This window comes from Antennarius striatus, chromosome 21 (genome assembly GCF_040054535.1).
Source record: "Antennarius striatus isolate MH-2024 chromosome 21, ASM4005453v1, whole genome shotgun sequence".
Classification (NCBI taxonomy): Eukaryota; Metazoa; Chordata; class Actinopteri; order Lophiiformes; family Antennariidae; genus Antennarius; species Antennarius striatus.
In genome coordinates, this window is record NC_090796.1 from 15,743,137 (window position 1) to 15,884,745 (window position 141,609).

The 141,609-nt window shown below is 45.6% G+C and overlaps 6 protein-coding genes and 1 long non-coding RNA gene across 13 annotated transcripts; 2 read left to right on the forward strand and 5 right to left on the reverse strand.

Annotated features, from left to right (window-relative positions):
* The first annotated feature begins 8,380 nt into the window (after positions 1 to 8,380).
* LOC137588253 (G-protein coupled receptor 26-like) lies at positions 8,381 to 11,853 on the forward strand. Its single transcript, XM_068305204.1, has 3 exons — positions 8,381 to 9,048; positions 9,631 to 9,744; positions 11,625 to 11,853. The coding sequence occupies exons 1-3, from the start codon at positions 8,381 to 8,383 to the stop codon at positions 11,851 to 11,853; spliced, it is 1,011 nt and encodes a 336-aa protein (XP_068161305.1).
* Positions 11,854 to 17,086: 5,233 nt separating this feature from the next.
* On the reverse strand, positions 17,087 to 36,148 carry cpxm2 (carboxypeptidase X (M14 family), member 2). 2 transcript variants are annotated; one of them, XM_068305202.1, is made up of 14 exons: positions 35,571 to 36,138; positions 33,993 to 34,094; positions 30,909 to 31,018; positions 28,396 to 28,535; positions 25,509 to 25,593; positions 25,022 to 25,172; positions 24,004 to 24,092; positions 22,070 to 22,193; positions 21,774 to 21,970; positions 21,279 to 21,458; positions 20,588 to 20,885; positions 20,149 to 20,288; positions 19,762 to 19,861; positions 17,087 to 18,649 (listed from the first exon to the last, which is right to left on the reverse strand). In XM_068305202.1, the coding sequence occupies exons 1-14, from the start codon at positions 35,794 to 35,796 to the stop codon at positions 18,390 to 18,392; spliced, it is 2,202 nt and encodes a 733-aa protein (XP_068161303.1). In that variant the 5' UTR covers positions 35,797 to 36,138; the 3' UTR covers positions 17,087 to 18,389. The 2 variants fall into 2 exon arrangements, with proteins under 2 accessions (XP_068161303.1, XP_068161304.1); XM_068305203.1 differs by lacking the exon at positions 17,087 to 18,649 and adding an exon at positions 18,656 to 19,522 and having other exon boundaries at positions 35,571 to 36,148.
* A 4,776-nt stretch (positions 36,149 to 40,924) lies between these two features.
* LOC137588221 (carbohydrate sulfotransferase 15-like) lies at positions 40,925 to 63,388 on the reverse strand. Of its 3 annotated transcripts, none has more exons than XM_068305163.1 (8): positions 63,217 to 63,388; positions 48,815 to 49,356; positions 47,415 to 47,754; positions 45,035 to 45,178; positions 43,234 to 43,390; positions 43,000 to 43,156; positions 41,793 to 41,940; positions 40,925 to 41,425 (listed from the first exon to the last, which is right to left on the reverse strand). In XM_068305163.1, exons 1-8 carry the CDS (start codon positions 63,221 to 63,223, stop codon positions 41,226 to 41,228), a joined length of 1,695 nt encoding a protein of 564 aa, XP_068161264.1. In that variant the 5' UTR covers positions 63,224 to 63,388; the 3' UTR covers positions 40,925 to 41,225. The 3 variants fall into 3 exon arrangements, with proteins under 3 accessions (XP_068161264.1, XP_068161265.1, XP_068161263.1); XM_068305164.1 differs by having other exon boundaries at positions 63,221 to 63,387; XM_068305162.1 differs by lacking the exon at positions 63,217 to 63,388 and adding an exon at positions 49,584 to 49,619 and having other exon boundaries at positions 48,815 to 49,360.
* Positions 54,577 to 57,745, reverse strand: LOC137588222 (uncharacterized). Its single transcript, XR_011034033.1, has 2 exons — positions 57,263 to 57,745; positions 54,577 to 55,990 (listed from the first exon to the last, which is right to left on the reverse strand). It is a non-coding gene; the product is annotated as an uncharacterized lncRNA (long non-coding RNA).
* Positions 63,389 to 92,885: 29,497 nt separating the features above from the next.
* Positions 92,886 to 96,743, reverse strand: oat (ornithine aminotransferase). Of its 2 annotated transcripts, none has more exons than XM_068305400.1 (10): positions 96,606 to 96,743; positions 95,506 to 95,734; positions 95,197 to 95,421; positions 95,021 to 95,116; positions 94,705 to 94,832; positions 94,394 to 94,516; positions 94,188 to 94,316; positions 93,974 to 94,087; positions 93,749 to 93,893; positions 92,886 to 93,659 (listed from the first exon to the last, which is right to left on the reverse strand). In XM_068305400.1, exons 2-10 carry the CDS (start codon positions 95,717 to 95,719, stop codon positions 93,499 to 93,501), a joined length of 1,335 nt encoding a protein of 444 aa, XP_068161501.1. In that variant the 5' UTR covers positions 95,720 to 95,734; positions 96,606 to 96,743; the 3' UTR covers positions 92,886 to 93,498. The 2 variants fall into 2 exon arrangements, with proteins under 2 accessions (XP_068161501.1, XP_068161502.1); XM_068305401.1 differs by having other exon boundaries at positions 96,545 to 96,660.
* Positions 96,744 to 99,782: 3,039 nt separating this feature from the next.
* Positions 99,783 to 138,787, forward strand: lhpp (phospholysine phosphohistidine inorganic pyrophosphate phosphatase). Of its 3 annotated transcripts, none has more exons than XM_068305405.1 (8): positions 99,783 to 99,927; positions 100,120 to 100,307; positions 100,836 to 100,989; positions 101,111 to 101,174; positions 101,270 to 101,362; positions 101,525 to 101,616; positions 122,494 to 122,614; positions 138,516 to 138,787. In XM_068305405.1, the coding sequence occupies exons 1-7, from the start codon at positions 99,797 to 99,799 to the stop codon at positions 122,585 to 122,587; spliced, it is 816 nt and encodes a 271-aa protein (XP_068161506.1). In that variant the 5' UTR covers positions 99,783 to 99,796; the 3' UTR covers positions 122,588 to 122,614; positions 138,516 to 138,787. The 3 variants fall into 3 exon arrangements, with proteins under 3 accessions (XP_068161506.1, XP_068161505.1, XP_068161504.1); XM_068305404.1 differs by lacking the exon at positions 138,516 to 138,787 and adding an exon at positions 134,195 to 134,345; XM_068305403.1 differs by lacking the exon at positions 138,516 to 138,787 and having other exon boundaries at positions 122,494 to 122,754.
* On the reverse strand, positions 129,388 to 141,255 carry fam53b (family with sequence similarity 53 member B). Its single transcript, XM_068305402.1, has 5 exons — positions 141,079 to 141,255; positions 135,439 to 135,658; positions 134,878 to 134,932; positions 133,022 to 133,779; positions 129,388 to 130,469 (listed from the first exon to the last, which is right to left on the reverse strand). The coding sequence occupies exons 2-5, from the start codon at positions 135,526 to 135,528 to the stop codon at positions 130,104 to 130,106; spliced, it is 1,269 nt and encodes a 422-aa protein (XP_068161503.1). The 5' UTR covers positions 135,529 to 135,658; positions 141,079 to 141,255; the 3' UTR covers positions 129,388 to 130,103.
* Between the last annotated feature and the right edge of the window lie 354 nt (positions 141,256 to 141,609).

Sequence of the window (141,609 nt, forward strand, 5' to 3'; positions counted from 1 at the left end):
GGGAAAAATGAAATTTTTTTTAATAGAATTGAATTATTATTATTATTATTATTAGTAGTAGTAGTAGTAGTAGTAGTAGTAGTAGTAGTAGTAGTATTAGTATTAGTATTAGTATTATTTTAAAGTGTCTTTTTTCAGTTTTTTTGCGTAAGAGAAAGAGCAGATTTGGTTTATTCAATAGTTGTCTGAAATATTCAATAGTTGGCTGAAATAAAATAATATTTTACATTTCATAGCACATGGTGGAACAATGATGGAATATATATTGGGTTTTTTATCCCCCTTGAACTTGAATTTGCCGGCACATCCAACAGGATTCTCACATCCTGCAGGAGCCCGTGGAGAGGATATTACAAAAGGGATGAAGAATATGTAATTCAGCAGTAAATACAGAGTGAATATCTCAATGTGGTGATAAACAATATCCGGATAGCACAAAAAACTATGAAAGAACTTAATATCAAGAACAGATAGCCAAATCAGGCGGTATGGGCTCAATGGAAGCCAATAAACAGAGGCACTCTGCCCCTCCTGACCTTCACTTCTGGTTGAGATCGGGGCGATAAAGCAGGCACAACCTCAATAAAACCCATGCAATGGAGCAAAATAAATAGATATTAAATTAAAGCAGAGGCAATACTGGCTGAACTGCTGCAGGAATTCGAGAACAAAAGCTTCTTTGTGGGGTTTAATATTTTCTCCAATCGTTATCTGGTGACACATTTCCAATCGTTTCCATCTCCTTGCCTTGACATATCAACGCATATAATCATCTTGTATTGGAACTTGCAAATGTGAGCAGCCATGTTTATATATTAAATGCATGTCTTGCTCCTAGTTTGGCCTTTCAAAAAATCCCATTCAACACATTCTCATCTCTCTTTATCTTGCACAAACTTTATCCTATATTTGCTGTTCTTTCAGGCCAGTTTGGTAGTGTCATTATAGAAGACAAATACGGAGCTCAGGTGGAAGAAACAAGAGCAATCTGGAAAACGATACCTAATCCTGAATAAGTGCAAAAACTAAAAGCCAGAGAGATGATCATCTTTCACACCAATATTTCCATTTTCAGTCTTTCAAATCAAAAACCTTATTTGCAGAAGTAATGGCGACATCGCCGACGCTCCGCTCGCAAATTCTTGCTCATTTCCTCTCAATTATTAATACAAGAGATTCTCCATTTGCTCCCTGAGCCACTGGTTTCGATTAGAATTAGCATTTTACAGCAGAGTATAAAGAGCTTAAATGCCCCAATCAGCCCAGGTGATTGAAAGCCTGTCCTGTCGGGGGGTTTAATGGAGCTGCAGCTGAACCAAACAGCCTGAAATGTTCCCAGGTTTCAATCATTTAATCAAACCAAAAACAGCAAAAAGAGGTTGCAAATTAAGAGAGAAACGCTTTTAGGTCTGTTGGATGCAAAAACAAAACAAAAAAGACAAATAATAACCCATCCATATAATCAACTAAGCTCAACCTCGAAAAGGAAAGTGTGGAAAGCAGTTTTGGGAGAGCCCTCTTGGTGACAGGCCTGCCTCCATAATTAGTTATGCCATATGAAGAGGTAATTTGTATGCTAAAGTTTAATTGTTCAATTATCACTGGACGTTAGAGGAGGTCTTCATGCCATTTCATCATGTTTGAAAATAGTGCCGAACCCCTCGTGACGTTTATTCTAATAGCTGGCAATTACAGGAAGAGCCCTCTAACTAATTTGATCGATGGAGGCCGGCCGCTCTGAGAGGCCTCCCCCCCCCCCCGCCTGGTGCAGTTGTTGGGGGATGAAGTGCTGGTCTGGTCAAGCTGCAGGGCTTCAGCAGCCGGGTGACTGTGGAGAAAGACCCGAGCTAGCTGCTAGCAGATGGCGTAAACACATAAGTACCGAAAGGACAACATGTTAAAACAACCTCATCACGGAGTAAACAACAGAGTATTTATCGCTCTTAGGAAGTCCATATGTTTTGTGACAGCTTGTCAATCCCTTCATGGAGGCTAGATACCGCTGGTGGTGGTGGTGGCAGATGAATCTGCTGAGACAAATGAGGTAGATATGCACACACAAAAAAAAAAGAAGGAGTCATATTTAAACTGACATCAGATGCAACATCTAACAAAGAAGATGAGCGATTGGACGGGTGTGGCCAGCTGATGCTAACAGCTGATGTCTACTGCTAATGCTAAAATTAAAGGTAAGGTAATTTCATGCTTTTTCCGGGGCCCAGATGTGAATCCAATTAAAAAAAAGGTCTCATGAAGCAGCTTCCCAGGATTCTCATTAGTGTTCATTGAACTAGATGTGTCTGATTTATTATTAGCGCCCTCTAACTAATGGAGACATGATGTTTTTTAGTAAAACGTCCCTCTGCCACCAACACAGGAAGCATTTTTAAACTGTAAAAACTGTACTTTTTATGTTTGACCGAACTTTTATTTCAGTAAAAACAAAGAATGATTCTCGTCAGCAGGTTTCTTTTAGATTCGGGTCTTTTCTGCTGAAACAGGAGCTTCTGGCGGTTTGAGTTCCATCACGTGACGAAACGCTGTGAACTCTGAACATGTGGCAGCGACACAAATCCTCTGACGAGTGATTTGTACAACCAGACGCAGAACAACGTCCTCAAGCCCTTCGTGTCCATCCGGCGTGGCGCTCACAAGCAAAAACAAGGCTGCAGTTGAGGTCGTCACCAAACAATGACATTTGTTCTCCTCTCCAAATTCCCCCATATCATCTCTACGCAGATGAGCAATTCGTCTGTCATGAGGTCGGGGGCATCGGTCCACTCAGGGCTCATTTCACTGACAACGCCGTCATTAGCCGTAAGCCGATCCGGGGGGCAAATGAATCTGCCTTCTGTTTAGGAGGCCGGGGCTCTTTTCACCGATTAATTTGATAAATATATTAATTATGAATCTGGATGACAGTACAATCAGATTGTCAGGCTTCCAGACTTGGCCTTTTGTGATTGGTCCAGCTTGGGTTGGGGGTCTCCTCTGGTTTCGGGAGCTGTCATCCCCGGGGGCTCAGCCTCTTATCAGCGACTGACCCATTCACTCAGTAATTTCCTGTGTGTTGTAATTAAATGGAGGCTTTCTGGTTGCAAGTGACTCTTTAAGATGTGAGCATTGGGTTTCAGGTGGGGGGTGGGGTTGTGTCTTACCTGCCCTCTGTAGGACTCAGGAGGCAGCATCCTGGTGGTGCAGCAGTGTCTGAGCCCTTTATTAACAAGATCTTATTATTAGTTTACACTGAAGATACCCCTGTGGCAGATAAAGATACCCCTGTGGCAGATTATCCTGATAAATCCCTGAGACGTTCAAGAAAATCCCAGGTGGCTGCTAATCCTGACATTTGCTACAGGTGATGCTGCTGCTAGCCCCGCCCCTTGATTTTGATTGGATATTATTACAAATAGGGGAATGTTCCTCCTAAGTGGGGTTATTATGGAAGGTAAAAATGCCCCTGAGGGGCTCAGAAATTTTTTTCCACCCTTGGTTGCTATTGGAAACAAAATCGGAGCGATGATAAATTCTCATCGGGTTACCGGTTTTTAATTTCTGGCTCAGAGTTAATGTGAAACTTTCCCTCGTGCTGAGATTCAAGTCAAAATTGCGATATTATTCCTGCTTTATCTCACCGCTATCAGAACCTTTATCCTCCTGAGTGGCGTCCAGTGGAAGCCTGAATTAGCTCCACGGCGCTGCCTCTGAAGGCACAGAAAGTTCCCCTTTCACTTCTCTCTGGTATCTCTCTGGCCTATAATTAAAATCATTTCCCTCTCCCCATTAATTCAGAGAGAGGCACCATTATGGAGGTCGTGGCTTCCAGGGTAGCGCCGGGGAGGAGGTGGGTCAGAGGCTTTTCAACATTAATGGCCCCACTGTGTGCCTGCTATTAATCTCAACAAGGGGTAAAGTGGCTTCATCCCAGCTGCAGGACGGGGCCTTCACGACGCGGCCGACTGAAAGGAGCTGGATCTGTGACAGTTAAACAGATTATTATCTTCATATTGTTCCTTTATTCAGAGACTTTATTGTATTTCATCATCATGAAAAGAAATGTTAATCTTTTTAAAAGGAGGCTTTGTAAATATTTAGACAAAAACGATTTTAAAAATCCAAAATGTCAAACTTGCTATTATTTTAATTACCAATGTGTGCAAATTTACAAAACTAGTGAGAGAAAACTGGAAGCGTTGACTGTAGTTGGCCACCAGAGGGAGCCACTGGTTCGAGGTGGCAGCTTTTTATAGTTCATCCCTTGTTTTTTTGTAATATTGCTGTCTGACACTAGATGGCAGGAGCGCATATTGCGTGTAGAAATAATTAAATTTATTAGCCACAATCCAAACAAACAGGAGAGTTACAGATTTTGTGAGACGTTTCTGATTAAAAATATTTTATATCTTGCAGGGAGGGTCTGGGTAAAGTTCCATCTGCAGAGCATTGATGAAACAGTGATGAAACGCCGCACCCCAGAGAGGAGGACGCCAGAGGTTAATTGCAGGAATAAAACTAAATTATGCTCTCATATTCATGTAATCAAGGTGATACGAAATGAGATTTCCAGATATCAAAATCACATTGTTCCTTTTCTTTCGCTCCAGCGACGTTAAGCTGGAGATAAAAGAGTAATTATGCATTGAGTTGTTTTTTTTGTGGTTTTTTTTCATTAGCTGATAAAATTTTCTTTGAATGTAATAAATAACAGTGAAATCAAATTAGGGGAGCAGATTAATCCTTGGCGCGCATCAGGTCAGTGGATGAGAAAATGGGATTTGGAGGTTTCCGTGTAAAACAGTCACACAGGAAGTTGTGATGATCGATGGCAGCCGCTTTTGTTGGGCTGCATTTACATGTTGAGCATCAAACAATCCACAACATCCGTTCTATTGTTGCTATTTTTATTTTTATTTTATCTCAGAGAAGACAGACAAAACACTCCTGGACAGTCCGTGCGCCGGGCAGCAATTCTGTTATCAGGATTTTCCAGGCATTCCCATGATGCACCTTGACAACCTGTTGGGGGTTTTTTTGCAGCGAGGCGCCAAAGATAAGCAGAAGAACCTGTCAGGTGAAGTTTCTCCACAAAAACCGGATTGAACTCGCTTGAAACCCGGATGTGTCGTCATGGTAGCATTTCGGTTGAATGTTGGCGTTTTCAAGAGGATAACCCCCCCCCCAGATTAGGCCCCCGAAACACCGTCGTCATGTCAACGCATATAAAAAGCGTTACGATGCACGGAAAACTTGCACAAATCAAAATAAAATGTTTATCTCGATGTTCAAGAATCCCCGTGTGAACCGTGCATTTGGGGCTTTGCCGCAAGAATCACCAATAAGCAGATCAATATATTGCAAATGGTTTTGGTAGCAGGGACCTGAAGGAGCTGCTGATAACGACGGCGTGAACTCATCTGTGAAATAAAGAGATGGGAGACAGATACGACTTCGATCGACCCCTTTGGAGGCCGAAGGCGCCATGGCGTCCGTCCCCGATTCCCGTCGGCGCGGAAGTCGGCGGTTCTTCCGTCAACATTAGCCCGAAAACGCAGCTCGCTTCTGCTCTCTCGCCTCTTGTGGTTCAACAGTTTTTTACATAATTAGACCGTAAATCTCCTCCAAAGCTGAACGGCAAATATTTGCAGAAAACTGACAGTTAATTACGGTTCAATATTTTATGGCGGGAATATTAACGGAGACGATAAAAACTATTTGTCAGCAACCTGCCGGCAAACAAGCAGCGGCGTGTCTGATTAAAATCCTTCTTGTTTGTACCTGAGACTGTTTCCCTCCTCCTCCTCAGAGGCCAAATCCTTCCTGCATCCTTAATGAAAACAGGCTTTTACTCCACAGTCCAGTACTTTCATTAACGTCCTGATAATAAAACACTGCCGTGACTTCCTCAACAAGGTACCTGGGGCCCCCCAGGTAGGTTTAGTGAGGGCTAGTGTGAAGGTGTTAGGGTGTTTATTTCCTCCCCTTCTGTGTCTATTTTGTTGTTGAACTGAGTTTTCTCTTAAATTTAGATTTTTAATGAGCTCTAATTCACATTTTCAGTGGAAAAACTTTACATTGAAGTCCAGAAGGAACTAAAGGGAAAGAAAATGTCAGACTTCAATGGAAAATAAATTAATTTTTCATCATTCCAAAGACATTTATTGGAGGTTTTTTTTTATAAGCTGTCACTGATCGGAGACGACCGGGCCAAGGGAAAGTGGAAATAGTGATGATCATTATTACGTGTCGACACCTTCCTTCTTCTTCTTCATCTTCTTCTTCTTCACCTATACAACTGGGATTTCTGACATTTCTCTGTGAAGCTTCTCATCTGGCTGAGCCTCCCCTCCCGTCTTCACCTCTGAAACTTTTATGAGGCGTGAGACTTTACATCCATAAAACCTTGGTTTTTATATTTAAAAAAAAAAAAAAAAAAAAGTGAGTCTGCAAAAAGTATTTACATCCAGGTTTAAAATTTACGCCGGACTGAGAATACGAAGGAAGTGAAGCGAGGGAATTGGAACTGGCAGCGGATTCAGATCCACACTGTCACAGCAAAAAAAAAAAGGAGGAGAGCTGGGGGGGGGGCGTCCTCTTCCTCACAGAAGTCGTCCACGTCTGACAGGAGGTATTATCCTCAAAAGAGTGTTGACGGCTCAGCAGCCAGACACTCATGAGATCAGAATTGATTGGAAAAGATTTTATTGGTCATTTATTTCATGGACGATATATTGACTTTTCTCTTTAAGTTGAAAACGTTAAAGATAAAAAAAAAAACCCAAACAAACACCAAAACCGTCCAACAGATGGGTGCTCTGAAGAATCTAACAAGAAAGATAAGACATGCACGGGAAATATTGGACATGATGGGATGAAAATAGGCAAGTTAAAAGATAAAACATTCCATATAAGGAGCAGAATCCCATCAGTCCAGCTGCTTTCCTCTCACCTGAGCGTCCCTCAGACGTCTCCTTCATCCGTGGAGCCGACATTTAATTATGAATGGAATAATTAAAGAGCTGCTCTTGAAGCCTGAGATCAACTGGTGTCTGGGTGCTGATAAGGCCTCTAAAGTGACAGGGGTGGGTGGTGGTGGTGGTGGTGGTGGTGGTGGTGGGGGACCAGTGATGCTGGAGGTGCATCCATCACACCCACAACCTCACTGATGGAGTCATGATGGAGCTGCAGTTCAGACTAATGACAGCGGGAGCTGGCAGGGAGGACCTTGATCACACCCACACCATCTTCCCACTGCTGCCCCCCCCCCCCACCTTATCACCCCAAGACTCCACAGATAGCGTGAAAACATTTTAATGGGCTTCACTTTCTCCCCCTCTTCAGCCACCAGGGACCAAATAAAAGGAACACTGTGGCCTCCAACTCCTCAGCTATTTTTGTGCAGAAGCAGTAACCCCACCCCCACCCCACCCCACTCACCCAAACCCACCCACTCACTCCCTCACCCCCCTCTTCCCATTTCAACCATCACCTCTCTGCGCTGGGGGGGGGAGAGATTCACGTGTAGCGACACATTTCTATGAGTCCCACGCATTCTCCACAGTGGAGTCCAGAGGGGGGTGGGGGGTGGGAGGGGGTGTCATCCGTCAGCTTCCAGGGGAACAGAAGATGCTGGTCCTCGTCGGTCCGATGAAGCAGAATTAATCTGTGAAGATATTTGAGAAAAGGATGGAGGGAGGAGGAAAGACATGATGCAAAAAACAAGAACAAAACGCAAGAACGCAGCATTTATTATCAGAATTCAGGTTTGGATCATCTGTAAACGAGGGGAATAACAGAGCTGCACATTGAATAATCAGAAAATTAATTAAACAACATGATTTCTTCTGTGTGTGATAAAAAAAATTGTTCCCCAAGTTAAAAAAAACACATTTACGCACGAAATTCGTGTCATTTATCGATCTGCTCCTCAGTGCGCAGTGTTGTTCTCCTGGACGGAATACCCTGCAAGTCTTATCAGCGTGGTTTCTCGGAGGACACAGGGATAGCCCACACACTGTGCAGCCTGTGCGGAGGGGTGATGCCTCGGGAGCGCATCACAGGACGACAAAAAGCCCACTGCAGGACGCAGCGCCAGAAGAGAGCCGCTCTGGCACCGGCGCTGCTTCGGCGCCGCAGCTTGAAGGATCATATTCTCCTCCAAACGCGCTTCTTATCATGCGGGAATCCTTGTGAGCATCTTTCACTGGCGGCTCACGCACGGAGGAGATGTAGTGGAGAGGAAGCGGGGGACCTCCGCCGGGTGGAGACGTCTTGGGGATGCTTTGGCACAGCGCGGGATGATGACATTGATGACATTTTGACGCAAAACAAACCTGGAAATGCGCACAAAAAGTGGGGATAAGTGAGTTTCGGGGCCCACAGGATGGACACTGCGGAGGTAATTCTCTCTGTGTTGGTGGTTGTGATTATTATAGTGTCGTTGCTGTCCAACATCCTGGTGCTGATCTGCTTCCTATACAACCCGGAGATCCGCAAGCAGGTCCCAGGTTTGTTCACCCTCAACCTCACCTTCTGCAACTTGTTGCTGACCGTCTCCAACATGCCTCTCACTCTGGTGGGGCTCGTCATCCAGGCGCAGCCGGGGGGAGACAGCTTCTGCCGGATAGCGGGCTTCTTGGAGACCTTCCTGTCCACCAACTCGATGCTGAGCATGGCAGCGCTGAGCATCGACAGGTGGATCGCGGTGGTGTTCCCCCTGAGGTACCACTCCAAAATGCGCCACAAGGACGCGGCTTTTGTGCTCGGGTACACGTGGGCGCACTCCATGTCCTTCTCCACGGTGGCCACCAGCCTCTCCTGGGTGGGCTACCACCGGCTTTACGCGTCCTGCACGCTGGCAAACGCCAGGGCGAGCAGCTGGACCCAGTTCGTCGTGTTCACCATCTTTTTCCACTCCTTCACCTTCCTCCTGACTTTTATAGTTCTGTGTGTCACATATCTGAAAGTGTTGAAGGTGGCGAGGTTTCACTGCAAGAGGATCGACGTTATCACAATGCAAACTTTGGTGCTGCTGGTGGATATACACCCCAGGTGAGCCCCTTTCTGTGTGTGTGTGTGTGTGTGATAATATTTAATGTGGATTCATCTCTAAAGCATAAAACAAACTATGAATATCAACCCTCTGATCAGATAAAAAGGAAAGAACTCCCCAGGAGCATCCAGTCGGTTCCATCCTCCTCGTTCACTTTGAGGTTACATACTGGAATAACTCCGTTCCCTATCCGAGCACAGCTAATGAAGCTCCTCCATTTTTGCATTTACATTTAAATCATGGCCTTGTTATTCAGAGGGGATGCGAAATCTATTTAAATGTCACCCACAGCAGTGGGTTCACTCCCACCCCTCCACTCTCTAAAAAGCAAAATGTGAGTGATTTATAGCTAACCTTGTTTAAAGTCTGATGAGATTAAAAAGATCCAACCTTCAACATGTCAGACGTCTACATGACATCTAGAACCGTCTCAGTGACCTCCAGCTAATGAAATATAACTTGAAGCTTTATGACATCATAGCCGTGATGTAAAAAGTCATGCATGAACGTAAAAAAAAAAAAAAAAAAGCAGATTCTGGATCGGGTTCCATCCTTCTAACCTCGACTTTTGTGTTCTCCAGCGTCCGCCAGCGCTGCCTGGAGGAGCAGAGGAGGCGACGCCAGAGAGCCACCAGGAAGATCAGCACCTTCATCGGCACCTTCATGCTCTGCTTCGCTCCTTACGTGATCACGAGGTGAGCCGCCGGACGACCCCAGGCGGCGGTGGTGGAGGGAGGAGAAGGAGGGCGAGGGATGCCAGCCTGGCACACTGCGGCATTCACAGCCTTCTTTGTTTTGCTGGCATCCCCCAAAACCTCCCTCCTCCCCCCTTCACTGCCTCCCCTCTCCACCAAGCCGGAGTTGGAAGATGAGATTGGCTGACCTTGTGATAAGTAATACGCCTCGGCTCTGTGGTTCCTGCTGCATGAGCACTTTTTCTCTTCAAGCAGAATGTAGCATCATTTGAAATATGTGCTATCAAAGAATCTGTTCTAAAAGCAACTAAATGTTGTTGTTTTTAAAAAAAAATAAAAAAAATCTTTCGTTGTTGGGCTGCAGGGCCACAAAAGTTAGAGAAGAAAAACACCAGAAATAACCCGTCTCTGTCTCGTCTTGGTGTTATGAAGTAAATGCAGTGTCATGTTCTCAGAATAATGACATCATCAGCATTTAGATTGCTTTCCTATGAAGCTCACTTTCCCCATTCAAATTCGTTTCAGCCACCCCCGGCGTGCAATCTGTGGAGGAAATAAAGGCGGGCTGGACGGAGGTCCGACCCGGTCCCCCTTTTCTATCTACTCTCAATAAATGAATCAGAAACAGGAAATAGTTTTGTCCTTCCACATAAAAAACAGTTTAATTGTCTCCTTAAGAGGAAATGGAAGTTTTCACCCTTGTTCACTTGTTTGTTTGTTCGTTTTGGGGTCATTTTGCGTAAAAGTCAAAGCCGCGGCCTGATGGCGGATTTAATCCCACCAGCGCTGTGGAGTATATAAAAGTGCTAGCGATGGCTACCTGCCCATGTAGGGCTAATGTTAATGGGCTGGTGGGGCTTGATGGTGGACGGCGTAATCACACAGAGTGCAAGTGGACAGGATCAGCGATTTTCTTCTCTCATGACAGTAAAAAAAATCTCAGCACTCGGAAAAAGTAAAGAGTAAAGCATCATTTTTCTGTTTTTACTGTCTGTCCCTTTGAGATTTCGTCCTTGGCATCAGTAAGTTTAAATCCACTTTAATACCAAAGCAAAGACAGTTTTCACCTTGGGAATTTGCATTTGGTTTTGAAAAATAAACATGCTGTCTCCTTGGGTGCTGCCCCCTTCTGGTGACCTCAGGTATTTTGCACCTTAATGCATCTAAAAACTGCAAAACTCCAAAACAACCTGGAAATACCTCGTTAAAAAATGCCACGAGTCAAACAAAACAGAGTCCTGGGGGGAAAAAAAAAAGTTTAGCAACTTATAATGATTCCGTTGTGAATGAAGCTGCTGCTGTTCATAACAACCACTGCAAATGGCTCCAGGCGGAAACCTCTTCCACCGCGGGGGGGGGGGTTCTCATCTGCTGTTCTGGTGGAGAAACGGGAGGCCAGATGCACATTCATATGAAACTGCATCTGAAGTGGGACGTGATTCCAAGATATGTGCACAAATATCTAAATATAAAATAAGCCTGACATGCAAACGCCGGGAGGTTTTTGCTCCAAATCAGGCCTCGTGGTAGAACTCCTGAGCTGGGGGTGTTGGTGGACTCTGCATTAGAGAACGTTCAAAGCTAATTGGCTTGTTTCCAGACTCTCGTTACTGTTAGACAGGTCTGCTTTATGCGACCGGTGGCTCTTCTTCTTCTTCTGGCAGGAAATGCAGCCGGCTGCAAATAAGAAAAGCGATGATAAATAGCCCCCAGCATGAAAGGTAGCAATAGTTGTTTTCACAGTTGCAGTATTTTATCTTATGGGCTCTTTTCTTACTTCATTACAGCCTCAAGAAGCATTTCTATTTATGCTTAATAAAAGCTTTAAAGCGTGCTATGTCTCCCTCTTTCACCACCCTTACCTTTATTCCCACCTGCAGGATCGTGGAGTTATTTCCAGCGGTGCCTATCAACCCCCACTGGGGAATCGTCTCCAAGTGCTTAACTTACAGCAAGGCGGCCTGCGACCCCTTCGTGTACTCCCTGCTCCGCCACCAGTACAAGAAGACGTGCGCTGACATCATCAACCGGTTGCTGAAGCGCAGCTCCCTCAACGCGTCCAGGCCCAGGCCCGAAAACCCAGGCAGCAGCATCCCGACGGCTGAGTGACGGCCGGCGGACCGCCAGGGGTCCCGAGGGCTGACCCCGAGAACTGCCAAGGAAGGCTGATTTATAGTCGACGAACACGAGGAGGAAAGTCAAATCTGGTCCCCGCGAGAAGAAATGTCCCGACAAAACAAGGACGAATCCCGACGCCGTTGGGTTAGGAGCGCCCGGAGCGGCGTTGAGAACTGAGGACGGACGCGTTCACACTGGTGTAGCTTCAGTCGGGTGTCTTTTAGCAGAAACTTGTGTGTTTTGATGTCGTTGGAGTATATATTTAAATCTTTACAAAGAGGTAGGGAATGACTGTATGCCTGTTTTAGTCTGTGCTCAGTCGGTTCTGTATGTAGCACTGAAAACTAGCTCAACCAAAACTGGATAGAACCCCCCCCTTTGTTGTGTTATAGCTGAAAACACTCAGCAGGCCAAGTTGGGCTCAATCGTGCTCCTAATTCAGCTAATCTTTGAGTATTTTTGTAATAGATTACCACGGTAGGAATGAAGGAAAACAGCACGACGGGGTGTGGTTTATATTCTTCAACACATTTCCATCGTTTGAAGGACGCTGGCTCAGTGTTTTATTGGGGAAAAACCAGCCTTCAAACCGACTGCCTTCGCTCTGATGACTGACAAGCGGCCCCCGGGTCGTCGAGGGAAGTGGAGCGTGATTGACTGGACCCGCCCGGCGACGCTCGCACGCCGGCGCGATGGACGAATGAGGCAAACGTAGGCCTATATGATGTCTTTATCTTCAAATGGCAATGAAGGGCAGAGATAAAAGCATATCTTGGAGGTGGGGGGGTGATATTTTTCGCTCAAATGGAACACATTAACAGCTTGTTTGAATTAGCCGTCATGTTAATACTGTTTATATCACCAGTCCAAACATCAGTCACTCCTTTTTATTGGTTCTATCGTCTTATCATTAATTTATGACGTCTAAAAATAGGGTATCGTTCTACGCTAAGCTAAGCAACCACATTTCCTCAGTTTGGAAGATATGATTGAACGTCGTCTCCCGATCTCAGTGGTTTTTCATGAAAACGGTGCGACACACGTGAAACCACGTTTAAAATCATCCCATAGTTTCATATCTTCTGGGTAGAGCATGTTTTAGTATTATATTGTAAAAATCAGAAGGCAATTCTGCGTCGGTTCTCAGTTCAAAAGGTTTCTCGTCCCACAAAGAGAAAGGAGCACTTGGTTTCACAAAGGCAGACTCAGGTTGTTCAGGGGCCGCCGGGGGGGGGCAAATAAATCCGAGAGGGCACCTGTCTGCGTTTCTAGTTTTCTTGCGTGACGTACGTCGGAGGCTCGCCCGTAAGGCGTCCCCTGAATCCTCCAGCTGTAGATTTGTTGGTTTTAAGTGTTCCTTAACGTCAGCGACACCTGATGCTGCCACTTCCACGTCTCCGGCACAAACAAACAGGCGTGACCACCCCCACCCCCCACCCCCACCAGATCCAGTAATATGAAATCACCTTTCACCGTATCTATGGAGGGGAAAACTGTTTTTTAAGCTTGCTGAGGATGAATTACACAGAATCCAAAATGGTTTGGGGGGCAGTTTGGATGAAATTTTCGCAACTCTGTGGTTAAAAAACAGGGAAAACCAGCTGCTAACCATTCACAGATTCATGCAGAGCAGTCGGTATGACAACACACGGCACGCTTATCATGTTTAATTTGCCATAGATACTTCCTGGAAGGCGTGTGTTTGCATGTGTTTTCTTTTATACACCAGAGTCGCTTTGAGTCCAATCGTGCAAACCGTTTATTTATATCCTGGCGCGGGTTTCCTACATAGGCAATGTGCAGTATCTTCAATTTTTGTGACATCAGTTTCTCAAAATGATTCTGCTGTTACGTTTTCTGAAGGCATTGGGCTTGGTATTCCTATTTTGATGGATATAAGTGTTCCTCTTTGACAGATACTGCACTTTGGCTTCGTGCGTCCAGGTGTTTCTGGTCTCCAGGTGTTTCCGGACCCGCCTCATGTTGTACGTCCACTTCTTTCTGTATCAGAAGACAGGCAGCTCTGTATCAGAGGGCTTTCCACTCGTTATGGAGTCCACTTACTGTAGATAGAGGCGTCCTTCAGAGATATATTACACTGAATAGCCCAGTCAGCCTAGTCACGAGTAGCTGCAGGTTAACCTCAGAACATAGCAGGTATATTTATGTAGGAATTAGTGAAAATTTGTTCTATTTTGTGGTAAAACAGAAGAGTAACGGTGTCTTGGGTGCACGTGTAGCTCGGTAACCGAAGCCTTAAATTCTCTAGTATATAACTGTTTTTCCTTGAATGTTGGCGTCTGAATATTTTGACCAGTAGATTCATTTATTGCCTTATTCTCTCCTGTCACCTGCCTCTCTAGAATCTGCTTTCCATGCTTCTTTCTTTCTTTCTTTCTTTCTGTTTTGCTGAATTTCTCGGCGAAAAAGCAAACAGGAAACCGTTCCATGTCGACAGATTTAGATAAACGACACGCGTGAAGAGCGTTCCTGTGTCTTTTTGATGTACATACATGTGATTGATGATGATGATGGCGCCGTGTTTGTGGGGATGTTCGGGAATGTGCTGCTTTCAAATGCAAATGTTGTCCCTTGTTGGGAGCTGACGATGAATTCGGTGTAACATACCTCATTTCCACTCGACTGAACCGTTTTGTCATGTGTATCTTCTAATTTACGACGCCGTCGGCTCCGTGCTGCTAAACATGGCGGAGGCCAGGGCGGCGGATATCAGCCGCTGCTTCTATCCGGTGGGAATATTTGGTCGTTGTGACGATTTTAATTACAGTATTTTCCACACTATAAGGCGCACCTTCAATGAATGGCATATCCCAAAACATTTTTTCATGTACAAGGCGCACTGGATTATAAAGCGCACTGGATTATAAAGCGCACTGGATTATAAGGCGCACACTGTCGGTTTTTGAGAGAATAAAAGGTAGATATAATTTATTTATCCCAAACTGGGAAATTTAAATTTAAAGGTGCGCCTTGAAGTGCAGAAAATACTGTAAAATGTTAATAGAAATGAGGTTGTCAGTTTCAGATTTTCACCATTGATCATTAAATTGTAGAATTTGCCAAAGTGGTTTTCTTGTGACAAAAATAAAAAAGAAATTGCTCAAATTCTCCAGGAGGTCAATTTGTTTTTGGACAAATTGGAGGTGAAGGAAGATCGGAACGAAAAATAGAACATCTCGACATGAGTGATATAACTTTAGTGATTGTTTTCACCTGCAATCAGCCCTGGAGGGAAGAGATTTCTCTGTTCGCACCGCAGCTCAGGTGGTAATGAAACAACCACGGCTGACCAAAACACCCCGGCTGTTCGTGACTCAGAGTCAGCGCAATGATTCACACCCCGGGAGCCGGTGATTGTCTTCCGGTGGGTGGCAATGACCGCAACGCTCGGCTTAATCACAGCTGGCCTCAACCCACCGGGTCGCCTCAGGGCCCCAGGCGTGAGATCAACCACAACGCGGAGCGACAAGAGAAAATCAAGACACGCTTGTTGTGTTCCTCTTCATAACTCCGAGACGTGCCACCAGGAACGAAACTAACGTACAGCTCCAAAACAGCCTGGATCCGGGGTCTTTCAAGTGATTTAACGCAGCAGGTAGAGGAGATTCGTTTTATGTGGTCAAAAAAATAAATAATAAAAAAAGCAACAGTAGAAAAACAAAGAAAAATTAAAAAAAATATGAAAAGGCCAGAGAGCAAAGAAGAAAGTTTCTCTGCTGCTAACCACAAAAATAATTCGTGCAAAAAAACAACAACAACTGGAATGAAGCCTGTGTACACACACACACACACACACACACACACACACACACACACACACACACACACACACACACACACACACACACACACACACATAGATATAACACGTGTGTGTACCTGTGGTTGCATCTGGAGGTTTCTCTACTGGATGCAGATTTTGATTCACACACTTCCTGTTTGCTCTCTTGTTTTATGTCTGATGAATCTTCAACCCATTCGGACCAGATCCTCATTTTCTCTGTGGCTGAATGTAATGTAGAACCTCCCGTCTAAGCAGCGCCATCACGTAACCTAACGCTCCTGTGTGGAGCAGCTGTGTGTAATTACTCCCCACCCCCCTCGGTGCAACTCCTCTGCGTGGAGGTGGTTTGTTCTTCACCTTCTGGAACATCTGTGCCGGGGCAGCTGCTGCCGAAAAGGATTTGCTCGCTGGGGAATCACCTCTTGACTTCCTGGCCTGGCAAACCCTCCAAATAACAACACTTGCTGCTATTTTTAGAGGCACACACGCTGTAAATGTCATTAATATCTCTACAGGATGATGAAACCTTCTTTCTAGGATAAAATCTGAATCATTGAAGCTTCGTTTTACGATTTTACATTTTTTTAAACATTTTTTACGTGTTTCTTTTACGTTTTTTACGTTTTACGTTTACGATTTTTTTTCTTTTTTACGAAGCTTCGTTTTACATTTTACCTGCAACACCTGTCATTCCATCCGTCCTCTGTGAGGCGGAGTCTCTCTTAATTAGCAGCATGCTAAAATGCTAAAAAAAAAATAAAAAAAAAGATCATCCTGGTGAAATTATTCACAGTTTAGTCAGACAAATATCAGTCTGGTGTGTCTGGAACCAGCGCCGTGCGTCAGCTTGTTCCTGTGATATCCAGGCCTGCACTTCAAATGGCTGGACCGACTTCTGAGGAAGCTCTGGCCTGTCAGCCGCTGGCAAGGTCAAGTGGTTCCTGCTCCATCCCACACATCTGCACCGTATCCCCGCCGCCGGCCTCCTGCAGCATCAGCATCACCAGCCTCGCCCACGTGAACTCGCACTCGTCTGCAAGCCGAACGGGACGAAGCGGACCTCAGTTTTTCCTACAGGTTCACGTCCGGAGCTCCAGGAGGAACAGCGACATTAAAAAACGATGATCAGCCTCCTCCTCCTCCTCTCCGGCGTTCCGAGATGATGGCAGGTGTGTGAGAGTCTGTTCAATAACTTCTGGAGGCGGGGGGGGGATAAGAGGTTGAGGTCTTCCTCTAATTGCATATTGGCCAGAGAGGAAGAAGGCTGGTGCTGTTGTCAAAGGAAGCCAGCGATCTGTAAAAGCCCCAGCAGAGCTGGGATAATTAGAGCCTTTCCTCCCCGGCACACCCAGGATACGATCCTGCAGGAATCTAATGAGGTGACGCTTAAAATGAACCGCAGTGATTACTACAAGCAAGTTGAGGGAATGAGACGGAGTTTATTTCCCATTAGGGGCGTTCAATCAAGCAGAAATCAGAGTTAACTTTGTTACGAAAGACACGGGTAACATTAATAAATGATTCGATCCATCAGTTTATATTTCGTCTGACTCAAACACATAAATTATCATTCATCTTGTGTCACTTTTCCTTTTAATTTGAGTATTTTTCCATTTTTTAAAATTAGTCTGGCCTCTAAATGTAATATTTTCCCATAAAAGCCGTGCTATTTCTTTATATCATTTCTAATGTAATTCTTTATTTACCATTTTTTAAATTTCACAATTATTTCATTTAAAGTTATTTCTGAATATATAAATGATAATAATTCCTTATTTTTATTTACTTTTAAAATATATATATATATAAAGAAATTATTTCATTAATTTCCTTTTTTTAAACAATGAATCCATCGCCAGTTTAAAAGACATTCGAGGTCAATCAAATTAATCCGCTGCAGTGAAAAGTGAACACAATGAATTCTGTTCGAGTTCATTCCAGGAAACTTGGATATTATGAGAAAATTATGGAACCACAAAGTCATCGGAAAATTACCTGCAGCCATAAAATAAAGCGTTTGACCTGTGTTAACCTTCACGAAAGACGCAATAGTGTGAAGTATAATGAAATAAAAACCTCAAAAAGAATCCACATGTGTCCATTTTAGGAATTAAACTATTTCACCCGTGCAAACGTAATCTTTATTTAATAACTTGCCAAAGCAAATAGTAAAAAAAAAAAAAAAAAAAAAAAAGTAAAAACAAAACAAAACAATGACACACAAAAGGTCACTGAGTCCACAAGTTGATTTAAAGAACTACAAATTGCTGGAGTGCAGGTAATAAAAGCTTTTGTAATGTTTGTGTTTACATAAGTTAATAAGTATTTACATGATGATGTCATGGGCTGTTCCTCACTAAAAGTTGATGCTAAATTCATTTCTCTTTTATTTAAAAAAAAAAAAAGTTTGCAGGATGGGTGTTTATACAGTAGGTGATGTCACAGGGACTAATGGCAGATTATAGACGGATATCTGACAGGATGAAACTCTGATCTGACGTCTGGAGATGAAATCCAAACTAAACAAGAACCCAATAAAGCATCCTGCTTAAATTAAACCACATCTTTCTTCAAACACTGACTCGGCTGACAGCATCCTGGAGGAATCTGACGGCGGATCCAAACCCAGGGCTTGGATCCCCCCACCCCCACCCCCACCCCCGGTCTGATCGGCGTGGATGTTTTGTTTTGAATTCTTTCCTCCCTCTTCCCGGTTGGCTCCTTATGTTCTCAGACGTCTGGCCTCTCTGGATCTGCGAGCTTGGAGCTGCCGGTGACTCAACCTGATGGGCTGCCGGTTGAATCTCTCCATTATCTCTTTGATTCGCGCCAGGTTGGTGCGTCCCAGGGTGAAGTCGCACCTGGTGGCGCCCATGTCGTAGCCCACCTCGCACTTCTTGCTGGTGAGGGTGTAGCCGGGGGCTCTGGCCGTCACTCTGTACTCCCCGGGGTTTAACAGACGCCAGTAATCACCATCAGCGCCTGCAAACACACACACACACACACACCAAAGAGCATCTGGATCTGACCTCCCAGTCGGCCCGAAACACCAAAGAACGCTGTGATGTTTTCATTTATGTTTGCACCAGATATGAGTTGCAGGCTAATCAAACAGTAGTGGTGAAAAAAAAAAAAAAACGACATGAAAACCAGATGAAAGAGCTTTTTCTGTTATCGCGGCTCTGCAAATCAGTTATTTCTGATAAAAAAGTCAGGATGCATCTGCTGCCTCGAGCTAAATGGAGGCTAATAATGAAGCTAATAAGCTAACAACACCTCATGCGAAATCATGCGATCATTGTCAGAAGTTAAAGACGGAGTTCTGGGTAATTTCAACTTTCCCTGATAGTTTGGTTTGAAGATTCTCTTGAATCTTATCCTTTCTGACAGGTGCAGCCTCATGCTTCATCCCCATTGGTTGAAATCAGCCTATAAGTCGCCTATAAATTATTCTAATCCTGATATTTGCAGCTGTTTGCAGACTTTGCAGACACAAAAAAGCAGAGCAGCACAAACAGCTTCATCCAGATTCTTCTTTGTTCCACTTTTTGAGAAGGGAGGCGCTCTATTTAGTGTTTTAAAAATAGCTCTGCTTTGTCATGTTAGCTTCTCCTGGCCTCTCTGAGTAATTTTTCTCCACACAAACACACTAAACACACACACCAGGATTGCTTCCTGAAATGCTTCATCGAGGAAATGCAAATGTGGGAATCGTTGCGCGGTCACTTCATCTTGAAGCAGCTGAAGTGGGAATTTCAAAATATAAATCCTGGAACCCCTTTGCACAACTGGGAAATTGGAAATTTGCATTCACGCTCTAAGTGCAAAAGCACTTTGGATTTTTGCAGAGATCACCTAAAAGGGGAAAAAGATCCAAAGTCAGATTCAGTGCAAACTGTGAATTGAGTCCAATCTGCTGCTGGAATTCAACAGCTGCTGCTTTTTGTACTCTTTATTCCAGTTTTAATGAACTTCCTGTAAAGTGACTCATCCGAACAGAAAGCTGAGACACAGAGACGTCACAAAAGGAACAATTCATCCACATGCTGGAATAAAAAACGCATCAACGGGTGAATATTCAGGTAATACCTTACCTGTGCTGATGTCATGGCCGATGCCCTCCACAGAGATGGTTGCATTAGCCATCCCGCGACCTTGAATGTCCTTCACCACACCTTTGATCCCACGATGCACCTGTGCAAGAAAAGCCTCTGCTTCATTTTCATACACCTTGTCCGGACACGCTCGGCACGTTTCAACACCGGATCAATTAAAAAAATCATTATATGCGATCGGTATCCTATCGATACAGCAAACAACCCGGTGAGAAGGATGTCACGAACAAGCTAACGGTCAAATATGGACAATCCTGTTCCCGAAAATAAGACAAAAGGTGTTTCCACGTGGCTCTGTTTTTTTGCGTGCGAACAGATTTTCTGGTGTTCCATGTGTGAGCTGCGGGGGCTGTTAGCCTCTTGTACCTGCTCCATGAAGACGAGAAGAGACTCGCGATTGTTCTCCCACTCCTCGGGCAGTTCGCTCTCATGAGGGAATTTGTCACAACCCACATACATCGACAACTCAAAGCAGTTGGTGTGCAAATAGCTGAAGTCGTTCATACCTGCCAAGAAAAGAGAAAGCGATCTGTGGTCCGGCGTTTTTGTTTTTTTTTCTCGAGCATTTGTTGGCCGGAGTTTGTTGCGATAATTAAGTCGGGGAGGGATCTGAGATGCTGCATCTTCTTGTTTGTGTGTGATGCCTCCAGCTTAAAGCTAAAGCTCCGGAAACGGCCAAACGGATTTGAGCTCACAGGGATAAACACAGCTACGGCTCAAAGGCTCGGAGGAAAGCTGCATAACACAACAATCGGATTGTGGGGGTGGGGGTGGGGAAACACCCCCGGTAGCCTCGGACACTAACTGCCAGCCGCCGTGTGCCAGGACGCTCCGTTGATGGTGCCGTCCTCCTTGGCGAAGTCCTCCGTGTGGCACACCCTCTGGCTGGCGTCCGTCATCAGGCGGTGGGTGGAGGCGTAGGAGAAGGCCAGCCAGCGGAAGACGTGGTCGTCCGGGGTGGGGGTCTGCTCCCTGGTCACCCCCTGGGAGCGGGTTTTATCGTAAGGGAAGGTCACCACCAGCTCGCCTCCCTGGAGGTTACCGCCCAGCACAAAGGGTATCTTCTCCATCCAGGCTATCAGAGCTCGTGTCTCCACGGCAACCTGAGTGGAGGACCGAGGAGAGGTGAGGATAATCGATGTCGAATAAGCTAATTCCAGCTAAGGAGGACACACTTTCGTCAAATTCAGCTAGCATCCAGCGGATTGTCTTAGCGGAACACGACTAAACCGGCCTTCTGGATGGGAACCCCGGCGATGCAGCTGCAGCGATTCTGGAGGGTCTGCGTGACTCACAATAATGTCAAAACACTCAGCTCATAGGAGTCACTCATACTCTACTCCATCTTTTCACCCACTTAAACCACCTATCAAATTACGTAACTCCACTTTTTGCATTACCAGACATCATACCCAGTTATTAGACAGTCTCTACGATGTCTAGATGTTGAGGTTTACATTAGAAACGAGTCTTAAACGCCATCCAGACGGACTCACCGAGGCGTTCTTGGCCTGGTACCAGTCTGGGATGGACACGTGATGGTTGAACATCTTACGAGGGATCCACTTCTTGGCCTCGGCTTCCCACAGGATGGAGTTGAGATCGGGGAAGTTGTGATGGATGTCGATCCCGTCGTTGCTCCATCGACCCAGAGACCAGCCGCTGAGCTCTGAACCCTGGGTTAAAAAAAACAACAGGAAACGGGAGTTAGGAAGGAAGTTATGGATGTTTAACATCAGTTCTACCAACATGGAGCAGGAATTATTTAAATTATCACGGTTTAATTTCTTAATATTGGCCTTAAATCAATCAATCCACACCCAACAACACGCGTTTCATCGGTTTCTTGCAGCAGCTCGCGCTCTCATATATCAAACACACCAGATCCACCAGATCTCTCAATTACTCTGCAACCTGTGTGCTTTCATCAGTGGTGGTGGTGGTGGTGGGGGGGTTGCAAGAGGTCACTGGGGGCCGTCTTGCAGACCTACCGCTTCAAAGGCTCTGTCGTACCCGTCGGGGTTGACAGATGGCAAGAGGTGGATTCTGGTCTCGTCCACCAGGTGACGTATCCGCTGGTTGCCAGACAGATACTCCAGGCACATGAACTGCATCAGCAGCAGGAGCAGCTCGCGGCCCAGCACCTCGTTGCCATGGGAACCGGCGGTGTAACGAAACTCCGGTTCACCTGGTCAACAGGTTGGCGTGAAGGGGAGAAGATGGGTAAATGTGGAGGTGGGAATATGAAGGGGAAAAAAACGACCATAAGAGGGAAGAACACACTCACCCACTTCATGCTCTCCCGGGTTGTCGGAGATCTCGATGGCGTACAGTTTGAGTCCGCTGTGGCTCTTTCCTATGTTGTAGATCCGGGTGATGTTGGGGCACATTTCATTCACCACCTTCATGAGCTATGGGAGGTAAACGATGAAGAATCAGCTGAAAAATAAACCTTAAATACCTGCAGGATTTATGCCTAAAGAAGTCAAATTTCAAGTTCGGTCTCATGGTGACCAAACGTCAAACTGTCACCAAATACGAAGATTTTCATTTCGTCTCGTGTTTTGTTTTTTTTTGTTTTTTATCAACAAAAATTAAAGAAAATATCTATTAAGGAAAAGAAAACTGAAACTTCCTCAACAGTAGAACAAATATAATCTGCTAGATGAACACGTCGCTAATGGCTTTTCGCGTTCGGCGTCGCCTGCATCACAAACAGTCTGATGCTTGAGTGCGTGTTTGCAGCTGGGTACAGACTCAAAATAGGACAAAAATAAGCTTCACTTTATTGGAAATTTGAAAACCAATATCAGCAGTGCTCCGTCAGAGAGCTCATTTAATAACGCTCCAGCCAGTCGATGGGTGGTGGGCGTTCAGGCGGGTGGGGAGGGGAGGGGGGTACTATGTAAAAGCCACTCAAGGTAATTATGAAGACAGGCTTGTAGGGAAGCTCATTAAAATAGCAACAATTATCATTCACCCATATGGGCTTGATTGGAGACACAAAGACGACGAGCAGCAGGAAGACGACTAACAAGCTGCTGGGTGAAGGGACCGACTGGTCATTAACCAGTTAGAGGTGATGGGGCTTTAATCACATCACGTCACAGCAGGAAGATCCTGAACAACCCAGGAGCCAATGATGTCATAAAGATAGATAGATTAGACTATAAAGCGCACTGGATTATAAAATGCATCTGAGAACTCATCTTCAATGAATGCTCTATTTTAAAACTTTTGTTCACACATAAGGCAAATTGTATTATTAGAAATTGAGAAAATCAAAGGCTTTTAGGTGCACCTTATAGTGCAGAAAATACTGTACAAGTTGAGGTTTTTAATTAGTTTAATAAAGCTACGAACTCCCTTGATAAATATGTTGGGACTGTATTTATAGAACCAGCAGATGCTTTTGTTTTGGAGGTGCTTTTCGTAGACTCTGGTTGCGATTTTGCAAAACTAAAATTTGTGACGGATCGATGACAAGCTAACGGATGGATTTAGCGCCTGAATCGATGCTTAAATTTAGCGGTAAAGGTGTGGAGGAACCTGCGCTGCCAGCAGGTATTTGGGTGTCTGGGATGGTCCTGGAACAATATAAGGGATATCTTTTTCACTTCCTTTCACGAGGAAGCTGTGTCTATTTCCAGGTATCTGGCACGACACTGTTTAAACCACCGCTGATGAAACACATTAGCAGGTACCTGCACGGAGAAAAGAAATGTCAAGCATGAAAAAGGCTTTAAAAATAGCGCTTTTCTTCCGCGGTGAAGGCCTATTCAGGTCGGAAACCCCTGCGTGACACAAAAGGCACGGAGAGGAAGAAAAGAAAATCTCCCCCATTCAATCCGTTTGAGGATGTCACACTTGGGAAAAAAAAAAAAAAAAAAACGGCTTCGAAATGAACCGTACGCTTGTTAATTATCCTCATTGTTGGTTATAACAGCAGTTCGGGACACCTGTGGTCGGTTCCTACGCTAACGACAATTACGGTTGGCCACAGAGTGAGCAGTGACAGATACAGCTGTCTGCCTCGGCGGTACAAACAGACTACTGTTCATGACAACTATATGAATAAGTAATGACACCACCCAGGAGACCGGCGGCGCATGTAGATGCGGGCCGGCCGGCGGCGTTCATCTTTGTTCTGGCTAAAGGACACGACTCGTTCCAAGACGTTTTATCGCCTCGTCGTGTCTTTTGTCGAGACCCCCGACTCACCTGCCTCATGTCTTTGTAGCTGTGGTGTCTGAAGTCCAGGTTGTCTGAAGTTATCACCTCGTTGCGTCTGTGGTAATAGTTGTTGGGGTCTGTTGGGATTGAAAACAGTTATTGATTTCCAAGAGATTAAAAGATGGTGGATTGGAAAGAATCAGTCGGTCAGTTTGGGGATTTGGTGAAAGGGGGGGTTTAGGGTTAGGGTATTTTCACCAAGGGCCACATCAGCAAAAGGCCAGATGTAACTAATAACTACTCCTTAATGTTAAATAACTCTGAATTTATTACTTATTCAAGTTACAAACATTACAGTTACACAGAAAAAAAAATATTTCTCTGTTATTAAAAAAAAAAATCCTTTTAATCTGTCAGGTTATTAAACCCACAGAACTCCATCAATCAAGGATCAAACTATCAATCAATAAAGACACAAGTTAGGACGTTAACTTCAAAATGGTTTTGACAAAGTTAAAATGGGATGAACTACTGCATTGTGGGAAATGTAGTTTTGGTCAAAGCAAACTTTTGACCTATTTAGTTTTTTTAGACATTCTGACCTTTTATGCGCTGACGGGCCACATAGAATGATGTGGAGGGCCACATTTGGCCCCCGGGGCCTTGAGTTTGACACATGTGCTCTAAAGGGGTCGTTTGGTCGTTTTTTTGCATCTCATCTGACCTGAAAACAGGAAGTAACTCAAAAATGATTCCATTATTGTTCTATAACACCCTTCTTTTAAAATCATGAACCTGTTTTATCGCAGTTGACGTGGCAACGCTGGTCTCCTTCAAGCCTCGTCTGAGTCTGAGAGCAACTGTTCGGAGTTTTTCTCAGGTCTGATTTGTGTCCAAACGGGCACCGTTTACTTCCTGGGTGAGGCGTTCTTATTATGAGATGGTCACTTGGCAGCGTCGGGGTCACACGCGCGTCAGACGTCTCAGGAAATTGCTTGTCAGGAACGCGTCGATTTATCACTCAGATTAATGTGGTGTGTCGGCATCATTCTTACAAACCCGTCACCTGGTAAAGGACATCCAAGGACCTCCGCCCGCATGCAGATGTTGCCTTTGTTAAACCAGGAGCGGGGGTTGATTCTGATGTACCGGGCGACCACCGGCGCTGGGAAGACGTTCCGGACCGGGATCTCCTTTTCCCTGTTGCCGCTGAAGATCTACTGAGGCAACAGGATGAGGAACAAACAAGCAGAATGTTTAAAATTAGATTGGATTTATTCACCGGTCGAGCATCTTTTTTAAAGGATTGATGTTGTTGTTGGAGCGCCAAACGGGACGTTCCATCTGTTGGAGGATCCGTGGGTATTTACCGCCGCTTCTCGGCTCATTAAACCAGGTAATAAGCAGAGATCTAAATCTTCCCCATGTAATTTGCTCTCGAGCAAGAATTCATTTTGCCATCAGGTTCAAAGTTAATCAAAGAGACACAAAACGCTTCTGCATGAATCCGGTTTTAATTACAACGCTGGTTGAACGTCGCCGTCGCTGCTCACCATCTCCTCCGAGCCGTTCTTCACCGTCATCCAGGTGTGGCTGTCGTTGCTCACCATCACCTTGTACGTGGTCACCCAGTCGCTCCTGTGGACGGATGAAGAAGAAGAAGAAGAAGAGGATGAGGAGGAGAGGAAAAGAAAAGAAACCAACATCCCCTTCATTGGAACCGACTTGATTTATATTAACGGATTCTAAATTCTAAGGGCAGAGAATAAACGGTGTGACACATCAGAGGAGGGACTTCCTGTCAAACATAAAGAAGAACAAAACCTTACGCTGAATTTAAAAGAAGAATTTCAGAGATGTTTCTTTCTGGAGGATCTGCTGTGAAACCGGCAGATAATAGAAAACAGAATGTGAAGACGAATAAATGTGGAGATCACCATGGAGATGATTGATTCCAAACTCCCGATGCGAACATCAACTATTATGATAATTAATATAATTATAATAATCATTTAAATTGCTCACAAACGCGTGTTTGTGGGAGACTTTGTAAAAGGAGGGGGGAAGGGATTCAGTCTGCTTCCTGTTTTATATTGAAAGTCTCGCTCTTCCTGTTTCTCATTTCCTGTCCTCGTCTCCTCCTGTTTGATTGATCTGATCGGTTTCGTCTGTGTCTTTTTTGCCTTTTCCACCCGGTTGTTAGTCGGTGTGTGTTCCTGTTAGTTCCAGTCTCTGCGTCTGTTTTTCATTTGCTTCTTTCTTTCACTGGTTTTCAGTTTGAATTTTGGGGAGTTTTTATTTATTTATTTATTTATTTATTTATTTATAGACTAATTTAACACTTTTTGGCTTCAGTTCTAGCAAATCATGCTGGTAAAACAAAGTTCTGCCAAAAAAAAATCCTCTCTGTGATATAATCATCAGCACACAAATCCAGCATCTGTTTCCGGATTGTCTCAAACATTAAACAACCATATGCTGAAAGGAATTTGAAGATCCGCCCCGAAAACAAACGAGCAAACATGTCCGATGACAATCAGCGTGGATTTAAAAATAAACACCAAGCTGTAGAAGCTGTAATTTACACAAGGACTTGAGCAGATGAAAATCAAAGATGGCCGTCAGAGGAAGATGAATGTCTCGGTGTCCCGGCGTGTCAGACAGAGCTCTAGTGTGAGCAGAATGTAGGTCAGCAGCGATTTCCATGCTGCCACATGAAGACATCAGCGCTGAGCCGGTCCGGTCGGCTCACAATTCCCAGTTCTGCTAATTAAAAGCTCTGTTTTAGACGGAAGGCCCCGATCCGCCTCTGCAGACAGCGACATACTCTTTGGAGTTAATTGCGGAGACACTCAGAGTCTCCTTTTGCCCCGACGTCGTTCCATCCCTAAAGGAAAATTACATTCAGAACCTGATGAGGATTTTCCTAACACACAACGCTTTTCATTCTAACCGCTCCAATTAAGAAATAGTTCTTATTTATGGGGCTAGAAATAAAATGTGACGCATGGAAATCTGGGGGGGAAAAAAAAAATCTGTCTGCTTTCATCAAAACCCATGCATTCATTAAGAAATAAATTAAATGTTTATTTTTTAATTAATGTTTTCACTTTTTTACACTTTTTTTTCAGCAAATTTAAAATCATGAATTATCTTAAATTATTTTATCTTATTTATTTAATTTTATTTGAATTTTTTTTTTTAAGTTTTCAACTTTATCCTTCATAAACCCATTTTTTTTCTTTGTAATTTTTAAATTTTAACAGTTAACAGACACAAATCATTTCTAACTACCTTACTCGCAATCGCACTATTTCTCACTAACATTTTAAATAAAAATGGATCATGTGGAGTTTTTAATGTTTTATTACATTTTTTTCCACCAATGCTTTGTGACAGCTTTGATCCGGTTGAGTTTAACGCTGCTTAAAAATATTCATATTTTAGTTTGAGGGGAAGTAAGACAGCTGCAAAAGTGGGCCAAAACATTTCTTCTGAGTAGCGTTAACCCGGTATGACATCAGTTATTTCTTATTTCCCACCTCTGTTTGCAGCAAACTCTTTCGCTGTGGTTTTACTTTTATAAAGCTGTGACCTTTTAAAGGAGATGAAAGAATGAAGCTTCTCTCCAATCAATCAGGCTCATAAATCCTTCATCCCAAAGTGACGGGATCAGGAAAGACTTGTGAAAAGGGCAAAAAGCGGTGAAGGTGAACCCTCATGTGGGCGAGATTGAAAAATGTTTTGTTTATACTTGGATGTAAAAATTTTCCAGTCGGGCTTACAGGAAAATCTGAGACTTTTGGAACAATTACAGCCGTCTGTCTACGTCCTGTTGGATTTACCGTTTTTATTAGGGTTGAATTTATCGCCGCTCAAAGACGTTAAATTTAATGAGTTTTGTGTATGAAATGCGAAAAGTTGGGGTTTTTTAAAAAAAACAACAACAAACAACCCTTTACAGTTTGATTTTTTTTTTTTTTAAGCAATTGGAAGCTGCAGACACATTCTTTTGAATCGCCGTTTGATTTGCTTCAGTTCAAACATGTGTTTGAACGCTTCCACTGAAGCTTTCTATCCATCACGTGTCTGCGGGAATCAACAGTCTGATCAACAGCAGATGAGATGGGCGTGAAACAAAAAGATCTTTAAATGAGGGAGACATTCATCATCCTCATCCTCACGTGTGTGTGTGTTGACTCCCAAGGCGAAGCGTCTCTAGAATCAGTGACTTTTCATTCACTAAACCCTAGTTGGTGCAGAAATGCATTACATTTACCCCACAGCTTGATTTACTGTCTCTTCTTCTACATTCTTTTATTCAATCTCTTCCCTTTGGGGTCTTCTTCTACGGATCATCGAGCCCACAGTTAGCTTCGGACGCTAACATCCTGGCTTCTGGGCTTCTTGTGAACAAACGTGTGCAGACTTCCTACTCACGACCAGAGGGAGCTCCTGCCTTGTGTGATGACCCCCGTGAACTTTGTCAGCCTCCTGGCGTCCACCTCCAACCACTGCAGGGGGTCGTCCCTCCCGGCGCACCAGCCCCCGCCGTAGAGGTCGTCTTCGTACAGACCGCCCTGGGGGGGGGGGGGGTCAGGAGCAGAGTTGTACTCCAGATGCACGACTAGTGTGCAGAGAAGCTGCAACCTCTGCCTGGCTTATTTTTGTTAGACATTAAATGAAGGTTGCTATTTTCAGTGCAGAGTCTGACGGAGTCTCTTTAGACTCCATCCTCAGACAATTTAAAAAATATGCTGTCCAGATAGGAGTCTGATAAGGAAGATAAATGTGTCCCCTAACATGATAAAGCCAGATAAGAGCTGCATTAATCAAAATAGACTGGATCACACTTTAAAGAGAGCGAACAAGGACAAAATGAGCCGAGTAAAGTCAAGATACGGGGGGGAACGAACGCGTAGCCGCATCTGTCAGACGGCGCTAAGCGTATCTCTTACTGATGTAACGCCGGGATGCGGTTTCTTGACACCTGCTTGGTTTCCATGCATTAAAACGTAAGCGTGAACCGGCTGACACGGTCGGCTGAGGGCAAAAACGCGGCGCGCTGACGGGGCCCCGTTGTTCATCTTCCTCATCCCCGGCGTAAACATTATGATGACATGCGGCTCTGGACATGCTGAGAGCAGAATATCGCAGCCTCTTTATCTTAGCTGTCAAGTGGAAAACCTATTTTCCACGGGTAACTGCTATTTTCGTGGAGATCCGAGACGCAGCTGCGTTTATTTATTAAAAGGTACAGCATGGAAGGAGTAAGATGCAAATGGAGGTGGAATCGTATCGCTTTAAATATTTTACTTTCGATCATGAAGAAGTTCATAAATTAGAATTAGCCCACTGGACGTGTTCTGGAGTCCTTGAGGGACGATTGGATTTCTGGAAGAATGCAGCTTAATTTGAATATGATTCTCCCCCCGGCGTCTCTGCGGGTCAATGTCGGGAAGGACGAAGACGAGGCGACGCAAATGTCTTCCAAATATTAACACGGCATGTGGCTTCGTTGCTCCGTTGACTGGAAACCATGACGACGACAGAGGCCGAGTCAGGATGTTTCTGCCATGTGAGCATCTAGAGCATAGAGAGCGATAACTGGTCACATGACGTGGATGTTTGCATTGTTATGTTTTAAATATCTCTGGAATTGAGAAAAAGTACCCTGATTGGTCGACACTCATCATGTGACTCCAAGGAAAACTTCCCCTAGAATCTTAACAATAAATTTGCCTCTTGACGGAATCAATTTCAGTCGGATCTCAGGTCAAGTTCTGTTTGTTTGGTTTTTAGGGTTAGAAGTTCCTACAGATTGAACTTAAGACGAGTTTTTTTTAAAGAATCTTCAACATGGAGGTAGGGTAGTATTCATCGTTTTTGCCTCTAACTTTAGAACTATGCACTCCTCCACAAACCCTTCCAGATGTTGTGGCCTTGGAGGCTGTTCCAGAGTCTTACTCGGTTCCAGGTCCAGACCCTGATATGTTCTGGATCCTATAGGGATGCCGTCCTGTAATATTTGACGGATCAGCATCTAAAAGTTCAGTCCTGGGCATGAAACATACTTTAACTTTACATCTACAGACCCAACTTTACTTCCAGGTGTCTCCCCAACACCTTTCTACTTAGCTACTTAGCGTTGGCTCGTCTATCTTGTAGGGGTTAAGCTTTAGGATGCGTGTCGTTCCTGTCTCTTCTGCGATTTCTCCGGCGCCTACAATGAAAGGAAAGTTGAACTCATGGCAGAAGCGTGGGCGTCTGGACTCTAAACAAACTTCTGCGGCTACGCGAGTGTAAATAAAGGAGGTTTTCTGGGCGCAGGCCTAATTCGAAAATGCAACATCTGCTTCTCCCCCCCAGATTCACGGATAATTGTTCTCCAGAACTGTCCTCGCCTGATCCCTGAGAGGAGCAAACACAACAACGGTCTTTAATTATTTTCCTGACACGTGACGCGACGTCGTCTTGATTGCATCTGAAGTACGTTTGGGCGTTCCGTGTCGATGCATTGGGCGTAACGCTGCCTGCAGAACGACGAGCCTCGTGCAGTCGAGGCTAGCAGGAAATTCCTCTCCTCCCAGACGCCAATCGTTTCTATTAGCTTTGGTGTCGTGCCTCTGTTTTAACGACGGGCGCTGTGAATTTCTCCGAGTTAGTGTTGAGGTACATGTGATGTGAGCCGAAGCAAAAGAATGTCTTCCACATTTCAAACGGAGCGAACGCCAGCAATCACAGCCGACATCTTTCCAAGCAGCTTAAACCTGACCCTGAAATCTCAGTTATATTTTTGTATCGGGCTCTTCGTGGAAAATATGACTCCATAAAATCGGAGCGCTTCCAAGGAGAGGTAAGATTGCCCGGGAATGGGAGAGGGGAAAGCGAGTTCCAACACTACTGGGATGGCGTGCCCGAGCCGTGGCAACGCTTCACATAGCCCGTCTCACCTGAATGTTGAGGCGACCTCTGTGCGCGCCGAGGCCGTAGCGTTTCATGGACGAAGCGTGGAGCTGGAAATCATCAATCTTCAGCGTCTCCAGTCCCATCGGAGGGCATTCTAGGTAACGAGAATGAAAAATTGGAAATGTTACGTGCCGTGCCGTCGCGGCACTCCCGGAGCAGCGCTTTCTGCATAATAGGCTATAGCTCCCGAGTTAGAGAACATGCATTTGTTAAATGTAGACCAGTAATGAGCAATTTAGACTCTGCAGAGTGAGCTCCGATGCGTGAGGCAAACAAGGCAGCGGCCGCACTCTGTTACCGAGAAGATCTAATAATAAGCGCTCTATACTAATGGAGTCGACACGGGGAGAATGGGTTCATTGTAATAATGAGTGTGCAGACATCAAACACCAACACCATCGGTGTTGGTGTGTGTGTGTTCGACCTCCCAGCCAAGAAAAAACGACCAGCGGAGCCCACGTCACACTCTGACATCCATCCGGGAAAAGAACGGGGAAAGAAGATGCTTAAAATCCAGGTATTGTGAGTTAAAACATAAATTTTCACTCGTTGTGTGACGCTTTAAGGTCTTGGTATTCCTTCAAGGTTGAACCCATAGCAACTGGACATCTTCTCGAGGCGAGAAGATGCTTCACATCTCGACATTGGTAGCTGACGCTGACTTTTGGTCTCCAGCGCCTCGGAAACAACCCTGATGACATCATGGCGACCTCATCGGGAGTCTTCTTCAGACGTGACTTGTTGTCCTGAGGCTGATTGGGACTCCACATGACTTGTGCACAGCTGAAGGGTATAGTGTTGTACTCTATATGATGTACTGCACGACCTTAATCCTGTGAGGATGTTGGCTTTTTGTAGGTTGAATCAAACGCCAGCTTCATTTCCACGACACATGAAGTTCCGTCCAGGCATCCTGAACTCTAAAACAATCATTTATACCATTAATTTATTCCCCTTAAATTCTTTTACACTCATATCGTCTTTAATGACTTCTCTTTGCAGGTATTCCCAACGCCCCGCCAAAAGGTCATTGACTAATCTACGATGCATGCCTCATATTTCATACCTTCCTTGGCAGCACTGATGATAGATATCAGCAGTCATCATTATAAATAATCATCTTGTAATCAAGTCTTAAGCATGCCGCTTGCCCATTAACTCCCACTGCTGCCATAGCGATGGATTACGAGGCATCCAGGCGTATTCAAAGCTCCCTAACTTTATTTCGGAGCAAGTCGGGAACGGGAACGTTATCCTTAAAGTCCTCATTTGCTGCCTTAGGGAGTCTGCAGTCGTTTGGATGCACATCTGTCTTTGAGGGTTTGTAGAAAACGGGGTGCATTGGGTAAAAACATGATCTTTGCGAGAGATCCTGAGTGGACGACTTTCCTTTTGGGCGGTTAGACTGTCTGCAGACTTCCCGGCATCTCACATTTTCACGAATTTACATTTGAATGTTCAAGACGGATCAGTCAGGAGCACAACCGGCATAAACCAGAAGCTTTGAATCTTGGACCTCCACAGAACGAGAAGCTGGACGTCGGCAGTAAAAACCTTTAATCCATAAAGGAAGCTGGCTTTGCACGGTGAAACCGTTCCAGCAGCCTGATGTGTTGGGAAGCTGAAGACCATCGATCAGGTGCACAAGGACTTTTAGACCGAATCCAAAACCCATAAATGCATGATAGAATTTATGATTGGCTCTGAAAGCAAACACAGCTTGAGACAAAAAGGAATTTCTGCTGTAAAACTTAAACATAAAATTTATTTAATGAGCCAGAGGCAAAAAAAAAATCTCCGTAGGACGATAAAACACATCTGCATCCGTCTCAGTGCCCTTATTTAAACCCTTTTGGTACCAGAATGGGGACTAGATGGGGGGCAATCCTGCTCTCAAAGTGGCCTAAACCATCAAGGTTAACGGGACGAACCCTGGAGAACCATCTGCCGTGTTGCACAGATTGAATCTTGACGACCATCTGCATGCAATTGTTCAATTGTTCTCAGGAGGACCCACACAGGAACATCTGGCTTCAACAATAATGTTTAATAAAAATGACAAAACAGACTTGTGTTGTTATCTAGGCTGCTTTCCATGTTCCTGTTGAGGCCCAAAACTAATTCTAGGGTCAAGCTGCTTCTGCGTGTTTTTGGAGGCGACCGGGTTCCAACAGTTGTGAGGTATCAACTGATTTCTCGTCACAACAATACAATATTTGGGTTCTAGACGGGATGGGTCTGGTGGTGAGGTAGGGCGTGTTTACTTCTTGGTGTCTTCTTGTAATAAAACCCTTTAAAGGTCTCTTCAAATTGCAGGAACCGCAAGGATACCGGAGCGCCCGTTGGACACACGTTGGTCACGGCGTCCAATGAGACTTCTTTTAATGTCCGGATAACCACATCTATACATAGAAGGTGGTCGATTTTGACATTGCTTCAGCAGCCAGTCAGCTGCTACCAGGAGACACGAGTTGGAAAACGTTTTGGCGTGGTGAAAGCGTAATTGCGGGATCCAGAGCCTTCCAGGTTTTTGACTATGTGGGCGTCATGGTGCCAGGTGCAGCAGATCCAAGTTCTCCGTTTCCAACATGCAAGACTATCCAAGTTTCTGCTTTCTAAATTAAAATCCCCAACCTTTCTGTTTGCCTTGATGGATTCTTTACATCATGAAGATGCGCAAATGAGTCCAGCAAAGGTCGGAGGTCGGTTGGGTTTCTGTCGTAGTCACGTTTCAGGCTTCTGGGCTTCACTTCAGCAACTCCGCTGCGATCCATGGAAACCAAACACGATGCTTCATCGGCGAAGAGGACGCCATCGCCTCTTGACTTCACTTCTGACAAGATCTTTTTATATTTGCAGGACTTTTCCTCTCAGGGAAAATTCAGGAAACCCATTTCCAAAATATTTATCATCTCCGAGAGAGTTTGTTTCTCTTCCCCACCCCCACCTCCAATCGTCCCGTGAAAGCGGAGAAATGATCCCTGCACACACATTTCTTTCTCTTTTTTTTTCTCAGGAGATCGTGAATTTCCCGTAACAATTGAAGGCGACGTTAAGTGTTGACTCACCCTCTTTCACGGCGTCATACTGTCCTTCTCCTTCTGATATGCTGTTCGCAGTCTTCAGGGCGATCTTCTTGTTCTTCTCTGCCTTTTTATTGTCTGTCTTCACTGAGGAAGGAAAGAACATTTTTATTTAAAATGAACTTCGACGGGTGGAATCAGCCTCAGAACTGCTGATTCATCAAACTGAAACAGAAACAATCATCATCTGGACGGATCCAGGAATGAGAGTCAATCTCTGGGCTTTCAATTACAGGATATCTCCGACTCGCCGTCAGACGATTCTGCTTTTTCAATTTGCACTTTCCTTTATTTATTATAGTGATCATCACATGTGAGATAACTCACAGTCATATAAAGAGGCTGGAGGGGTGCGGCAGATCCCATCGCAGAAACTTAAGATGGAAAAGAAGCTTTTTTATTTGACTGAGTGTCGGGTCTGGACGAAACCCGTGTGATAATAATCCTTCTCACATGTGAAAGTCTTTATCCTCGTCTCATTCCGGGGTCTAAATCCCCCATAATGCCCCGAGTTGCATGTGTAGCTCAGCTTCACAGACATTGGAGGAAACTTTTACACATTTAAAAATACAATTTTTGTTTGGAAATTTAGGAAAACATAAATTTTTTTGGTAGCTTTTGTGTATTCCTGCCAACAAGATGATATAAAGGCCTCTTAGTGGAGAAATATGTCATGTGTTGTTAAGTCTTGGCAGAGTCATCAGCCGCCGCCGCCACCATCATCCAAACTCCCTGCAGCTGTTCCTCTTCGGTCGCAATCTCCCTGAACCCAAATCCAATTACACATCTCTAATAAATGATGTACGACGGTCGGTTCTTCCTCCTCACCTGAGGAAGGTATCCCTGTTGAGGTTGCGTGCCTGAAAAATGAGGTCGCTGCTCAGACAGCTGCTTTAAATTATTGGCCACCGACCGAACAAAACCCTCACGGCTGTGTTGCCGTCCAGCAGGAACTCAACCTCACCTTCAAACCAGGAGGTTTGGAAGCGAACCGCTCCTGTATGTAATGACCTCACGACCTCTGCAATGCATTAAGAAAATAATCCAGAAGCCTGAAGGAAAACTGATTCTGATCTACCTCTGGTCGAGGAGGAGGAGGAGGACCACCTGTGGAGGTTATTGGTTTTTATCTTAATGTTCATCGTAGTGTGAATCCAGCTGCACCTTTTATCCAACCATCCCCTGTGTGATTGCGTGGCACATTAATGCAAACTTTTTGGAACATTTAACACAAAGTTCAGTCAAAGCTTCTGCAAAAACACTTCTTCCCTTCATTTTCTAAAATCTCCTCTATGGTATGTCTTTCCTTTTATGCTGTCAAGTTAATCAAAACCTGCACAGACTAACTTCGAATCATCAGCCGTAGACTGTCATCTAGTGGCAACACTGACCCAGATGTTTGCAGCAAAACTTTCTGCACAACTTTAACCCTCATGTGGCAACCACACAAGCTTCCATTGGCAGATTTTAAAACAGATTCTCCCTGAAAACGTGATTTTGCAAGAGTTTTCTCTACACTAGAGTTCTTAAAGTTGTTCCTGGAAGAGATAGAACAGCTTCTACCTGATTTTGCACCGGCTCTTTCTGTCTTGGCAGGGTTCTGGTGCTCAGGTATGGAGCCCAGAGGCTTCTCCAGCATCTGGACCTGGTTGTACTGTTCCCTGGTCAGCAGCTCCTGCATGTAGTAATCCTCATCCTCACTGGCAGAGCCGTGGCCGAGGTCCGCCAGCCCGGCGAGGAGCCCGAGCAGTGCCAGCGGGGTTAAGAGGCGGAGGTGCTGTCTTGTCATGACCCGGGAGTGGGGGGTGGGGTGGAGGTGGATTATCTCCAGCCGAGAGTCCCGACGCCGTCTCCAGAGGAGCCTGCTGCTGCTGCCGGGCTGCGTCCCATCAACTGCTCCCCGTATTCTCCCTTCCCACTCGAGCGTGGAGAGTTCATAAAGTTCTCAGAGCTCTCCAAGTGGCTGACGAAAGCAGCGGAGCCAGAGGGGCCATAGACGCCTCAGCCTGGGAGAAATAAAGGGAGGGAGGGTGGAAGGCAGGGAGTAGGAGGGAGAAAGAGGGAGGGAAGGGAAGGGAAGGGAGACGGACGCCACGGTGGTCTCCGATCGGACGCTGGCAGGTGATTCGGAGTCATTTTACAAATAGAGATCACAATCGCTTCACTCCCATCTCCTCCTCCCCTCTACATCTGAGGCAGGTCGGTCAGAACCAGCTAGTAAGCAGCTGGTAACAGACGTCAACTTGTGACGTCACATGCCTTCCTTTAACCTGGTTAAGTTAACTAACCCTGTCGCTTCTACTCGTTTTCTGAGGATGTTTCCCTCTTGGATTCTCCGTGGGCTTTTCAAACACGTTCCGACACATCTCACAAACGACTTCTGCGAGATTTTAAAGTGCAAAGAAGAAATATAAAGGTGTGTGATCCCTGCAAAGAAATTTCTAGCCTCCAGCTGAATTCATTTCATCCCAGAGAGGAGACATTCCCACATCTAATAAGTAAAGCTTTTGACATTTCATCAACCCGAGGCAAGACAAACTAAGGCAAATATATTAATCCCCTAACAAGCCCAGCGCTCCACCTGGACGCGCTCCAATTTAAATGTGCTGGTTCATTGCACACAACTGATGCAGGGAGACGTACAGAAACAACCCCAAAATAAAAAGGTTGCGTGGAATTTTTACACCTGAGACTGAGCGAGTTGAAGGAGGCGGCGGCGGCGACGGCCGACTAATCGAGCAAGAGCTGGATTTGAAGTGGGTGGACAGCTCCGGGCCGGAAGGCTCCACGCTCGACTGGCAAAGACTCTCTCCGAAGCGAGTCAGACATTCTTTGTTCACCCCCCCCCCTCCCTCCTCATTGAGACCAGACCCATCCTGATGTGTCTGGGAGTGGGCGGAGGGGGGGTGACGACGATGACGACGCACCAGGCAGCCAAGAGAGCTGTGGCGTTTTGCCTCAAAGGGCTAAAAGACTGCACACCTCCAAACAACCATCGTACCCGGATGCACCGGGTCAGGGTGTCGGTGTCAAACAGTTAAATATTCAGCCGGGTTTGGAACACAACATCATCCCACACCGACTCGACTCAAAGCAAACAACCAGGTCATCAACGGATCATGAGTTGCATAAAAATGTAGGGCACCTTCCTGATGCAGGAGAGAATCTGACTAGATCCCATAAATTCAACTTTTTTGGTGATCATCCATCACTTCAACTTGGAACTGGCTGGAGGCCGTTAATTCTAACGAGGTCTGATGACAAACAGGTAATGCCTTGTCTGTTTAATTAATTTCTCGGTCTGGGGTATTGTCGTTTGACTCGATGGCGTGATGTAGATTTGAATAACGTAGACACGGAACAGCACATTAAGGCCAGCTGCTCCGTTTAGAGGCTTGAAAGGCGAGTCGGTTCATGCTATGTCCGCTTTGATGCAGCGCGTCTGTTTGCGCGTCGTCTCGGTCGTATATGCTTCCATCCTGGCTCGCCGGTCCTGATCAGAGACGAGGATAAAAAACAAGGCGAGCGTTGGGTCTTTGCATTATTTCCCCTGTGTCCATGGTAACCGTGTGAAACATGGCAACGGTCAATATGTGAGACGAGTGAGCTTTGAGTCTGGAGGTCACGTCATCTCATTTTCTTGGTATCCGTCTCGGAACACAGTTTTTTTTTCCCCAAAACTGCTTTGCCAAAGGAGTGAAAGACGGGTTTGGGTTAAGGTCAGGATCAGGGTCCAGGTTTGGGTTAAGGTTAGGATCAGGGTCCAGGTTTGGGTTAAGGTTAGGATCAGGGTCCAGGTTTGGGCTAAGGTTAGGATCAGGGTCCAGGTTTGGGTTAAGGTTAGGATCAGGGTCCAGGTTTGGGTTAAAGTTAGGATCAGGGTTCAGGTTTGGGCTAAGGTTAAGATCAGGGTTCAGGTTTGAGTTAAAGTTAGGATCAGGGTTCAGGTTTGGCTTAAGGTTAGGATCAAGGTTAAGATTTGGGTTAAGGTTAAGATCAGGGTTCAGGTTTGGGTTTAGGTTAGGACCAGGATTCAGGTTTGGGTTTGGGTTAGGGCTCGGGTTGGGTTAGAGTCAGGGTTAGGGTCAGGGTTCAGGTCCTATCCCCTTTGGACTCGTGGATAAAGACCTCTACCACGCCGACTCCTCCAGCTGCTCTGCAGCAGCGTCGGTTTTACTACTCGGTGGCCCGGATCGCGATGCGCCGGAGCGCGGCCGCCCTCAGCTTCCTCCCTGAGTAACGCTCCCTTCCTGAACACCTGCGTTTCAGATTCTTTGAACACATTCACAGCAGCTGGGAGGGGATCCAGCTGGACGGTGCCGGACCGGGCCAGATGTTTGCATCCGGGGACAAGAGAATCTCCATGGAAGTCAAACCCGGGACTTTGATGACATAGTTTTGACAAAAATAAAAAGGTTGTCTATCTCTAAAACACAAAGGAATCCCATGATGCTCTTTGACTTAATGGTACAGCTGTGTCCACGCACATTTGGATTCCGCCAGGCATGGATGTCACCGTTTTCTGGTGGACGGTTTTAGCATCTTAGCTTAGCTTTGTGCGCCGTGTGAGGAAATAAGCAGGGCAATCACCAGAACGACTTTTAATTTCTACAATATGTGTCCACAGGAGATAAAATCACATAGCGCAGTATATCACAAACAGATGTTTCAGGCTGAGGCCTTAATATCCCACAAATGTTGGGGGAGAGGAGCGAACGGGACTTCGCTCTAATATTCTCAGCTTACGTTGGGTTTCGCTTCAAAGGAGGACAGTCGTTAAACGTCTCCTTTTCTGAGATAAATCTCACACAACGGGGATAATAGTTTTGTTTTGTTTTTTTTCCCCGCAAATGTCTGTTTCCTGCATTCCTGGCTGGCTCGTCGTTCGCGGGGCGTGACCGGGCCTCTTCAGCAACAAACTGGCAGGATATCAGAGTCGCCCAAGCGTGATCGACTGCAAATGTTTGCCGTACAAATTTCATCCAGATTCTTCTCCCTTGTTATCTGGAGAAACACCGCGTTAATTATCAACAACAGCGAGACGCTGGGTTGTAATTCAAAAGAGGGGTTTTAAAATAAACTGTAAGGATCCCTGAGACAAACGAGAAACGTCAGAAACGTCTTTTAGTTTCACACTGCTTTAAACCCACCAGGTGTGAGGATAGTTGGCGTAGCGCCACCTGTTGACCCTCCAGCCTCCTACCTTTATCAGGTGTTGTTGCTGTCAGCCAATCAGACAGCTCTCTTTTTGGCTTTGTTTGCGATTCCATGCTGATTTCAGATCATTAATGGGAACATTTTGTGTGTTTTAATCATGAATTCCCTGGAAGATGGATTTGAGGGTTTTATTAGTCCATTTATAAAACATTTCCTGCATGTATTTTTTTAAGCAGTCAGGCAAGTTTTCTCTACTTTAAGCAAATTAATGTGATAGAAAACTACGGATTTAGTAGAACGTGTGCTGCAGGATTTCACCAGTTCAGATGTTTAAATCTGGAAAAAGGTATAAAGATCCTCTTTCTGTATTCATTTGGTATCTTGGGACATTTTTTTTGAGTCTTTTTGTTTGTTTTTTGCTCTGCTCTGCTGCTCATGCTCTTTTGGAAACTCTTAACGTCCGCTGCTGCTCATACATGTACCTCCACACGGATCGGCTGTGTTGATCCTGGACTATCTTCGTGCCTAGATGTCAAACATCAGCTCTGTAATGTGGCTCCGAATCTGTTCCACATGAGTCGGCTGCCTGAAACGTTCTTTAACCAACATTCTGACAGAATAGTGTCACATCCAATTATAAGAACATGTCATTTTGGGCCGCGGAGGCCAAAATTCATTACAGGTGTGATGCAAAGGCATAAAAAAAAAAAAAAAATCAAGGTTGGGTGTTTGTCAGCGGCAGCAGTTGTCCACTTTCCTGTCAGTTACTGGTAATGCTTGTGAAATCCAAAAAAATAGAAGCAGAATGCCTGCAGCCAGCCAGACGTGGAGTCCAACTCCAAACTAAATGCAAATGATTTGCAGTCCCTCTTTATTTTTTCCAGCCTGGTTGTCTTGATTTCAAGCAAGTCAAACGGTGAAAGAGCTGCATTCCCTTCTGGACCAGAAGAACAGATTCTTGTGCTGGTCAATACATCTGAGATCACAGGTTTCCTGTTAATTAAGAAGAGCTTTTTTTGTTCAGAATCTGGGTCAGCCTGTCCTGCCGTGAAGATCGGCTCCGTCTCCTTGTTTACGCTGAGACATGGTTTGTGTTTTTCATCATCTGGATGTTGTTGATGCTGGAGGAACATTTTCCTGTTGTCATAACTCAGGAGGTGCTGACAGTCCAAATCACTCATGTGGTTGTTTGGCCACGTCTGCCCCCTGGTGGATGGAATGGGCATAGCACAAGGTTTACTGTAATGTGTGTGTGTGTGTGTGTGTGTGTGTGTGTGTGTGTGTGTGTGTGTGTGTGTGTATTTAAATATATTCAAATATATTCAAAAACTAAAATATATTCAAATATATTCAAAAACTACTGAATGGAATTAGCAAACTGGTTTGGTTCCAGATAGAGAAGTCCTTGACCTGCAGACACATGAAATTCACATTTCAATTCAAATGACCTTAAACTCCTTATAATTTAATATAAGTGGGGGTTTTTTCTCCTCATTTTTTAAGCCTATTTCCGCTGGTTGAAGGGTGTAATGTCAAGTGTCGTCCAGCCGAGGGCGCTGTTGTTCCACTACGGGTGAATTTTTGCACCTTGTTCATCATAAAGCAGGATGTGTTGATTTATGATCTAGGAGAAATCCAACACTTTTATCAGCTTGGACGTTTTCCAGCTGTGGCGGACAAAAAGAACAAAATTATTAGTTACCATCTTTCAGGTCTATCGCTAATTAATCAAAGTGGAATTAAAAAGAACAGGAACCCGCTTTAATATCTCAAGAGTTCACTATTTAATTCTGTACATTCAGTCACAAAAAAATAAAACATTCAAAACCTGTCACCATATGTTTGTCTCATGTATTCACACACATACACACATTTAATCACCACGCAGTCTTGTGCTGTTTTTCTATCTTTGATTCATCCCAGCTTTTATAACTTAAAAAAAATAATTTAAATCTTTAAAAAAAAAAAACATTGATATTCATGGGCACTTGAGAGAGATGAAACTTGCTGGCTGACACATCAGTGGTTTATTTTACTGAAGGAAAGAGGAAGGCGAGGTGTTCAGAGTTTGGAGCTCTTTTCCCAGAGGAAGGAGTCGTTCTGCAGCACTTTGGCCAGTTTCACGTTGAACGGCTTGTAGAAATCCCGCAGGATCTCTCTAGTGATGGACAGCATGGGTCCCAAGTTTTTGTCCGCCGGCCTCCTCGTGTTTGACGCCGGACTTTTAGTGATCTCTGCCTCCTTTTCTTTCGTCAGCGGCCCTGCAAGACGCACAAACGCACCTTTACCACCTTTTTCTGACACTAAACATACGGGGTCAGCGTTAACCAGCAAACAGATTTTTGTCTTCTTCAGGTTTTTTGTTTTTTTTTGGAGATCAATCTTTGGCTGTCAAAGTTTTGCAGATGGTGTGACATCCTGAGCGGATTGTTTTTTTTGGGGGGGGGTGATGCTGACGGCAGTATCTGGTTTACACAATTTAATGATGCAGCTTTCATTTCATTTGGAAAAAACAACAAAGGATGCTTTCAGATTCTGACTTTTAACGTTAGCCGCCTCAACCCTTTTGTCTTTAGCGACCTGTTTTTTATGGATCTGATCGGGTCGGATGTTGTGCCGTTTACTCACCCAGACTCAGGAAGTCAAAGACTTTGTGCATGGTGTATTTCCTGTTGGAGGCGTGGTCTTCCAGTCTCAGGACCAGAATCTGTTCCCTGCTGAAGACGGTCAGCCAGTCCAGTAAGTACACAATGTACAGGCCGACTTGCAATCTGACCTGAAGATACAAAAAAAAAAGGGGGAATAGATGTGAACGCTGGCCAAAAACATCCTCCTTAGGGGGAGGCAGAGGATGCATGGTTAAACTTTTTATGCTAATGATGGGAGGCAATTGCAAGTGTGAAGATATGTCGCTTTTTTTGTTCAATATCGCTATAAATTAAATAATTTTGGCTCTCAGACAAATCAAAAATTGAGTTCCGGGGAACCTATTTCACTGTTTTCTGACATTTGTGAGATTAAACCGTTAAACCCATTAAAAACCATCCGGAAGATAAATTAGCAGCTGATCTCTTGTGAGATTTGGAGCTCACCTAATTGTTGCTGGGATTGATTTTTTGATTCTCCGGTGACGGTTCATTAAGGAGCAGCGGCCGTAAACAAAACACCGTGTTACTGGGAAAGCAATTATCTTTGTGTCCTTTTTACCTCTTTAGCAAAAAAAAAAAAAAAAAACAACAACGAAAGGCCGTTGAGAATAAACGATGACAGTCGGAAATCAATTTGAAACGGCGACGAAAGGCTAAATCTTCTCCAGCTCGCCTGTTGTCGTCTTCCCCTCCCTCGACTCTCCCTAATCCGGGTTTTTAAACTTTTATCAGGACGCCACAGACATGAGCGACGGCAGTAAGGACGGTGGGTTCAGCTGAATACAATTCTGAGGAACATTAGCATTAGCTTTAGCATGGCCCCTGGGGGCCACAAAGCTAGTCAGCAGCAGCTGGACAGAAATACTTCTGAATAGAACGGTCAAAAGAGGACGGACCCACGTCCTTCTCCCCCCTTTGTAGGCCAATCTGCCCCAAGGCGTTGTAGGAAATGCTGGACCGGGGCCCAACATTGGGGCCCCGGCACAGGCTGACACTAAGACGTGTTTTGTGAGGAAGTTCACACCACTAGTAAACTCGATTCTCCGGCACAAAGACGCGCTAATGAAGCGTGGATTTCACTCCATCTGTCTTTTTCGCTCCTTTCTGCGTCATTCTTTTCTACCGTCTAAATCTGGTAATCTGCGAGGTTGATGCGCCTCAATCTGGGTGGAGGTGGGTTTCCTCACCGGCATGGCGTTGTTGACAGTGGTGTTGTACACGCAGGAGCGCATGGTGAACTCCGTAAGGCATCCCTCGAACAGCTGCAGAGACTCCGACACTTTATCGTGGAAGTCCTCTGCAGACTTATTGACGATCCCGAAGTAAAGGTAGTCGGAGTAGAGCCTGCAAGACGACACGCAGGGTTTGTGAACACATGGCGCTTTGCACCTGGGCGGCGAAACAGAGAAGACTCCTCCCACCTCTCCACCGGATCCCTGAGCATGACGATGAGGCGGGCGTCGGGCTGCAGGGCGTGGATCAGGTCCTGGATGAGGACGGGCGGCTCGCCCTCCGTGGTGTTGTTGAAGACGTACACCCAGGCGTTGTTGTCCCACATGGTGGAGGCGCTGGCTTCTCCTGCAGGGGGGGGGGCACAACACAACACAAAGGTTCACTCCGTTTCTCGCTCTTTGGTGTGCAAAGTTTAATTTACACAAGGCTTCCTCAATAATTTGACCCATGGATCAAAACTTTGATCTACTCTCCTTTGATCGTACAAACTGTACAATCGCCATAAAGTCTACTCCTAGTTGACACTAGTCTCTTTTTACGATACTAACTGGGCAGTAACTAACTAACTAATTAATGGAGGGACAAGCACAACTTCAAGATGCACGGCTTCACCTCATCGCGGATTTTTAGTAGGTAGTCATGTGACACCGTACGCGCATGCTATTGGCTGAGAGCATCCATCCACTTCCGTGTGTTAAAGAAACACGTAAAAGTGCTTTGAACAGTCTATAAGAGAGTGGGAAATGGTGGTCTAATATCAGTATGGGGGGGTTCATAAACGTTTAAATTACCGTAAATAATAAAATAAATAGTTTATTTCTATATCGTGGAATTTTGTTATTTGCGGGTGGTTCCTGGAACACATTACATCTCCGCTTACGACCGGCTGGTGGAACGGCTGCCATCGATGCCGCGATGGCGCCGACGCTCCGAACGAGTCAGAGGACGTCGTTCAAACGCTTGAGGAGCAGAAACTCCATCAAGCTGTGCTGAGAAAACGACGCTCAGGACTCATCAGGCCGTCTGCGCGTTTGCGATCTTATCTGCGAAGCGAAGCTGCGATGAACAAAACGCGGGTCTGATCCCCTCGCCTCTCGAGGTAGGGATGATAGCCGGGGGTCGCCGCTAATGCCGCTGAAGGCCTAAACAGATCGGCGCTGAAGTCTGGTCTATTTAAGGGTATCGCTGTCCGTTCAAAGGGCTCATTTTGCGTCGCGGGGGGAGGCGGTAATGGGGCAAACAACCCGGGGAGCCAGACTGGCGTGCCTCTGGTTTTGGCTTTGGGTTGAAGCGAATCAGAAACCCAAGATCCTGGCCACAGGCCCGCACCTCGCTGGGCTCTCCCAGGGCACGGGTGGAATACTGAGTGGGGCTTTGGCGCACTCGCCCACTCTTAGAAGGATTATTTATTTAGAGAAGGAAACAAAACAGGGCTGCATGCTAAGCCGCGCTCAATGCGGCGACTCAGTCCGGCGTGAAAAGACTATTGTTGAGAACTTAAATCAGTTTCTCTTTGCGGCGGAGCTGAGATTTGAAGGGGGAAAAAAAAAAAAGCAGACTGGATATGCATATAGGTGATGGATGGAGGTTGGTCGGCCGTCGCCGTCCCGCTTACGACGGAACAAACACGACTTTCTCAGGCCTTTTTCGGTGGCGAACCAGAAGGAAGTCCGCTTACATTTAGCTGCTGGAGACCCTTTTAAAAATCACTCGCCGGGGTAAGAACCCACCCCCACCCCACCCCGCGCCCCGTCCTCGCCGCCGCCGCGCCACCTTTGTAAGATTGCAGGTGAGATTAGAAGTCGCCCTGAGCCAAACGCCATCAGCTACAGCTTGATGAGGTCACGGGGTTCTGCCGACCCCCGTTTCTACTCCGATCAGAGCGCTGATGCACGACCGCTGCGCGTACCACGTGATTCCGATGGGGCAGGAGGGCGGGAATGACGCCGAACGGGACACGTTTGAGATCTACTATGGAGATGCTCTTACCTACAACAATATTGGGGTGGCTGGGGCCGCCGCTGCCATCCGGGGTGGGTTTGCCCTGGATCCGGTACGCAGCCTGATCGAACAGATCCAGGTAGTCCTCCACCGGGAAGCGGTTGTGAAAGCCGTCGCTCATGCGGACGACACCTGTTGGAGGAAGACAGGAAGTTGTGTTTCTGTTGATCTTTTTTTAAGCAGGATGACATAAAAACTACCAGATGGAAAGAATGAGTTCAACTTCGGGAGGCGAACGGCGCGGATGAAGTCCAGAACCAGACCAAACGTTAACCGGTTCTTTCCTGGACCATGTTTCATCTTTCCTGGAAGTTTCACAGGAAACCCATCAGGTTGTTTTGGCGTCATCTTCTTAACAAAGTTCACAAAAGGGTGACATATAATAAAATCCAACATCCACCATCCAGTCCCAACTCAGCAGGGAATACAGTCCCTGTTTGGTTTCCAGTTAAAGCTTTAAGGGCTCCACTAGCCGATGTCTTTTCCATCTGAGCTGCAGCTCTTAGAATTTACAGCCTGCTGCATTGATCGGGGTTCAGGGTTCTGGAGGATCTGTGCAGGATAATGAGGTTCCTTTAGTGACGGCTTGATGGCGTTTCTGTAAAACACCAGTCCTTGTTAGCAGGGAAAAAAAACATGATTATAAAAGTAAAATGTGCCTGCATCATTAATAACCCAGATCGGTTTCGCGTTTCCGGGGCGCGTTCCGACATGAATGGATGAAGCGTCACCGCGTCCGTATTCATCCGTTCCGTTTGTGCGTAAAGGCGGACGCGTCTGATTAAGATTCAAGCCGCACCTCTAGAGGAAGTTACGTGGCACCGATCGCATCAAATCACCCCCCCCCACCACCACCACCACCACCACATCAGATGAGTGGAGCCTTGAGGGGAATTAAATAAACAACAACATCACAAGATCGAGACGCAACAACGCGCGTAAAACACGAAAGCGCATATTTAAGATGTCCTGATTCTCCTTCCTGTAACGCTCAACGAAAGGGTTAAATTCCTCTAAAAATAGCAAAAAATATCTTCTGACTGATTTTTGACTCACACCCCGGAATCCATCATCGGAAACAGTCAGTAACCATGGCAACGGGGAGAGAAAAAGAACAGAAAAAGATGCCAGCACTTGATCGTCGTGTGTAGAAAGTTTAGTTGAGCTGCTTTTTCGGTTCTTTTTTCTTTTTTTTTTGAGTTTCATTAGGAAAAACAAAATCGCCACAAAAGCATAGGACTGCTTTAAAACAGGAGCGTTTTGGGGGGTTGTTTTTTTGTTTTTTTTTGCTTCACCTAAATATAGTGTCACTCCCAGATCTTGGCTTTTAATCCCATCTGTGCTCGTTTCTTTCAAACATCACAGAAGCGCGCAGTGGAGAGAGAAACGGCGCACGGCCAGATGTCTGCCGTGACGCATCTTCTGACGCACAGTTTGAGGCTTTATCTCTTTGTTGAGAAGGATGAAATATTAACACCTGTTTAAACTCCATGACAACGGATGCTGGGAGGCAGGACTGTGACAATAAAGTGAACTGAAACCAGCTTAGAGTTGCAAATATTACAAAAAGGAAAACACCAGACGGAAATAATTCCTGAGGGCCTCCCTCCTAAATATAAATATATATTTGTGATTGCTCAGGACGTTACATAAATGTGCAAACTGGGGAGAGCTGCAGAATAACGTCGCAGGAAGCGGGGAGCGTGATTGCGCACACGCACAGGAAACGTGCGCCCACACGACCGGGTCAGAAATACGCGTGGAGGAGGAGGAGCGCGTTCCTCTCGGGTTCCTTTTTACGTGGGCTCCTACCGCAGAGAGAAGTCTGTGTCACAGTTGTACATTCTTATGCAAACACAGAACGGGTCAGAGGCTGGGGGTGTGGAGGGTGGGGGGGGTGGGGGTGGCTGCACTGGTGGGAAAGAACAGAGAAGAGGAGGATGGAAACAAAGAGGCCTTTTGAACGCACGGTTTAAAGCTGTAAATCTGAGGCGAACGGTTTAGTTTGACCTGTTTTAGAAGTGCTGAAGAACTGAACTTTCCATCCACAGACTGCTGAATGAATGCACACCCTCCCCCCCCTGCCTCAAATTGTGTTTTAAATGCACAATGCTGCATTTTCTGAATGCATTTTGCATTTAAGCGACATATTCGCACCTCGGACTGCATCTTCGTGCAGCTCCGTCTCAAGTTTGTGTGAAGAGCAAAGGGGGAAAAAAAAAAAAAAAAAACTTTCATCAGCTTTTTACTGTGCATGTGAGGAGAAACATGCAGTCGTCATGGAGACGGCAGAGAGGAGGAAAAACAGCTGAGTAAGCAGGAAGAGAGCCCCCCCACCCCACCCCACACCTCGGGTTCCTGTACTCACCACACCTCTTGCGGGTCCACCAATGTGGCTCCTTGAAGATGGTGAACTTGACGTCGGGGTGCAGCCTCAGTCTGTCGTACAAATCCGTGGTGCCGCACTTGGGCTGGCCGATGATGTAGAAATAAGGAAGGCACCGCATGCGGTAGAGTTTCCCATCATGGCGTAACAAGTGTTCCCGAAAAACGTTCCTCAGCTGCTGGAACTCCAGACGGAAGCGTCCCGAGTAATGTCCATACAAGTTTGTCCTGTAAGGGTCGGAAGAGATGTTCCCGACGTGTTCCTGGTACCAGCAGGGGTTCTTGATGCCGGGCAGGAAGTGGCGTGGGATGACGGAAAATATCTGGAAAGATAATAGAAACACAGTGGAGTCAGAAGGTTGGCTTTGGGATCAAAATATTCTTTTAATTTATTTCTCTATGAGGTTTTTTTTTTTTTTGGTCAGTTTCACTTCCTCGTCTGGGTCCTGATGACACGTCGATGATGTCACTCCAGCTGACCTGTCGACCTCTGCGTCAGCAGAACGTCACCTTTCCTCTTTGCACGAATGAAGAACGAATGAACAGAACTTCAAGTGCGGAAATTAAAAATTAAAAAAAGGAAAGAAATGCACTAAATGTGGATCAGACCTTCTTTCTGGACTGGATGGGTTCGTTTGGTTCCATCGTCCAATCAGATTACACCACCAAGACTGAAAAACGGTCCATTTTGATGAAATCAGTCCTGTTCAGGTAGATTCTGTGATCGTTCTAAGATCGAATGTTCGCTGGTGACACCGTTTCCTCTTTGGCGGCGGCAGTAAAAACGTTTTTTAGCTCATCAGACGCAACAAAGGTCAAAGTCGCTCCGCCTGTAAGACACATCCGCCTTCAGGACAATTAATGTCGGATCCATCCGCAGACACGGTATTGATCATCCCGCGACCGCACTCTTCTATTCATTAGCTGGTTCAATAAGAAATTAGTTACGTTGCAAATCACCCTGGCACACGCTATTATCATTAGGATTACCAATTAATTGGACCGAGCTGTGAGGTGAGAGGAAAGGAAAGGGAATGGAAGGGACGGAAGACCGAGGGATGGTTTTCGAGCTTTAAATCCCTTCTGAAATGAACTTATAGAAACACGTGTAATCATCTGGCGTGACATGAGGTGTTAGTCGAGGTGTTTCCGAGGAGTTTTATCTGTTAATGAACGGAATTAGAAGCTGAAACCGGCTGGGAATTCCAATCGCCGCATTGAACCCTGCATAGACTGCAAGTAGGCAGGAATGCTGATTTCCTCCAGCTTTTAATTACACCTCAAGACGGTCTGTGATTGTCAATTAGAAAAGAGAGAGATCAATATCACAGCGTCGTGATTTAAAACAGAAATATCATTTAAAAAAAGACTTGCTTTACTCACATGGGGCTCAGCGTTGACGACCGCCTTGCGCTCCGGAACCTGTCGACTCCTAAACTCCACTTTGGACGTGATGGACTCCACCACCAGCTTGATTTGTCTGTAATCCTTAACTGCGGTGAGGTTAAAGGTCAAAGGTCCCGGGCTGACCAGGCTGCTGAAGTGGTAGGGCGAGGGCGTGAGGAGAAGCCCCTTCTTGTCTCCGGCGAGGATGTAGGAAGCCATGATGAAGAACGTGACGGTCAAGCCGAAGAGGAAGCTGTAGAGGCGGATCTTGCGGAAGCAGCCGCGGATCCTCCATCGATTGGGGGGCTCCCGCTTCACCTCCAGGACGGCGAACAGGTTGACCGGCTTGTCGTCCACCTGCAGCAGCAGCGGCTTCCTGTGGCAGTCGTCCAGCAGGGTGTACCTGTAGTCCATCTGCGTCATGGTGCCGCCGCTCAGGCGCAGGGCGGTGTTGGGGAGCAGGGGCGAGCCAGACAGGAGGTTCTGCGACGCGGGCGGGGGGCGACATCCATGATGAGTGGCGGAGACGCCCACGTCTTCTACCTTAATAAGAGGGGGGGGGGGAAACACACACAAACTGATTCATCTGGTGAAGCAACTTCCCAAAGCCGGCGGATATACTCGACGTCAGCCTTCGCGTCAGGCGTTTCTCGCCACATTTACTTCCTGTCAAAGCTGCTGACTTGCCATTTGCATCATCTGGGGCTGGAGTTGTCAACGAATCCCGTCAGCGATAGAAAATCTGTCCAATTTAGTTTGAGCGTACCTCAAGAGAACATCGTGCCATCCTTTAGTCTGTCCCGGTGACAAATAAAACTGCTTCAGATTAAATCTGCAGTTATGGCTGTACTGCCTGAGAGTAGAGGGACTGCTTCTTGCATAATGCATTCTATAGATGTCATTTCAAGAGTGTCACAATTTTCCCAAGAAATCAGATATGGTTTTTCATGTGACTGATGATTGAGTAACGCTCAGGGTTGTCGTAATTTAACTTCTCCTTTTGACTCAGACGCCACGTCCTCCCCCAATGCGTGTCGTACGCACAATATGGAGGGAGCGATAAGGAGGCGGGATGCATTCATCCCGGACTCTAAGGAGGCTGCACGTCTCCGAGAGAGGACATTAAATGAGATATGGTCCTGGAAGAGTGAATTAAATTATGGTATTCCGTGCTGTGGGGTCACAAAGGTCGCCGGTCTATAAGGTGGACGCAGTGCTTCGTTCCTGACGACCGCCGGTGGACGAAGTGTTTGTTGTTCTTTGTGAAAGGACGCCTGGAGAGCGCCTGCTTACCCGCCCGACCCATGTCATTTACCTGCAGCTGGGCCATCGGCGAGACCCTCCGGGAGGCAGGTGCAGAAATGAGAAGCCTCGCTTTGAAAAGACCAATTCATAACCCTGAATACATTTTCTAACTGCAGCCTTAAAGAGTCACGGCGAGGAGCTGAAACCTCAGCCAGATGTTAATGTCTTAGCTTTTCAACCACGTTTGTGTTCTTTCTTGTTATTTTATTTTCTGAAAGGATGAAAGCTTCAAAGGGAATAAAGGGAATTTCTTTGAGATGTGTAAATTACTGCAGGCTAGGTCAAGGTCAAATTTATCTCTACAGCACATTCGAAAAACAACCTGTGTTGACCGAAATGCTTTATAAACCAATAATACAGAAAATTTCTGGTCTTGGTTAAAAGCCTGCAAACGGCTTTCAGTCCCATCTTCATGCCACCGCGTTTTCGCAGGAGTAGCAGCAGATAGACGACGCTGGTATGTCGGAACGGACATACCGGCGTCTTACCTTCTGCCTTCTGACCCGGGAAGGTAAGAAAAGGACGTGTGGGTCGAGAGCGAGGGGTAAAAGACATCAGAGATGAACAGGAAGAGGAGAGAGAGGGCGATGTGTCGTCGCCAAGGGGCCGCCGGCTTCTAAATCAATCAGTCGCTAAGTGTAGGCTTGGCAGATCAAATCCATTAGAGAGGCAAACATGTCGCTCGTGTCCATCAAACATGATGAAGTAGCTCAACTCGGACAGGAACAGGTCTCCGAGGGGGGGAGGGGGGAGACAAGGAGGACAGGAGGTTACATCAGCGTCCTTTACAGCTGGGAGTCGAGGGGGTTGAGTTGTCCACACTGGAAGTCGATAGTTTGGCACCACTGAGAAGAGAGGAGTACAGGATTCTCCGCACTATAAGGCACACCTAAAAGCCTTTAAGTTTCTCAAAAAAAACTCAGTGTACCTTATAGTCCAGTGTACCTTAAAATCCAGTGTACCTTATAGTCCAGTGTACCTTATAGTCCAGTGCACCTTATAGTCCAGTGCACCTTATAGTCTGGTGCACCTTATAGTCTGGTGCACCTTATAGTGCGGACAATCCTGTAAATGGTCCTACGTTTGGTAGTAAACCAGGTAATAGTCAAAGAAACCAACCAACCAATGGACCGGACTGCTAGAACAACCCCAACATACCTGTACCTGACAGCTCGCTAACTTTTAAACCATCTGCAAATGTGAACGTCGACTTCCGAGGATGAAAAACGTTTTCAGGGTAGGAATCCTGTTTGGATTCCATAGGGCCGGTCTCTGGAAACAAACAAAACACTCCACAACGGTGACAATCGTTATACCTCGATGGAAACGCCGTCCGTGCGGCGGAGAGGACGCCGGCCTACTTTCTCGACCCTTTGTTATTTCAAACGGTGCAAATTAATTGCGTGGCCTGCTGATGGGCCCTGAAATGCCCTTTCTGTGCTGTTTTTGCGTCTCTCTTTCAAGCTAAACTGAACTTTGCTCCACGCAGAAAACTCTCATTGTTGTTTTCAAGATTAAAAGGGTTTATTTTTCTACTGGACGAAAGAGCAACACTGTTTACCCGCATAAAGTTTCCTGCTTGTTTTCCTTTGAAACTTGGGATATCTCAGAAGTCTCTATATTTGCGTCGGTGTATTTTACCATCCAGAAAGGAAAGGTTGACTTCCCCATCAGGGTGTCTTTTATTATCAGAGCTGCATACACAGCATGACAGCATAAACTCCTCTTATCTGCAGGAGCTACAGGCAGATTAGAGGCCCGTTGGAGACTGGGACGCCGTGTCAGATAAGCTCAAACAAACCCGATCCACCTTCGCGTGAAGGGCGGATAAAAAGTTGGACTCTTCCCAAATCCAGATCCAATTAATAACGGCGAGTTCCGTCGGACGCGTGGATGATGGTGGAGGATATGGAGATGTTACGGGGGAGAGGAAACACATTCATACTCCCTGGATTAACAGCATGCGTCAAAAAACACTCAAGACAGTCGGGAAAACAGTCGACAGTCGTCGTGTTGTTTGTCGATGAGTAGATTGAACAGGGTCTGTCGTACGGACCAAGGCACTCCATTTCAGAGTGGATTTATTTGTTTCCACTATTTAGATGAAACTTTTTTTTCCTGATTTACCTGTAAATACAGTATTTACAGGTAAATTGGTCAGGTTACCCCATCAAGTCAACAAATCTTGTGTTCTAGCAGGAATCAGATTAAGAGCTCACATTTCCCCTGTGCTAACATCTCTGCGTTGATTCCCTGTTAAAGCCCTTAATAGCCAGGTCCTGATATATCTTGAAAACAGTGGAACGGAACGTGTCCAGCGTTTAATAATATGCTGCTAGCTTATCTTTGTAAGCAGTGTTAGACCTAGAAGAACCAACTCGGCTTTCGAACTTTACCTTCTGGGAAACCGTCCCGCTGCCCTCTCTACCCTGACCTCTTCATATTTCCATGAGACAGGAAGTGGATTTTGGTCGAAATCCACCAAAAACACAGGAAGTGCTGTTGCTGCAAGAGCGTGACGGATGGAAGAACGGCGGACGTGTCAGATGGAGAAAATACTTTTCGGGTGTTCACCGTCTGGTCGGTTGTGGCTTCAGTAATGGTAATAGATAGCAACCTATCACCTCTAATACAACTGTATGTTCATTTAAATGTGGGATCTGATCGCATTATTAACAAATAATCCAGTCAACAGACACTTATTTTATTAATCTGGAACTAGATTTAATTCAAACTACAATAAATCTCCAAAACAATAAAAGAAGGAGAGAAAATGAGGAGTCTCATGCGTTTGCAGGCAAATATTGATATTAATACTATTATCTGAGTCATCAAATTAAAAGCTCATAATGATGATAATAAAATAGAACTGTATAGTAATTATTGAAATAAATCAAACCAATTGAAAATCATTATTCGTTGCCGTTAATGGAGCAAACCGACAAACTGCTGACGCGTGAAGTTACATCTACATAACACTACATCTGGAAATAGGATTGCATGCCTTGGACCGGCCGAATGTGCTGCTTCCTTTGGCGTCCTGTCCAGGTCAGGGGGGGGGGGTGGAGCCCCATCTAATCATGGTCATAACAACCATGAACTGCGGCTCAGAGTGGATTCACTCATCGGATCACCCCAGGGAGGCGTCAGCCATCACATTCCTCCAGATCACACACACTGTTGACCAGAGATCAGGATCTAATCTCCAGGAAGTGCCCCCCCCCCCCAGGAAACCAGAGGGCCTGACCGCCGACTGACCGAGGAACCGCCTGGAAAAATCATCAACAGAGCGCCACCATCGCCCGATGTGGAACGCGGCCTCTGCCCCCGGATTCATCGCCGCTCGGGCCGGGAGTCCGAGTTCAGCCGCGTCTCCCCGGCTAATCTTTTATTCAATATTTTAATTTCCCTGCCTTCCCACAGCCGGCGCCACCTCTGAGATGGGTTAAGATGGTGTAATTATAAACCTCACACACACACACACACACACACAAAAAACCCCCACAATGGCTGCCATTTAAATCAGTGATTGCGGCGACGGATGTGTTGTGAAGAGCGTGGGGGTGATCTGGTCTCCGCTGAACGCACACAATGAGGCTAATTCGAGACTGGAAATGCAAATTCGTGCAAAGGTGAAAGGTCGTCTGTCTTATATGCTGCTGGAGCCCACTTTGCATAATATCATGAATAAGTGGAGGTAATTTTATCTGAAGAGCCGCATAATTAACACCGCAAACAAAAAAAAAAAGGGTTTCCATCCCAGAAGCAGAGCTTCACCTGAATAACTTGTGATTTAACTTTAGCCCATTCACACCCCGGGTGAGTTGAAATAATTCCTCGGGTGTGTCCCCACGTCCTCCCGCCGGTGTCTTTTATGGAACGGCGATCCCCAGTCACTTTAATTCTCCGTCTTTTTCTGCATCGGCGCTCAAACGTCCCCCCCCCCGCCCCCCGTCTCAATTTCAGCTGATATTCTTCATGAAACATTAATCCGCCCGCGTCGACGACACCCTATTGTGATGTAGAAATAAAAGACTGGAAGACACACGCCGTTGAAGCCTCGTGACTGACGGCGGCGAGGCGAAGCGAAGGAGAAGTCAGGAGATGTCACTTTGATTCTCGGGACGCTCGACGCCGCGTGGGAGGACGAGATGCTTTTTCGGGGGATCGGTGGAACTCCTCGCTCCCTTGAGGTTCGTCGTTTATTTCCAGCGTGGGTGGCAGCCTTTAAGCGGTGGAACCCGACACCATTAGCGACTGTCGTCAGGGTAAACAACCTCAGTGAAACGTCGGCGTGGATCTTTAAAAGGGAGGAGACGAGTCCGTTTACCTCGGCTGACCTCGTCTTCCTCGGAGGCCTGCTCTTCCTCAGCTTTTACCGGAGCTGACAGCTCGGCTGTCCGAAGGTCCATCCACCCCCCCCTCCCTTTTTTTTTTTTTTTTTTCACAAGAAGCACACAAACAAGGAACGCAGTCAGTAATTAATCGGATTGGAATGTTTTTACTTGTTCCCAGGAATGCCACAGTTCGCTGGCGTTCCCGGATCAAAGTTGGGTTACAGAACTTTTAGAGGAAAAAAACCGTAACGCTTCCAGACGAATCGCTGCGGTTCAGACTTCCCAAACCCAATTTATATTTAAAACTACAGTCCTGAACAAAACCCACGCATGATGGTTTAAGTGCCCCGCTCCCACACAAAGTTTTTAGTGAAAGAAAAATCTGGGGGAGCTGCTATAAAAGCTGATAAGAGAAAGATATTAAAAGATAAATGAGTCATTTTCTTGGAAAATCTAAATGTTAAAACCCCGAACAATGACAGTCTTGAGTTATTCTTTTGAATTGTTTTTATTTTTATTCCAATAAATATGAATTTATTTAATATTGTACACCCCAGCTTTGGATATTTAAATTTTGTGAGGACGTGTAGAAATAAATCTGCATTTTTTAAAAAAATTTTTAAACTTATATCTTGACTTTAACTGTATCTGATGTGGGAATCATCATTTTCCGTCTCAAGGAAGCAATTATTTTAATCGGTGTCGCACATAGACGATTGATGATAATCAATAGACTGATTGAACAAAATGTAGAAACGAGGGCCTTAAAAACCAGACGTGGAGATATTTCACCGCTGACATCGTAATAAACGGCGGCGGCGCCGCCTCGAGGGTGTTCAATTAGCTCATAAGTTTGTGTAATTATTTTAAATCTGTCACACATGAGCCTGATGGCAGACGGCTTTGCTGGCACTATGATATAAAATTCCCCAATCACATGTCACAACAAGGCGCGACGCTTCAGGTTTACACAATGAGCGGCGCTTTCATTTGTCATGAAGAGGAGGGTTGGAACGCGTCAAGCCGCTCCTGATTCATTGTCCTCGACAAGACGCCTTTTAAAGCTCGGTGGCACCCGGCAGACGGATGATGATGATGATGCAGATGATGCTGATGCTGACGGTACCCTTAAATGGAGAAGAGATCAGAAGCGAAGGAAGCTCAAACTTCCATGTTTTTGTGAGGTTTCCAGGAGTAAGTTTGGCAACAACAACAACTAAAAAAAAAAAAAAAAAAAGAATTTCTCGCCGCTGATTCGAATCCATCTCACAAAAAGTCAGCCAAGTTTTTAAAGACGTTCCATCTGCGATGAGAAGCAGCAGCAGCAGCACCGGCTGTGATGTTTCCCAGGCAGCTTCCTGCTTTTGCTTTTTTTCATTCCCTGCTTTCTTTGGGGTTTTTTCCTCCTGGAGACGTCTGGTAATCCTGTGCAGCGGCATTTCACACCTAGTTGAGAGTCTGGGGTTCATCTTTAAGTGCGCTGAGCCTCCTGCCAGACCGGGGGATGTGCTGCACGGATTTGAGAGTTAGCCTAGCGCCGCCAAGAAAATGTGTGAATTAACAAAACTGCTGCTTTCACTGAGTCAGCTGGGTCGCTGCCTGTGAGAAACGTTTGCATTAAAGTTCTGAGAACAACAGATAAAGATTTAGATGCTAGAGATGTGAAAGCTGCAGGTTGCATGCGTTGCAGGTGGATGTGCAAAAAAAGGTCAGAGAATTGAGGAAAACACACTTATTAACACACAGATTGATGCAAACACACACATCATCACTATAATGACTCTAAGGACAGAAGACGTGGTGTTGTCAACAGTTCCTGATTGTTTCTGAGGACCTTAGAAACAGGACGCAGCCCATGCTAATGTTAATGAGATCAGAAGCCAATCAGGATGGTTTTTCTTCTCATTCAGTCACTCATGAATCAAGGTGTCATTATCGAAGGACCCAAATCAACACAGACCACCCCCCCATCTAGCCTGTTGAGAACCTATGAAACAATCAGTCGGGTATTTTAGCCGTATTGTGGTGAATAAGTTTTGCACGCTGCCATCCATGGATCCATGATTTTGCAGAGATCTTTCAACCCCCGACAAACGACATCACACATGGGGAAGACTTTTGGCCACGACTAGCTGTCCTCCCTGAGCCTGAAACAAAACAACCCAACAACATCCATCCAGGTGACCGAGGACCATCTAGGGTAACACTGGTGTCATTCCAGCTGGACAGGTCCATTGACAAAAATGACAGCTAGTCTGGAACAGATTGGGGTTAATCACAAACCTCAAACAAAAGCAACCAACCGATGGCAAGGAATTACAGATTACATGGGACTTGAGGGAACTCCAGAGACCTTAACGACTTTTGAAAATGTTGCCTCCCTTCCAAAGGGAGTATGAAAGGGCTAACTAGAGCAACACGTAAAGACGCTACAGACGGGAACGTTCTGGTCATGTTGTTCTGCTCATGGATGTACAGTTCCGGACACACCAAACTGCTTTATGCATTCGCGACAGCAACGACTCGGACGCAGTCTCCAGGCTTAAACGCAAAGAGACGCAGGTTAATTTTCCAAATTTAGGGTGACGATAAAGAGCTCTCCTTTTAATTAAGAGGATTAATTGTGTGGTATCTTCATTTTTAAGTGCTGCCAACATGTTCCACTTCTCCCTTTGTCTCTATCTCTCTCTCTCCCGGAAGGATCACTTGCGCCGCGATTCATTGGAGAGCCAGGTTTAGCATAAATCAGGCTAATTCATCGGTTCTTGCTGGGGATGCAGATGCAGTTTAATCACAACTGTACCTGCTTGGCCACATCCTGATGAACGAGGGTAGGAGGAAGAGGAGTGTGAAAATCTATCGCCCGGATCACCGGAGCCTGGCGCTGGCAGAAGATATGGAACTCAAGCTTCAAATGAACCTGGCAGGGATAATCCCATAAAATTATAGCTGCGGCGTTGAGAATAACAAATTCCTTCTAAGTCGCAGGTGCGTCTGACACCGCCGCTGCACATTTCGAGGTTTCCTGATAAATGGAGCCCGATGCCGACCTTTGAACTCCAACAGACGTGCAGGGAGGTGGCGAGTGCATGCGAGTTATTTGTTTACCAGTCTGGCGGGAGGCGGGATTATTCACCCTTGTGGTCAATTTAAAGTCACCGCTTCTCTTCTAGTAATGCTGTTTTTTGTTGACGGGAGGAAGAACCCAAAGGGAACCCCAGCGTGTAAGAACCTGAAGACCCCCCGGGTTGATTTTAACCAATGCACCAGCATTATTACAACAATCGTAATAATCCCGGCCCAAACCGCAGCATCAGCAATAATCCACAGAAGAAAAAAAAGGAAACGGAAATTGTAAAAAAAATAAAAATAAATAAAATCTTGGGGGACGTTTGGCGGTTGCTGGTTTTAAAGGGAGCAGCTGGAGGTGATTCTTCCGTGAACAATGCGCTCCTGTGCTGGACGTCCCTGCAGGTCCACCAGGGGCCCATTAGAGGGACGTCAGGAAGACGGATACCGTCCACACACACACACACAAACGCTAATACCGCCTCGCTTCGGCAAAGGCATCGCCTAGCAACACAAGAAAGCGGCCTAAACAGACTTTATGAGTCCGGTGTGTCAAAAACGGAATCTTAGTTTTTTTTCCACATCTTTAAACTTCAGCTGCATTCGCTTGTGATTCTCTCCTGGAGGCGTTGGTGATCAAATGAAACGTCTCTCTGGATTTAAACGCTTTAGGGGAAGATTTGGGATGCTGTAGAAACACAAACGTATCTTTAACTGTACTTCTTTTTAAAGCCTTTAACAAAAGAGATAAGACTTCCAGGAGTCAGATGCATACATAATATTATCCCAACCAGAAACAGTCCCATAAATCAAACTGCTCCCCACAAAAGGGGACTGTTCTCGCTGGCCGGACTCCAAATACACGGCACGACTGGGCACAGATGACGAGGGAAATAAAAGCCGGTTTGGTATCCCATGCATCATTAATATAAGCAATGACCCCTGACCCAAACATCCCCCCCCCAGAGAACCCACCTGACCACTGAGACCACATTCTGATAAGAGAGTATAGGTGAATGTTTCCACAAAAATAATTTTTAAAAAAGTCCAACAGCTGCAGCTTTTTTCTTTTTTTTAAAATTGTTCGTGTTCCAAACGTGTGAATTAAGATTAAACCGTAACGTACATACGTGACAAAGGATGTGATGTAATTGTTTTTAATGGAGTTGTAATTCTTTCCCATGACGAATTGGCGTTTTAAAATGATTTTGCACGCGTTCGGGGTCGACCAAATCTACCGGAGGACGATGAAACATGTTCACTACGTCCGACAACATCTGAGGAGAGGAAGCAAAAACTTCTACGTGAGACATTTACGAGATTAAACAGATTAATGCGCGTCAGAGCGTTCGCTTAATCACTGGAAACCCATCAGTCTCGGTGAAAAATAGTCCCGAGCGGCTGCTGCGTCTTCCTCTGCAGCCACATCCATCCCATCCAGCGACGTGCTCCTCTTCCTCCTCGGGAATACAGAACATAACTTCAACTGGACGTGTTCTGATTGGCTGCTGGACTTTTAAATAGATGCAACCAACGTCTGACAGTCAGTTTGCTTCTGTCTGCATCCTGATGAGGTCTACATGAGGAGACGCTCGTAACAATGAACCTCCATTATAGACCCGCAAAGAACTTTTATTTTTCATTAGTCTGTCAGATTTTTCACGATTTTTTTTTTTTTTTGGTCTATAGAAGTTTGAAAAGTTCACCACAATTTCCTGAAGATTGAAATGACTTCTTCAGATTGCCTTGAAAAAGAAGTATTAGCATATAAATCCAGTTTTGCAGCCGTAGCAGGAGTATTTCTGAGAGCATCAGAAATAAAAGGTGTATCCATCCGCCAACGCGTGGTAAAGAACGAGATCCGGTCTCGCCAATGTTGTATCCATCCACCAATACTTAACCATGTTGTAACCATGCCGTAATTTGGATTTTGCTCGTATCTCGAATAAAAATATAGACCGAGTGACGGCTCGTATCTCAAATAACTCGTATCTCGAGGTTCTACTGTACAACTGTTCTGCTTGTGGATTATTTGCTGCAGTTTTGGGCTGGTTTTATTCCCAGCTGTTGGTCTTCTGGGGGCTGTAACGTTCGTTCGTTTGCTGCTGACTTACCAGAGAAATGTGAAGAAGCTTCAGTCGTTACACCTAACTGCTGCCACCTTTTTATTATCGAGAAATATTTTGTTCTATTTTCCTTAATAACACTAAAACAGTTGCAGCTTTACACTGCATAAGTAAATGATTTCATTTTCATGCATTGAAACCAGCAAACCCCTACAATCTTTTTTTTATTATTTTTTTATTTGGTTGATAAATTGGTTTTAGAAAATGCATATTTGAATATTCATGGCAGCGCTAACCACACGCTAGCTCCTCCGCTGAAGGGGAACCCGTATTAGCATACCGATGCCCTCACGACAGGATGACTAAATGCCATCAAGAGAAATTTACATCCTACAACCGAAAATGTGGTGGGAAAGGCCGATCCTGATCCGTCATGTGTTCACGCTCCCTGCAGGGCGGAGGGACCACATGATGGGTCTGTGTGCGCCGGAGGGGGTGGGCCCAAGAGGAGACCTATCACTCCTCACTGAGGCCTGGGATAAAGCACCCCTCCAGGAGAGGTCAAATGCTTCATTTGAGAAAGACAGAGCGCTGCTTCAGGCCTTCACATTAAGACAAAAAGGTGTCGGAGTTATCAGAGCGCAGCCGGAATGTGAAAACGGAGGAAGGAGTAACCGGAGGACTGGTCAGGGGAACAGTCGGGGCACTAAAATAACCCCTCAGCACGTCAGACCACGCTGGTCGTTAATCATCGCCTCTGAATTTAGTTTAATTTGGTGAATCACGACCAAATCGTGGCTTCGACAAAATACGGAATACCCCAAAAATATGTGCATTCCTTTAGATTTATAGATGCAATAAAACGCAGCCGCTTCCTTCTTCTGAAGATGAAAAGGACAAATAAACAAGAGCAGCAGTGTGTGTTAACGCCGCCTCGCATTAAATGCAGGGTGGCAAAAACAACTGGCTTTGAAAGTATTCATTTGGACCCGATTGTCAGGGCTAATAAAAGCCGCTCCGCCGCACACCACTCATCCAAACCCTGCATGTTGTGCGTTTCAGCAGGAAGACGATCCTCTATAACAGGAAGGAAAACAGGAGGAACAGCTGAGAAGGAACTCTTGTTTCATCTCCTCACGGATGCTAATCCGGTCTGTGGTTCGACATTTTCTCAAAGATGAGGCTTTTATTTTATCTCCTAGGTGGATCATTTTAAGATTTTAATTGTCTTTTTGTCTAAATTGCAAAAAAAAAAAAAAAAAAAATGTTATTTACATGTAAACAAAGTCTGGCTGAAACACCCTAACATCTTGCTTTTTTTCATAATTGATGAGCAACAGCATGAATATTGTTCATGCTTCACGTCTCAACAGCCGCTCCACATGCAGATTAGCCGACGTGATTCATCGTTTATTTACCCTTAAGTTCCCTTAAATGAATACTTCATCAAGACGCTACAAAAAGCTGGAGTTAACGTAGCATCTAAATCAACAGCGATCAGCCAGAAATATTACAGCGCGGCTCATCCCGGACAGAGTCGTTCATCAAAGTGCTTCAGACACTCCACGGGAAAAAAAAAAAAAAGCTGCAGAGGGAAGAGATGAAATGAGTGGCTGCTAGAGGCCACGAGCGCTACACCCTGTTGTGGCATTTAAATCATTCTAATCATCCATCCCACTCGCTGCATAATAATATATTGCATGGAGGGGGGAAGAGAAGCCACACAACATTTGGTATGAATATGTCTTTCGCTTCCCACACACACACACACACACACACACACACACAGTGTGCACGTCTAGCCGTGGTGTGTAAACACGAGGCCTGTGCATCCCGAAAACACAGCCTGCGCTTTGAAATCGTAAGTGCTGCCAGTTAAAGATTATTTCCTTTCTTTCTTTCTTTTTTTTGTTTTTGTCTTCGCTAAAGTCAAAGATCTTCAGATTGTTGGTTTTTTATTTCCCACCTAATTGTCTAAATCTTCCAAAAATCAGAGGAAGCTGGTAGAAACATCACGTTTGTCTGCAAACGCACTTTCTAGGGTTGTGTGTGCGGATTGGCGGCTATCATTAGCTGTGATGAAGAGGGAACAGAGAGGGGATCCCTGGTATGGTATGGGGCGCCCCAAATCGGCTCCTTCCTGTTCAGATGAAGCAGGTGGTTGTGGGTAAAATCTCAATTCGGGGATCGTGATCCCGTTTCATCGAGACGAAGGCCGACGGAAAAAAAAAACATTTGTTAGTCAGAAAGTGAAGAAGATGAGAGGAAACCAGACCTCCGGTCATTCCTCCTCCACTGGTGACCTCTGGGTGACCCCTGGTCAGAACCGGCGTGACACCGGTTTTAATAATCAACCCAATATTGGAGAGTTCATCGCTATTGATCCTTATCTATGAAACTAAAGCCAATCACACAAACCAAACTCCACTAATCCCATAATTCACCTTTGAAGGAGAAGCTCTTGTCACATCTGTGACGTCATGAGGATGCACCTGATTGATCCACATGATTTTTTTTAAATCTTATTACGCGTTCAGAGGAGTGATTCTCTGAAATGATTCGCAATAGTTCTTATGGGGGGGGGGATAATTTGGTCTGAACAAATCTAATTGGACACATCTGTTGCCCCCCCCCCCCATGCGTGGATAAACAGTTAGGAACTTATTTTTGAACCATAACGATGTTGTTTCTAAAAATTCCGTTAACGGGAGCGCGAACTCGTGTGGTTTTAACTAACGAGGGGGGGGGGGAGATGGGAGGGGCATTTACCGACCCTTATCTGCCCCCACATGAAGTCTGGAGTTCAACGCCATGGTAGGAGCGCAGTGCAAACTGAGGGACGCTGCGTTGCGCTGCAGAGGTCGGTGCGTCAGGACTCCGTTCATTCTAACAAAGCCGTTGATTCCGTTCCGTTACGCGCGGCGACGGACGTGCCCCCCCCACCCCCCCACCCCCCACCCCCCTGGAATCTGCCTCGCAGCAGCCTGCGGTCCATCGGGTGTCACAGGTACCGGACAAAGAGGGGATGGGATCACCCCATCCCTCCGGAGGCTCCCCCTCCACCCCCGCTCCCATTGGTCAGCGGGGGGGGGGGGGGTCCTTTTGTTTCATCTCCTGAATGGAAACCAAACGTTCTCCGCGCAATAAGCGCGACAGTGTGGACAGTTTCAAGTCAAAGCGACCCCCCCCCCCACACACACACACACACACAATCTGTCTTCGGTAACGTAGATTCTTCTACCCCCCCACCCACCCCCCCATTTGGCTGTGAACTCCACCTCGTAAAACCGGAGAAGTCCCACTCGTGAAGTTGGATTAGAATGAACCATTCATTCTCCGCCGCGCTGAAAGGAGCCCGTTATATCGGGGATGTCCCCCCACCACCACCACCACCCCACCAGCCCCCCAGCCCCTTTTTTTTTTTTACACAGGACGCACACAGCAGAATCACACCACACCACAAACTTTTCCATTTCTGCACCCGCTGTGGAAAAACCGGGGGCACGAACTTCCACGTTGTGTGTGTGTGTGGGGGGGGGGGGGGGGTGAATGAACGCACTGACACAAACCTGCGCGCACGACGCGAAAACGCGTGGAGGAAATAACGCGGGGATGGAGACACCTACCATGAGTTTAGTTCTTTGGAGGCTCTTTTTTTTTTTCCTCTTCTTCTCACACCCTAATCCGGGTCCAAACGTTCCTCATCCCCGGGTCGTGTTTGTCCATTCCGGATTAGAGGATCCTGTAATCCACCGGTTTCATGTGAACAAGTTGTGGGTCTGTGCGCAGAGGCAGCTTCTCTGTGCCATATGAGCGCTGGGAGTCTCTCTCTCTCTCTCCCTCCTCTCTCTCTCTCCTCCCTCTCCTCCCTGTCATGGTGAAGTGCTGAGGGTGAGGGGTGAATGACAGAAAAAGGGGGGAGGGAATATCTCTGCAAACCAGAAAACCACCTTTGCTGGAATTAGAAATAAAAATACACTTTAATGGAACATTTCACCCAAAAAAATAAATCATATTTTCTAACTCATGCACTGATATTTTTAACAGATCATTTATTGACCTTTGCCCTTTCCGTCCATCATTGTATTGTAGAAATCCATTCTGGTAGTTTTTTGGAAAAAAAAATCTAGAAAGACTTAACCTCTCGATGTCAATGAAAGACGGTTTAAAATGCTGATTTGTGCGCCCCTTTATTCAGATCTGCCCCAAACTCAAAGGGCATCTTTGCTGACCCCTCCTCACCTTTCTGACAAATTCCCTTGGAAATCCAGCCTGTATTTTATTTTATTTTATTTTATTTGCGTAATCTTCCAAACCGTGCAGCCGACGATGGATCGACACACACTAGACAGACTGGAAAGGTTGCATTAAAGTAGATTTAAAGTATTTCCCAGTGTGTTAGCAGTGGATGCCATAAAGCTGCCGGCGTTCGGGGTTGGATTCCTGCCCGGGACCTTTGTTGCATTTCATATCCATCTCCCTTTAATTAAAAAACTATTACCCCACTAGACTATCCCATCGATGGAAACTCACTCTTTGCCCTGAATCTTTTTACAGACAGATCCTTTAGATGTGGTCACTGAGCAACCAGCATTAGAGATTAAACATACAGGCTAAATAAATCTCTTCATTTATCCATTATTCAGTCTCCGACCTTTTTTTTTTTTGTCGATTCGAGATAAAGCAAAAAAACAAACTCATAACAACGAAAAGGATGGTATAATTCCTGCCTCCGGCTTTAATTTTTTATTTCTCAGCACCACAGATATTCTATTCATGCTCAATGTTGTTCGATTGAGGCAGAATTCCCTGAACGAATAAAAAGCAAAAAGGAGAAACGATCCCTTTTCTAATTTCATGTGAACGCGTCGTTTGAGCTCACCGCCGACATCTGTGGCAAACGCATCACGGATGTGTGTGTGTGTGTGTGTGTGTGTGTGTGTGTGTGTGTGTGTGTGTGTGTGTGTGTGTGTGCCGCAACAATATCAATAGAAGGAAAAAAAAACACACCGTAAAGCTATTACAACCAAGTCTCCATTGGACCATCAGGGTGTTATTGTGGTTTTCTTTCATTGGAGGGGGAGGTGGGGGTTGAGGGGGTGTCGGTGGGGGAGGGCACGGAGACAGCTGCTGCTCACTGGCTGGTTGCTCAGACCATTAAGGCAAAGGGGGATTTATGGGAGGCCACATAATGTGTGTGTTTCATTTGCTTCCACCTCACTGTGGTGTTTGCAATAAAACCGCCAGAACTCAATATCAGGACGTTCAGACAACAACGAGGTGTTTGTGCCACACACACACACACACACACACACACACACACACACACACACACACACACACACACACACACACACACACACCTCAGACAGAAGGACTGGAATTAACTGGGAAAAGGAGGCTTGTAATTTCTCCACTGGAGAGGGCGTGTTCATCCGTCCGACGGTTCGTCGTGATGCGTTCGGATGAATCGGTCGACTCCGAAGAGATTTGGCGATTCCAGCGACGGCGCGCTCAGCTGGGAAATATAGACCCGTACATCACGTTCTCTCTCCACTATCGCCGAGTCGATCGCCGTCATCTTCATCGCCAGCTTTGTAATGGAGGCCGTTAAAGCCTGGTCTCAGCTGATGTTGTATCCATCCGCCGACGCGCGGTAAAGAACGAGATCCGGTCTGAGCTGATGTTGTATCCATCCGCCGACATGCGGTAAAGAACGAGATCCGGTCTCGCTGATGTTGTATCCATCCGCCGACACACGGTAAAGAACGAGATGCGGTCTCGCTGATGTTGTATCCATCCGCCGACACATGGTAAAGAACGAGATCCGGTGTCAGCTGATGTTGTATCCATCCGCCGACACGCAGTAAAGAACGAGATCCGGTCTGAGCTGATGTTGTATCCATCCGCCGACGCGCGGTAAAGAACGAGATCCGGTCTGAGCTGATGTTGTATCCATCCGCCGACGCGCAGTAAAGAATGAGATGCGGTCTCAGCTGATGTTTTATCCATCCGCCGACGCGCAGTAAAGAATGAGATGCGGTCTCAGCTGATGTTGTATCCATCCGCTGGCGCCTGGTAAAGAACGAGATGCTGTCTCGCTGATGTTGTAACTCCGGTCCGGAGGTACGAAGACATCCTAACATGAAAACCTGTGTAGGATTTTTTGCTGAAGTCGCCAAAAACAAATCAAACGCACCCTCTCCCTACAGATGGAGCGTTCCCTACATCTTCATTCTGAGACTTCCAGGATATAAAAAAATATATCCGCTTCTCCGAGATCCCCCAGTTGCCTCCGGGTTTACCCCAGTGAAGGGAACCACTGGGACCTGGGGTATTTTAGTCTGGCATCAAATTGCTCCTGCCCCCACACGGTGAAGCACCGCTCTGAGAAACAACACACCGGACTTCAAGGAGGAACTATTGAAGCTGCCACTTCCCCCTAGAAGCACCACGCGCTGCTGCCACTGCAATCAGCGCCGTCGCCTCACATTATTGGGAGTTGGAGAATCGAATTGGGGGGGGGGAGGGGGCGCCACATTTCCGCTGCCCTATTGGATTTTTAAGCCTCCATATTTGATCAAAGAACCAGAAAATTAATAGCAAGTTTGGGTCGTCCCTTCGGTGTCACGTAACCTTGAAATTGGACTTGTGTGAGTCACGGATGATTCTGGGAGGGTCAATAGCAGCATTGGTATTCATGAGAGGTAGGTCCGACCCAGAACCTGGTTTTTGTTAAGAGTTGATCGATATCTCGCCTGGATGGCGAGGAGGAAAACATCATTGGTGAAAGAGAAAGGAGACAACCCCACAACCTTCTCATTGATTATATTAGTCTAAAATCTGACCCAGAATGCACCTCGGAGGAAAGTTTTTGGGGTAAACAAACAAGTGCGATCCACCCTCCTCCGTCTCGTGTTGTTGGGGGCTATCACCAGGAAGTAAATAATGTCTGAGTGGGACGAGGCCTCCTACGGTTCTTGTGTAAAGGAAGAGTTTTATTAACAGCTCGTCGCGGTCGACCGTTTTGCCTATTCATAATGGAAGGAAGTTTAAAACGCTGTAAAGCTCCCAGCATGGGAAGGAGGAGGGTAGGGGGGGTGGGGGGGGGGTGGGTAAATGAGATGAGAAGTAATGGCTTCTGCACGTGCCTGCTATAGGGAGACGGGGACGGAAAAGACGTCTGATCGACTCGTATTGGGATGTTGTAAAAGGAAGAGCTGACCTCATGCTGCATGATTCAGTGTTTCCGCTGAGAAAAGAAAGAAAACAACAAAAAAAAACGGTGCGTTTCCAATCCGATCCGGTCGTGACGAGAAGATCAAATGTCTTTATTTTGTCTGACGTACAAATGAGTTTGTTGCTAAGTCTGCTTTCAACTCCCAGGAGCTCAGACAGCTGCTGCCATGCGGTTCTTTCCAGCCTGAGTATTACTCATCCCTCTTATTCGGTGTGTGTGTGTGTGTGCACGTGTGTGTGTGTGTGTGTGCATGTGTGTGTGTGTGTGTGTGTGTGCATGTGTGTGTGTGTGTGCATGTGTGTGTGTGTGTGTGTGTGTGTGCATGTGTGTGTCAAGGCTGAACAGTGATTACAGCCCGACCCCGGTGATATTTGCGCGGGCCGTTCGGCACCGATATGAGAGCTGACCAAGAGAACCGGCTTAAAAAATTGACTTTATTCATCTTTGACTGATAAATATTTAATAAAGGGCTGCTGCAAGAAAGATTTGATCTGGCTAAAAGTCAGCGGAGAAAACAGGACGATCAGTAAAGTAAGTCCCAGAGATGATTTGGGGGGGTTTTCTTCCTGTTTGTTCATTTGGAGGTGAATCTCTGTGGGGCTCCACGTCTGTTGGCTGCAGCTGAAACATGACTTATGTGGTTCTGTTATGACCCCCCCTCCCCCTCCCCATCTCCGCCACCCCCCCCCCCCAACCCCAGCTTTGGTTTCCCGACATGTGACACCCGTGGGTCCGGATGCATTGTGGTTTTAAAGCGGGCGGGGGGGGGGTTGCCGTGTGGATGACGCGTCATGAGATAGCGATGCAGAACTGATGGGCAGCTTTACTCGTGGGGGGTGTGTGGGTGTGGGGGGGGGGGGTTATTGGCTGAGTCAGACCACAGTTGGACTCCATCATGCACATGACACCTCCGCCCCCCCATCCGTCCACCCCCCTGCTGACTGATCCTAAATGAACTCATGACTTTTTTAGGAGTCTGCTTCGATACGGCGGCTCGACATCATTTGGATAAATTATGCAGCATCTCCTGCGTCCAGATGAGGGGGGTTCAATTCACCTCCCCATCGGAGGTGGGGGGGGTCCACTAAATCCAGATGACTAAATCTGATGCCGGTCTTAATGCAGATTGAAAGGAAAGACATTATTGCGTGTGCTAATCTGCTCTAATCTCTGACCTCTGTGACCCCGAACAGCTCTGTTGACCTATGGAGGGGGGTGGGGGTTGGGGGGGGGGGTGTTCTTGTCACAGATGATTGCAGATGAATGTAAAACTATAATATTTCCTTACGGGCCCTGGGCTGAATAAACAAGCGGCGTCACGCGTCGACTGAACGCAGCTCACAGCGTCGCTGGAGGAGACGAGTTTTTTTTTTCTACGAACGCATCTTTGATTTATGGGCGCCTTTGATTTATGGGCGCCTGCTGACGGTCGCAGCTCCTTCAACGATGAATTTATTTTGCGTGAGAACAGGTGTCGTCTCCGGAGACGGCCAGATGAGCTGAGTGCCCCGCCCCTCCACTGCTGGAAAGGATGCCATACATCACAGGGGTCACCGCCCATTTTTCCTCCACAGCACACACACTTCAGAAACACACACACACACACCCCCCTGAGGGCATAGAACACAAGGAATGATGCATGGATGCGAGATGAGAACATGCAGCCGCAAGTGTTAGACGGAAATGAGCGTTTTTATCCATTTTTAAGGCGATATTTTGAATAATTCTTTGATTTCAGCTTCTGAAATGAGGATTTTATTGAGGTTTTTGCGACTGAATGTCGGATAGAACGCGAGAAACTAGGTCAGTTAATGGAAATGGGCCTCCCTTCATCAAACAAGACTGATTTCAAAATCAAAATCTGCAGCTGTATTTAAAGGTGACCGCAATCTGGATTTATTTTCTGCCACCGATTTGCACAAAACCCATCCGATATGCCCTGAAAATGAAGAGAAAATCCAAGAGGTCGAAATCCAGAAGCGGTTGAATTAAATCCATTCAGTTGTTTCCTGCTGAACCCACCCCCCAAAAAAAAACCCCAAACGGACCAGGAGTGAAGCTTTGCAAATGAATCCCCGGGGTGAGCGGTGATGCATCCTATTTATTCTAAACGTAAGCATCTCAGGATGAAGAGGCCTTGTGATGATGACTCACGCATCACCACCAAATGAGGAGCGCTTCATTCGCTCGTATTGATAAATCTCCACGTGTTCGCTGCATAGAAACGGTCTAATTGCCCGAACGCGACCTTGACGCGCGAGGAGAGAAAAGAGCCACCTTTTTTTAGTTTCCGGCGTACAGATAGTCCATCATCCGTTTGGAGGGGGGGGGGATCCACTGCAGGGATGACTGAATAACTTAGCAATGATAATATCTCTGTGGATGTGTTACCCTGTAAAGGTCTCCCAAAGCAATAACGCTTTTATATTTACAATTTGGAACCAACCATTCACCTGAAATTCATATTTCTGGATACATTACAAACAGGACACGGACATAAAACCTTGAATAAACTTTTAAAAGTACAGTTATTGAAATGTTGCTGAATTTTATGTTAAATGAGTTTGAAAAGTTTTTTTTTATTTTATTTTTTTTTATATGGGTCTTGGCTTGTCATTAAGGGATGAAGGCGGGTCCTGTAGACGTATCAACACTGACCTCATCACAGAAACGCAAATAACAAGAATTTAATGCAATTTGGAATATATTTAGAATTGATTAAATTAATTCTAATGTATGATTTTCAAAAAAAAAAGTGAGTTTTTAAACAAAATCAAACACATGTAAATGCATTAATAAAAAAATAAAAAAAATCAACTCTGCCATGAATCATTTCTGTGTGTGTCTAGGAAACAAACCTCCTCTCTGTTTTGGGTTTTAATGAGCTGACAAAGGGATTCAAACGGAGAGTCAAGCATCAACTGCAGGTAAACATGGAGAGGGTATCTCCTGCTCCCATTTGTGAGGATTTAATGAGATCGTTAAATGGCGCAGTCGTCAATAAATAATAAATTATGACAGAGTGATGGAAACCTGTCAGTCAGGGTGCAGTTATTTCCACCCAGCTGGAGGAATCTCTCTGAAGCGAGTGGGGGGGGGGGGGCATATATTGTGAATTCTGCAGAGAGCCTCAGTGACTTTTCATTCATCTCACTTCAGATCTGGCGTGGAGGGATTACATTTCCTCTGCCGCTGATGAAACGGCTCGGTTAGTGGATCCACTTCTGATGTCCTCACCTTTGCATATATACTGTAGCTCTCTGCTGCTGCTGCTGCTGGGTTTCATATATATATATATATATATACTCACAGGTTGTTGTTGTTCTTTAAAAAGCAAATCAAATTTTCTTCTGTTGTTCCTGCGAGGACGGAGAGAGGAATACATGAGGATTGTTTTCAGTCGCACTGCGGTGGCTGTATCTGCCAATCAATACCCATTTCCATGCAAATAAGTGTGATTAAAGCTGATTTCCACGCGTGTGAGACCTCTGACGTGTTCCGGTCACAGATGAAACAAATCATTTGTTTAATGCACCTCGTGTTGCATCATTTAAAACGTGGGTTGCACGTTTAACCAAGAACATATTAACACTGTTGTGATGGTTTAGCATCCTGCAGATTGACTGTCTGGATCTGGAACAAAGCATGCAGAGAGGCCCCAGCAGAGGGAATCACAGCAGCCGTTTCATTAAGCAGCGACTCAGGAGCCTGTATTGGATTTTTTTGTTTTGTTTTGGTGCTGATAAATCAGGAGATTCCAAAGAACAAAAGGTCAAAGCTCCTGTGAGATTCTCATGGAGAGTACAGTGTGTTAGTGAAACACGGAGGCAATGTCCGTTGTGTGTAGTTGTGTACTTAATAAGCCCAGCCGTTATTATATCTGCATATTAAAAGATCAGGTGCGGCTTCCCAAAGATCCTTAAAAGGCCAAGCAATTCATTTAATTTCATTTCATTTCATGTCACTTTTATTTATTATTTTATTTTACTTCATTTCTCTATTTTATTTTATTTTATTTTATTTCACTTCATTTTATTTTACTTCATTTTAATTTATTTCATTTCATTTCATGTCATTTTTATTTTATTTTATTTTAGATCTTTTTATTTTATTTTATTTCCCCTTTTTTATTTTATTTTACTTCATTTTATGTCTATTTTACCTTATTTTATTCACTTTTACTTATTTTATTTTTATTTTATTTTATTTTTTTGAGGGCAAAATGGACACAATGGACATGTTTAAACGTAAACATGTCCATTGCTGTATGTCCTAACCTGAAAACACCCGTGTGTGTTACACATACACAGATATCACATATGACATGTTTACATAATAATGTCACCACCTGTAGTGTCTGGTATATTCATTTACCAGTAAATGCTTATTTAAAGGAGCAAATTAGTGAAATGTCTTTTTGTCTATTAACTGACCGCTCATTGTAAAAAAAAAAACTTTTCACTCGTGTTTCAATCGAAGCTTCCAAGACAAACAGAGGTGGGCGTGAGCGGTCGGGTTGACGGACAGCGTCGCATTCATGGCCCGTAACTTTAGATTGTAAGCAGGACGGAACATTCGATCTAAAGACGGAAGAAAATGGAGCCGTCCACTTAGAAACGAGCCAAAATCAACCTGTGCAACAGACGAGTCGGTTAAATTACAGCAGAAATACATCTTGGCCTCCATTTATGTGGTCTGTAAAATCTGGCTCTATTAAATTAAGGTGATTTGCAGCTCTGTGTGGAACCCAGCTGACAGCTGTCAACCTTTTGGACGAGTTTGTTCTCTACATAGAAATGGAAAAAAATGGGGGGTGGGGGATGCGATCCAACAGGGCCCCCATCCACAGGTCTGGAGCAGGAACACAGGTGAGTAAGTCTGGTTCCTGATGTGTCCGTCACAGGCGGCGAGGCAGCTGCTCTATCCAGGTGCCAACCGGTGTTCCCCCTGCCAAGGGGGGTGACCTCACACACACACACACCCCACTTTTAACACTGAGACGCATTCATTCCGAGGTGGGACAATAAATCAAGGAGGAGGAGCGGGCCGGAGTTAGCAAGAAAGGGCAAAAGGAAGTGGAAAGTGTTGGTAAAAAAAAAAAGCGTTTTGTGCTCAGTTGCACCTGGGAAATGGAAAATCCTGGTTGGACGGAGGGTTTCGCCGCAGCCAATGAGCTTGTTGCATCGTCGGTTCTGCATTAATGAATCTCTCAGTCTTTGAAATAGGAAAAAATTCTGTGTTCGACCAACTAGATGTAAAGCGTGGAAAAAAATATCCACCTTCTGGAGCCAGATCCGCAACCAAATTGCCATTTATTGAAATGTTTGGAGCAGGTTTTCGCGTTCAAAGAGTCACACATTAAGGGTCAAGCTGCTTTTTAGGTGTAATGACATAATGGGGAGACTGAGCTGCCTTGGCGGGGGGGGGGGTTGCACTCTGAGTGCTGTCTGGTTCGGTCCAAAGCTGAGCTGATATTCCATCATCCATTCAGGGGGCCAGTTCCTCCAGCTGCTGCCAGCTCCGCAAACAGATCCAGTCTCAACTCAATTATTTTATTTTTCATTGCAGAGAGACTAAAGCACCAAAATAAAGGTATAATAAGGCCCTCTGGTGCATTCCCCCCCCTACCAGAGAGGAGCGACTGAAGCGGAGGTAAGACTTGGATCTGGATCTGACCCAAAACAGACTCGGGGTCGTGTCCAGGGTCACACTTCCCCTCCCGAGTTCCTGTTTCCAAAACACCACTTTTCCTTCCTCTGGACCAAAACCCGCCTCTCCTGCAGCATCAGATGGGAAATTAGCATCCAGCTAAGCCGTGAAAATAAAACTACACGCATTCACACACGCTCCTCCTGCATCCCGTTATCCTTCCTGGGCTAATTCTTCACGCTTGTCCCATTTTCCGTTCTCCTGTATCGGCAAAGCCAAATCGGATTCTTCCACTCGTTTTTCTTTTCATAGCTCTCTGAACGTCCTTTCAAGCAATTAGCTCAGACATCAACCAGCGAGCCAGGAGGAGGGCGTGTAAAGAAGATTTACAGCTCCAGCATCCAAATCCACCCTCGCGTCTCATCTCCAACCCACCCCCTTAAAGCTTTGGCCACCGTGCAGCTCTCAGCCCAAAAAAAAAAAAAAAAAAAGGCTTTTTATTGGCGGATAACAGCCGGTCCGAGCCGCTTTTTGGAGGGCGGGAGAAGCGAGATGATGCTCGCCGCTTCACGCTTTGAGAATCCAGGATGTTCAGTTTGAGTGTGATCATCAGACACGCCCACAAAGGCCTCACATTTTCCTCACACACACACACACACACACACACACACACACACGTGTGTGTTAAAGCTGTTTGTCAGCGCCCCAACAGGTTTATTTGGGGTCGTTACTCTTCCGCAGACATTACTTGAATTAAATCTGATGACTTACGCTCTTACGAGCAGGAACGCACATCTGTTCCCTTCCGCCGCTGTTTCTGATTGTTTTCTGTTGTTCGTCACTAAACCCCTGCTCGGCGGTTGATCTCTCGCTGGCTTTTGCATCCGAGCATCAGGAAGCTGCTGCTGCTGCTGCTGCGGAATAATTCACGTTTTTTTACGTGCAAAGTTAAAGACGATGCAAATTAAGACGCGAGTAAAACCGAAAGTGTCGAGAAGTGAGGGGAGTTGTCGCCACGTCTCGCACAAGCGTTGGCACGATGGTGTTTTCATTCCTCTGTAAGAGTTGAAATAAAAAATATTATTCTAAGAGACTAAAGGACAAATAGATGCAAATCAACAACTTAAAAAAATCATCGCTACTGAAGCTAATAGATAGCTTAGATCGAGCTAAGTTTACCAAACTTCCATAGTTTAGCATTGAGCATCCTTCACTGTGATAAAACAGATCCTGATTCTCGACCAATCACAGCCTGCAGACGGCCTTATAGTCTCCGTCGCCATTGGTCAGCGCTGCAGAGCGTGTCGAGCTCTTCTGGGACAAAACACAGGGAATAAAAGATCATTATTTCCTCTTCCTAACTCGTCTTCACTCCAGTATTCCCAGAACTAACATCCTGCCTGATTCCACGTCCGTCGTTCCACCGGAACCGTTTCAAAAGCGAATAATAATAAAAGACAAAGACGAGAAAAAAAGAAAAAAAAGAAAAGCGGACTCAAAAAGAACAAGACGGCAGATCCTTTTTTCACAACGCTGAAGCTTTTTTTTCTTTGACCGCCAATCAAAAAACCAGATCTGACACTTCAAACGGAATGGACGATGGCGAGCATCGGCTACGGCGGCGCTCCGTGTTGTTTAGCCACGCGTGCGCGGCGGGTGGGTGGAGCTACATGCTTCATGTTACCACGGATTTCTTCTTTTGATGGCGAGCATCGGACTGTGGGATCGATCGGTGTTTTCATCCGCCGCCCGTCATGAAGCGTTAATGGAAACATCATCTGGACCACGAGGGACCCGCACGCGGGCCTCTGAAGGCCTCTCAGGCCTGTGATTTCCACTACATGAAGTGTATTTGAACATACGCTCATGTTTCTTTAATGCGGAAAGCATGAGGGCTACATTTCACTGGAAACTGCTGCCTGGTCAGCGCCGATGCCCCCCTCCCATCCCTGGGTCGGCTCAAAAAGGAGAGCGACGCAGAGTTTCCTCAATGGCAGCTGCTGCATTTCCAAAAATAAAGTCAGGATGGTGGTCAGAGGTGGGGGTGGGGGGGACGAGTCGTCGGTTGGGTGGGTGAATCCGACCGGCGCGTCAGAAACCATCTGCGGCGTTTTACATTTTGCCGTGTTTTGGTTGGAAGTGTGACGATGGGGTCAAATATTCTTTTGAAATGACCAATGAACTACAAACTGGTGGCAGTAGAGGGTTTTAGCATTAGCATAGCAACACTAGCATTTACATGATTCTTACAATTTGGATGAGAAAGGCTAACCGAACACACCATTCCCAGATTTATGATATAATAACGTATGTTTTTATCCTAATTTATTGTACAGTAATATTTGTGGTGGACGGATGTTAGGTGGAGTAAAAATGACATAAACTTGATTTTTATTTTTTTTATTTTTGTATTTTTTGAAAACCTACGTATAATCAGGAAAAAACTTAAGTCAAAACAGGAAGTGGGTGTTTCTTAGCTGTAATATTAAGCCTGATGTTGACCATATAACCTTCTGGTATAACCAGAAGTTGCCGTAGGAGCTTGGCGCTCCATCCTGGTTGGAAGATTGAAGGTGAAGTCATTTCTGTAAATCCACAGTACCTTAAAAGTCCTTAATTTCAACCTGAGGTGGGCTGATTTTACGTGATGCCAGAGAGCGCCCACGTGATTTATAATTAGCCATGGGAATCCCTGTCACGCCGTGAGGAGCGGAGATAGCAAAGCGGATCAAAAGAAGCTTCAGAGTCCCTAAAAAGCCTCAGGTAAGTATCTGCATGGCGCCGATAAAGAGCCAGATTCGGTCACACTTACAACCTCGGCTCATGAATATTCATAAAATGTGTCCTTAATTGCGGATAATCCCTTGTGTTTGCTTATTCCCTTTATAGCTAAAACATCGCACATGGGCACGCTGATCTCTGACCCTCACAAAGCTCTCATCTATCAGCCTCAAGTTGGATTCTGTAATCAAACCAATTTATTTGATTAATGATGCAGCCTAAATGAACTGGTAATGTTTTTTTTTTTGGTTTTTTTAATAGCCCACGTACGTCCTGATTTCACATTCGTCAGTAGTCGCTACCCACCTTTTAATGAACACTAGAAATTGCTCCACATTGTCAGTAAGACGCGCGGCTTTTCATTCGAGTGGGTTTGGCGTTGAATTTCAAATGGGGAGCCCGCTGAGAAATGTTTTATTGCATTATTAGCACATTCGTGCCTGAATCAAGCTGAAACGTGTTCATTTGTATTCTGCAGGTAAACACAAACCCAGCCAGAATGCAGAGCTTCTGCAAAAAGGGCTGAGGAGGGTACATTTCCACTCACCTGTTTCAATGCACATATTCAATTCGAGCATAAAAGACGTGGAAGTTAAAAATATATATTTTTCTTTGCTGGGCTGAGGTGGGAAAGTTGGAAAGATGAAAAAAAAAGAAAAGAAAAAGTCATTCAGGCTTATGGAAACACTTTTCAAGTGTGGCTTGATGTCGCGATTCCTGCCTCTGCTTCTTCTTCTGCAGACGTAGCTTTCATCCCGCTAAAGACGGGTTAGAATATCCATGCTTATCTGCGTCATCCACAGTTCAAGCCCAGACAAGGACTTGAATCGAATGCTTCTTGTCGACGGGTGTGCGAAGATCGGAAAATGTAGTGATTAAAAAAAAACCAAAATCATCAAAATTATCTGCAAACATTTTTTTGGCCACTTGGGGGCAGCAGAACGAGTTATAAAAACAATAATTCATACGATGACCTAATAACGTTTTTTGCAAGAAATATTTCAAATGTGTTGTTTTTGGCTGTTTGGTGGCAGCCCAACAGTTTGCAAATTTAAAATTTGGAAAATGCGAACGAATTCCAATCCTAATCTCGTCAGACGCTCGCCTTCCTTTTGTCTTTTTGTCGCAGATAACCCTGCAATATTTTGTTTCTTTTCAAAGGTAATTTTGCATAATCTGCCCTTTTCTTCTTCTGGAGGGCAAGAGTCTTACTTTATTGCTGGCTATCATTTAATTTGAAATTCTTTGCCTCGTTTTGAGACAGAAAGGCTATTCATGACATCTCCTGACTTAAGTATCATCTTATCAGGTCACTCGTTTTAAGATCTTTTCACTTAAACTCAGAAATAAAACACGCCGAGGGAAATTCTGAGCTACCATTAAGTTTATTTTACTCGGTAAGTGCTTGGAATGAGTGGTTTGACACATAATTTAAGATATTTCTCAGACTCTTACACCTAATTTTCTTTATTGCAGGAAATCCTGCCATGTGCAATTAACTTTCTGCTCTGGCGGATGAAGTGTTTGTAGTGTGTATCCTCTCAAATCAAGTATTTATTTCCCATATTTAGATTCCGACAGCCTGAGGTCGAGGCTCTGTTCCATGGTTTCAGCATTTTGTGGGCCAGGGTTGGCAGTAGCAAAGAAAAGCTGGTGTTCGCGCCTCTAGCAGATGGAGCTAGGTGCTATTAATGGAGGCTTATGCTCAGAGAGACCTCCAGCTCCCACATGATTGTTTTTCAGAAGGTTACATGGAGGCATTATGGACTGGATCCCTCTGGGAAACACAGCAGAGCTTTACTGATGCTGCCTCCTCCAGAAACCTTAAATTGATATTTTTTTCAAGCGAGCCCAGAAGCGAGTCATTAGTTGTGTTACCCGAAGCAGAACTGGACATCTTTTGTCTCCTGACAACCCTAACCTGTGACCTGTAGAGACAATAACAACAACAACAAAAAAAGAGACATGAACAGGATGGCATCCTCAGTTTGACCTGAAAATATTTGGCCTTTTTGGAAACTGATCTAAATGGAAGGCGTCCAAACCTGAACTGGTTCCATCCATGATTCCAATCCAAGTTCAATAACAACTTTGCCTGATTATGTGTACTTGTATCTCATTCTTTCACCCACTAGTAGCTGAAGGTCACCGGCCGACGGCATAGAGCCGATTTTGATTTAACAATCAAAATAACCAAAACCTTAATTGCAACGGACATTAAATGTTATTTGTCAGCATCTGCTCTTCAATCATTATCATCATTTCATTCACACAGCTCGCCTCCCCGCAGGCAAACAGCTCACACCTGCCGCGAGGCGTGATGGAAGAACAGTCAGAGCAGAAATAACGTGTCTCTCTACCATTTCAACAGTCGCACTTTTGACTTCCAACCACAGCTGGACCGACCAGCACTTTTTTTTTCTTTTTTTTTTGTTTATTGGGGTTTTTTTATATTTTTTTTACATGCTAGTAAAGACGATTTGGATCGGACTGCACCGGATTGACGTCAAACCAGCCCTGTGCAGGTTTTTTTTTTCTGAAAACCCCCCATATGAGCGCTCTATTTGTTGATTCTAACAAATGGAAATATAATTACTGCAGGAACTGCATAAATGCATACTGAGTCAGCCTAAGCTGAGGGTATTAAAGGACTTTAACGGGGGGATAAACGCATGACAGACTCTTTTTCTTTCACCCGTAATGCACACATCAACTTGTAATTTGATGTATTCATTATATAAAGCTACATAAACGCATTACAGTCCCGCTGCCGATACGGGCAGTAAATGATTTAATGCACAAAAATTGAATGCAGTTATCCTGCAGCTGGAAAAAATTACAGCTTACCACTCATGAATTTAAATGCTGCACTTTTTTTTTTCTTTCTTGGTATGGGGGGGGGGTGCGGGTGGGAGAAGCTGCATCGCCTCTCAGACAGAGAGGCCATTAGTGGCAGAGAGCATCTCAAAGGTCGTGGATGGGGGGGCAGGCAGGGGCGGGCGGGAGGGTTGACATGGGGTCATCTATTTGTTGCTGTTGCTCACATCATGCTGGAAACACTTCCTGAATGCCAGTCAGACTGGCAGGAGCTAATGCTAATGCGTCTAGACGTCGTTAGCGCACGAGTTGGGCGATGAAACGGTTGATTGATTTTTAATGGGCGGCGATTATGACAGTCGATCAAGAGGATCGCTGCCGTCGTTGCGGTTTCGCACTAATAAACCTTGAAGACTTGCGATGACACCACGGAAAATAGCTCTGATGATGTCATCGATGTTATGTCAGACAGACGTATTTTCCCAACATGGGGGTGAAAGGATGCATGATTAAATCTGGTGCATTAGGGCACATGTGTCAAACTCAAGGCCCGCGGGCCAAATGTGGCCCTCCACATCATTTAATGTGGCCCGCAAGAGCATAAAAGGTCAGAGTGTCTAAAAATAAATATAAATATATTTGTTCTGTGCAACTGTAATGTTTGTAGCTGAAATTGAAAACATTATATTCTTCTTTCACCTCTTTTATGGGTTTACCCTCTGCCTGTGTTCATATTCCTGACGTTTCCTTGGACGGCCATCGCTTTGCCCTCCATCTTTACCTTGTCATCCATCAGAGAAAGTCACTTCTGCTGTCACCTCCGCCCCTTCCCCAGACATCTGCGCCGCTCTACAATGTGCAAACACGTGAAAGGCACATCGGAGTAATTGGTGCTCTCCCAGCATGCCTTGCTCAGCATAATCAGCATCTGGATTGCTTCGCTGGATCAGCTATTCGGGTCCAGAAAGGTTTTACCGGGGAGAGAGGAGAGGAGAGGAGAGGGAGGCGATGCCTTCGCTGTCAACGGCGTGGCGGCGAACCAGCCAGGACCTCTCGTTCCAGCTGGCTGGGTTTGAGGGGGACCCGTCTGAAAAATCCTCCACGCCACGCCGCTCTGAACACCATTCCACCTCCGTGGTCCCGATACCGCCAGAACGCCCGCCTCCTCACGGCTCCTGCAGGTCGAAAAAACCCCCAATTTTTCAGGCTGGATTCGTGTGTGTTTACCGGCGGTGGATTCTGCAGCTGGTTAAGGTTACCGCTGAGTGGACCGGGCAGGTGTTTTTTTGGGGTCCAGCCTGCAGTTGCGGCCTCCATGATTAGACTGTTAGAGATTTTCTATTTAGGCGTGGGCCAGTCGACTGGAATGGATTGACAAGAAAATTGTCGGCACATGAATGGATTGATTACATTTTTCTGTCGGCTCGTGGAAAACCTGGCCGCGATCCGTATCTATAATATCAACAAAGACTGGGTGCAATCCAAACAGGCTCTCAGGAATTCGGTCTAAATATAGACTCGATGCACTCCTGGGTTTACAATAGCGGGAATTTCTGTTACTGGCACACACACCGCCGGTTTATCTGACGATGCCGCATCATTATCTCGACTACCAGCGAGCTCCCCCGGTTCCTTCCACTCTCAAATCGGGAAAACGTTTTTTTACAGAAAGATTTGCGTTTTATCTGCTAGTCCCTCACAAGTCCCTCTCTTTTTTTTTTTTCCTTTTCTTGAGCTTTGTTTGCACAACATTCCGTTGCAATATTTCATTAGATGGATCTCTTCTTCTACATTCTATAAACATATACTTAAGATCACCCAGGAGCGCGATGGAGATAATAGCACGGTGGGTTTGTTTCAGATGTCTCAAAGCGAACAAAGTCAAACGTTGTGACGGTAATGTGTGTTGTTGGATGTGTGTTTGGTGATATTATTATTATTCCCTTTGAGCGTTTCATTGTGCACGCCGTTCAAAAGCCCTCATTTAAAATGCAGAGGCTCGGCTGACAGCTCTGTGTGCAGGCTGGATCCCCGGAGTTGTCTCTCCTTGCGTCTGAACCTCACCGAGGGGTTGAACCTTTGAAACCCAAGACTGTCAGTCATTGTTTCCTGCAGGTATCGAGTCAGAACTGTGTTGTTTTTTTTAAGCTACAGACTTCCTGGGGACGATAGAAAGACCCCGCATTTTGCTGGATTTGAGCCGATAGCCGCGGGTTAGTAGCCTCCCGCTAGCAGAACAGGATTAATCCCAATGGCGATCCTTTGGGGGTAATTTTTTAAACTCATCAAATCGTTATAGTCGTTGGATGTCTTCACAGCTGCCAAACATATAGTGAATCAATCATGTCCATTTTTCAGTGCAAACATCTACTATAATAAAAAACCTTCACCATCAGGTGTGCAAACCCATGTGGCGCAGCATTACAGAAGTGTCTCCCTCCAAAAAGACTATTTTAAGCGGCGTGTAAATACGGATAAATATAGGCTAGTCTGTTCCTATGGACTTGGCAGCAGCTCGGAACAGTCGGAGCTCTGTGCAACAAGGCCGCAGGAATTTCTCATGTTGTAATATGAAAAGCTGGTGGGGGGGGGCGCCCCTCAGGATGTACATAAGCTCCAGGTATAGGCCTGTCACCGAGGTGCAGGAGAGCCAGGATGGAAAAGAAAACTTCTCCTAGATTTCACGGGTCTAGGGGTGGGGGGGGGGTTGTGGCACCAACATGGAGGTGGGAAAGTACAGTTACACTTTAAAAGATGTCAGCGCTGAAAATCTTACTTTGGTAAGTCTTTCTCTTCTCGCTTCCGTGACATATAATTGTCGCTGTTAAGGATTTTGAAACCTAACCTGACAGGGATACAAAAATCGAGCTTCAGCGTTTGGATTCCGAAGTGTTGTTGCATTCATTAATTATGTGTTCCGATCAAACTGAAAAAAAACCCCCCACAAGTCTAGATCAGACGGCGTCGGCGCCCTCTGGAGGCCGATGAGTAAGAATTTAAAAAAAAAAAAATATTTAAAAATAATATTTAATGAGGCGGTGGAGTCGCGAATCTCACTCTGGATTCCGAAGGAAGTCTCCAGGAAGCAGCTCGCGTCACGTCGTCGTGCGTTATCGCCTCCTGCCTGCTGGAGGTTCTGCGTACTGTAAAAAAAATTCCACAGAGAGGCTCCACAAAGCCAAGTCTTCCCGCCCCACTCATGTTTTATTCATGTTTCGCATTTGCAGGGCCCTGATTGCGCGTCCTGGACTTCTCTTTTCTTTTTTTAACCCTCACATTGTTTGTTGTTTCTCACTGGAACAGAATAATGCATTACAATGTTTGCCATCAAACTGGCGCCGTGGCGCTGACAGCGGCGCAGACGCTCATTAGGAGAGGCGTTCAACCCTGGCGGGCTGTTTACAACGGAAGCTGGAGCTGCACCTTAACAACCTGGAGTCAACCTGGGGGGGGTTTGAGCCCCGACGTTTTCAGAGCCGCTGGTGTTTGTGTGTTCGCTTTCAGCTCGTTGGTGTCGCCCGACGTCCTCGCAGGCTTTTCCAGTTTGGTTTGTGAGCCGCTGTGACTCAGTAATTAGACTCCCTCCTTCATTATCTGACACGGGGGGGGGGGGCAGGCGGCTGCCTGCCCACCTCCTCTCCACCGTGATGACTCATTCAGCGCTTCACACCAAACACCCAGCTCCACATTTCATTCTGACCCACTTTACACTCAGGCTGTGAGAACTCACATGGTGACGCATTGGTTCTTGGGGTACAGTTAGGGTTAGGGTTAGTGTTAGAGTTAGAGTTAGGGGTCAGGGGTTAGAGTTGGGGGTCAGGGGTTAGAGTTAGGGGTCAGGGGTTAGGGTTGGAATTAGAGTTAGGGGTTACAGTTAGGGTTAGGGTTAATGTTAGTGTTAGGGTTAGGGTTAGGGGTTAGAGTTAGGGGTCAGGGGTTAGAGTTTGAGGTCAGGGGTTAGAGTTAGAGTTAGGGGTCAGACCTAGGAGTTATGGGTTAGGGATTAGTGGTAAAGGGTTAGAGTTAGATTTAGGGTTAGACTTAGGGTTAGGGGTTTGGTTAGGGATTAGGGGTTAAGGGTTAGAATTAGAGGTGAGGGTTAGGGGTTATAGTTAGGGATTAGGGGTTAGAGTTAGGGGTTAGAGTTAAGGTTATAGTTAGGGGTGAGGGGTCAGAGCTAGGGGTTGAGGGTTAGGGTTAGAGTTAGAGTTTAGGGTTATGTTTTTTTTTCCTTCCTTGTTCTCAAACATCTCTCTCAGGCTAATGTTGCTGCCGTTTGATCAGTTTGATCAGCTAATGGTTTTATTTTAACCGATCAGAGCTCAGGCCCAGAGGCAAACGCTTCACACCAAAGGATTCCAGAAGGGTCTGCAGCCTCCGGCGTCTACGGATGCTCGCCGTGTTTTTTAATACCGTTACCATAGAACAGCATAAAATCATTTAAACACTGCAGGGACTCCTCTTCTGTATGTTCACTCTGATTGTACACCAGTCACAACATCTCCTGTTTGATTGGCTTTATTTATTATTGGGTCTATTTTAGATATTATCCTCAAACCGACCTGAAACCCACCCATCCATACTTCCTCTCCAGGCTGAGCGGGGGCGTCCCAGACGGGGGCCGCCACCCCAACCCCCCAGCTGTATTGACAGTAACCGAAACGAGCCGTCGCCCTTCATCGCCCGTCCAGACGGCGTCTCCCTGACCGTCTGGGAAAAAGGTGAGATCTTCATGAAACCACCGAGGGGGAAAAAAATAACAACACCGCCGAGGATGATGGGAAAAAAAAAAAGTACAACTTGCAGCTCATTAAACGCCACAGGTGGTGCAATTCATAAATTAACACTTACAAAATAGAAAAATTCCTAACGGTGTGATGAATCCCGGCTGCGTTTCCCCCCACAAAGAGCTTCAGTTTGGGACACAAAAAAGACCGTTGGAGGTCGGTTGTTCGGTCGCTTGGCGCAGGCGAGGCGAGGCGAGCTTCACGGCTGATGATGATTACCGTCATAAATAATCTCAGTGTTCTGGGGGTCACACTAAATGCAATATTCATGTCTTGAGGCGTCTGGAAGGCAACACAGCTTCCTTTAGCGTGGCGGGGGGAAGAAAAAAAAAAAAAAAGAAGAAGTAGCACAAACTCTCTTTGAGCGAATGTCTTGGGTGACACAGCTGTATCGGTCGATATAGTCCACGAGAAGAAGTCGAGGAATGTAAGCTGCAGCTGACACACAGTAACCCCTCTGTCTGACCTCCATTCGCGTTCTCGGTCCTCGTCTTCCATCGTTGACGTCGCAGATCCACAAAAAAAAAGGCGAATCTGTCCTCTTCCTTTTTGGGAAATCCAAGGAATCCGGTCGTTTGTTCGTTTTTTTTTTCTAAGTGTTGTTTTTATCTGAAACGGAAAAAAAAAAAAAAAAAGCCACTCAGAATGAAAACAGCATTATAAAATCAATATGCTGCATACGGCATTTCATTTCACTTACTCAATTTAATGTACCGTAGTTTTTAGACTGCAAGAGAGAGATGCACAAGTCATTACACTCTCTCTCTCTCTATATCACACACACACACACACACACACACACACACACACACACACACACACACACACACACACACACACACACATTTGTGTACACAGATCAAATCCATCCTCATCTTTCTTCCCACGGCGCCCGTTCTAGAGAGCTATTTACATTTTATAGCTTGCAGAATATTAGAGTCAAGGGTTGTTCCTGAAAGTTTCTCCAAGTAAAAACCGAGCCTCCTCCACGGTCGTCCTGGTTGTGTTCAATAAAAAAAAATAAAAAAAAATTCCCTCTCCACTTTAATGGCTGCCATAACCCACAGCCGGCTGCCTCCACATTTATGTGAAGTATTTTATATATCCTTTTTTCATTAGCACATCAAGTGCATCTAAAAGCGCGAGCGCTGCTACCTATAGCAGTACTTGCTTTTTCTTTTTCTTTTTTTTTTACCCTACACGCTAGCAGGACTCTTCAGAGAATTGTGGCTGTGAAGTGTGAAGTTAATAAACCCGAACCCGGCCCGCTTTCAGCACACTTCCAAAACGACTCAGAGGCCCGGCGCCGCTTTCAAGTTTTTTCTTGCATCAGGAAAGTCCAGATTAGGATTTGATGGGAGAAATGTTGTCTGATTTAAAGTCCAAGAAAAGTTATGCAAAGAGTCAAAGTTAAAACTTGAGACGGAACGCAAAAGTTTGTCATTAGCTTCTATCAAGCTATCGATTAGCATCTGTGTCTACGCTGATGACACTGTCCTTTTTATCCAGTCATTTCTCTGCTGTCTTGTGTAGATATGATTCAGCACCTCGCACCTCTTCATCATCATTTCTTTTGAGTCTTCACATCTCAGCAGTGTCATCAGCCGTCGCCACCAGCATCTGGACTCCAGTGGTGGAACAGAATCTCCTGACAGGCTGATCATCACCTGGTTTGTCCAGCAGAAAGGTTTAGCGAGTCCCTCGTCCCCCTGAACCGAGTCTATTTCAGGTCCTCAGACGAGAACATTTCAGTTACAAATCAAGGTCTTGTCATGTTTTTGTTTGTTTTTTTTAACTGGATCTAGCAGAATTATATTTAGTCATACCGCCAATTCTTCAAGCACGTCGTCTGACATTTCAAAAACACTGCAAGTGGAATGAATGCCTGCAAGATCCCCAAGTGGATTAGAGCGGGACCCGAGTTGTGATCGGTCTGCAATGCAGGGCAGGTGTTGAAGGAAATCATTATTGTGAAGGTGAGACTTAAAAAGGGCAGACAGATAAGAGGAAACTGGGGGTGGGAGCAGGGGATGCTTATAGAAAAAGACAGACCCTGACAATATAAAGCCGTAACAGTAACAAGCTTTGGCAGTTCTACAGAACCGGTGGTGGCATCGGCTCCTGCTCTCACAACACAGTAGTGCCATTGTCCGTCGCTCACATCCTAACAAAGGGCTCGGTCCTCCACGGTCCACCTCCCTCACCGGGGACGGATGCTGCACTAATGGTGTCCACAGCCTTGGATTTCTGTCCTATTTCTTCTCGTCTTTTTGTGTTCTGGACATTAAAACAGACAAGATGAGGACTAAAACATGGAAAGCCTCTATAATACAGCGTTGACCATCTCTGCCCCTGCCTTTAATACCCCTAAACACTCCCGGTTAAATCGATGTACACAAGAGGAGGAAAAGTGGTGTTGGTGGAGAGGCCGGGTCTCGAGAAATGCAGCTTAAATTCCAGAGATTACATTTCGCCGGGGGAATGTCAAGGTGGATAACGTTACCTATTATCTTCCTGGGGTCCGGGTCCAGATTTGGCAGCTGATGAATTCACTATTAATGGATGGAGAAGGGAGCGTTTCCCTTGTAGGGCCATTTTCATCTTGTGTGTGTTCCCCTCCTCTTGGAATGTGTTCAGATTCGAGATACCGACTTGAAAGTAAAGCTTTCTGGGACACGATAAGAACTCAGGGTTTTCCCTGCGTTTCATTGTTGCACCGGGTCGTAAAATAACTTGTGTGAACGTGCGTTCATCTCTTTTATTTGTAGAAACCGCTATCAATTTCTAAATATACCAATTTACAGTTTAGTTGTTGAGGAAAAATAGGCAAACAGATTAAATCAGGTCCCTGAGAGAGCCGATTTGGACCTGTGGGGGGTCCGAGCCTCAGGGTTTTCTGACATTATATAAACTATTTGTTGGATTTTGATGGAATTCAGGCAAAAAATAGTCAGATCAAGATGCTGATTCATCGACATCGCTGCACAGATGTGCTTTAGGGTGGTCGCCATATGCAGTTTTAGCACACCCCCCCACAGATGCTGCAGGTGTTGAAGGGTGTGCCATCCTGACCGCTCCACCAGAGCGGTTACCCGTAAACCCAACGACCGTTTCAGCAGCATCAGCCTCTCCAGAGGGTTCTGGCAGCAGATCCAAAAACGGGCTCCCAACCACAGGCCACATGTATCCACGGCGACGGATCGGGACTTCCGCATCCGGCTTCAGACCGGAGCACCTGGAGAACAGATGGCAGCTGTGTGGCGGCGCGTCGGTGAAGGGTTTGCTGACGGCAGCCTTCTGAACGACGTGACGCCCAGACGACACTCATCACACCCGGGTGCGTTTCCCTGACGGCGCAAAGACATCGTGACAAGATCCTGGAGGGGGGTGGGGGTTTGTCATCGGCGCATGTTGAAGCATGACAATACACCAGCCTGGTAGATTAGAGCAAAATGTGACATTTAGTAGTGCTTCAGGACACCAATGGTACTTGGCGGATGGATACGACATCGGTGAGACCGGATCTCGTTCTCGTTGGTGGAGTAAAGACGTAGCTCGTGTGTTCTCGTGACTTTGGCGTTTCTTTTCATTTTTTATCATTATTTACGTAACTTATATATAATTAATTATACACAAGTGAAGTCTGCATGTCTATTGGATGATAAAATACGTCCTTTTTTTCATAATTTGGGGTGTTTGGGGCTTTTTTTTTTACAAGACTGGAACAGATTAAAATGATTTTTAGAATGGGGAAATATTTGACCTCAGTCACAGAACGGATTAAACTCACGTCTTCGGGTTCTACTGTATTTCATTGTTTGATCAGGGTCTAGTTAGCTGCAGTCTTCAGTCCCCTCCACCTCCATCCAATAGGAAACTGTGATTTTCTGTGTCAGGAGAGAAACACTCTCGGATGAAGAGTCAGAATCTGGACCTTCTGCTGTTGTCAGGCTGTTGCCAGCGCCTCTGAGCTCGGCCCGGTCTCTGTGGGCCATCATGTCTGGAGATGATCTAATGATACCCTCCAGAAATAGTGAAGCGGGCTTGGATGTGACGACGCCGTGTCAGTCGTCAACACGGCTAATTGCACAACCTGTCATGGCAGAGAGAAGAGAGAGAACCGTTCCAGGTATAGGGCGATCCAAAACGTCAAACCTGGTTTGATCGCATCTCGTCACGGCTCCACGCCAGCAGCTCACCTGCTCCTCCGGTCAGGAATCAGAATCCGATCGCACCACCTTTCATAGCCTGCGCCCACAAATCCCATCACACTTAAGCCTGATGTGGGCTTCGACGGCGCCAATCGCCTCCTCTGTCACAAAGCATCATCCATCTGACCTGATGCAGGAAGAGGGAGGAGAGAGCGTCCGTCACCGAGGCAACGGCAGCATACTAATATCTGTCCGGTCCACGCTCGGATGGATGAGCTCGATTATGAAACATTACAGAGCCTCCCTGTCTCGGAGGAACGTCGGATCGCGTCTCCCAGGTGTCTGATAGGTTGTCACCCCGTTGTGATTTGAAGGTGAGCTCACCTGTAAGGAGGGGAGGGGGGGGGAGCTTCGCCCCGGCCAAACCGGCACAGATCCGCCCTTGTGCTGCGAAGGATTTGAACGGAGCCAATGCCCATGGAAAGAACCGATCGGCGTGAACAGCTCAGCGTGACATCACCCTTTGAATCACTGAGGCCTACTGTGTGCTCCCCTTCAGTAAAAACCTAGCCAGGCAAATCAGCAGAAGGTGTCCCGTCATAAACAAGCAGAATTTATGGATTTGGTGAGTGAAGGCTGAGTTTGTTTCTGCGTCACCGGTCAGCAAACGGGCATTGTGAGGAGCCTGCTGAAAGGAGGGCTTATTGCAGCGTCAACGCTTTTTCAGAAGATGGATATATAATATAAGAATAGACCCCCATTTAAAGGCCAGCCGATAAAAAAGGTCAGTGATTCCAAGCTAGATGTGCTCAAAATCCAAGATTTGTGGAGTCGAAAGCAGCGGAGAACCAACTGAAACTGAAGCCATCCTAGATTTCTATTTGCAAGCTGGATATTCTTCATTTTTAATAGATGTTATTTAACTCCTACTTTAATGTGACCAAACTTTTCCTTTCAGTTCTCTTTAAAGCAGGGTTGGGCAAACTGGTGGGACACACAGTTCTAAAACTCAACAGATCAGCTGAGGGGCAAATGAATGGAGTGTTTATTTTTTATTCTAATACTAACGACATGTAAAAACAATTATATAAATTTTTTTTGCACGTGTGGTACACTCAAAATATATGGTCATATTTGTTTTTATTGTTGGGGATTAATTTTTACATATTATTTTACTGATTTATCAGCACTTTATTTTCGCCAATTCTAATTGATGAAACATTTTTATCATAACGTCTGTCCTCCCAGATATTAATTCCGTCTTTATTTTGAGACAAAGTAACTCAGGCAGCAGGGAAACAGGAGGGCGGAACCTTTGTGCAGGTCGTGTTGCACCCAGGTGACTCTAGGTGACGGACCTCGGCCCCTCTCCTGCAGAACATACTGGAGATGCAACAAGAGTGGTTCGTCTCTCTCATTCCTGTGACTGTTTTCCTGTGTTTTCAGGTTAGTACACTGTGACAACCACAAAATGACTACCTCCTAAGAGTTTATTATTTTTTTTTAGCATTATTGACATGCTTTGGTGGCGGTTCTCAACGTATAAAAGTAAGTTTGATGTTAGCTAGAAAACTCCTAGCAAGCAAAAACCGCTCGGCAGGAGTTTCAAAGGTGGCGCCTACCTGTTAAATATTAAGCAGTTCATTTGCATATGTGCACATTGAGTGGCAAGATTTTAGTTGTTTTCCCTCTTTTGGCCCTGCACACCTGACAAACATTGTAAATAGAGTGTTTCTGTTGGGATACGATTAAATTAATACTATAGGATCTCTGTTTACTATGGTGCATTATGGAAATTAGTTGAACAAGCAGATGCATATATTTTTGAATGGCTATTTTCTGTTTATAAAAAGGCACTGTTAGTTTCATGTGCCTTTCAGGAATAAATAGTTACAGTATGAAGGGTGAAACTGCATTTTCGTCAGTTTTAAAGGTGTTAGTTTTATTGTATATGAGTCCATTAACATTCCCTATGCAATGAGTTTACTGTTTTAGATTACACCAGTCTTATACTACTGTAAGTAGCTTTCAGTGGATTTTGTTACAGTAAATGGGAAATTGACTTTAGAGCACTACATATCATAGTAGCCATGGTAATAGCAGAGATGCCGAAAATATGCTTTTGGGACAAAAGTAATATACCATCTGAATCCCTCTGGTTCATGTTTATTTATTTTTGGTTTATTTTGAGTTTTAAGGGGAAAATCTTAAACTGTGATGTGAGATGGAGCGGAATACACTGTGTCCTGGAGTTGGAGCATGGACATATGAGAGCCACACAATGGACATTGAGACATGAGCTTTATTGTATTAGGGAGAGATTAGGGACATGAATGTTTATCGTAATGTTGTGAATAATTGTGAAATAAAAAGAGAACATACTGGAGATGCAACAATGGTGGTTCGTCTCTCTCATTCCTGTGACTGTTTTCCTGTGTTTTCAGGGTGCGAGGCGTACAGAACCACCATTCATTTGTTATTACGTCCCTCAGTATTTGGGACTGGTAACACACGCAATATGCAAGTATTGTTATAAAAATTACTTTTCAACTGCATTTATTTCATAAAATTAATGATACAATGAAAAAAGTTTAGCGGGCCGGATTCCAAATCCTAAAGGGCCGTACGTGGCCCTCGGGCCGTGGTTTGCCCACGCCTGCTTTAAAGCATAAATAAATGTTTGCTGGGACGTGTCAGCTCTGTGGTTACAAGGGAATAAAAACAGGAGAATTTGTGGTGTTCCTGTAACAGCACGGCAGGAAATCCGGCCTGGGGGGGGGGGGGCTGCTGCAGAGACAGCTGGTTGTCGTGTTGTCGTTCTGCAGCATCACCGGTTCTGGTGCCGGCCTGTCAGAGCCGGCGGCCACGGAGCCGTCACGAGGGGGGGGGGGGGGGCATACATCAGTGTGCATCAGCAGAACTGTGGCTGACACTTAAGTAGCAAAAACTCAGCAAAACGTTTTGATTTGGGAGCCGGAAGGAAAAGTCGGAGGAGGTTTAACGACTGTGATTGTCTCTGTTTTGAGGGGGTGGGTCTAAACCCTGGGGGGGGGGAATGTCCTCCTGTACATTCACACATGCTGTGGCTTGGTTCTGACCCGTTATCGCTCTCGTAAGGATTTTCTGTCGAGAAAAAGTTGTTTTTCTGAAAAGAACATGGAGCTTTTTAATGAAAGCCTCACTTCCTGGTTGTGCTTCTGTGCTTCTTCTCATTTGACACCTTCAGAACCTCAACAAATGGTTTCTGTCTTCAACCAGAAAGGTTAATGGCCTGCAGTGGTAAAAAAAAGTCAATTTCATGTCATTACAAGTCATCAACATAAGAAAATAAACCAGATATCAGCTGCTAATGGTTTCTATGACGACCACATCTGCAGGCATCCATAGTAAATTACAATCCAGCCGTAATGCTTCACGACTTTACGTCTAAACACACATAATGCTTTGTGATGCAGTAAATCAGCTGTCATAAAACATTATAAATGTGGCTCATAATGATCTGGAAGGGCGTCCGGTCGAGTGTGGCCCTCCATCACGGTCCAGCAGTCCCTTTTAATTAAATTAAATCCTCATGCGGACGCGTGCACAAAGATAATGGAAAATATGTCGTGGCTCCGCCCCTTTATTACTGATTTGTTTTTAGATGACGCATCGTTTACAGGTTTTAAATGTTACTTAGCGTTTTCTTACTGTAAATGAATTCATGCTGACTCGCAGCGCTTGTTGTTCTTATTTTTAATATATTCCCACATTTATAGCCTGATCTCAAACTGTTGGAGGAGGGATGGATGGACGGATGGACGGATGGATGGAGGGATCTGCTGGTCCAAATGCAAAACTGACAAAAACAAACAAGATAGAAAATAAATTCCAGGATCTGGCCTTCAATTGGATTAATTTCATGAAAATCAATTAAACAAACAAACAGGAAGTGATGTCGGGTGTGGACGCCACATCATCTGAAGGCCTGTCGCTGTGGAAACAACGGCGGTGGCGCTGACCTGATTTCGTGACCTGCCCCTGATGCTTCATTCCACTTCATCAGCAGGAAACCAGCGTCGACTAAAAGAGGAAGTCGACGCCCTGATTGGTTGTTGATGATCTACAGGAACGACGCGGCTGATTCCTGTCAGCCCAGCCGGCTGATGAGAGGCTAGACCTTCCTTTGGCTCCGCGTCGCACCGGATTTAACGGCGGCCTCCATCCCGGACGCTGACAGCGTTAAAACGCGCCTTGATTTATCCTCTGTGACACTGAGAGCTTCTGTGGCAGTTTGCCCAAACCGGGCCTGTGGTCTCGTCATCAAACAGGATGTCCTCCAACCTCCACTCCAACACACACCCCCCCGGTTTGATGTGAGGCAGACACGCCTGGTGCGTTCTGTTGCATCATTACACGGCCCATCCTCTGGCGTGTTTTACCGCCACGGGTCGCGGTCTCCATGTCACGGCCTCCACATGTGAGCCTCGATCCTCCGACTGGGAAAAGCAGCACCACTTAAAACCGGATCAATGGAAATCGAATCCCCCCTCCCCACCAGTCGGATGGAGATGCGTTGCTATGGCAGCAGATTTCTGCCTTTTTGATGTGGAAAAAAAAAGTTTCCAGCGAGACGAATTAATGAGAAACGTTTGTGATTGTAACGCCGATCACAGATTTTGTTGTGTGGAAACAAACACGACATCCGTTTGTTTGTTTGTTACTGGTCTTGTTTGCAAATCAAGCAGCTGATGCAGAAACAAACAAACCAAAAGCTCTTATGATTAAGAAAATGCAAATTAAAAAAAACTAAGAAGTCCGTCTGCCATCCGTCTGCCAAGTCCTGCCTCACATCTACAGGGAGGGGCCGCGTCCTTCGGAGGACCTTGGCACATTTAATCAATATATATCTATATCCCCCTCTGGTGTGAAGAGGAGCCACGTAGCGGATGAGAAAGCTGGTCGGAGCGCGTCGCTCTCCAGGGATTGTGTGTCTTTGCCCTTTTGAGATGCTGGTGTATTTTACCGCCGCGCTCAGATGTCGTAAAAGTAATGCAGGAAATGAGTTCTGGCAGGAAGGGAGAGTTTTCTCTGATTTATCTGCATCAGTTATAATTCTCACCTTATTCTCCACACAGTTTAATGGAGGCGGACCTCCATCGTTTATCCTCCTCTTAACTGCGGCTTCACCCGAATCGGCCTTTGATTACATCAGCGCCGTCTGATTCCTCCGTTATTCAGCCTGAACAGAACCGGCTGAGATGGAGACAAAAGAAAAGGCGGCGAATCACAAGGAAGACAAAGAGCGGTGAAGGCGTCCCAGTCCGGATGACCCCTCTTGACCTTGGCGGTGTGTGTTGTGACAGCACACACACACACACACCGTCACCTCATGCTTGAATGCAGCGTGGAGAATGGAGCAGCTGTCCAGCAGCGTCACGGGTTCTCAAACCCCGCCAGGAGGCCGGACCTCCGTGTTCCGGTTCACCTCCACGGCGCCGCGTGGAAAACCCTCATTTCTCCTGCCAGGCTGGATTCAATCCGTTTCACCGGCACACTGTAGAACGGGAATATCTTCCTCTTGACTTCAGGGATGTCGGGTTAACCTCCGGTCCAGTCTTGACAGGTTAAAAGGTTGTAGGGCCAGTTTGAAGACGGATCATCCAGTTTGTCTAAAACATTTTAGACTCCCTTCCTTGAATTTCACTCCTTCCTAATAGGTGTCAAGATTTCCAGTGAGGACACAGCACCACCTAGTGGCCAAAGGAGGTAACGTCTAGACTTGATCCAGCAGTAAAACCCAGACCGGTTCTGTTTACACCAGATTAAAACAGATTCGCCAACTCAAGCTTCAAATTCATTCTTTGACACAAACGGCAAGATGACAGATGAGTCAACAATTTTAATTTAAAGAATCAAACAGAAAAAGAAACACTTTTTAAACAGTTTGTCCAGACACACCAATTAATTTACATCACATGACATCGGTTTAAACTCTGTAACAAAACATTTCCTTTCACCTTTTCAGCTTTCAGCTTTTCCTTTCAGGGGTCGCCACAGCCAATCAACTGCCTCCATCTAATCCCGTCTTCTGCATCCTAAGACTTGTAACGCAATCAAAACGTAATTACAACTGAAGACGGCGATCAGCATGAACATCACAATCACCTTCCTGTCGTGTAGCTCCGCCTTCTTCTGTGTTTGCTTCAGTAAAACGCTTCGCAAATCCTACAATGATATACTTAAAATTTCCTTTCATTCAAGTCAGCAAAACGCTCCTACTAATCAGTAATTTAAATTCAGGCCCAACCACAAGTTGGCGTAACAGAGCTTTACCTTACTTGTGCAGGTGTCAGTGAAGGCATCTCCACCTCTAAGGAAAAGCAGTAAATGTCAACAGATTTTTAAAATATAAAACACTTATCAGATAAGTGGTTTTAGAAATCGTTTGTCTTTCGGTCTGCAGTCCGTCTTCGGCTGAGGAAGTGAACGCCGCCCGATCAGAAGGACAAGATGGTTCTTTGGATGATGTCGATGCATTCCAGCAGCTCGTCCTCTTTGATGATGAGGGGAGGGGAAAGGCGGATGATGTCGCCGTGGGTGGGCTTGGCGAGCAGGCCGTTGTCACGGAGACGCAGGCACACCTTCCAAGCATTGTAGTCTGAGGGAATGGATGTAAAACAGGTGAGAAGACTGGAAGGTAAAATGTTTTCTTACGAGACCTTTGATCAGAACTGGTCGGTACCGTACCTTTGGTCTCTTTGATGACGACGGCGTTCAGGAGGCCTTTCCCCCTGATGGTCGTCACGATATCTTTGGGTAGTTTTCTCAGCTCGGTCCTCAGCAGCTCTCCCATCCGTTGAGCATTCTCCGCCAGCTTCTCCTCCTCCAGCACCTGCAAACGACAAGTTTCATTTGTGCGAGCGCTGACGGACGAGACGCCTCTGATTCATCAGTCGGGGATAAAAAACTGACCCGAAGTGAAGCCATGGCAACCTGGCAGGCCACGGGGTTGCCTCCAAACGTGGACCCGTGTTCCCCGGGCTTGATGGTGAGCATTATCTCGTCGTCGCACAGCACCGCCGATACCTGAGGAACGCAGAAACCCAGACTCACTGATCCTGCCCGACAGGACTGAACTAGTTCTTAATGAATCCGATCCTAAACCAACAATCTGGGAGGAACTCACTGGGTAAACGCCTCCAGAAAGAGCTTTGCCCAGAATCACCAAATCTGGGCGGACTTCCTCGTGGTCCACGGCCAGTCGCCGTCCGGTCCTCGACAAACCCGTCTGTACCTCATCGGCGATCCACAGCACCTGGATGAAACAGGTGTTTATAGATTTATTGATTTAAGAAAAACTACACACAATACGACACTTTGCTCTTCACCTACCTTGTATTTGGTGCAAAGTTCTCGGACTTTGGTGAGGTAGCCCTGATCAGGAACCACCACCCCAGCTTCCCCCTGGATGGGCTCCACCATGAAAGCTGCAACGTTTGGATCCTGAAGGGCTTTCTGAGAAAAAACACATTTAAATTACATGAACTCAATCGCTTCCTACAACATGTTTTATCTTTTTTTTGGCCAACAACAGGTGTTTTCACTGAAACCACCGATGAGTACAAAAAATGCTAGAAACAAACTTTTTCCCCCCGATGAAAGAAACGCCCACCGGCAGATCGACGCCGGCTGGGAACACGTACCTCTAACGCAGGCACATCGTTGAACGGGATGAGCTCGAAGCCGGGCATGTAGGGGCCGAACCCTTCGTAGCTGCTGGGGTCCGTGGAGCTGGAGATGGCGGCCATCGTGCGTCCCCAGAAGTTTCCCTCTGACCGACGGAAGAAATGAAAGTCCTTAAGGGTGCAGCTAATTAGCCTCAGGGTAGGGAGTTAGGCTCAAAGCCAAGGTGTGGTGTACATTTTTGCTGGTTTCATTTGCTACGCTAATGCTAACTAAACTGTTGAAAGATCCAAACAAGAGGTTTTGATATTACTGTGAAATTACATTTAAACTTACCAGCAAATATGATCTTGGCCTTGTTTTTGGGGACGCCCTTCACGTTGTAGGCCCACTTGCGTGCCAGCTTGCAGGCCGTTTCTCCGCCTTCGACACCTGCAACGCAACAAAACGCTCGAATTACCAGTCTGATGAGGAAGACGATGATGATGCGATGTTTCAGGCAGTTACCGTACCTGTATTAATTGGCAGGACTTTATCATAACCGAACAGCCTGGTGATGTATTCCTCGTAGGCTCCCAGCACGTTGTTGTAGAACGCCCTAGAGGTCAGGGTGAGTTTGGAGGCCTGGGCGTTGAGCGCCGCGATGATCTCCGGGTGACAGTGACCCTGGTTCACAGAGCTGTAAGCACTCAGGAAGTCGTAATACCTGGTGCCATCCACGTCCCACACGTAGATCCCTACGGAGACAGGACGCCGGGGGCGTGTCACGCATCATGTACCGAGGAAGAACTGAACGTTACCGCTTCAGGGAGCTCCCTCACCCTTCCCTCGCTCCAAGGCCACAGGCAGCGGGTGGTAATTGTGCGCGCCGTACTTCTCCTCCCGAGCGTAGATTTCCTCTGAGGTGAGCGGGCGTTCCGTGCTCAGCTTGGAGGTGATCACGGAGGCCGATCGCGAGCTAGAATGCACGCTGCGACTGAAGACGGGAGCTGCGCGACTCAGGCCGCGGGCGAAATACAGAATCATCCCTTTCATTATTGCTCGTGGGTTCTGTTTGGAGGAGGAAAGACAAGGTGACTAATCAAAATGGGTTTCAGAGACGAATTAATTCCTACCGATTAATCAGATGCGACAGCAGCAGAACTAAACATTCATGGTTAAAAAAGGCTGACCTCATCATGCCTGATGGAATTCCACGGGCTTTACAGGACTGCTGAACGACACTTCCCTTTCACGTTCAACACAATACAGGCTCTGAACATCACATCATTCATTTATACTGACATTTACTCAGGTGTTTATTAGGGCTTCATGTTAGCTTCTGGCGATAATTTGGCGTTTACTTTATGACTGACAAACAAAAGGCATCGGTGCAGGTACACCCTAACTCCAACAAGGACACGCAAATCTGGACTCAATACTTGCAAAACAAGTTACAGAAGGATGAGGTGGATTTTTTATTTTTTTTTGTAAGCAATCAGAACCAGGAAACTGGTTCCACATGTGCTCCATCAGTCCCGTGTGAACCCCAGTGTGAACGTGGCACATGTAAACCCGATTCCACACCGGGTCTCAACGAGGAGATCTCACAAGGTTAGACTGGGACAGGGGCTGCGTTGTGACGTCACCACGCACACCCCAGAACTCCTCTCGGGTGATAAAGAGACAAATTGATAAAAAATAAATAAAAAGCGAATTAACGATCCAAACCGTCTCCTCAACGATTCGGAAACGTCTTGTGACGTCACGGTATGGCTGGAGACGCTGGCGAAGCTGTTTCTCATACATGCGCCACCAATTAACCGATGTCAGGCTTAGCTTGGTTAGCATTAGCACACTGGCTTCAATTTATTTACTTACATTTTACGTCACATTTCCCCTTTACGTAACGCAAACGTAGAAAGTGGAAATCGAACGATACCTGTTATGTCGCCGGAGAGAAGTACACGTCCGAAGCGACCGACCGTGAAGGGATGCGTTGTGAAAGACACCGGATATATATATACCTTTTAAGGGGAGCCGGAGGAGCCTGACGTAAAGGGCGGGCCTACGTCACAGGACACGCCTCCCATGATGCAACATTGCCATTGATCGCGGGGCCTGTCACGTGTCCTCGTGTTCCATACACGGCTCTGGTATTCGAATGTATTTTTGTCCGCGTCGGCTGCTGTTTCTCCTTCGCCTGTCGACCAGAGAATTTAAATTAATTCAGATTGAACGTAAACAAACAAACAAAATGACCCAAACCAGAAGGGAAAGACTTAAATTATTTTGCCCCCCCCCCGCCTGCTTATAAATAAAAATATTTCTTATGCCATTACCGGATGTTGCTGTCCGGATGTTTCTCTCTTAACTGGACGGTTTCACATGTAAATGGTTAATGCCACAGTTTACGTTAGAGCAAACATCAGTTTGTGTAACACCGGGAGGGTGGTTAGAAGATGCAGTTCACCCAGATTAGCATCTGACAGGAAGTCCAGCTTTTGGTCTTTGATTCAGTTCCAAACTGGGGCACAGGTGGGTGTGTACTGGAGGCAGATCCATATGAACCTATCAAGTCTCAAGAGTGGCTCTGGTCTACTTCTACCCCATTACATGTTCCAGGAACTGGTTTTTATTTATTTATAAGTTCACCCTGGGTGCAATTCGTTGTTTTTTTTTTGACAAATCCCACCCTGAGGTCATGCATGATCCCAAACTGAGAATAATCTATCTAATGTATACAAAGCAGCTTCAGCTATCTTTGTACACACACCTGGCCAGTGAGGCTTTTTCCCTTTAAGTTTAATATTTCTTTCGATTAAACACAGATGAGAGGTTCACCAGTTGGTGAAAATCCCTCTACCTGTTGGAATCTGACATCATAAATCCCATGACCTTCGTGACCCATGTTAAATAGTCTTGTTCTGTTTGTGTTTCTGTGTGAATAGACACAGCTGAGCAGAAAGTTCTTTGTTTATCTCATGTGATACACTTTAAAAAAACAAACATTGTGACTTCTGACAAACTCAAACCTGCTGAACTCAACATATAATTTTACAGATGATGTTGGAACATTTGTAAACTCAGACGTATAGGTAGCATTCATGCTGCCACTGAAAATTTACAGCTGTCCATAGCTGGATGTCTTTTGTTTTGATTGTTTTATCATGTATCATGAGTTGTTTGTCGTGGGTGTCTTTTCTTTACTTGAATTACCTGATCTACATAAGGTTAGTTATTTAAGCACAGTGAGGTATTTCCTGAAAGATGTCTGTGTAGGTCCTCGGTCATCCAGGTCATGGTTATCCAAAAGCTGTTTAAGTCAATCCACTGGACGTTAAGAAAGTTCGTGAAGACGTTTCGTCTCTCATCCAAGAGACTTCTTCAGTTCAGAGAGTGGCTGATAATGTCACAGATTATTAACCCTGTGGGGTGTGGTCAGTGCTATTCACATTCCAACGACCGTCGTTGACACCCGTCTGGCTCCTCAACGATTGTTGGTGGGGGTGTAAAAAGGGGGTCGAGATGTGAGTTTCACCTTTGTATGCTAATGAGGGTCATTAGCATGAGACCCATCACCTGGGTCAATCTGCTGAGATAATCTTTTTGGGAAAGGACATGGTTGTAAATGGCAGAAAAGTGATGTCGCAGACCACCCCCCCTGTTCAGAGATGGCTTCTCCACTTTGACGTGGACGGCCTCTTTCACTTCTCTCTCAAACCATTTATCTTCCCTGTCCAAGATCTGAACATCTGTGTCCTGAAATGAGTGTCCCTCTTCTTTGAGGTGGGGGCAGACTGCCGAGTCCTGTCCTGATTTGTTGACTCTTCTGTGTTGAGCCATGCGTCTGTGTAGTGGTTGTTTGGTTTCCCCTATGTAGCCATCTGAGCATTCCTCGCTGCATTTAACTGCATACACCAGATTGCTCTTCAGACTGTGTGGTGTGGGGTCTTTTGGGTGGACCAGTCTTTGTCGGAGGGTGCTGCCCGGCTTAAGATACACAGGGACCTTGTGTTTGCTAAAGATCCTCCTCAGCTTTTCAGACACTCCAGACACATACGGGATCCCTATACCATTGCGATTCCTCACCCCTCTGTCTTGTACATTTTCTGTAGATGTACTCAGTGGTTTCTTCCTCCAGCTGGGTTCTTCTGGCCTTGTATTTTTCCGAGATTGGAGGCTTTGAAACTTACGTCTTTGCCTTTCCTTGCTCTTCGACTGTTGAGCCATTTGGGCCTGGCTCAACAAACTTGTGGACCTCTTGTAGGATCCTGGGTGGCAAGACTGACTTGAGTTTCATGGAGAGCTGGTCAGCCTTCGTCTTCAGTGCTTCGATGGTGAAGTGGACCTGCCTCACTCTCTCATTTAGGAGTTGGTTTTGAGCCTTCTCCAAGATAATGTTTGCACGGTGTCCCCTCACTGAAGATCCCAGCCATAAACTGTTGGGGATGATGTTGTTCTGGCGACATCTCAGGTTGAAAACCTCCGACTGATTAGGAAATGAGGACAATCGGCTTTGTATAAATACAGTATAATTCAATTCAATTCAAAAAACTTAATTTGTCCCCAAGGGGCAATTGAAAGCACATTAAGCAGCAAAATACACATTAAACAGAAATGTACAATACAAACAGGTATGTGCAATGAGCTAATAAATATATTAAAAAACTAAAACTATTTTAAAAAGTATCCGTCAGAAATGCTTTGTATTGTGGCAGCATATGTTAAGATAGAACTTTACTAATGTCGAAGGAAATTCAATGAAAAGTAGTTTTGTAACAAGTTGAAGAGAACAAACGTTTTGGATTTACTAATGGAATTTAATACGTTATAATACAATCCAGTAGATGGCAGCAGTGTGAATATAAAAACAACAACGAGCGCTACAAGAATCATAGAAAAAGAAAATCTACTGTACTATGGTGAAGCTATTACTGCTGATATCTGCCCCTGATTGGCTTATTGGGAGAGGCTCGGCCAGATCTTAACCAATCGTCACTGCACATAGCGAAATCAACCCAGATAATACAAGTATTAGCCAATCAAGGGCAGTCGGGGGCGGGACGTACCTTCACAGTAGTAGGTTGACTAAACTATCTCGCGCAGACGCTGTTAGGATAGCGATCCATCATGGCGGACACTGGCTGGCCCGCCTGTTCGAAAAGTTTGAAAGGCGTCATTTTGGACCTGTGCGGCGTCTTGTATGACAGCGGGGAGTGCGGCGGGGTCGCTATTCCGGGTTCGGTTGAAGCTGTGAAAAAGTGAGTGAATAATTAGGCACTTAAGACGTTTACTAAGTGTTTATAGCCGTTCGTAGCTTAAATCCTTACAGGGCAATGTGAACGTAGCGCCGCTAGTTAGCGAAACTAGACTGTCATGGATGATTAACAGGTGTTTGATTTGCACGGTGTTGTGTTCATCAAGGCGTCCTCTATCTATAACCCGTTTTAAAGGCTCAAGGCGTCCGACCTGCAGGTGCGCTTCTGCACCAATGAGACCCAGGCTGCCAGACCAGCGTTTGTAGCCAAGCTCCAGAGGCTGGGCTTCGACATATCGGTGTCTGAGGTCTTCTCTCCCGCCCCGGCTTCCGTAGCAGTCCTTCAAGACAGAGGTTTACGGCCCCACCTGCTGGTGTATGATGGTAATGCCGAGGAACGCCCAATATCGCCAGTCATTTTCCTTATTAATTTATTATTATTTATTATTTTTAATTGATATTGTTAGGTTATATTTAAACTGGCTAAAATATTGTCATGTAAACGATTAGAATAGATTTTAACAAAAATAGGTCACATTTTCTCGTTAAGCTTAAAATGTATATTGTAGTTGCCTTAACATGATTTCAGTAGTTAAGCAATCAGTAGAACTTTTTTAGGTACATTAGTATGAACCTCACCCAAAAATGACAATTGAGCCAATGAGATCATGTTAGCTGGGATTAATAGCTAGAATTGAACCAATCAAACTGGACAGTTACCAAACCATTCTGCAGGCCTCAGACTGGTATGTTTTAGAAGGCTAATATATTTTTTATTATTATATATACATAGTGGTGCACCTAAATGTATGTACTGTATTTTATACTTTCAGTAAAAATTGTGCATCTGCAGACTTTTCTTTTTTTAATATTTAAATAACACCTAAATAACCTGTTTTCATTCTTTTGCAGGACTTCTCCCTGAGTTTGAGAATGTCGATACGACCAACCCAAACTGCGTGGTGATTGGAGATGCGGCCGAAAAGTTTACCTACCAGAATTTGAACGATGCATTTAGGGTCCTTATAGAGCTGGAGAAACCAGTGCTGATCTCTCTGGGCCAGGGGTAAGAGCACAGTAAAAGTCAGTCGGCGTTAAATTCTCAGTTAGATGGCGCTGCAGTGTGGAATAAAAAACGTCTTGCTCTCTGATGATGATGATGATGATGATGTTCTGCTGTCTCATAGGAGGTACTACAAGGAGACAGATGGTTTGAAACTTGATGTTGGGGTTTTCATGAAAGCTCTGGAGGTACAGCAGATCCATTTTGTTTTGATATATTTTTTCAGAATTGACATCAGTACTTTTGCATCAATTAATTGTGATTAATGATTGCTTTGTTCCAGTACGCCTGTGATGTAAAGGCTGAAGTGATTGGTAAACCATCCCCATTATTCTTCCAGAGTGTTCTGAACAACATGGGGCTTCAGCCACATGAGGTACCTTCAGACTTTGTGATGTCCTCCACTCTAAATATTTATTATACTATCCCACTATATTTATTAAATATATTTATTACTGTGCTAGAAACAGTTTGGAGTAACTCGTGCGTGTGTACGATCAAACAACTGAGAAATAATCTGTCGCTAAATCGTTTGCAGGCACTGATGATTGGGGACGATCTGGTGAATGACGTTGGAGGCGCTCAACGCTGTGGAATGAAAGGCGTACAAGTCAGGACTGGGAAGTACAGGTGAGTGAGTACAGACATCTTGTCTAGGTGTAATGTTCTCTCCTTAGTGCAATCAATGACCAGCTGATAACAGAGGAACACTTTAGATGAGAAATCTTTAATCAGCAGGATCATGGTTCTTATTTAATCAGCTCTTCTTAGTGTTTTAGCAGACAGGAAACACTTAGAAGTCGGATCTAATATCTGCCATCTTCATCTTCTGACCTACTCATGTGCACACACCGACATTGTAGTGTGTTGTGTGCCTTGTCATTTTTGTTTTACCTTTGTTTTATGGAGTTAAATGTTATTTATACAATTTATTTTCCCTTTATAAACTGTGTTGTTTTTGCTTTTTAAATCTTGAAGCTGGTCCCCAGTGATTACGCTCTCAGGTGTTTTCTCATTTCCTGTCAGTCATTTCCTTCAGATTGATGCATGAAATAAGCGATATCTCCCTTTAATCTGTGTTTCTGTGTATCTAAGAGTGAAATTATTTCTCCCTTTTATAAAGTGTTTGCATATCATAAATCTGCAACAGTCCAGCTCTTTGAACGTATTAACAATGAAATATTAACATGTCTGAACATGTCTAGTCGTTATCTAGAGATTCATACAGGCGTTCACCAGGAGGGGGCGCTCACATACCGGCACAAGAAACCGTCCATCCTTCCGTCTTCTGAGTTTAGTGCGGTGTGTGTATGAGAGAGAGAAATTATATTTCTCATTTTAATAAGATCCTTTAGCTCATTTAAAATATGAATACAATAATATAAATAAAGATCTGACAACTAAATACTTCAGCGTCATTTTAATGTTCTCATTGGTGCGTTGCTCATAATATTTTGTAGTTTTAGGTGACATGATGCGTGTAACATGCATGTGTGTCTGGTGTCATGTGACCACAGGATGCTGAGTAATCTGCTGAGCATCGGTTGGCCGTAATCCCGTGCTAAGAGCAGTCACCCAGTCCTTGCGGCTTTATTCCGGTGTGTACGACATGCTGGCTGCTCCACTTTCATGTGCTTAGCATGTGTTGCTGCTGGTGTGTGCACACATGTGTGTGTGACCTCCTGTGTTACATCAGCACACTAAGTGATGCAGTATTTCGTGTTACGTGTCTTCTTCTTCAGTGTTTGGCGTGAGCGGTGTGGCGTTCGGTGACCTGTTCAGGCCATTATTGGCAGATTATTGGTAGTAATCATCCCAAACAGGGTTTTGAGTGATTAATTAGAGTAAAGAACCAGCTGATTAAACTAAATGAGACGCTGGATTCGGGATCATGTTGTGTTTTGGCTCCGGTGGATGATGATAATTCACTGATTGATTTACAAATAAATAAATTAATGGAGAAAAACTCGTCTTTACAGCTAATTTAAGACGTGATTAAATCAGTGGTCAAATAATTTTATGCAGCTTTTAGTCACATTATAACACATGATTCTGACTTTGTGCCAAACATAAAGACTCCCTGCTTTGTGCAACAATGTCAAAGGAAGTTGTTGTTTTTTTTAATTTACAGCTTCATGACATGCTTTGAGCAACTTGTGCATCGTGGTGAGTCTGGGGTGGAACACAAGGTGCTTGTGCTGCTAGATTTAGACATCTGAGCAACCCCAAATTTAAAATGTGGGAGCTAACTGAAAATTTATGCCCGTGGCTGTCGCTAAAGCATTTACTTTATTTATAGTTAAATGTTTGAGATAATTCCGGATCCTTCATCGGAGTGTGTTCTGTATACATTCCCTGAGAACAAGAGGAGAACCAGTGACGGTTGTGATGTTTCTGTGGGACTGTGAGAGACGACGGGACATGAGATCGTACATTTTTCAAAGCTAAACAGCCGCGGTTGAACCCGGGGCCGACGAGGAGCGGCTATAAACCAGATCTGTGAAAACACAGCTGCTTCCAAGTCACCCAGACGCTGCACAGGCCTCAGGCCTGGGGCAGATACGGCTTTGAAAGCCTCAGGCCTGGACAGGAAGGGACGGAGATACAAATCTAATCACATCAGATTATTTGAAGAACCTCTGACATGCAGTTATTTAGCAAAAGACAGAATGAGACCTGAATCGTTCGTTATCTCTTCCCTCCTTTCAGCTGAGTTTACCCCGACTTCCTGTTTTGGGAGGGTCGATGTCACATAATGATCACATTTGGATCAAACTTGTTTTGGGTCTGCAGAATAACATAATCCAGGTGATCACAGGTAAATATTTACACACTCCATTCGCTGCTTGCTGCTACTTCCAGGGAAAAAGATTGTCTTCATTCTCTGAGAAGATAAATAAACATGTTTTTTTTTCATTTATAAATGGGTGCATGTTGTCCTATTCATGCACCGCATTCACTTTCTTCTGGCGTCTGTACATTTCCAAATGCTGGACGGCATGAATGTGTTATTTTGATAGCTGCTGCAGATTAAATCCAAGGGAATAATTGAGTGTATGTTACAGAGCGGTAACTCCACATTGGCTGGCGGTACACGTCCCCCCTTCTTAAATAATGGGTGAAAGTTGGTTTGCTTTTCTCTCACGGGAGCCAATTTTGATATCAAAGCTTTATTGATACGTTAAATCAGTGGAACACAAGCTTACATGCTGAACACGTTAGCACCCTGACATTTTGAGGTACCCAGCAGCCGCTAAGTAACATTAGCATTCGCTGTGTGTCCTGAATCCAATATTCACCTTTCTTTGATGCCTTCTACTCTCTTCATTTCACATTTATCATTTCACTTATCCTTACTTTAAAGACAATTATTGCAGCTAAAAAAAATTCTCAGTCGAGAGTAAAAAAAATATCCCAAAAGGAGTGCCCTCTTGCTTCCGTTCTCTTATCGACAGTCTTGTATCCCAGACCTTGGGCAAACAGGTTCCCATCACGCTGTTGCTTCATGCGCTCATTTAAACCAGTTTAATTGCTACGGCAACCCGGCACAATTGTTTTCAGAACCTCGTGGGCTTGGCACGCCGGCCGTCTCTTTGTGAATCCGCAGCAATCAAAGAAGTTGTGTTTCAGGCTTTTTATTCAAACACACTCTGGCTGTGTTGACACTTGAATTTGTGCCAAGAGAAAACAGCGCAGTGATGTTTCTGATCCACCAACGCAGGTATTTTGAGCGCCTGCCAGTTGGGTTGGAGGAAGTCCTTACTGGTTTCCAGTTGGAACCTGGCAGAGAGTGCACAGCATGCATTTTCACCAACCAGCAGCAAAGAATCTTCCAAATGGTTTACAGTGTAAACCGCTCCCTCTGGCTAACGCCTGACTGCTAATGCGACTGTTGGGAAACAGTTTTCTCATCACGCAGAGCCAGTTTTAAACGTCTCCGGAGAGCGACACGGTCCACGGCCATAGAAACCAGCAACAAGTTTGTTGGAACCGCACCCTGGTTCATGGCCTTTCTGTCGGCAGCCACCGCTAAGGGATGCTAACAGGAAGTGAGAGCAGCGTGTCAGGATACATGTTATCACTGCGCATCAATTTTCCTTCTCTGTTTTGGAGAGTGGATATCTCTGCCACTGCACGCCACATGCTAACAATTTGCATGTTTTTTGCAGAACAAATAAATGCAGGCTATGTTTTAAATAGTTAACCTAGAGACATCTGTAGCTGAAACCTCATGTCACTGATTGGATGATAATAAAACTGTCAATCAACTGTCAATATATCTGATACCGCTCAGCGAGGTTCACTCGGAACACTTTTCCCACCGTGGTTGTTCAACTAATGGACTGAAATCTACTTATCTCTCTAATGGGAATGTTGCCTTCAGATGTTAGCATTAATCTGTTAGCATACACACACTCAGACAACACACAGCCTAGGGTGAGTCTGAATGATAGCTTTAAATGCTGCATGTACCAGAGACAATCACACTAATGACATGTAGCTCCTGGTTTTGGTGTGCACACTGGTTCGGTTTCCTGACAGCTCTGAACTTTACATGCCAGAAGCTACACGCAACAGCGTCAGTTGGAACATGCGTTTCTCAGCAGATGGTTGGTATGCAAATATACGTGCTTTATCTACGTTATCAACACAACTGCTGCTCACGCAATCGGCACCATCAGAGCCAGCGGCGCCGAGACAGACGTGATGTTACATTCATAAAGAATGTGATTAATGATGCCCAGGAAGTCCTACGGGGTCTCCTTTGCAGGCATCAGGTGGGGTTACCTGGTGCAGCTCATGCATGTAATCATTTATCTAGTTTTAGTTCTATCTTAACATGTAATGGCGAAACTTGACTCCAATCCAGAGCCAGAAAAACAGCCAACGCCGGGCGCTGACGGCACATAATCTATAAGCCGTGGGGATTTCCAGTTGATTTTCACTGGTTTCTTGTACTTAAGTAACGCAAATAATGTCATTATCAGTGCGGCAAATACAAGGAAGGACTCCTCATTAGCAAAGCAAATGGCCCATCAGCCTGTGCAAACAAATGTTAGAGCAGCGTATGGTTCCCACAGCGGAAAGGTCTTTGCTCTGCGTAATAGAACACAGTGTTCACTGTGAGTGGAATAAATGGTTAATTTACAGCACAGTGTCGTCGTCATATCTCAGTGGTCTCAAGCTCTAATTTATCTTTTGGAAACAGTAAATGAATAATTTTCCTGGACTTTAATGTTGTTTTTTAGGATGTAGCTTCAGTATGAGCCGTGATGTGATGAAGAGTAAGTCCAAACCTGAGGAAGATGAGTTTCACAGCTTTCCTTCCATGCATGTGCAGTCCAGCCCTTTTGAATGCATTCTGCAGAAAGTCTGAAGTATTTCTTTTTTCATTTTATTGACTTCTGCAAGTCATCGCTGCCTAATATAGGAAGTGGGATCCAGCTTCCTGCAGGCGTCTGTTGCCTCCACCTTAAACTTATCACCTGAGGACGTGATGGTGAAGGGGAGACGCCCTGAGAAAACGTTTTTCCCCAGAATGACAGCATTTAAACACATTTACCTGCTAAAACAGTGCTTTAAAAAAGCTTTAACCTCGTGCGTCGGTAGTGATGTCTGCAGGTCTTTGACTGTGAACTTCTCGCGTCTTCATTTCCTTTCCTACCTCTGTGACGACTCAGTCGTCCGTCAGCAGCCCAACCCGTCTTTCAGGGCACCTCTGCTGTCTTGTTGCCCCAGTTGCCGTCATAATAATAGGCTTGGTTTCAACCCTGTAGTCATTCGTAGCTTCAGCGGCTATTGTTATTCGCTGGGTGTTGTTTTCACCCACCAGGTTAACGACCCCGAGCTCCTTTCACCCGTCGTAATACCTGTTTAATGGTTTTATATAATGTAGGATCATGTCTGAGCAAATCCTACATGAATTACTCTTCTCTACGCTTTTGACATTTGCGAGCAGCGTTTTATGGCGTCTTGCAGAACTTTGCAGTCCTGTTCTCCGCCGTGTTAACCACTGTTGGCACATTAGTTCAGTCTGTTTGCAGAGGAAGTGAAATTATCTCCTCGCTGAGACCGGGGCCTGTGAGATTAAAAGCTCGTCGACTCCTGAGCCCGTCTTTGAGGCACTTCTTTCCAACCCGGTGAATCGTGCACATCGCACAGCACGGATTTTTTTTTGAACCGGCACAGAGTCTGCGGGGGCCTTCTTTTGTGTCCAGGTCCCCCCCTAGGATCATCAGAGGAAGTGAAATCAAGAGCAACATGACCTGTTGAGTCAGTGTTTGGTTGAGTCACTTCAGACCCAGAGCTTCTTGAGAGGCAGCTAGCAACGACGCCGGAGTTCGACCGTCCCTCATTTCACTTTTGTCCTCTAATCTCTGACCAGCCTGGAGCTTCCCCGCATCTCCTTTGTCAGTCAGCAGCAGGGCGTTTGGCAGGATATTTGCATGGCTAATAGGAAAATACATGTTGCATAAGGTTTCTATTTCCACTGCTGGATTTCCATGAAAGCTGGCTTTTGTTGGTTGGATCTCTTTCCTGGCTGCGTGCTCCCACCTTATCCTCTCCTGTCCAGAAGAGGTGGGTGGGTTTGTTCTTTTCAACATCCTTTGCAAATCCTCGAGTTTTGCTGCAATTACAGTTAACTTCTCTCAAAGAATATGAGAGTTAAAGTTAGATTACATCCCTCTTAAATTGGCTGGATTATCAATGTGGTGTTTAAGGGTAGGTTTTACCACCGTTCCATTCAAGCCCTCTAATGAACACAGAGGCTGAGCTGTGTTTTCATCTCATTTCATGGATTTCAATCGGCAGCTTTCTGGGGAATGTAAACACAATCAATTCTGGGAATGATTTCCTCATCCGGCCTGCGTTCTGCTGTTGGCTCCCAACCCAACGCGGCTCTATATTATTTCCTTTTGTCTGCCCGTTCTTAACGTTTAAATATATATTTCTATGTTTGCAACAGAACATTTGACAGAAACAAATGGTTTATAGAATCTGTCTTTCCTGCTTAGTCTTGCTTACTGATGAAGGCAGCTGCAATCAATTTGTGAGTCTTAGTGGATTCCATTGATGACCTAGACTTCAGCCAGACGAGTCCCTAGGCTCCTCAGAAAGAATTTAAGCACTTTTTTCTGTTTATTTATATCTTTAATATCATTAGAGAAGTCATATTTTGCTAAAAAATGGCTAAACAGTCAAGAAGCGAGCAAATAAATTGATATTGGAGGAGTCTGAGATGTTTTTCCTTTCACAATGTCCAAATTGGGTTATCAATGAAATCCGCCGAACCTCTGATGAACCCGTGTTTATCAGGACTGCTGTCGTTTGCATCGGAGCCAACCGAAAAAGATGGCTCCGGGTCTTTAGGATAAAGTGAGATAAGAACAAGAAGCCTGATGTAAGATTAGAGCAAGTGGTCCCCAACACCTGGGTTGTGGACCAGTACCGGATCATGGGTCATTCGGTACCGAGTCACACAGGAAAAAATCCAGAACTTCTATTATTTCTGTTTTCTTTCTGATCTAATTCTGAACAATGTTTTGTTTTAAATGCTGCCAATAAAGTTGATACAAACTGGATTCACCTTTTATTATTATATTTAGAGAAAAACAGTTTTCATGCTGGTCTTATTATTTATTTTGTTGTATTTGTCCGACACACCTTAAAGAATGTGAAAATATTGATTGACGTTAATCTGATCTGTTGGTGGTCACTGGATTAGAGGAATTAAATCTGCAAAGAACCTGTCCCAATTAGACAGATGCCAGATCCGAACCTAACGGCGGCCCACAGATAGACTTTAAATAGACGTGACTTCATGGCGCTCCGCTGGGTGCCCCCAGCCCGGCCCGCCGTCCCTCCCCTCACCGTCCCACGGCGACGGCTTCCTTTGCCTGCAGGCTCCTCTAAAGCCCGCCGTGCGGTGTAAGTCAGTCAGATATTAATAATTAACTGGGGCTTTTTTCACAGTGTGACCAGACTCCCACAGCAAGACAAAGGAGCCGGGCCAGGCCTCGGCCACCGAGCCCCTCAACGGTACTTTTCCACCCCCCGAGAGAGAAACCGAAAGAAAAGGAGTGAGAGTGGGAGAGAATCAGAGAGCTAAAGCCCACAGATGGCAGGCTGAAACATAGCACTGCCTCTTAAACACACCAACACAGGCCCTTAGACGTTTCAATGGCTATCCAATCCCTCTTGCAATTACCAATAGACAGGCTGTTTGGCTTGGGGGGTGGGGGTGGGAGGGCAGTCGGGGGGGACTTGGGCCCTTGCCTGGTTTCAGGGGAGCCATTTCTCTTCTAATGGTTTTGTGTGTACGTGTTTGTGCGGTTGCAGATGTGTTGTGAACGGGGGAGCAGGTGACTCAGCAGAGACTAAGCAGCGCTCCTGCACATGTTGTGCCCTTAGACAGGGAAACAATAGTGAGAGAACTGAGGAAAGTCACACGCAGCTCTGTCGTTCACTTATTGTATTGAATCATTTTTCACATCATACAAAATGTACTTATATTTAACAAAAACAATAATACATTCACAAACCCAGTATCAGTAGCACAAATATAATTACAAATACACTTTCGTTTTAAACTAAATTATTCTATGGCCAGCATATTATGGAATATGTTTTTAGTTTACCAAATTTCTTGTAATGATACATGAATTGCAAAATTAGCACTTTTTTCCTTAATGTAGACGTGTTAGCTAGCAAACCTGGAAAGGCTAACTGTCCAATATGGCCGCGCCAGGATGCCGCCTCTAGCTTGAAGCTTAGCATATGAAACTCTTTTTAACAATAAAACAAAAGGAAATATGTCATTTCTACCAACTAAAATCACAATAACACAGGGTAAAACATTGCTAACGTGTCATATGAAGCTGCTTTGTGAACACTAATTACCTTAGACAGGGAAACAATAGTGAGAGAACTGAGGAAAGTCACACGCAGCTCTGTCGTTCACTTATTGTATTGAATGAAGCAGCAGAGCGCGTCTCCCCTTACTGGAGCCCTGAGGCATTACCAACCGATCACCGAGCAATCAATCTACCTCCACACAGCTCTGAGGCATCACCAGTCTATTGCTAAATAATCAAACTCCTCATATGAACAAACAACATTAACAAGATACGATGGAATTGCCCTTGTATTTTAAACTAACTTTGAGGTGAGTGATTCACAAAAAAACCCTAAATAACCTGTCACATACTCCCCCTCAGAAAAGATGTTGTCCCCAACATCCTAACCTTTGACCTTTAGTGCAAATAAGGTTATTCGTTCATCAGTGTGCACACAATTCACCATATTAGGTGTTACCATACATCTGCTGCTACATTTAACCTCTAAAAGTGGCAATAGTACAGACTAGAACTTTTTTTTTTTCCACATACTGTCAAACATGAGTACATTCTCAGTCCATTTGTTTGTTTGGTTTTTTTTTTTCTTGTGGCAGTCTCCCTTGACCTTAAGCATCCATTCACTTGCATATGTTTCTGAAACAGTTATACCACAGTCCATTACTCTTCTATCAACAGTTCAGGCAGTACGCTTAACTCAGCAATATTCTTCCTTAACACAGGTCCATCTTTTGTTCAACAGTCCATGTAGAGACGGACACTGTGTTCAACAGTCCATGTGGAGACGGACACTGTGTTCAACAGTCCATGTCCCTGTGCATTTTACTAGTGCTGGATGTAGTATGGCTGTGCAGTGTATGTCCATGGCACCCTACAGTTGTACTGTTGCGGTGTTTTCAGGTTGTAACAGGCTGGTGAGCCGAGCCTATCGTATGTGAAAATCTTGGGCCGTCTGTGTTGTCGTCTGGGTCGTTGGAGCTCCTCAACACCGGGAACATTCGGCACAGGTGAGGGGGCAGCAGCTTCCACGGGCCGATCATCAATGTAGTTGTTCTCCAGCTCTGGTAAGTTCTCCTGATTTGTCAGCTCTTGTACTTCCTCTTGCTCAGGCGGCACGTTTTTCCTAAGCTGGGTGCATTCAAGTTCTTGAGATGTGGTGGTGCAGACAGGATTCACTGTCTCTGGTGGACGCAGTCCAGATTGCTGCTGAGGTGGTACTGGCACTGGATAATACTCATCATCATCGTCATCCTCCTCGGACCTTACCACATCCTGCATTTTTCCCGCATTCCTTTTCTTTGGTTTTTCAGCGATTTCCAGTGGCAAGTGATCACATGGGAGGAGAAGATTACGATGTAAAATCCTGGGTCTTCCCTTTCCTTTCTCAGGTCTGAGTTCATACACAGGGATATCTTTACTCACTTGGCGCACAACTGTGTGGACCGTGTCCTCCCAGTGGTTTCTCAGTTTGCCTGGGCCACCACGAGGTGTCAGGTTCCTGACTAAGACACGATCACCAGGCTGTAACACTGAGCTTTTCACTTTGTTGTCATAATGTCTTTTACTCCTCATGGCAGCCTTGTGAGCATTTTCTCGTGTGATCTCATATGCTTCTTCCATACCCCGTTTCCATTTTTCCGTGTAGTTGTGGTAATTACCATCTCCGTGTTCTGTGGTCAAGTTAAACAACATGTCAACTGGCAACCGTGGGGGGCGCCCAAACAACAAGTGGAAGGGGGAAAAACCTGTAACTTCAGACCGAGTACAGTTATATGCATAAATCAGTTTGTTGAGTGAATCTTTCCAATTAGTTTTCTGTCTCTCTGTGAGTGTCCTTAACATCTGGAGCAGAGTCCGGTTAAACCGCTCAACCTGCCCGTTCCCTTGGGGATGGTAGGGGGTGGTTCTGGAACCAGTAACTCCACAGTACTCTTTCAGTTGCCTGAACAGTTGGTTTTCAAATTCACCACCCTGATCATGATGAATTCTTGTTGGGAAGCCGAATCTCAGTGCAAAGTCATTAAAGATTTTGTCTGCTGCTGTTTTACCCGATTTGGAAGTTGTGGCATACGCCTGGGCAAAACGTGTAAAGTGATCAATGACAACAAGAATATATTCATAACCACCCTTGCACTTGTCGAGATGCAAAAAATCAATAGAAACAAGTTCAAACGGTAGGGTGGTCACAATGTTCATTAATGGTGCTCTTGTCACATGGCTTGGTTGTTTGTGTTTCAGGCAGATACATCTCTTTGTGACATACTCCTCTATCTCTCGTTGCATATAGGGCCAGTAAAACCGGTCCCGAATCAATGATGTAGTCCTGTCCACTCCTTGATGGCCCATATTATCATGGAGTTCCTTCAACACAGTACTTTTATGTTTTTCTGGGAGCACCAACTGACTTTTGTTCACTATTTTCCTGTACATTACTCCATTCCCATTGATCTCAAGCTTGTCCCACTCCCTGAGAAGACATGTGACCTGTGGACTGAGTTGTTTTAGTTCTGGGCGTGATGGTTTTGCTCCTGACAGTTTGTACTGAACCACTGGTCCAATAGTGGGATCATTTCTTTGATCACTTCTGATTTGTCCTGTTGTTAGTGGAGTGAGGGGTGCACTTTCATTTACTGTTGCACTTTTGACTAAGACACCCATGGACCAAGACACACCGGATTCATCCTGATTTTCCACTGCTTGTGTAGCTGCTCCAATAACATCATATGAGGCTTCCTCTGAACACTCTTTCATATATGCCTCCATATCTAAAGGCATTCTGGACAAAGTGTCTGCATCAATATTTTCCTTGCCAGGGCGGTACTTGATTGTGAAATGGAAGTCCGCAAGTTCTGCTACCCATCGGCACCCTGTAGCATTCAGTTTGGCAGTAGACAAGACATAGGTAAGTGGATTATTGTCACTGTACACAGTGAAGGATGGTGCGTAGAAAAGGTAATCGCGGAATTTCTCCGTAATTGCCCATTTCAGGGCCAAGAACTCTAACTTGCCCGAATGTAGGTGATAGTTTTTCTCTGCTGTAGTTAAAGTACGAGAGCCATACGCAATTACACGCAGTTTTCCATTCTGTTTTTGGTAAAGAACAGCACCCAGTCCCTGGTTGGATGCATCAGTGTGGAGAACGAAAGGTTGTGAAAACTCTGGGAAGCCTAGAACAGGAGGCTGAGTGAGGCAGTCTATCAACTGTTCCAAGGTTGACTGGTGCACATTCTTCCACTCTATTGGTGTACGGGATGGAATTCCTCGAGTGTTTTGTTTCATTTGCCACTTCCTGTTTGTGTTTTGTGTTGTCTCAGTCTGTACAGGTGCTTTAAGAAGGTCATACAAGGGGCTGGCAATACAGGAGAAATCTTTGATATACTGCCGGTAATAACTTAACAGTCCTAAGATGGCTCTTAACTCACCGACAGTACCTGGCTGTTTGCTTTTCAGGGCTGTGACTGCAGCAGTATCAGCTGGGTCCATCTTGCTTCCAGCAGCTGACACGATCCTACCAAGATATCGTATTTCTGCTTTAAACAGGTCACATTTTCGAGGTTTCAGTTTTATTCCATTCTCCCTCAGTCGTTGCAGTACCCTCCGGACATCATTGACATGATCCTCAAATGTTCTACTGAACACAAGGACGTCATCGAGGTAAGGCACACATATTTCGTCCCTTAAGCCATCCAGGCACTCCTCCATGCAGCGTTGGAATGCGGCTGGTGCATTCATGAGGCCAAACGGGATTCGGACCCACTCATATAGGCCCCAGGGGGTCACAAAAGCTGTTAAATGTCTACTGTCCCTGGCCATGAACCCTTGGTGGTATGCCTTACCCTGATCCAGCAGCGTAAAGAGTGTGTTTCCCCCCAGGTTGTCCATAATATCCTGCACTCTGGGAATGGGGTGGCGGTCTGGATGTGTTTTCCTGTTAAGCTCTCTGTAGTCGATACATAAGCGCAGGGTACCATCTTTTTTTCTCACACAGACGACAGGGGAAGAGTAGGAAGAAGCAGACTTTTCGACCCACCCTTGTGCTATCAAGTCCTGTAAATAGTCCTTCATTTCCTTGTACAAGGGTTTTGGGACAGAGAGGTATGTTCTTGAAACTGGTTCATGGTCTTTTAGCGAAATGTTCATTTGCAGATTTTCCACACAGCCTATGTCATCATCGGACTTGGAGAATGACCTTGACTCCTCTCTTAACATCTGGCTGACAATTTGTCTTTGCTGTTCATCCATGTGAGCCAGGTCAACAGGAGGGTCCCACTGTTCATGAGCAGGGGTATTTGCACTGGAGTTCTGTGCTTGGACATGGTGGATAGATGTAGCTGGTGTATGATCTGTTTCAAATATGTTGGCAGGATACACTGACCTGACAGGCTGCACAGTTCCAATTATTGTCCTTCCAGCCAACGTGATGTCATGACTTGTAGGATTCTGGACACTGATAATGATTTTTGGGGTCGTGCCTGCCTTCACTGACACGAGGGCATCACAAAACTCTAGTCCCTCAGGCCACTGTGGATTCTCATGAGGCTCAAAAATCAGGATCTTATTCTCTCTGAGGGGTGGGGCTCGCACTCGGCATTCAATCTGCATGGAGCTACGTTTGGGCACACTGATTCTTTCACTGGTTGTCCTTACATTATGCTCACATGTCTGCCCTCCACTCACTGCTTTAATGAAAGTTTTTGCTTTATTTTTCCTTAGATGAGGAAAAGCCATTTTTACTGCTTTCACAAGTTTTTCTTTATCTCCACATTGTTTCTTGTCCTGTAAATTATCTAATACGAGGCATTCAATGACATTAAATCCTATAATAGGACACTGTTGCTGTCCTCCTTTTAGCACTAGTATGGGTATTATCAACTCATCATCACTAGTAGCAAGCTTGAAGGATGCTTCAAGCCAACCAATATATGGCATGTCTGTCCCATTGGCAGCCTCGATTTGTAAGGGGTTAAGTGGGTCAACAAGCTCTGCGACATCTCTTAGTGGTACATCAGGTAAGTGGTTTGCTTTCCATACTTCATCTATAGTACAAACTTGTGAGCCTGTGTCCCAAAGTGCCTGTACCTTCTGTTTGTGTAGGTAACACTTGATGATGCATTTTTTTCCTACCAACTCCCTTACTGTTAGTGATTTCTCTGGGGTTTTATTTTCTTGGCGCTTGGGTTTATCACTCAATTTTGTTGCCTGCTTCTTAATACCAGAACATATATATGGCTTACATCGTCTTTTGTGAGTCGGCCAGTGTGCTTCCTGGCATTCTCTTGAGCAGTACGGTGTGATTTTGCAAACTAAACATTTAAGTGTCTCTCTGGTTCTCCCTCTTTCACAATTTGCACAAATTTGGGACTTACTCACACTATTGGTTGCTCCATGCCCCACGGGAACAACCCCTTTTAGTTTAAATTGCTCCTCCTAGCAGGTTCTGCTGGTCTTGGTGCTCTACAACCTGCCCTGAAATGTTCACTGCTTCCGCACCTAAAGCAGTGTTGGCAGTACTCCTCACCTGCTTGAGTACAAGTGAAACACCTTGGGTGGGGGCGTGGCGCTGGATAATACCGTTGTGGGGCGAACCTTTGTTGGAATTGGGCTGTCCCTCTCATCCGTCCAGGATCAGGAGCCCGTTGGTATTCTGGTACTGCTACTGGTAACTGCTGGTGATAAAGCGGCATGGCATTTGGTTCAGTCTTATAAGGTGAGTGCTGGGAGGATGGAAAAACGGGGTAAGGGGCAGAATCAGGTTCAGGTTCCCTGCTTGGTGGGGGATACTGTGGGGATGCAGGTGCGGACCTTTGGATGGTTTCTTTGATTTGGGAAACCTCGGCTTTCAAATCTTTCAACAGCACCATATCAGAGCACATTTCTCTGATCTCAGACAGCAGATCAGGGGCCAGAGAGGGCGTGCTTTGTCGGGTGGTGCTATTCTTTCCCTCAGGAACTTCACTTGACTGGACCATATTCACACTGTTTACTCGTGATGGCGTGGCATGTTTCTTTTTGTCCTGCCTCTCCTTTTCATTGGCGCAGGCGATGTTCAGCTTTTCCAACAGTAACTCATCTGAAGTGGTTGTTTCCAAGAGGAAAGGCTGCAGGTCACTTTTAATATTATCATTCTGTAAGCCAGTTAGAATAGTGTGCATGAATAGACTCTGGACTAGTGCTGGGTCATATTTTAAGCTTGAATCAGCTTCCTGTGAGGCAAAGAGAATCTTCTGTCTCAAGTCCATTGCCCTAATCAGGAAATTTTGAGGAGTTTCTTTGCTGCCCTGCGCTTCAGATGTGAGTTGTTTATATAGTTCTGTGGCACCTCTTTCCTGGTAATGACACCTAAGGATTCTACGGAGGGCAGGCAGTGTCAGTTCACCTTTTCCCTCAAGGTAACTCCTTAGCTGCAGACCTGGTGTGATGGCGCGGATAACTGCGTCAATGATCTCCAACTCTGGGTAGCCTTTGTTAAGTCCACTTTCAATTTGTCTGGCAAGACTAGAAAAGGTTAACTTGTCTTTTTGCCCTGGCTCGCCAATCTGGCCTGATATTTTATAGTCTTTGCGCCACATGTTGCCATTAGAAGGGGCTGAAGGTATAATGTTTACTGAGGTAGTAGACGCTGCAGTGGGGTTTGTGCTTGTGCTCACAAGTCCATACAAGGCATTCTCTTTTTCTTGCAATGACAACCTTAGTGCCTCTACCTCTTTCTGTAATTTTTGTTGTTCATTAGTCTGAGTCAGGGTTTGCCCTTCATTCTGGCCTGTTGTCATTTGGACTCTGCCTATAATGTCTAGAGTATTAAGGAGGTCTGACATGCCCTCGTCCTCTAAGTCGGCCAGTTCTTCCCGTTCAAGGTACTTTATTACATGTGTAATCAATTTGCTACGAGTTTTACCCGTCACTTGTTCATCTCCTGCTCCAGATATTTGAAGTGCGTTGCATACTTTAATCAGTTGTTCTACAGTCAGTTTGTACAGTGCGCCTTTAATTTCCAGTTGCAGATTCTCAAATTCAGACTCCATTTTACCAGAGAATTGGACATCAGCAGTAAAACAGGGGTTTAGTTGACTTTACTGATCCTTTGTTGCTCCCTAGTAGTCACTTTTGCTCACCTCAGGATGAAGGTTACCAGTTTGTCTGAAAACCGCCTGCCTTGACCACCTTGCTGATTACTTTCTCTGATACCTGGGTAATTTTGAGGGATGATCGACGAGAGGTTTCCACTACAGCTCAGGGATGATCCTCAAGCCAAACATCCCAGCGGTGCCTCCAAATGTTGTGCCCTTAGACAGGGAAACAATAGTGAGAGAACTGAGGAAAGTCACACGCAGCTCTGTCGTTCACTTATTGTATTGAATCATTTTTCACATCATACAAAATGTACTTATATTTAACAAAAACAATAATACATTCACAAACCCAGTATCAGTAGCACAAATATAATTACAAATACACTTTCGTTTTAAACTAAATTATTCTATGGCCAGCATATTATGGAATATGTTTTTAGTTTACCAAATTTCTTGTAATGATACATGAATTGCAAAATTAGCACTTTTTTCCTTAATGTAGACGTGTTAGCTAGCAAACCTGGAAAGGCTAACTGTCCAATATGGCCGCGCCAGGATGCCGCCTCTAGCTTGAAGCTTAGCATATGAAACTCTTTTTAACAATAAAACAAAAGGAAATATGTCATTTCTACCAACTAAAATCACAATAACACAGGGTAAAACATTGCTAACGTGTCATATGAAGCTGCTTTGTGAACACTAATTACCTTAGACAGGGAAACAATAGTGAGAGAACTGAGGAAAGTCACACGCAGCTCTGTCGTTCACTTATTGTATTGAATGAAGCAGCAGAGCGCGTCTCCCCTTACTGGAGCCCTGAGGCATTACCAACCGATCACCGAGCAATCAATCTACCTCCACACAGCTCTGAGGCATCACCAGTCTATTGCTAAATAATCAAACTCCTCATATGAACAAACAACATTAACAAGATACGATGGAATTGCCCTTGTATTTTAAACTAACTTTGAGGTGAGTGATTCACAAAAAAACCCTAAATAACCTGTCACACACAGCCAGATATAAACACACACACACACACACACACACACCCAAAAGACTCTGCAAGCCAGCAGCACCGCTAATAATAACACACCGATGAAAAGAGTGCACTTAGATCTGGGTCACATGAAGTTCTGCATATTGAGCACAACACTGAAAGGACTGTTTAAGCGACAGCAGGAGTTTGCTTTTGTCTGGATCGGCCCAGTAAACAATATTCTAAGATTTTTTTTTTGTTTGCTTTTTTTTTAAAGTAATGACTTTTCATGTTTTGAATCCTCAGTGACACACATTTCAAGCTGATTCCCGGCCGTTCCAATTTCAGATTTGGTTTTTGTATGCTGGGTGCAGCTAAGGTAAACTTGAGCAGCTTTAGCCTCGAGCGGAGATTAGAAGAAAGCTGTAAAGGTCTGGTTAAGTTTAATTTATGCTAACTGTTAAAACACTGGTGGAGAATTCTGTCTGCAGTCTGCTCTCAGTTTAAGCTAATGGATATGAAAAATTGGTGCAGTACCACCGGGAGTCATCGGGGGCAGCGTAGCACAAACGATTTAAAACCAAAAAGCAAATCAAATATCCGATAATGCTTTGTGAACGGTTTCGTTTGTTGACTGTAACGTCGCGCGCTGATGTTCTAGAAGAAACATCGTGAACTTTGTCAAATCAGCCGAGTCGTGAATCCTGTTCAGTGACTCGTCATCACCCAGCGTGGTGACGTGAACAGAGTGTACCCAGTTGTGATATTGGATGTGGTTGGAATTCAACACACTTGAACAATGTTTTTCAGGCAGATTTATTCAAAAACGACGGGTTGTTTTTCTACCAATCTTTGCTAGTTTAGTGAAATATAGAGTCAACAGATGAGGCGGCTAGCGACAAGCCACGGGTAATTACTAGAACATCCAGGTCTTATTGTGTTGTGTTTACTGACACTGGAAATGAATGTCTGCTCGACAGGCTCCAACAAACCCTAAAAATAAGATCTACACCAGGTGTTTGAAATGATCTGTAATGTCTAAAGTGGGAAAATCTTCCACAACCGCTATCGCCGTCCTCCCAGCGTCTCGTGGCGGGAAAAGGTTTATGGTTCACGTCCTGTTCGTTGAGCCTCGGATGCGTTTGTGGTCGGGGAGGAGAAAAAGTTTCCAGTGGGTGGTTTTGACCGTTCACACACACACACACACACACACACACACACACACACACACACACACACACACTCCCAGTTAACGGATGAAGAAGTGGCACCTCGCGCCGCGACCAGGGAATCCCCTTTGTGTGTCGTCGTCGTCACCCCCCCCCCTGGTTGGAAAGAACCGTTAATGTGTTTGCGTCGAGCGTGGAACCTGTGCAGCAGCTGTCGGCCCATCGCCGCTCCTCCCCGGCGAGGTGATAACGGCCGCCGCGCCGCCAGACACTCGGCAGAGGATGCGAAGGCTTAAGTTTAGCATCTATCATACCTGTTGTCATAACACGCACCACCCCCCCTCCCTCGGTATGAGGCTGCAGCTGTGTTTTAATTCCGCTTCAGGTACAAAAAAGAAGCTGAAGCAGGAGGATCCTGATACTCGCCATCAATCACCCGCGACTTTTTATTTACAACCAGACAAACTGCGATCGTATTCTCACCCTAAAGGCCAAGACCGCCGCTCCATCGTCAAGCAACACAAATCACACCCCCAACACGTCCTCCTTTAGGGCTGGGGGAGGGTGGGGGGAGAGCTTTGTCTTGTGTTCGTATCCTGTGTCGCCCACAAGGCTTGGCTGCACATAAAGGCTATCGCTAAGCCTGGTTCTCCTCGTGGATGAGGTTATGTCGTCTGCTCCGGTGTGAGAAAAGAGGGCTGTTTTGGCTGATGGTGCGTTCACTGCTCTGGTATGAATGACAGACTCGCACACAATGAGCTGACTGATTGTTTTTCTCACTGGGGAGTTGCTTCTTTTCCTCGCAGCGTTGTCGCAGCAGGAAGGAATGTTATTCTTCTCTGCGAAGCCAGGTGACTCTTGCTAAGTAAAGCACAGCTTTAATTTTGAAAGGGCAGGAAAAAAATCAATCGGGTCGTAAAAGTTTCAGTTTAATGACTACACCGCCCCCCCCCCCACAGGAAAATTAAGACGCTAAGTCCATGTCATGGTGTGATGAAGTTTCCGAGCTGAGGTGAAAAGGTCGAGAGAGACGTGGAGATTTGAATCGGGTGAAGCTGATTGGCCTCCTTCTGTGTTTTTGTGCGTTAAGCATTAACCGGGGGGTCGCGGCGCCTTCCACCCAACGGTCGCTGACCTCCACGACTGTGTTGTCCTTTTTTGAGGGACAGCTGACGTAGAATCTTTTTATAGAGCCAGGTATGGTGTCATGTTTCTGTCCTTATAACACCTCGTAAGTCTCTGTAATCTCATATCGCCTGAGCGGCGTCTATCCGACACCCGTGTCCCAGCGTCCCGCTTGCATAACCGTTTAATCTATGTCTACGTTTGGGGATTAGATGTGCAGAGCGATTTAGATTTGGAGTCCTGTGATCGTCGTCAATCGCCATTTTTTGATTAAACGATTTGTTTCAAGTGTAAAATGCGAAGAGCGCCAACGACATTTCTCAGATCCCATGCTGTTGAAATTGTTTTTAGAGGACAATCTTAGATTCATCGGGTGTTTTCATGGATTCTGATCACAAATCACAAATCAATTCGACTGATTGTTCCACTGTGACCCCAATCATCCAGCATTCAGCTTCTCCACCAACTAACTCCAAACCTCGTGATCATCGCTCAGCTTTTCTGTTTTTGAAGTCATTTAGGGCCTCAGGTGGCGCGCTGGCGGTGCGGCGTCCAAACCCGTCTTCTCGCCTCCATCGATTAGGACGCGCGTCGAGTGGGCCAGATTGCCTCATGGGTAACACTAGATGCATTGTGCTGAATTTTGCATGGTCACATTGACCTGGTTACTCCTTCATTATTCATGGCGACGGGAGGAACGCGGCGAAACGAGCGCACACACACACGCATCCGTGCCGGTTTTTGAAAAGGTGGGAGGCTGTGGGAGATCCAGAAGAGCGTCAGGTGGGAGAGGAGGTGGCGTGAAACTTAAGAGCCATGTGAGCGACTTGACAGTGTGTGTGTGTGTGTGTGTGTTGGTGTATGAACTCACTCGGTCCTCGGGGCAGTAAAGGGTGTGGGAGTAACCTCCACCAGGGAAGACATAACACCCGGACCATTAGCGGGACCAGCTCACGTAACCCAAGCACCGGCGGCTGACAGACGTGCGTAAACACACCAAAATGCTTCTCCGTGTTGGCTGCAGCCTCAGCATTCGACACCTCTCCTCAACCCCCTCCCACACACACACGCACACACACACACACACACACACTGGCCTCTTCTCGCCTTTCTGATGCTACACACTTGGACGGCTCACAAATATTTGCCATGGTCCTCTGCGAGCTCTCAGAGGGCAGGATTAATGGTGGTTTGTGCCGCACAACCCCGGGGGCCAGACAAAGCCTCCCCATCTGGAGCTCCAACCCGTGACCAGGGAACAGAGGCGGCACACAGAGCCCAGTCAAGGCAGCCCAGTGAGGGTGGGGGGTGGGGGGGTGTATAGGCACTACTTTAGCCGTCTTGCAGATGAATGAAGGGGGCGTCTCTGTCTTTTTGAAGTGATGAGGAGGAAAAAGTGTCCTGAATGCCGGCCCGCGTCTAGATCACGTTTCCCCAGCAGCTGATTAAACAGCCATATCTGCATCCTCCGCTGGGCCCCCGGGGGCCATACAATGGCACCAGTCTGGAGCTGCTCCATCCCTCCGACGTATTTACTACTCTCGATGAGGTCTGAGGGACGTAGCCGGGCTTTCTTTGTGCTGGATGGATCAACAAAAACCCCAAAACTCGAGAGATAATGAGCGTATGTTGGAGCCGGTCTTCTGCTCCAGGAGCCCAGACTCTCTGTCGCCAGCTCCAGACAAGAGGAACAGGTTTTCTAATGTGTGGCATGGAAGCATTTCAGATAGACAAATAGAATGCATCCCCAAAGCGTCGCTGCTCGATAACACCGTTACCTTCAGCTACAACCGACGTTACGCCCCGTCCGCATCAGCGCAAATAGACGTTTTCCTGTCATTGGGGGCGTCTGGGCTCGAATGTTCTCGTTGGACTTTATTTGTAGAAATTGTGTGTTTTTGGAATTATCGCTTCTCGTTAAAGCCCCCAGTTGGTCTGTTTTCCGTTGCCTTCGGGTGTGTCGGGAAAGTGTGGAACTGTGTGACAGCTGGTGAGAGAGACACGAACCATACAGCGAGCCTGCCGGGGGCTTCTGGCAGGCTGCTGCACAGAGACCTTTATGTGTGAAGATATCAACGCTGCAAAAATAAACCGCGCAATCTTGTTTGTATGTTGTTGTTGTTGATCAGAAGCGAGCTCTGGAGAGGACATCGTCCCCGTTTAGCCCCCAAAAAACTCTCCCTTCAGCTCCAACAACACTGGAGGAGAATTCTGTTTACTCCAGCTTTGCTTTGAAAGCTTTTCTACAACTTCCTGTTTCATGCTCTTTTTCTTCCTTGTATCCTTGAGCCTGTGTTTCCCCCCTTCAGGCCCAGCGATGAGAGCCATCCCACGGTGACGGCTGACGGGACGGTGGACGATCTGGCTCAGGCCGTAGACACGATCCTCGACCAGAGACGCTGAGCAGACTCTGCTGACCTGCCCTTAAAAGTGAGCCTTGATTAACCCGGCTGGTTGTAGATTTAAAAACCCGTTAATATAAGTAAGTTCAAACAGTTCCAAACAGCTGTGGGCGTTAGTATAACATTATTATTATGAAATTTGTTTTTATTAAACATTATGTCAGGGTTTACCGTCGTGTTTTCTTTTTAACATCTTCACGATACAGGATTCAGGGTGAACCAGGTAGCTTCAGGTTAACACTTGGTTTTCATTCTATGACTGTGTTTCACTTCTGTTGCCATGGTAACTTATATGGTTAACCTGGTCTGGAGCGGGTTACGTTCAAACTGAGGTACCTGCCCGTTGATCTCGGAGCGCGGATCTCGAGAGGATCCCTCGGAATCACGAGGAGCGTCAACCCTGCTGGTGCTTCTAGATGAAGATATGTGTGAGAGGTTTTGGTTTTCATCTGAGAGACAGACGCACAAAAGACTAACACAGTAACACAAACCACAAAATTACATCTGACTTAGAGGAACACACGAATGTGGTTAGGTTACCGTCTGTGCCAGCTCGCCTTCCTGCACCCAGCTGCAGGGGCTGGTGAAACACGTCGCTCTGCTGCTGCTGATTGGTCCGATGTTGCAAGCCCCGCCCCCTTTATGTGCACATACTCATACCTGTCGTTTGGCAAGAATAATCGGTCAAGTCCAGCCCGGTTAAATGCAGGATACGCTACGTGGCGTCTTGTGAACCCAAACCGTAGTGGAACACTTCCATGGAAGCAGTCGTGACGCTGCCACCTGAACGTCTTACCTGTGGAACCATCCAGTCTGCATTCCACTGCTTGTTTTTGTTGGCTCTGTCCCAAATGCTTTGAGAGAGATTGCGAGCGTTAAATTCAGTTTAGAGTGAAGACATCTATACGTCCTCTTTGTTCGTTTTCAGTTGGCCTGAATGTCAAATCGGTTTGGAGAGCGCCGCGATGTTTTTTGGAATCTGGGTTGTGGGTGGGGGGGAACCGACTGAACCGGGTCCTCCACGTGGTTTAAAGCGGTGCCAGCCTGCAAGGCAGACTCTCTCCGCTAGCTGAATGAACATTAAACGGTAACACTCATACTTAAGAAGTTTAAAAAAGGCTGCCGAGGCCTCGGAGCTCTGGGGAAGGGTCTGACCTTGTGGCTCTTGTTGAAACTGAAATTCATATCGGAGCAGCTTTCTTTTTACAAAAACAAATCGCTGGAAATGGGAAGTGAGCCGGTCTCGGGGATGACAAATGCAGAACCCAGCCGCCGGTGTGTGTGTGTGTGATGAATTACGCTGGCGCTGGGCTCATGTTTCCCTCTCTGTAAACACCGAAATGAAAGGCGCTCTCCCATCAGATTGAAGCTTCACAAATCAAACGCCGCTTATCTTTGTTTACTTGAGCATAAGTCGCCTCTGTTGGGGATTACCCCCGTCATTGTTATGCTGTTAATTGCTTTTTCTTGAGACGTGGCGCGCTCGGGGTCTTCAGCGAGGTTAAATAAAATAATGAGGGGGGTAAAGAATTGGTTATCGGGCTTTCATGTGCCAACTGGATCACGGAGGCCTCTGGAAGTGGGGCGTAAAACAAACGATCCTCCATCGCTGCCCTGGAGGTTTCGGCGCGGCGAATAGCTTCACCAAGAACAAAAGCCCATTGCCGGGTGATTCATTGGGAGCTTTCTGGTTCACTTCACCATTAGCTGACACAAGCCTGAATGTTATTGGGCAATTAAAAGTAATGAAATGCCATGAGGTATTATGAAACTGTGTCTGAGCTGGTCGGACCACTCCTATTTCTGATTGGGAAATAAATATTAATGCACACGGTAAAGTACAAGCAGCTGGTACTCGGTTTTCCAACAGCTTTCACATTGTATGATGGGACTATTTTGCCCATTATGCTGCCTGTTGGCTTCGCTTGGAGCTATTAAACCTGTATTTGACTACCCTGGACTGAATTTACAGGACTTAAATGGGTTGCGGAACAATTCTAAAGGATGTGGGTTTGCGAGCAGCCTGTTCTTGGCAGGTTCAATCGTCACGAGATGTTTAAAACAAACACCGCGAGCTGGTTGACAGGCGCTCCTCTCAGGCCGGCCCGAGGTCATCCATCTTTTTCACACAAGTTACAGATTAGCAGTAGTTTAGCTCCGTGCGCCGCCGTGGTTACAGGCGGACTCCGGTTGTAGCGCGTCGCATCGATTCCCTCCCTGCGACTGCAGGCCGAAGCCAGATTAACTTTCAAATAATAGAGGTGACCTCATTTCAGAAGACGTGTCTGGGCATGTATGACCTCACTGACTCTGGACTCTATTGACAGACCGACACGCCGTCAAGGCTTTGACTGAATGAAGCTGTTGTGATTTTCCACTTAGCCAAAGGTTAGAAACACATCACATTCTCATCTTTGGACTTTTTCTTGACGTAAGATTTCGTGTTGTTTTCTGGTTGTGACACGATGTGCAGATAAACTCTTAACCAGCGTTACTTGTTTTTTCAAGTCGAGCGTTAGTCGATAAAAATGTTTAACTACACGGGAAATATTAAAATCCTTGATTTGACTAAATAGACTAAATGTTAAAGAGCTCTTTGACTTTTCTTCTACATGTTCTGTATTTTGGTTGATAGATTAAATTTCCACAAGCTTCAACTGTGCATGTTAGCCTGCTAACAAGCTAAACCAAGACAAAGACAGAAATACACTAGTATTTAGCAAAAAGCTAACATTTACTTTCAGCCCAAATGGCTCATGTAGAGCCTCACAAAGCGCTGAGTGTAGCTGCGGAGCTTCAGCAGTCCGACATAAAACAGTTCTGACAAACTGCCAAATGGATTTCCATAAAATAAAGGAGAGGCCAGTAAAGAAGAACATTTACCTTCACTGGACCCCTGGTGAACGCTGCTATCTGGAACCACATTCAGTAGAACACATGCCTCGACCAAGGCCAAACAGACCTACACATATCTGTTTATCTAGCGTGACCCGTAGCTCACCCTTCCACAAAGTTAAAACCCAAGTCTGTTATCTCATCCTCCCAGCAAATTTAGTTTGAATGGGTTGAATAGTTACGGGTAAAAAAAACCCAACAAAAAAACAGTCCAACAAACACAATGACAACATCACCTCCTTGGCAGAGGTAACAAGCAGCTGCAGGATGACAACTTGGGATGTTTGAGCCCGAAATTGGCAACCATCCTCTTTTTCCTGGCATTTTTAACACTAATTAATGTCATCTACTCCAGAAATATAGCTCCACTCCTCTACAGTTTCCGTCCTCCTTTTAAACATCACTCCTACAAAGTCCTACAACCGTCTGCCCAATTTCACCTCCCTCATTTTCCTCATGCAACCTCCTGAAGCTCACAAGTTCATTCTCATCTCGTGTTGACCGACACCTCAGGGACGCAAAGTCCTGCAGGAGATGTAAAGAGACGAGTGTATAGAGAGGAAACGCTCTGGTACCAAAAACATTGATGATGGATTGTTTATAATACAGGTAAACCTCTGCCTACATCGTTTTTGATTATACTTTGGTTTTAAAAAAAAAAATACACAGAAAAATAAAAATCAAGTTCACGCCCACAAAAATTGGAATCGTAAAATCGCTAGTAAACCGTTAAAAACACATTATATCATGTTACTACGATAAATCCAAATAAAAACATGCAATTTCATATTATTAGCCCGTAGCAACCCCCGTGACCCAAGATGAGGAAGAAGAGGCTGATTTTATATTTTTATTTTTTCTATTTATATCAATATTATTGAAAATGCATTCATAAAGTTCAGTGCAGATCTGGGAATGGTTATCTTATCAGTTAAGTCTGAAGACGAGTTAGTTCAACTTACGTTGTTGACTTTCGACCTCTTGAAACCGCTTAATGTAAGTTGAGGTTTACCTACAAATAAAATCTGAAGCAGATGCATTTTTAAATGGAATGATTTTAAAATCCGACCAACACAAACCCTTTTAGGAAACGTTTTTGGGTCCTCGTGAGTCTTCATTGGACAGAAACTCTTTATGGTTCCTCTGACTCTGCTGCACACTGCAGCTCTTGTGTTGCACCTGCATTTTCTTACCTTGACGACTGCCAGCTGCGTTTTACCTTGAACTTTCATCTCCATTCATTTGGGCTCTTCCTGTTTGACAGGAAATGGCGGGTCAGCTGACCAGCCTCTGCACACCTGCACCCCTGAATGCACCGTTATCCATGGAAACATGCACTTGTTTTGACAGTTGTTCGTCCCCTCCCTTATGCGTGTGCAGCGGTGGCCCGTGTGGACGCCTCGCTCGCCAAACCGCAAGGTTTCCCCTCATTTCATCACTCCTCTTCCCGTGTGGGCGGCCGTGCCAACGGCGTTGGATGGTGTGGGAGGGGCTCAGAGCTTCACAATTTGTTGGGATTGGAGACGATGCATGAATTTCCTCCTCACCCTACCTCCTTCCTCCATCCCGTCTTTGCAATCAACCCTGACCCGCACTCAACTTCCCACTTAAGGCTCTGAAGCCTGTCTACCCAGACACTAAGCATGACCCTCTGATGTCACATCACAGGGTGTGTGTGTGTGTGTGTGTTTAATCCAGGCAAAAGAGCAGCCATATGTCACCCTGCTGTATAAACTGACTGTCCTGGACTGAAACGGGGCCTGCAGACTCGCATCTGACCCGTCTGTCCCGTGAAGGAGTCCAGTTACCTTTTGTAAAAGTCAAACCTCTCAGTTTCAGGACTCACACCTTATACAGTCTTCTTGCTGAGGGGGCACTTCCTGTTTTAACCTGACATGAGAAGTTTGGTTTGACCTTGATATCTTCTTCTATGTGGGCACAGACTGGCGCTGCTTTGACTTAACTTTAAAAAGAAGTCATTTGCACCTCTGTCATGGTTTATAGTTTGTGGTTTGGTCTTGCATGAATCCGTCAGTGTGTGGGTGACACTCAACACAGTCCATCTCCAAACGCTGCACTCAAAAGATTGGGTGCATGTGTGCATTCGCCACGAAAGGAGTTTGTATTAGCATGCATACGACAACACTCACTCAACTGTTTCGTGGTCGGGCGCTACTTCTGAATTATTTTTCACATGACCACATTTGTGCTGCCAAGCAGTGGCTTAGATCTAGAGCCAAGATTCTGTTTCATGTCTGAATTTGTTTATTCGAGAAGTCCCACTACTAAAAAGTCATTAAAAACATCACATTTGGGGTTGGTTTTCTTTTTCAACCAAACCATTTGTAAAAATATTTGCAGACACTGATGGTAGTGTTTGTTCTGAGAGAACATCCCAAGAACCCTTCAACCCCTTTTGTGGTTGCATTTGCATTGTTGGGGATTAAACTAATAAAAGCTGGTCGTTGGTATAACAACATCACTTTTGTGTGATTTTATATAATATATATATATATATATATATATATATATATAAACTGCTTTTTAAAGCAGAGTTCACAAGGCTGCCTTTTTCTAAGGGTTGAAGAAGCAAAAATGTAATAGCAGCCAATAACATAATAAATTTACCCATTCCTATAATGTAATTTAAATGGGAGAAAGTTATTAAGTTAACGGCTCAGGACTTTTATTTCGATATAGGACTATTAAATTTTGAAAACCGACAAGTTTATTACGTTATCGTCTGTTATTACATTACATGGCTTTAACAGGGGGTTTTAATAAACGGAGGCTGGCGGTGCTGCGTTTAACGATCACATGTTCGACTCATGGTTCCCAGCAGGAGCTAAACGTTCCAGTAGACTGGACTGTGCATAAGGGTTCAAGAGTGACTGGTGCTGGTGGGGGTGGTGGATGAACATCGACATGGCACGCCCCTCCTGTTGTATTCATATCTTCTCTTGGAACACAACCTCCTTTCACTTCTGTCACTACACTGATTAGGGGCCGGGGGCCCTCGGTGTGCCGGGGTTCTGACATGGCACGTTTGAAAGGCTTCTGTTTACCCATTTCCTTCTCGACTCATTACCCAAAAATGCTTAACTGGTGAAGAACGCACCATGGCGACTCCACCAGTGCAAATATGACCTCACTGTGCAAGCAAAGAGATTCCCTAACACCCACTCCGAGTGGGTTTAACCCCACAGCGAGGACTGTGGGATATTCCCACCTCACGTCAAGCCAACATCCCAGGTCGGGACTTAAATGCCGATGCGGTACGTCATCTTACCGGAGCACCGGGTGGCAGAGGATGAAGTTAAAGATTCATTCTGGAGGTGTGCATATGCACCAGTGGTAGTGGGAAGGGGGGGGGAAAGCAGCAGCAGCCCTAACACATGCCCCACATTCACTGCCGCCTCCCACGTCACTGCGCTCCTCAAGAGAAAAAGCCCCTTTTGTTTCCTGATTCGGGGAGGGAGGAAGGTCTCCGGGGTGAACCGCCGCTCAGCTCAGCCACTCCACACGCCATCAAAGAGACGCAACAGGGAGCAGACTTCCCACCCATGACCAGCGTCCTCCCCACGCACCCCCGCCACACAAACACAGGCTCATCAGGAAAAAAAAAAAAAACACCATCAAGGTCGGGATTGTCTTTTCCTGCTACTTAATTGGGTCAGTTTGCATTGTTGCAAGAGGTCTCCAACCATGACCCCGCCGTTGATGCACGCCCTCCGATAAAGTCAGGCGTGGAAGAATTCTCTGCAAAGCCATTGCAAAGTTCTGGAAAATTAAGTTCCGCTCAAGGAAAAGTTACTCAGAGGGAATTAATTATATCGAATGACTGGCTAATCCATATGTGATTGCATTCCAAGTTGCCGTCATGAATATTCTGCACAGACACTGAAATAATGTGACGACATTTAAAACTTTATTCGTATAGAAATATGCTCATGTTTTACATAACTTTGCAGTTACAAATAGTAAAAAGAAAGACTATCAACGCTATTAGCATTACAAAGTTTCTCTCAGACAAACGGGAGCATAGATCTCGGGGGAGGGGGGGAAGCCGGATGTTACCGTGTGAAATGTTAAGATCTTCAGCATACTGTACAAACGGTATGCGCATGCAGCTTATTGCTCAGTAAGAGTGGAAGGAGATTTACTAACAGTAGCTTTAGAAGTCGTCTCCGTCTTTTGGGACCCAAGGTCAGAGGAAGGAAGACTCGTTCTGGTGCAGAGAATTTATACAAACCTGCTGTGAATTCTCTCCAAATGCGGTACAATGAAGGCAAGCCCCCAGCCTTTGAGTCAAAGTTAATATAGCATTAGTATCTCCACCCGAATCCGTCCACCCCAACTTCCCTGTTCTCCTGAGATACAGCGCAGCACAGAAGTAGCTTGACCACACAAAATCCCCCAAAAATGAGCTTTTCAATCCACAAAGCTCCAGCTTAATTTCTCCTGGAGGGGGAAGAAAAAATAAAAAAACAAGCTGGAACGCTCTCTCCGTTCGCTTTTCAGCTTGCTTTGTCCTTAAGACTGTCTGTACTGTTTATTGTACCACCTGGTGATTAACATTGTCCACTAAATTAGCTTTCCCCTTGAGAGGAAGACAGCCCAGCTCAGTTTCTCTCAATTTGCTCAATGTCGAGTTCTCCTCCGAGCTGATACACGTCCTTCCTCATGCTACATAGCCCCGCCCAGAGAGGCTCGCTGTCTTTGCCGTTGGTCACCTCCGGCGTCAGGTCGCCGCAGTCTGAGGAGTTCCAGTCCGCCTCTTCGATGGTGGGGTCGGACAAGACATTTCTTGGGATCTCGCCCTCTTTGGTCCGAGGTTGGAAGTCGTCCTCTGGGTCGGGTCGGTTTGCGGAGACATTGTCAGTGTTGCACTGATCCGTGTTCCGGAGGATGACGAAGGCCTGGCTGGACTCGTAGTCATCTTCACCTGTGATTCCGGGACAGCTAAGGCTGTGGAAATTCCGGAGTTTCTGTGGAAGGACAGACATGTCATTATTTTTGGACGTTTACGTCTAACTATGTAAGTCATAGTCCTTCATTTCAAACTGGAGCAACCCGTGGTTGGATGCGTGGGACGATGCCATCTGACGTCCTGCTTAAACCCAGGCAGCAAGTGGCCCGATACCCAGAGGGCAGACATCACTGTTAGCCTTTTGACTCTGTCGGGCATTGACTGGCACGGCACAAAGACCTCATACATCTGGGCAAAAGCTGGAATCTTCCACAGGCAAATCCACATGTGCCAGCACTGCTGCAGGCAAGTCCGGCGACAGCTGTGGGGGCTTTATAGCAGGGGCTTATCCAATCTGTACAGCTAATGTGGAGAGGGCCGGACAGCTGCCTCATGCCTGACCACTGGGTGTTAGGCCAGAAAGACACATGAGAATAGGGCCTCTGTAAAACCGTCTGTCACTTGTGTGCTTATGTAAAGGCTTAATAACCATGAGACTGTTGGGGATACCGCACACGGCCAAGTGTGTGAACTGCAGCTGCAGAGAAGTGAGAGATTAATGGCTTTTTATGGTGCTAGGTTGTCCTCTACCTGCTTAGCAGTTCATTCTCACATTAGAGGAGCTGGAGCCCAAAGATATTTGCTGTTTCATTGCTTTGAATGGCCAAACAACCCATGCATGGATATTTAAATTAAAGACAAACAGATGACATTGTCATGAACTCAATACGGGATATTTAGCTGGAACATTTAAGAGGTTCATGGCTGACCACAGTGCTTAAGAGTCAAGTTGTTAGAGCTCTGAATAATGTGGAAAAGGTGAAATTGTGATCCACCTCTTTGACCTACCAGCAGTGAGAAAGCTCTTTGCTCCAGGCAGCAGTTGATCAAACAGGGTCCTGCTGTTTTTCTTGGCTCTGGTCAAGCAGGAACATTTGTCAGCACCGGGCCAGCGCCATATTGCTGCCTTCTGCATTAGCACTCCGTCCTGAGTCGCAGGCTTCTTGCCCAGAACGTGGGACCAAACCGATAAGACCATGAGTGTGCATTAAACGAAACTCAAACACCGAAAGAAGGAAAGCTGCAACTTCCAACAACTTCTGCTGAACGAGTTCAATAACTTTAATGTCCTCGTCCAACTTCCTGCGTGGAGAAGAGGCCAGATAGTCTCCTCATCCATACTGACCTTGACTCTCCATCAATAAAGGCTGATCAATAGCTCATGAGGCAGTCGTGGCAGCGATCCACCCACTGAGCTGAATTTACAGGAATCAATATCTCTTTACCAACACGCATCTCCCCTGTGCAACGATCCATAACCTCTGCCGCAGCCGCTCTCCTTCCCGTCGTTCACTGAGGTGCAGAGGGTGAAAACGACACCGCCGCGGACACACCGCCACCAAGATGTGAACAGTAAGGTGACTTTGAGCAGTGTGACGCATGTCAAGCACGATAAAGAGTTTAGTTTAGCAAGTTTAGTCTATGATGACGTGTAAGGCTGGCGTGAAATCAGAATTTCCCAACTTCCCTTAAAATTGGGAGATGAACTTATGAACCAGTTTCCACAAAGCTTAAGATAACCGAATCGATCAGCCTTGGTAAAGGTATTCAACTGGATTGTGAAAAATTGACTTTGACAGATTTAAACTTTAAAAGATGAAACACTAGCCAGGAAAGCTCCCAGGACATTCTGGTGCTGTTCTAGAGGTACAAACACTCCTAAAACAGTCTGGATGGAACTTTGAGGAGGGGTGGGACAAGCTAGCCAAACATTGGCATGTTCATCCTGGAGTTGGCATGCGTTCTAATGAGCATGATTCTAGTTAAGTTTGTTTTGCTGATTAAATTACAGCCTTAGGTGTAACCCAAGGAGAAGGAGGCAGAGTGTGAGTAACCCCTAACAGTATGCATGAAGAAAATAGAACTATTACTTAAAAGGCCACCAGATGAAGAGAAATGAAAGAGAAGAAAGGCCGTGTGACCTAAAAACCCTTCATTCCTTCCACCTGAGCTGTAAACTGACTCCAGCAGAGCACAAACAGCACAACAGGTCCAATCCTCTCAATCTGGGCACAAACACAGTTCTGTCACACAAGATGTGAAATGGCTGATCGTTTATCTGAAACACCTGCTATGATAAAATCATTCCACTCTTCATTTTTACAGTGCATTAGCACACCCTCGTAATGGAATGTGACCCACAAGGCCTGCATGAGTGAATAACGGCCTTCATTTGATGACAGTGCCTGCAGAAACACTTGGAGGTGTGCGCAGCTAGAACAGACACAATGGTATAACCGCTGTCAACTATAAATAGAAGGTGATCGTGAGACTGATAAAGACCTGGCTTCAAGCTGGAACAAGTATTTCCTGAAGGGTTCTGCTGTCTAGAGCCCGGATGGTGGACTTTGGGTCGTGGTTGTGGGAAGTTAAAACCAACATAAACGGGTCGAAGGCTGTAGGAAATGATGATGATGGAAATCCAGGATGAAAAACTACAATCTGTGTCAATTTGTGTTCAGATCTGCTGCATTATCCTGATTCTATCTGAAAGTAACTCCAAACACCCACCTGGGTCATCTTGGCCAGGTCCAGTGAAGGCCTCTGTTTGTGCGAGTCAGCCGGTCTTCTGCGTTTCATGCCAATCTTCTTTTCATTGAGGACGCACGGCTGCGAGCGACTGCGTGCGAGCCCTCCCTGCACACCCCGGCGCTCCAGCTCTGGGGTGGAGTCAGGCGAGCTGGGTGGCGAGGGTCCACGAGGCTCAGGGAAGCAGATCTGTTCGTGAGAGAGGTAGAGGGGCTGCGTCGGGTGCTCGGCGGACGGGGGCGTGGAAGAGGAAGGTGTCGGGCAGGTGAAGGCGGACGGGCAGGGGTGGCGCTGGGCGAAGCAGGGCAGTTCCAGGGTGTTGGAGCGGGCGGGCAGGCTGAAGCTGGAGCTGCGCTGCATGAGCGGGAAGCCAAGCTGCGCATTCCCGACGCCACTTCCGCGCTGGACGCTGCCCCCACTGTGGCACCTCCTCTTCTCCACCATCGTCCAGACCCGAGAGCTTTGAGGGCGCCAGGTGGAACGCCAACCACCGAGCTCGTCGGAGCAAGACAGGGACCGGCACTGCCGTTTGCTGGGGGGCGCGTTGGAGTGTGAGGACGCCGCCTCAGTCAGGCTGAGGTCTTTCAACAAGCTGGTGATTGTGCTTGAAGTGGAGCCAACATCCCAATCCCAGTGGGCTGAACTTTTGTGCACCTCAGGCAGGACGTCCCACAGGTTCTCCAAGCTGGTTCCAACTGGCCTCTGCTGTATTTGACCCAACTCTCGCCACCGGCTTGTCTCTGCAGCAAGACACCAGATTCATATTACATTAAATAACCTTTAAGATTCTCACCTAAAATATAAGAAGCCACTGAAATCACTTTTGTCATTTACACTTTGTTTCAGGCTAGACAAAAGCAAAACCTGCAGTGGCTGAAGTTGGTATTAACTTCCTGCTTTTCAAATTTAAATTTTCATACCGGAGGTTTGCTGCATTGATATTAAAACCTGATGCGCAAACTTCTTCTAGAAGAACAGTTCACACAGGAAATGCTAAAAAAACAAACAAACTTTTGCTTAGTGCCGAGGTTAGGTGTGGCGGCCTCGACACAGAACGCACCCATGACGTGGCCTCTGGTCTCTGTCTGTGTACTCTGTATTGACACTACTCATCGCTTTGTATAATTGGCACTAAAAATAAATCCTGTCCTCCAGGCGCTGTTTCGGTGTCAGACTGAATGCACGGCTGATCTGGGACGAGAGCCCAGCATCTAACCGACTCCAGCACACCTCGTCTCTACTGTAGCATGGCGTGATTAAACATCAATAACCCATCAAACATCCCAACGCATCGTTTGGGTTTTTTTTTCTTTTAACAACAGCTCCCCATCTGTCGCTGCTGATCGACTGCTCCAGCGCCATTGGCTAGCGCGGCGGGGGAGCTCTTGTTATTACCACAACAGAAACTCTCCAGGAGAGCTGAACGGGTCGGTCGACTCTGACTTTAACGTCTCAACGTCAAACATCTTTTCTTCTCCGCTGCGTACAAAATCCCCAGAATACCGATCTACAGTGGTACATTGAAGCATTCAGGAGTGCCATAAGATTCCTACTGATGAATAAGCTGCAAACGCACAGGTACAGAAGTATTCATCTTGGCAGAAACACCTGTCAGACATGTTTCACATGACGCTGTGTGACCATCGCCCGGGTGCAGCATAGGTCGGTATGCTGTCGGGGATTTCTCCACGAGAACACTGTCGTAAAAACCTCTGGAAGTACAAGTTATCTTGTTCTGCTTTTGATTGGTACGATAATACGGTACGGTTTCAAATCTAGACTTTAAAGTGACACATATCAACCTCATGTGTTTTAATGCGTATAAAGATGAGCCTCACCCGTGAGTCCACAAGAGAAAAGTGCCGTCCCCTGGCTCATGGTCTGCGTCTGGAACTGAAGAGCAAAAAACATGAACATTTTTAAAACTGACTTCTGTACATGTTTAGTGTCCTTTTAAATTACATGAAAATGATAAATTTCCAAAAGACTGTTCTCAATATTTTGAGGAGTGGTTCTTCTATAAATGCCCCTGATTGATGCACTGCGTCGGAGCTCGATGACTTCATTTCACGTGGCTGAGAGGCCAAAGGAGGTTTCTACCGCATGCACGCTGATTAGAAAATGAGTCCGAGTCGCTGGGCTAGTGGAACAGAAATCCTCCATTGTGTTCTTGAGTGAAGTAAATGGAACACGGAGGATTCTAGAGCAGATGACACATGCCCTACTGATAGCAGTTGGCAGCTGTTATGATGCAATTACCAGTAATGGTAACACAAACATCCCTTATTCCCAGTCTTCGACATCCAAACATTTCTTTTTTTGACATCACTTCCTGACATTCTGTCAGGAAACACTTGTGAAACACATTTCAAACACGTTGGAAGAAAACAAGCTCTCACCGGGCCCAAATCTGTGCTTTTGGATGTTACATCGTCGGCGCCCTTCTTTTCCAGTGTTTTCTTGTAAATGATCACCATGGCAATGCACATCCTTGTCCTATGGCGTTCAGGTGAGGGGAAGAGAAGCTGGCGACCATCTTGGCGAGCGTGTAGCGAGTGGGTTGGTTTCTCATGAACTTAAGACAGCAACCCTGGACTCCTTCAGGAATGTGTTTCAACCCTGAGCGGACACACAAAGATGAGCACCGGATTAGAATTCAGCACATTTCTGACATTCTGTCGACCATATAAGCAGAGAACAATTTGGAGGGATCGGAGGGTTCAGATCCCCTGGATGAAAGCTCCCAAACACACTGGCTGCAGGCATTACAGCCGATGTGCTCTCAAGGTGATGCTCGGCTGCAAATGTGTCAAAAGAATTGTGTTGTTTCCAACGGTTAAAATCGATTTCTAAATGCAACACGATTTCTAAATGCAACAACAGGCTGAACTGTTGCCATGTGGTCTGAGAAATGTCAATGCTATTGATACCTGTGTGAATCCAAGCAGTCATCCTCCTTCCACGCCTACAGGCATCGAGAACATGATATTCAAAGGGACGTAGATTTGGTGGACTTATCCATTGAACCCTCAAGGTCACCTGACATGCGTGAAAAGAGCATGTAGCCGTCGGCGGGTTCAGAATAGGAAGAGAATGACCTCTTACCTGGTCACATATGTCATCACCCATGTTTGTGTTTGTCTGCAGGGATTCTCAAAAGTTTGGCATGGAGATAAAGCTTGTTTTTTATAGTTTATTGAGCGTTTTTTTTGTTTAAACATTTCCATAAATATTATTTTTGCAAGTTAATCCGTGTGCAGGAAGTCATGCAAAGTTAAAAAGCTTTGAGGTTTTAGTGGCTCTGCTGTTTCATCATTCCGTTCATGTGAAAAACTGCAAGAGTTTCCTCCAAGTGTTCCACACTAGAGCGCATGAGGAGGAATAGAGCAAAGTCAAAGTTGTGTAATTGAATACTCAGGGGCTGGCTGGGAATAGCTGACCTTGCGGTTATCAAAACAACCCTCTTCACATTAGTGCTGCACCACGGTTACAGTAAAACAGCTGATTGGCCACTGATGCAAATCTATATAATGGTCGCTGTGCATTTTTCTTTTTACTACCACCAAATCGGTTCCACTTCTACACACCGGTAGGGAGGTTGAAACCCAGTGGATGTGAGACAGTCGTAGGATGCCTGCAAGGTCAGAGCGTTTGAATGACGGAACAACTGTGAAGGGAAGGGGGGGGGGGTCAGAGAGAGACAGTGTACGTGAAACAAAAGAGGACTCTGTGCAGAAGATGGGACACCGTGGGAAACAAAAGAAGCGACATCAGTTTGTGGCAGTGTTTGTGGGGAGTAGGGAGGGGGGCATCACAAGACCCTGAGAGAGCTGACATAATGGAGATGGTGTTTGCACTCGGCATATGATTTCCATTACGAACACTTAGCATGTCGGGGTAAACAACTTAAACACAGAAGAGCTCCAGGAGAATACAGTTCAAGGACATGTGGCAGATTGAATTTGTGGCCTCGGAGCTGATCAAAGCTCCAAAGCTGGACGAGGTCAGGCCAGCTTACGCTGTGCGTGACCACGAACCACACAGATCTGAGTTCAGCAGCACAGATAACTAAAGACAAGCAGGGGTGGAGGAAACTGTTGTTTGTATACTACCAGTAATGACTCTGTGATGGATGGCGTTGGCTCCAACACAAAAAACCTCGCCCAAAGAAACTCAATTAGCCAAGACAAGAAAAACTCCTTAACATGATGTTTACGCAAACAAAAACGGCACACAAGCCCTTTTTCGTTCCCTGGGAAGATGGAAAAAGTACTTTAGCCTTCAGTTAAACTATTTATCACCATTCTCATTCTCAGACGTTATATTTTCATCCCGTAAATCGGAGCCAAGTGCTTTAAATGGGCGAGGTTTATAGAGTAATTAAAAAAATTCCTCCGCTCCGTGACATAATTTGAACACACATTTATAAAAGCTGAACTGAGCCCCATGGCTTTAGAAAGGTATTTGTGTTGGTGACAGTTTGTGAAAGGAGAACATGCTGAGGAACACAAAGAGCAGCCTCTGTTTTCCTGCAAAGAATAACCAATAAAGTGCATATAGGAGCTGTAAAAGACTGTAATTCCCAACGCTAAGTAGATGCACCCGTCCTCCAGCAATCATCTGTCAAATGAGGCATCTAGAAGTTCCTTCCAAGGAGTGCCATTCCCTTTCTGACATCTTAACTTCAATCACCTCCAAGATGCTGCTGTTATCTGTAATCAGTGGGAGCCTCCATGGTTCTGCAGCCCGATAGCTCTTTATCTGCTCAGGGGCAGCAACCGCCATGACAACTGAGAAGTCTAATCTCTAAGGGGAAGAATGCTGCAGAACGTTTCCCTCAGACCTGCTTTTCCATTTCATGCAATTAGGCTGCTGACTTTCCGCGACAAAATCTTGCAGCGACAGTGGCCTTCCTGAGCTCGTGCGGCAGTGCAGACTTTGGATGCGGCGACGGAACGCCGCGCTTCCTTTGCGGTCGCCGAAAGCCTTTTCGACCGTCGCTACTTTTGGGGCGTCAGAAATAGCGAGCTATTTCTCAGCTTTAAGGAGCGCTAGATAAGACAAGACAGGAAACCACATTGTCGAATGGGCATGCGACGAAGCAGAGGTCTGCCTCGGCATCGATATTTCTGTATTTTTATCAACTTTATTGTAGATAATTTATAACGACTAGAGGCTGTCAGCACTCAATAGACGTCTAAACTGTGCTTACTCATGAAAGCTGTTTCCTAATTAGAACAGCTTTTCCATACATTGCTCAGACTGTAATCCCACTGGTTAGGCCAACATTACATAAGGATTTGGCAGCTTTGTGTCTGACAATTAGAGCTAATACTAATCCATTTTATAGCACTTGGACAGTTGGCAGAAAACAACCCTGTTTGGTATCATCGCTGCACATTGCATAGGTTGCTGGACAACACATTAGTCAACTGTGTGGAAGTTTATCACATGTTCTTTTATTAACGCTTTACAGCACACGTATAAACTGAGAGGCTGCAATGTCGAGATGAATTTCCAGACACCCTCCCGCGTGTATACAGCAGTCAGATCTGTGTCCTGCGCATTCCCAACAATCCCAGGATTGTGGCCGCGTCAGTAATCCGAGCATCTGCTGAGCACCAGACAGCCCAACTTGAAACCTGAGGGATTTATCCTCTTCATCGCTCCGATCTCCTGTGAAGGGAATGCTGCTAAACAGCCTGGCTACCACTTCCACAAAGAATAATAAATCTATGTTCCTAAAAAACCGGATTCCCTCTGAGTTATTGGCTCCGGTGGCCTACTTCTTTGAGCTGCAAGGATTGTGCAAGATCCATATTTGGACTCAGCAGTTTCTCATCATAATAGTGGGTGTGTTAAAAGTGCACTTTATGAAAGGCAGAAAAACAAGTAGCGCTTATGAAAACCAGATAATTGAATGAAATTTTGGCTAGCATGTTTTTTCTTTCTCGCTACGAAAATTCACTTTGTTTTTTTTTTTCTGGTTTTGTTCTTCATTCTGCGCCACAAAAGGCAGGTGCCACAGAGTTTTGACATGGCTGACTGGCTGCAAAGAAGTTTATGAAACTCATTGTGGGGTGCGGGGCTAGCCCCGCAGCTGTCTGCATGTTCACAGAAATTAGGCGATGTCAAACAGGAGGCACACTCTACATGTAAAGCAGCGAGTGAATAGTCAGAAATGAGCATGGCTGTGAGGCCTCAATAGTGGTAGTTATCAGGCTCACTTGAAGGCCTGGGGTACAGCCAAGGTCTCACAAGCATGCAGCTGCCCACTTACCATAAACACAAAGGCTCAGCATGGCTATGCACGGCAGCCAAGCAGGCCTGCGTTTTAAAGCAGGCCTGCTGTTTAATTATCTCATACATAATCACTTGCACTGTATACATTTGTCCAGAACAAGATCTTTGTTGAGCTCTGTAATCGAGGCTTCACCACACCTGTCCCAAGTTGAAGAGAAATGTCCATTTGAAAGCTAAATCTTGAATCACAAAGGCTTGTGGACACCCTTCTGCTTCAGTGTCATTATAATGCTGCTTGTTAATAGTTTTAGTAAGAATTAAAGATGGAGGACTCATTTCAGTACTGAATTTTGAACTGACCATACGCACGAGTTTTTCCAGATGAGTATATTCAGAAAAATGTCATCATAAAGGGGGGCATACACAGGATCTGAGACAGCCGTCAAATGCTGTCTAAATATTTTTAGTGACATGAAAAGGAAAGAGGAATCATCTGCACGCTCAGATAGGCGGCCTCTTTTGTGCTAAAACTGTTCAACAGTTTTTCAAACGAGCTTGCCAGCCCTCCAGGTGTACGCCTCCAGTTCCAGAGGAAAAGGCCCTGAAAACTGAGCTGGTCCAAGCAACAAGCACAAATAGTCCCTTAAACCCCTTTTCCAAAATCCCTCATGAAAGGGAAATGAGTTTGGCAAAGAAAACCGGTGTGACGGGAGCTCGGAGAATGTTACACACAGACTACAGAGCAAACAGGATTTTGAACTCAACAGAAAGGCCAAAAGCGATTCATGGTAAAATATCAAGTGTGGATGTTAAAAATAAATAAACGGTGCATCTGCAGCCTAAGAGAAACTCGTATTTTCCCCTGTTAACGTAGAATTTAGGCATTCACACCCCATTGAAGCAATTCAGGTGTAACTGGCTCTTGTTCTTTCTCCAGAAGAGCATTTAAGGGACAGAACATGTTGGATTGTGTGTCAATCAGGCCTCTCATACCTGAGGGTAGGGTTGGCTGGATAAGGATAAAACAACATTCCACTGTAAGAGCACAAACTGTAACCAGAAAGTGGGTCGGAGATGGACTTAAATGACACCAATGCCAAATTATACTGCACAGTCAGGTAGAACTGTATGTAAAAACTTTAAAATATGAAGGCCCAGTGAATTCATTAACTCTCCCATCCTGTTTGCATGAGTGGAAATCTACTGGTACTTTAAAGATGTAAATATTTAAAGAAAGTGAAATCACACAAAATACTTACAAAAAAATAATTTGATTAATCATCTTTAGCAATTTTCATGATAAATATGGTCACTTTGTCAGCTAGTGTTTGTATCAGTTGACACCAATGCAAAGTTTCTGTGCTCACGCTGCAGATGAATGGGTGACATGAACATTAGTTAATGATCAGCGTTTATTCAAGACACCTTTTATTTGAACGTGTTAAACATCACGTTTCCAACAACCTATCACCCTGTTGTGTTACTATCAACACATTACATGTGGTGACACACATATTAGCGAATCATTGAACATACTAAGGTGCATTTATGTAAGTAATGCCCCAGAAAAACCAGCCAAAAGCACAAGCTGTACAGATGAGGTAAAGTTGCTAAACTAGCTATTTATAGTATGTGGACTTTCATCATGATTATTCTTACGAGGCACCTTTAATTAAACATGTCATCATAAAATAACGCATAAAACAAAAGGGGACCAAGCATTGATTACACTTTTCAACTAGCTAGCAAAGTTAGCTAGCACGTTAAACTTATTTAACCAAAAAGTTGTCACTCACAAGCATCACGGGGCGCATGTCGGGACTCCCCAAACGACACCGGACGGCTCGTCAACGTCGCTGGATCATTTTTACTTGGGTTTCGGGACAAATCATCTGGTGGTGCGGGGGAGGGAGGGGGGAAGCCACGGCCGCGCACGTCCCGCTCCAGGCAGCTCACACAAACTTCTACTCCACTCAACTACTGTACGGGCGCACGCTCACGCCTGTGACAACAGTCCTGGACCGTACCATTTAACAGGGGTGCCGGACGAACGCAATTTTATTTGTTCTGAAAAGATTTAAAGATATTAGTTAATCCTCATGTATTATTTTGCTTGTTTAGAGTACTTTATTAGATTTAATTGTTGTTTATCTGGGCAAAAAAAAATGGAATATTAGTCTATGCAAGACCTCTTGTGAGAGGACCACCCCTACACTGGGAACTAGTGGTCTTATCCACCCTGCAGTGTAGAAAAGTAATCACAGTTTTGAGCTATGCATATAGACAAGACACTTTCACAATAAACAGAGGTGTAATTTCCCAACTGT

What these genes read in the sequence shown, in the direction of transcription:
- lhpp (XM_068305405.1), top strand. Translation starts at nt 99,797, where the DNA reads ATGGCGGACACTGGCTGGCCCGCCTGTTCGAAAAGTTTGAAAGGCGTC. An exon ending in CCACCTGCTGGTGTATGATG is followed by an intron (nt 100,308 to 100,835) that starts GTAATGCCGAGG and finishes ATTCTTTTGCAG; the next exon opens with GACTTCTCCCTGAGTTTGAG. An exon ending in GTCAGGACTGGGAAGTACAG is followed by an intron (nt 101,617 to 122,493) that starts GTGAGTGAGTAC and finishes TCCCCCCTTCAG; the next exon opens with GCCCAGCGATGAGAGCCATC.
- oat (XM_068305400.1), bottom strand. Translation starts at nt 95,719, where the DNA reads ATGAAAGGGATGATTCTGTATTTCGCCCGCGGCCTGAGTCGCGCAGCT. An exon ending in TTTCTGGAGGCGTTTACCCA is followed by an intron (nt 94,088 to 94,187) that starts GTGAGTTCCTCC and finishes TGCGTTCCTCAG; the next exon opens with GTATCGGCGGTGCTGTGCGA. An exon ending in CGTCATCAAAGAGACCAAAG is followed by an intron (nt 93,660 to 93,748) that starts GTACGGTACCGA and finishes CCATTCCCTCAG; the next exon opens with ACTACAATGCTTGGAAGGTG.
- cpxm2 (XM_068305202.1), bottom strand. Translation starts at nt 35,796, where the DNA reads ATGACAAGACAGCACCTCCGCCTCTTAACCCCGCTGGCACTGCTCGGG. An exon ending in GTATGACGCCGTGAAAGAGG is followed by an intron (nt 31,019 to 33,992) that starts GTGAGTCAACAC and finishes CTCGTTACCTAG; the next exon opens with AATGCCCTCCGATGGGACTG. An exon ending in CCCGGGAGAGCATGAAGTGG is followed by an intron (nt 21,971 to 22,069) that starts GTGAGTGTGTTC and finishes CCTGTTGACCAG; the next exon opens with GTGAACCGGAGTTTCGTTAC.
- LOC137588221 (XM_068305162.1), bottom strand. Translation starts at nt 49,604, where the DNA reads ATGGCACGATGTTCTCTTGAG. An exon ending in CTCAGGGATCCGGTGGAGAG is followed by an intron (nt 43,157 to 43,233) that starts GTGGGAGGAGTC and finishes GTCGTCTTGCAG; the next exon opens with GCTCTACTCCGACTACCTTT. An exon ending in CTGTCAACAACGCCATGCCG is followed by an intron (nt 41,941 to 42,999) that starts GTGAGGAAACCC and finishes TTGTATCTTCAG; the next exon opens with GTCAGATTGCAAGTCGGCCT.
- LOC137588253 (XM_068305204.1), top strand. Translation starts at nt 8,381, where the DNA reads ATGGACACTGCGGAGGTAATTCTCTCTGTGTTGGTGGTTGTGATTATT. An exon ending in CTGGTGGATATACACCCCAG is followed by an intron (nt 9,049 to 9,630) that starts GTGAGCCCCTTT and finishes TGTGTTCTCCAG; the next exon opens with CGTCCGCCAGCGCTGCCTGG. An exon ending in GCTCCTTACGTGATCACGAG is followed by an intron (nt 9,745 to 11,624) that starts GTGAGCCGCCGG and finishes TCCCACCTGCAG; the next exon opens with GATCGTGGAGTTATTTCCAG.
- fam53b (XM_068305402.1), bottom strand. Translation starts at nt 135,528, where the DNA reads ATGTGCATTGCCATGGTGATCATTTACAAGAAAACACTGGAAAAGAAG. An exon ending in AAAGCACAGATTTGGGCCCG is followed by an intron (nt 134,933 to 135,438) that starts GTGAGAGCTTGT and finishes TTTGCTCTTCAG; the next exon opens with TTCCAGACGCAGACCATGAG. An exon ending in TTTCTCTTGTGGACTCACGG is followed by an intron (nt 133,780 to 134,877) that starts GTGAGGCTCATC and finishes GTCTTGCTGCAG; the next exon opens with AGACAAGCCGGTGGCGAGAG.